This window comes from Muntiacus reevesi, chromosome 10 (genome assembly GCF_963930625.1).
Source record: "Muntiacus reevesi chromosome 10, mMunRee1.1, whole genome shotgun sequence".
In the NCBI taxonomy this organism is placed as follows: Eukaryota; Metazoa; Chordata; class Mammalia; order Artiodactyla; family Cervidae; genus Muntiacus; species Muntiacus reevesi.
The window spans coordinates 66,493,711-66,629,689 of record NC_089258.1 but is presented as its reverse complement, the minus strand read 5'-3'; the positions used below and the strand labels follow the sequence as shown (position 1 = coordinate 66,629,689).

The following is a 135,979-nucleotide window of genomic DNA, read 5'->3' as shown; positions in this document are numbered from 1 at the left end:
ACTTTTTATTGAGACATTTAAGGTCTGTCAGGTTAGTTTTCATAGTCATTAAGCTCAACCACAGTGAATCAAGCAGATTTTATTAATACCAGGTTAACCAAATTCTTCAATGTCATCTATCCATCCATCTGGTCATTCATCAAATACTCATATGTATCAAATGCCAGGCACAGTTTTACATTCTGAGAATATAACCATGAACAAAACAAAAAGTCTTGTTCTCATGAAGCTTACATATCCACCGAGGAGACATAGACAATAAACAAATAGGTAAAAACCTATGGCTTGTCAAGTGGTGATAAAAAATAAGAAACAGAAAAAATAGCTGGGGAAATGTGTGATAAAAATAAGGGTCATGATTTAAAGGAGCAAGTCTGGCTGTATCTGGGGAAGAGAGTTTCAGGGAAAGGGAGCAACAGATACAAAGGTACTGGGACAGGAAGCAGTTGGCTTGTTCAAGGAACACCAAGGAAGTTCATGTAGTTGGAGTAGAATGAATGAGGAGGTGAAAAGAAATTAGGCCAAAGAATAACAGAAGATCGGATTGTACTATAAAGTCGTAGTGAAGTGAAAGTCACTCAGTCGTGTCCGACTCTTTGCAAACCCATGGACTGTACAGTCTGTGGAATTCTCTAGGCCAGAATACTGGAGTAGGTAGCCTTTCCTTTCTCCAGGGGATCTTCCCAACCCAGGGATCGAACCCAGGTCTCCTGCATTGCAGGTAGATTCTTTACCAGCTGGGCCACAAGTGAGATGGGTGGCCATCGAAGGTTTTGAGCAGAAGAATGGCTTTATCTCACCTACATTTCTAAAAGCTTACTCTAGTTCAGGGGTCCTGAGCCTCCGGGATCTAATGCCTGATGATCTGCGGTGGAGCTGATGTAATAATTATAGAAATAAAGGACATAATAAATATAATGTGCTTGAATCATCCTAAAACCTCCCCCACAACTTGATCTGTGGAAAAAATTGTCTTCCGCTTATCCAGTCCATGGTGCCAAAAGCACTGGGGACCACTGCTCTAGCTGCTGTATTGAAAACAGATTCTATGGTGGAAGAGACCATTAAAATGTAAGAGATGGTGGTGACAAGAAGTGAGAATGATGCCAACGGTTTACCTGAGCATTTGGAAAAAAGAGAGTTGCCACTTATTACCTGGGGGACTATTTAGAGATATCAGGAGTTTGTTTTTGGACTTGTTAAGTTTAAACTTGCTGTTTGGCATACAAGTTTAGACAGTTGGGTATATGAGTCTGGAGTTGCGAGAAGTCACAGTGAAGATACAAACAATGGAGTCATCAGCATACAGACAATTTCTAAAACCATAAAGCTAGATGAGATCACCAAATGAGTCACTAAACTGGAGAAGAAGTCCAAGGACTGAGCCTCAAGGCATCATAATTCTACTGCTGAAAAGCAGTCAATGGAGTAAAGAGTAAAACTAGTAGAATGCAGTATTCTGGAAACGAATGAAGAAAGTGATTCAAGGAGGAATGTGTGTGCTTAGTTGCTTCAGTCATGTCTGACTCTTTGCGACCCTGTGGACTATAGCCCATCAAGCTCGCCATCTATGGGACTCTCCAGGCAAGAATACTGGAGTGGGTTGCCATTTCCTTCTCCAGGGGATCTTCCTGGCCCAAGGATGGAACCTGCATCTCCTGTGTCTCCTGCATTGCAGATGGATTCTTTACCACTGAGCTGTTGCGGAAGCCCTATACAATCAACCAAATGAGAGGCCTTAGTTCCCTTGTGTCCATGCTTTTTGCCATATTACTTTGTGAATACTCCCCTTAAAGATAGAGCATATTCACCAGCTCTCTGATTTGGTGCTCAAAGGCATGATTTTCTTTGGCTGGCAGAATGATGGTGGAGGTGTCCATGCCAGTTCTGAGCCTAGACCTTAGAGGCGTCCTGTGTTTGCACTTGCCTTCTTGAAGTGTATGATCAGCAAGAGAGAAACATGACCTAGTTAGCACACTGGTCCAAGAAAGTTTAGAGACTTGTAGAACAGATCTGAACCCATCCTGCTGCTTGGATCCCACCCAGCCCAGCTGAGCCAAGCCTAGATCAGAAAATTCATGTGATTCACAGATGAATAAGCAAAAACGTTTTGAACTCCTGAGTTTGGGGGTGGCTTGTTATAAGTACTCCTGTAGCCATAATTGAGATAAAGGAAGAGGGGGAAGGAGATGGTAAACTGGGTCAAATACGACTGACAGGACAAGTAAGATCAGGATTGAGAACTGATGATGAAATTTAACTACATGGAAGTTACTGGCAACCCCGAAGAGCGGTTTTGTTGAAGTGTTGAGGTGATAGGTTCAATAGAGTGTGGGGGAAAGGAAGAATGGAAGAGAATGACCGTATTTACACCAAGAGGGAAAGGGGAAATGGGATGATTGGAATTGACATATATACACTACTGATACTATGTATAAAATAGATGACCAATGAGAACCTACTGTATAGCACAGGAAACTCTACCCAGTGCTCTGTGATGACTTAAATGGGAAGGGAATCAAAAAATGAGGGGATATATGTGTATGTATAGCTGATTCACTTTACTGTACAGCAGAAACTAACACAATGTTGTAAAGCCGATATACTCCAATAAATGTTTTTTTTTTTTTGAAAAAAAGTAAAGGCAATTTTAAAAGGAAACTTTAGTGCCAAGAGAAGAAGAAGAAGAAAATAGCAACTGGAGGGAGGAGTTAGGGTCAAGAGATGCCTTTTTTTATGGATACACTTATTTTTTATATTTGTTTTCTTTTTATCATGTTTTTATTAAGGAATAGATGCTATTTATATCATTTTATAGAATAAGTTTGCAAATGTTCTCAGATATTCTATTAAAGTAGTTAAAATATCATTGTGACCTGCCCTACCCAATTTCAAACATTTAGAGTATCATATTTGCCAATATCCTCTTTTCAAAATAATAGCTCTTTTGGAAAAAAAAAACAATATAATAGCTCTTTTGAGAGACACTTCACATACATTCAGTTCACCCATCTGAAGTGCAAACACCCGTGGTTTTTAGTAGATTCAGAGTTGTGTAACCATTGCCATAATCCATTTTAGAACATTTCCAGTACCCCAAAAGAAACTGCATACCCACTATTAGTCACTAAAGAGAGGCATTTTTAGGATGGCAAAAATACAAGCATATTTTTATGCTGATAAGGAGAATCTAGTGTAGAGGGAGAAATTCATATTTCAGTAGATAGAGGGAAGAATTCCTGGGGCTATATGTCCTTAAGTAGGTAAAAGGACTCAAATCAAGAGGGCAATAACTGGTAATTCATCCTTAGTACCACAGAAAAAGGCAGAGTATATGGGCACAGATGCAATAAATGGCTATACTTCACGGTGGGAGATTGAGAAAGACTCTTGATTGCTTCTTCTTTCTTTTTGTTTTTCTTTAACAAAAAGGGTTTATTTCACGTAAAGAGAAGCAGGTGGGAGCAGGTGGGGTTAATTTCTTCTTCTTTCTTAGTAAAATAGAAAACAGAAGAGAAAGATGGGTCTTTGTTTCTCCCTGTATCTCATTGGCCCCAGTTGGATTCTAAATAAACCCCTGTTGCCAGGAGAACTCCACACACTGATTGACTTGAGTTTGTGCTCCTGAATCAACCAGCTGTAAGGAAGTTGGGCTTGAACTAATCATGACCCCCTCCAAGGATCAGTTCACAAAATGGCATGGTTCATATTGAATGAGAGGCCATGGAGTGGATTCTACAGTCCCAAATATGTCATCCTCACTTTTCACAATCACAATTCACAGCACAGGCTGACCTCAGAGCCTTAAGCAGAGTGTCTTAGTTTCCTACAGCTGCCGTAATGTTTCCACAAAGTAAATTTATTCTCTCGTTTAAAGTTCTGGGGTGAGGTGTTTGCAGTCCATGTCACTGGGCTAAAATCAAGCAGTTGACCGTGCTGATCTCTGCTGGGGGCTCCCAGGGCATAATGTTTACTTGACTCTTTCAGCTTCTTTGACTTATAATGCCCTCATCTCCAAAGCCCATCGCTCCAGTTACGGCTTTCACCATCACATCACCTTCTGTCTGCCTGTGACTCCTCTTGCTTCACTCTTAAAAAGGACCATTGTGATTACTCAGGCCCACCCAGATAACCCAGGATAATCTCCCCATCTCAAAATCCCTAATTTAATCATATATAAGAGGTCAATGTGGTCATATAAGGTCACTTTCATGGGCTCTGGATTTAGGATGTGGAAATATTTGGGAAGTCATTATTCAGCCTACTACAATGAGAATGGAGAAGGAAATGGCAACCCACTCCAGTGTTCTTGCCTTGAGAATCCCAGGGGCGGGGGAAGCCTGGTGGGCTGCCGTCTATGGGGTCGCACAGAGTCGGACACGACTGAAGCGACTTAGCAGCAGCAGCAGCACAATGAGAATGCCAAAAGCCCCTCATTTGAAGAGGAGAGAGAGGCTGCTCTAAGGGGCAGATCTGAGTTAATTTACAACATGAAAGTAATAGGAGAAGACAAAGCATTATATTCAGTCAAAGAACCGTGATGGGATTTACACTGACCTAAATCAGCATGTCAGCTTCCTAGACTCCTGTAATTAGTCCACAGAGATATAGATTTCTTTTCTGTAAGATACCACACTGGCCCATCACATTGAGGATATTATCTTTTTAAATTTTTGGCTGTGCCATGCAGTTTGTGGGGTCTTAGTTCCCCAACCAGGGATTGAACCTGGGCCCTCAGCAGCAAAAGTGCAGAGTCCTAACCACTGGACCGCCAGCAAATTCCAGAGGATAGAATTCTGATTGGACCTAGTAAGCAAGAGTTTATAATGACAGTAGACTTATTAGTAAGACATTTGCATGTCTGAGGATGGGGTCTTCGGCCTCAGTGAAATTTCTAGGGCATGTCGAGACATCCCTCCTAAGGTGAAGGAGAAGTTGTTGCATCTGGCCCTCCTACAGTCAAAAAAGAGGCATGAAGCCTAGTGGGTCTCTTTGGGTTTTAGAGTAGACATGTCCCCTAGAGAAGGGTTAGGCTACCCACTCCAGTATTCTTGGGCTTCCCTGGTGGCTTAGACAGGAAAGAATCTGCCTGCAATACAAGATACCTGGGTTCCATCCCTTGGTTGGGAAGATCCCCTGGAGAAGGGAACAGCTAGTCGCGCCAGTATTCTGGCCTGGAGAATTCCATGGCAGGCTACAGTTCATGCGGTCACCAAGGGTCAGACATGACTGAGCAACTTTCATTTATTCCTCAGAGTGTATGACTCCAGCCTGTTTACTGGGTGACCACCCCCCCAAAGCTGCTGGTTTGGAATTGGGTCCAGAGCAAGAGGAGGCTCTGCAGCAAGGCCAGGATACAGTGCAAGCTGCTCTGCCTCTGGGCCACACAAGTCAGCAGATGGAACGGGGCTTGAAGTGGCAGATGAGGACGCTGTTTGGAGCCTTTGCAGCCCCTCTATGTGAATCACAGGACAAGCCCTTAGGATTTTGGAGCAAATTTTGCCAGCCTTTCGGGGTGATTATTCCCCTTTTGAGAAACTTGCTTGCTACTGGGTCTTAGAGAGACTGGAATGCTTATGTATGGCTCACCAAATGACCATGAGACCTGAGCTGTGCTCATGAGCTGAATGTCGTCAGATCCACGGAGCCATAACGTTGGGCATGCACAGCATGCTCCAACACCCAGTGGAGCCAGTGTAGGAGACCGAGGCTTCCCTGGTGGCTCAGTGGTAAAGAATCTGCCTGACAAAACTCTGACATAAATCACGGCAAGATCCTCTATGACCCACCTCCCAGGGTAATGGAAATAACAGCAAAAATAAACAAATGGGACCCAATTAAACGTAAAAACTTTTGCACAATGAAGGAAACTGTAAGCAAGTTGACAAGACAGCCTTCAGAATGGGAGAAAATAATAGCAAACGAAGCAACTGATAAAGAATTAATCTTAAAAATATACAAGCAGCTCAATACCAGAAAAATAAACGACCCAATCAAATAATGGACCAAAGAATTAAACAGACATTTCTCCAAAGAAGACGTACTAACAAACACATGAAAAGATGGCTAACAAACACATGAAAAGATGCTCAACATCACTCATATCAGAGAAATGCGAAACAAAACCACAATGAGGTACCATCTCACACCTGTCAGAATGGCTGCTATCAAAACGTCTACAAACAATAAATGCTGGAGAGGGTGTGGAGAAAAGGGAACCCTCTTACACTGTTGGTGGGAATGCAAACTAGTACAGCCACAATGGAGAACAGTGTGGAGGTTCCTTAAAAAACTGGAAATAGAACTGCCATGTGACCCATACAAATCCCACAGCATTCCTGGGCATACACACCGAGGAAACCAGAATTGAAAGAGACACATGTACCCCAATGTTCATCACAGCATTGTTTACAATAACTAGGACATGGAATCAACCTAGATGTTCATCAGCAGATGAACAGATAAAAAAGCTGTGGTGTATATACACAATGGAATATTAGTCAGCTATTAAAAAGAACGCATTTGAGTCAGTTCTAATGAGGTGGATGAAACTGGAGCCTATTATACAGAGTGAAGTAAGTCATAAAGAAAAACACCAATACAGTATATTAACACATATATATGGAGTTTAGAAAGATGGTAATGACGACCCTATATGTGAGACAGCAAAAGAGACACAGACATGAAAAACAGACTTTTGGACTCTGTGGGAGAAGGCGAGGGCAGGATGATTTGAGAGAATAGTATTGACACATGTATATTACCATCTGTGAAAGAGATGACCAGTCCAAGTTCGATGCATGAAGCAGGGCACTCAAAGCTGGTGCACTGGGACAACCCAGAGGGATGGGACGGGGAGGGAGGTGGGAGGGGGTTTCAGGATGGAGGACATATGTACACCCATGGCTGATTCAGGTCAATGTATGGCAAAAACCACCACAATATTGTAAAGTTATTAGCATCCAATTAAAATAAATAAATAAATATTTTTAAAAAAGAATCTGCCTGAAGTGTCGGAGACACAGGTTTTACCCCTGGGTTGGAAAGATCCCCTGGAGGAGGGCATGACAACTCCGTTGCTCTTGCCTGGAGAATCCTGTGGGCAGTGGAGCCTGGGGGGCTCCCGTGCACAGAGCTGGACATGGCTGAAGGGACTAAGCAGCAGCAGAGAGGCGATCAGGCTTGCGCAGGCCCTGAGGAAACAAGTTAGTTACACCAGGAAATGGCCCAAGGGCCTTTGACTCCCACTTCCACTCTTAACATTGTTTTCTCCCAGCCTGCATTTATGGCCTCATGGACTAATGAGGACAGAACGTGTGCCTGAGTCACAGATGGTTCTGCACAGGATTCAGGCACCACAATATGCAGGAGCTCTGCAGCCCCTTTCTTAGTGGTAAAGGGAAATCCTCCCACTAAGTGAAACTTGGAGGGGTGCACCTGCTTGTTCATTGGGCTTGCAAAGAGAAAGGGCCAGATGTGCAATAACATACCAATCAGGGACTGTGGCCGGCGGTTTAGCTGGATAGGTAGGGACTTAAAAGGAATATGACTGGAAAATTAATAACAAAGAAGTCTTGAGAGGTAGTATATAGATAAACCTCTGTAATTGGGTTAAAAAAGACAAACCATGAAGATACTTGTATCCCATGTTAATACTCACTAACTAGTGGGGTTTTAATAATCAAGAGGATGAGGTGACATGTGTTTTGGGTTCCAGTTAGCCTTTCCCCAGCCCCTCTTGCCATCATCCTATGGACCCATGAACCAAGTGGCCCTGGTGGTAGGGATGGAGGTTTAGCCTGTGTTCAGCAACATAGTCTTCCACTCACCAATGCTGATCTGGCTACAGTCACTGCTGAGTGTCCAATCTGTCAAAGTCAAAAGTGAAAGTGAAGTTATTCAGTTGTGTCTGACTCTTTGCTACCCCATGGACTGTAGCCTACCAGATTCCTCCGTCCATGGGATTTTCCAGGCAACAATACTGGAGTGGGTTTCCATTTCCTTCTCCAAAGCAGACTCTAAAACCAAGTCCCCAATATGGCACCAGTCTGGGATGGTCAGCCAGGTACATGGTGGCAGGTTGATTACACTGGACTACTTCCATCACAAAATGGGCAGTGTTTTGCTTCTACTGGAATAGATACTCTAGATACAAATTTGCCTTTCTGGCTTGCAATGCTTCTGCCAAAATTACCATCTGTTGTCTTACAGAATGCCTCGCCCACTGTCATAGTATCAGCATTGTAATAGGCATTGCTTCTGATCAAGGAATTCATTTCACACCAAATAAAGTGTGGCAATAGAACCATGCTCATGGAATTCACAGGTCTTACCATGTTTGCCATCATCCTAAAGCAGGTGGCTTGTAAACAATCTTTTGAACAGGGTCAGATATACAGCGCAAGTTTAGTGGCAGTACTTGCAGGGTTTGGGCAACATTCTGTGGGAGGATGTGTGTGTTAGTCACTCAGTTGTATCCGACTCTTTGTGACCCCATGGACTGTAACCCACCAGGCTCCTCTGTCCATGGAATTTCCCAGGCGAGAATACAGGAATAGGTACCCATTTTCTTCTCCAGGGGATCTTCCCAACCCAGGGATCAAACCTGGGACTCTTGCATTACAGGCGATTTCTTTACTGTCAGCCACCAGTAAAGCCCCATGGTACTTTCTCCCATAGTCAGGATTCATGAGTTCAGGAATCAAGGGCTGGAAATTGAGATGTCACCATTCACTATTATGCCTAGTGACCCACCAGCAAAATGTTTACTTCCTGTCCCTGTGACATTATGCTCTGCTAGTCTGGGAGTCCTAGTTCCAAAGCAAGGAATACTTCCACCAGGAAACACACTAATGATTTCATTGAACTGGAAGTTAATGCTAGTACCTGAGTACTTTGGGCTCCTTTTGCCCCTGAATTAATAGGCAAAGAGGGGAGTTACTATACTGGCTAGGATGATTGATCCTGATTATCAAAGGGAAATTGGGCTGCTACTGTAAGACAGAGAAGAGTACTATTCAGTACACCAAATCTGTTAGGAAATTTGGTACAATCATGCCCTGTGGTTAAAGCCAGCAATGTTCTTTCTCTAGCGGTAGAATTTGATCTCTTCTTTCAAATTGTTCTGCTGAAATATGCACTAAGTATTTAAGATCAGAGTTACTGTTGCTACAATGGGGCTTCTCTTTAAAGAGATTCTGTCCTTTCAAAAAGTCAGAGTTCCATGGGGACCTTAAAGATAAATGTTACACTCCTTTCTTTTGTCCTTTATTTGACTGTTCTATATCTACCTCCGTGTATCCTTTCATGCTTAGGGTCAAAGATCTCAAGAAGATCTGGTCTTCTTGTTTGGATTCTGGAGTTGATAATCAGTCTATGGCCGATCATGAGAAACGCAGGGCTAGAGGAAGCAGAAGCTGGAATCAAGATTGCCGGGAGAAATATCAATAACCTCAGATATGCAGATGACACCACCCTTATGGCAGAAAGTGAAGAAGAATTAAAGAGCCTCTTGATGAAAATGAAAGAGGAGAGTGAAAAAGTTGGCTTAAAGCTCAGCATTCAGAAAACTAAGATCATGGCATCTGGTCCCGTCACTTCATGGCAAATAGATGGGGAAATGGTGGAAACAGTGGCTGACTTTATTTTTCTGGGCTCCAAAATCACTGCAGATGGTGATTGCAGCCATGAAATTAAAAGACACTTACTCCTTGGAAGGAAAGTATGACCAACCTAGACAGCATATTAAAAAGGAGAGATATTACTTTGCCAACAAAAGTCTGTCTAGTCAAGGCAATGGTTTTTCCATTGGTCACGTATGGATGTGAGAGTTGGATTATAAAGAAAGCTGAGCGCTGAAGAATTGATGCTTTTGAACTGTGGTGTTGGAGAAGACTCCTGAGCGTCCCTTGGACTGCAAGGAGATCCAACCAGTCCCTCCTAAAGGAGACCAGTCCTGGGTGTTCATTGGTAGGACTGATGTTGAAGCTGAAACTGCAATACTTTGGCCACCTGATGGGAAGAGCTGACTTATTGGAAAAGACCCTGATGCTGGGAAAGATTGAGGGCAGGAGGAGAAGGGGACAACAGAGGATGAGATGGCTGGATGACATTACCGACTCGATGGACATCGGTTTGGGTGGACTCCGGGAGTTGGTGATGGACAGGGAGGCCTGGCGTGCTGCGGTCCATGGGGTTGCAAAGAGTCGGACAGGACTGAGTGACTGAACTGACTGACTATGGCAGATCTCGTACAATGTGCCCGGATTCTAAAGAATCTAGCATAAGCAGGACTGTGGTTCAGCTGAAAGCAGCAGTCGGGCTACACTGTTAGTGGGAACGTAAATTGGTGCAGCCACTATGGGAGGAGAGTATGGAGGTTCCTTAAAAAAACTAAAAATAGACCTACCATGCGATCCAGCAATCCCACTCCTGGGCATATATCCAAAGAAAACATGGTTCTAAAGGATACGTGTACCCTAATGTTCATTGTCGACAGCCAGGACAGAGAAGCACCTAGTTGTCCACTGACAGAGGATTGCATAAAGAAGATGTTGTAAGATGTTTTATATGTATACAATAGAATATTACCCAACCATTAAAAAGAATGAAATAATGCCATTTGCAGCAACATGGATGGACCTAGAGAGGGTCATACTTAGTGAAGTAAGATAGAGAGAAATATCCTATGACATCCCTTGTATGTGGAATCTAAATAGAAATGATATAAATGAACTTACTTAAAAAACAGAAACAGACTCACAGACTCAGAGAACAAACTTGTGGTTACCAGAGGGAAATGGTGGAAGAGAGAGAGAGACTGGGAGTCTGGAATTGACGTGTACACACTGCTGTATTTAAAATAGAAAACCAACAAGGATGTACTGCATGGGGCACTCTGCTCAATATTCTATAATAACCTGAATAGGAAAATAATTTGAAAAATAATAGATACATGTACACCTAAATTACTTTGCCACATACCTAAAACTAACACAACACACATTGTTAATCATCTGTACTCCAACATAAAATAATTAAAAAAAAAAAAAGCAGTAGTAGGGCTGCAGTGGTTGTTGTTGACTGACATCTGTCAGGTTGACATCTGACAGGTTGGTGGCTGGACCATATAGATTATTACATGCTTTGACTATCACTAAAAATCTTAAAAAAAAAAACAACCCACAATGTTGTAAAGCTATTATCCTCCAATTTAAAAATTTAAAAACAAAACAGGGGTAAGTAAGCAGAAGATAAGACTTTACTAATGAACTCCTCACATGCAGAGGGTTGCAAATGCGTACAACTCAACTATGTTTAAAGCTTCATGTACTCACACCTTCAGTAATTGTAGTTCTGTTACTTTGTACAACACCGAATTTCTCACAGATCTCCAGCAAACACCAATCAGCCGGTTAGGTGTGGTGTGTATTCATGAAGCACCATCATTGATTACCGAGATCTTGTTTTAAATGGTGAGTGGTATTAATGGCATTAAGATCATGGAAGGAGCTGCCCTCTGGGCTCCCAGGCCTCCCGTGCTTCTAGAGGCAGATCAAATGCAGCATCATTGTTTCCACTCTGTGAGCAAAGTGCCCAGACTCACACCACCATCTCCCCTGATGAGCTCCTTGCCAACCCAAGGGTACCCAAGAAGAAGTTCTTATGAACACCAGTGATCCGTATCTTTAGGGAGTGTCATCTCAACCCCTAACTTGGACAGAACATTTGAACAGTAACTGGCAGTTACAGCACTGCCATTTTTAGTTTACATCCCAAGAGCAGATTAATACCACTATCACCCCTGCATAGGGGTCCTCATATGCAGAGGGCTGCAAGTATGTACGACTCTACTGTGTTGAAAGCTTCATGGAATCACACCTTCATTAAATAGTAGTTCTGTTATTTTGTACGACACTGAAAATCTCACAGATTTCAGTGTTTTTTATTGGATCCCTTTTCTAGTTTTTTAGGAAAAAAAACAGAGAAAGAAAATGGATAAAATGTGACTAATGTGGATAATTACCTTTATAATTCTTTCCTATACAGTACTCTCAAATTCTTTTCATCATTTTTCTTTCAAACCCTCTGAGAAACAAATCTCTCTGGCAATTTGAACTTATTGAAAATCTTTAGACTTCAGCCAACCCTTTCTATGAAGCGAGAGCATCGTTACGGCTTTTCTAAAGCAAAATAAGAGGTGCTCAACTTGAATTATACGAAGTTTCTATTGATTGGGCTGACTTAATATCTTAAGCCTTGATTAAGATTGGAAATACATAATCATCACTATTCAGACTTGGAGAAGTAGAGGATACCCAAAGAGGTCTGCTAACAAGAGTGGTTATTATTAGTGGAGGAGGAGGTGCTCCAAAGTGACAGAGACAATGGGATTAAAATAGAGAATCAAGTGACTCTTGGTCCCTATTGAGAATACTCAGGGTGCTTATGGGGTGTTGTGAAATCAAAGTAGATGTAAGTTGGGACTACCCCGGCAGTCTAGTGGTTAAGACTTTGACTTACAGTGCAGGGGTTGCAGGTTCGTCCCCATATGGGATCTGGGAGCTAAGATCCCTTATGCCTCGCAGACAAAAAAAAAAAAAAAAAAAAAAACCCAAAATATAGAGCGGAAGCACCATTTTAACAAATGTAATGAAGGCTTTTTAAAAATGGTTCATATTTTTAAAATCTTTTTTTAAAAAAACCCCAAATTGTAAAGCAGTTATCCTCCAATTAAAAAATTAAAAAACAAATCAGATGTAAGTAAGCAGTATGAGAGTTTACTAAATGCACTTCTTTCATGGGTCTGCTGTTGCTGCTGTTCTGTTGCTTTAGTCATGCCTGACTCTTTGCGACCTCATGGACTGCAGCCCACTAGGCTCCTCTGTCAACGGGATTCTGCAGGCACGAATACTGTAGTGGGTTGCTATTCCCTTCTCTGGGGGATCTTCCCGACACAGGGATTGAGCCCGAATCTCCTGCATCTCCTGCAGTGCAGGCGAATTCTTTACCAGTGAGCCACGGGGGAAGCCCCTTTCACAGGTCTGCTGCTGCTGCTGCTGCTAAGTCGCTTCAGTCGTGTCCGACTCTGTGCAGCCCCATAGACGGCAGCCCACCAGACTCCCCCGTCCCTGGGATTCTCCAGGCAAGAACACTGGAGTGGGTTGCCATTTCCTTCTCCAATGCATGAAAGGGAAAAGTGAAAGTGAAGTTGCTCAGTCATGTCTGACTCAGTGACCCCATGGACTGCAGCCTACCAGGTGCCTCTGTCCATGGGATTTTCCAGGCAAGAGCACTGGAGTGGGTTGCCATTGCCTTCTCCTTCACAGATCTACTGCCATCATATAACAGGAATGATAATATCATCCATTAATCAAGTACAGGCTACAATGCTTCTCAAAGTATCAGAAAGAAATGGAGCCCCCAGGGAACCCCTGGAGAACCTACCACCCTCTGTTTGTCTGATTTGAAAGTCTCTGTTCTTCCTGTTTTATTTCCTATTTTACTTTTCTTGAATGCCTGGCTTCTCTATTGCAAGGGATATTTAGATATTATTGAATAGGCTGCCAAAACTCTTTCCCTCTATGATTTATTGCATACAAGTACCATGGGAAGAACGTGTGTAAGAAGATAGTTGAAAAAAAACCTTGCTGACAATCACATCTCATTATTATTTCCCTTTTGTAACACAAGAGTCTGGGCCTTACTGATCTGCAACAATAAAATATGGTCACATATTTATACCCAAATTTGTACCCTTTCACTTGCCAGGTGATTAAGAAGTCCAACTCTTCCTAGGTTTCTCCTCTCCAAGTACTCTCTAGATCTCCCAGGGTTGCTTATGATTGTTAATGAATCAGTTCTTCCCGCCTACTGCTGCCTACTGAGAGGGTGAGAACTCAGGAATGTTCAGATTAGACTTCACTGTCCTTTGAGGTTGAGAAGGCCTAGTCTGTTTGTCTTGGATGTCTCCAGCTGTGGCTTTGCACCATATTTAAATGGAATTGGTTTTTGTCCTTTCATTCTGGCGTCACACAGTAAGATCAAAGTTCATGCATGTTGCGTGAACATGCATGAGTCAGAATTTAATCCCTTTTTAAAGTTAAGTAATATTCTGTTTTAAGTATAAACTACATTTATTTATTCATTCATCTGTCAATGGACATTTAGGTCATTCCCACCTTTTGGCTACTGTGGATAATGCTGCTATGCAGATCGATATACAATATCTGTTTGAGTTCCTGCTTTCAATTTCTTTGGATATATACCTAGAAGTAGAATTGCTAGATCATTTGATAATTCTGTTTAGCTTCTCCGTATCGTTTTCCAGAGTGGCCCTACCATTTTATATTCCCAGCAGCAGTGCTCAAGGGTTGCTGTTTATTCACATCCTAATCAAATTTTGCTATTTTCTGGGTTTTTAAAAAATATTTTACATTTTCATTCTAATGGGTTGGAACTGGTATTTCACTGTGACTTTGATTTGCATTTTCCTGATGATTAATATTCCATAGGTCCCAAGCCTTCTGGGGGTAGTGCTCTTCATTGGAATGCCTGCTGAACTCACTGGGCACATGTTAATCCTAGCGATCTCCATAGACGTTTTCCCACTGGGAGACCCTACCTACAACTGAACCAGTTCTTCTGGTTGTTATGATCGCAGGACATACTTCAGCAAAAACCACCAGGGGACTTTGAGGAAGATGCTTTTAACTCAAGTCTGGAGGATATATCACACAACCAAGGGCTACAGTGAGATCATGGGTGAAAAGAGAGAGTTTAGAGCTTGGGCTCTGCTTTATTAGGGTCTGAAAGTGAGGTGTCTCTAGAGTTTCTTGGATTCACTATTTGTTGACTAATTGAAAGCATAAGAGCAGGAATCATAGCACAAAAAAGGGAGAAGTGGGGTCATTCAAAGGGATAACTCAATCAATTATCTTGATTTCCTTGAGCTTTCCAAAAGGGGACCACCATGGGTAGGGACAGTCTGGTCCCTTATCTGGTTGGTTTTTTAATATTAATAACTGTGTCATAGAGCTGGCAGCGTGTTTACTCAGAATGGATATCTTTTGAAATGAATGCCTCAGGAATTGAAAGTCAAGCACTTACACTATACTGAGTATATTGAGTATCTTTTCATGTGCCTATTGACCATTTGCACATATGTACTGTTTACCTCTATCTATCTATCCATCTATCAGAAATGCCTATTTTAGTCCTTTGCCCATTTTTCAACTGGTTTGTCTTTGTTCTTGAATAATTTATATTCTTTTTTTTTTTTTAATATTCTTAACAAGTTCCCAGGTGATGATGATCTGAGAAGAATACTTTGAAAATCACTGCTTTAGATTACATATGTTAAGTGATGGAATCCCAGTCTTATTCGTGGTATAAAAGATGGGAAAAATTTGCTTGGTGTATGGTTTACTTCTTAGATTTTAACCACTTCTTAGGCTTTTGATATTCATCATCTATGGTTTTCCTGGAATTTTGGTGTATTACCTTGTTCCCCATGAAGCAACAGTAGAAGTCAATGCAGACCTGAAATTGAAAAATCCCAGTTCTACGTCACCCAACACCTTCAGCCCCCACCCCCCAGAGATCACATCTGGATGCATTATAATGTCCTGTGAATACACATCTTACTAAATCTGGACCTGGAAGGATGTTACTACTGACTTGAAGATTTCAGAAACTCTTGTTCGTACATCATAACAAAGCCTCAAAACTCCTAATCAGTAGAGTCATTTTATACATGTGATTTTTTTCTTTTTTAAAAAAGAATAATTATCTAAAAGAACTCGTGCTTATTAAACTGAATTAGAGGAATTATCATTGGCCATGTGAATATGTAATTACCATGATTTATTTGTCAAGAACTGAACATAAGTAAATTTCCTACACTTTTATTGAATTTGAGAAGTTAATTAGTGTGACTATTAAGCAAAACCCAGAGATCATTATACATGAAAGATTTCCTTATAATTCTCATAAATTGATTTCAAAACCTATTAGGCTTGAAATTTCATTCACTTGTCGCTAAACATTTTTCCCGTTGGTTAATGGATCTCTGTGCTTATTCTCACTAAAAATATTCTGGATCTATTTAAAAGATTTACAATAGTTCTTGCTGGACATGCATAATTAAATTTGTTTTCTGTGAAAATCAGTGGAAATGTCCTTTGGAATTAATGGAAAAGTGTAATTTGTCTTATTATTATCACTTTGTATTTTTTAGTACTTTTTATTCCCCAAATACTATATAATCACTAGTTCCTCTTGAGCTGTTTTTATGTTACCCCCTATAATGTTCTTTTAATACAATATGTGATTTACTCTCGTTACGCATTTCAGTGTAGTTCAGTGGGGAAAAGGAATAGGATGGGTTCTTGTACTACGCTGGGTTGAGGATTCTCAAGATCACCACCAGGTTTGTTGATTCACTAGGAGGACTCACAGAAGTCCATGTCTGGTCATGATCACCACTATGATTTATTACAGAAAAAGATGCAGAGCGCAATCAGCAAAGGGAAAAGAAATATGCGATAAAAGTCTGGGGGACCAGATGCAATCTTCCAAGTGTCCTCTGCCAGTGGACTCGCATAGGATGTGCTTACTTCATCATTGTGATGACACTTGCAAAATGCTGTCCACCAGGGAGCTCATTAGAGACTCCATGCCCGAGGTTTTACTGGGAGCTGCTCACAGAGGCAGTCTCTGTGTGGATGGCACCGTATGTCCCAACTCCCAGAAGGAAAGCAGGTGTTCAGATGTCTTGGTTATCTTCCTGGGTGTCTAACTCACCCTGCAGAGTTTGGATATGCCAAACTCTCCATAATCATGTGAACAAACTCCTTAAGATCTCTGTCTATCTTTCTATCTACCTATCTATCTACCTATCTATCTATCTGTCATCTATCTATCTGGAAACAGGGGAAAAGAATAGGAAATGCTGTAATTTGTTTATGGTTTTATATATATCAAGAATTCTTCCAGCTCTGTGGACATCAGAAATCCCCCTTCCATTCATGAACAGGGTATTTATGCGCAAAGATCCATCAAAGAGACCAGAAAACCTTTCCAGTCTACCTGAAACTTCAGACTGTATTACCCAAGTAAAGAAGTTAGTGTCAAAAAACATCAATCCGCCTTTGTAGTCCTCAGATCTTTTCTTCTTGCAGTTTCTGTCCTGTGATTTTTCAACAGATAACATGACTTTCTCTTTTAACTTCCTAGGAAATGCCACGCTTGAATGTACCTTTTGATGTGAAGCATGACAAGAACTAGCACCCAAGAACTCATCAGGATAAAAACAGTCTGACAGCAGCTTCTCTGGGGGCCAGCCCCTCTCCTGCTAGCCATCAACATGAAGATGCTCCTGGGCTGAAGAGGTGGCAGCTTTCCAGGCATAACCAGTGTTCTTGTTTACTGGGTAGGTCCAGATCAAGGGCAGACCTGGATGGGCAGGGTGAAAATACACACATTCTACTTCTTTGCCATCTCAGGCTTTCATTTCTTTCCTTGTTACTTTGATAGCATCTTACCTAGTCTCTCTGTGTCTTCTCTCCCCTCTCCATTTTCAATTTATTTTGGATCTTGGTATAAGATTTTTTTCTGTAAACATGAATCTGGTAAATATTGACTTCCTGAGTTCCATCTCACCCTCTGGGGTTCACTGAATACATTCTCAAATCCCTGACATTGCATTGAGAGACCACCACAGTGTTGTCAGAGATTTTCCTCCCAGCCCCATTTCTTGCCCCCTGCCTATCAAGGGTAAGTCAGCCATTCTCCCTTGACCCTTAAATCTAAGAATTAATCAGATTTTAAAGTCCAGTGGTTTTGTAAGACCCACTATCAGTGAGATGCATTTTTCAAGAAGAATTGGTATTAAATTATATAAACAGATAAATGCAGAAACCTTTATGTTTGTGCAATAATAATCAATATGTAGCTTGATTAATTTTCATAACATACCTTCATTCAAATCAAGCACATACCATCACCAGCTGCCCTATTAGTCTGTTCAGATCCTCTTCCGCTCACTCCCTGCCCCCTGCCTTCTATCACCTGTGATTCATTTTTCCAGTCTTCAACTCTATATAATAAACTTCACAAAAAGTTTATTTATGTAGAATATGTTCCCTTTTGTATTGGTTTGGCCAAAAAGTCCGTTTGGACTTTTTAGTAACATCTTATGGAAAAATCCGTATGAACACTTTGGCTAACTCAATATCTAGCTTCTTTTGTTCAATATATGTTTATGAGGTTTGTCTGTGTTAGTGTGTGTAACAATATTTGGTTTATTCTCATTGCTGTGTTGTGTTCCAGTTTATCCATTTTATTTTGATGGACAGGAAGTTGTTTTATTTTGGGGGCTATTAGGAATGGCACTACTCTCAATATCCTTGTATATTTGTTTGGCAACTGATGGTATATATTATAGTTGGATGTATACCTAGGAGTAAGCGCACTAGGCCGTAAGATATGTATAGGGCTTCCCTGGTGGCTCAGTGGTAAAGAATCTGCCTGCAATGCAGGAGGCCCAAGTTCGACCCCTGGGTTGGGAAGGTCCCCTGGAAGAAGTAAATGGCAACCCACTCCAGCATTTAGGGCTTTCCTGATAACTCAGTTGGTAAAGAATCCGCCAGCAATGCAGGAGACCCTGGTTCAATTCCTGGGTCGGGAAGATCCTCTTGAGAAGGGATAGGTTACCCACTCCAGTATTCTTGGGCATCCCTTGTAGCTCAGCTGGTTAAAAATCTGCCTGTAATGCAAGAGGCCTGAGTTCGACCCCTGGGTTGGGAAGATCCCCTGGAGAAGGGAAAGGCTACCTACTCCAGTATTCTAGCCTGGAGAATTCCATCGACTGTATAGGGTCACAGAGAGTTGGACACAATTGAGCAACTTTTACTATCAGGGTATGTATATCTCTGATATACATATAGATAGCACCAAGCAGTTTACTCAAGTTGCTGTGCTAATTTATATTCCCAGCCCACAATGGATAAGCGTTCATCAACATCCTCACCAACACTTAGTAACATCGCCCTTTTTCATGTTACCCATTCCGGTGGATGAGTAGTGCTATCTCACTGTGGTTTTATGTTCCCTGCTGACTACTGACATTGAAAAACTTTTTACATGTTTATTGGCCATTTTGATTTTTGTCTTTCGTGACAAAAGTCCTTTGCTCATTTTTTCCTATTGATTTTAGGAATTATTTATGTATTTGGAGTTACATATCCTTGGCATCCTAAATATACATGTGTGTATTTATCCCATTCTGTGTCTTGCCTTTCCTCTTTCAGTGTTATTTTTTGATGGATATTTATCTCATTCTGAGTCTTGTCTTTTCACTTTCAACGTTGCTTTTTGATGGACACAATTCTTAATTTTACTGAAGTCTAGTATGTTCTTTTTTCTTTTTTTTAATCTTATGGTCAGTGTTTTTTGTGTCCAGTTGAGAAACCTGCTTCCTCAGTTTATGAAGATTTTCTCTCACCTAGAAGCATTAATGTTTTGCCTTTCATATTTAAATCTGAAATAGTCTAGGCTTCATTTTTTTTAATATGATGTGAGGCAGAAATCATAGTATGGTTTTTCCATATGGGTATCCAACTGACTTAGTTTATTGAAAAATCCATAATTTCCCACGTTGTACTGCAGTATCACCTTTGTCATAAATCAAGTATCTATATTTATCTATTTCTGGATTCTCTGTTCACTTCTTTCTGACTTACTTCACCCTGTGTAATCAGCTTTAGGTTCATCTACCTCATTAGAACTGAGCCAAATGTGTTCCTTTTTATGAGTGAATAGTAGTCCATTGTGTATATGTACCACAGCTCCTTTATCCATTCATCTGTTGATGGACATCTAGGTTGCTTTCATGTACTAGCTATCGTGAATAGTGCTGCAATCAATGAACATTGGGGTACATGTGTCTTTTTCCATTATGGTTTCCTCAGGATATATGCCCAGTAGTGGAATTGCTGGGTCATATGGTAGTTTTATCCCCAGTTTTTTAAGGAATCTCCATACTGTCTTCCATAGTGGCTGTATCAATTGCACATTCCCACCAACAATGCAAGGGGATTTCCTTTTCTCCATACCCTCTCCAGCATTTATTGTTGGAGCATCTCCAGCATTGATACCTCACTGTAGTTTTGATTTGCATTTCTCTAATAACGAGTGATTTTGAGTATATTTTCTTGTGTTTATTTGCTCTTTCTATCCACTTCCAGCAGTCAAATTATTTATCCATCCTTGTGCCAATGGCACGCTCTTTTAACTATTTCAGCTTTGTATTAAGTCTTGGCATTTAGGAGGGAAATCCTGCAACTTTCTTCTTCAAGGTTGTCTTGGCTATTCCTTTATGCTTCTAAACTTTAGAGTCAATTTCCACAGAAATAAACCTTCTTGGATTTTGACTGGTATTTCATTGAATCTATATATCTATTTGTGTGAGAAATTCTTTTTTCTTTTTGGCCACACCACGAAACTTGTGGGTCTTAGTTCCTGGACCAGGAATCGAACTCCTATCCTCAGCAGTGAAAGCAAGGAGTCCAAACCAGTGGCCTGCCAGGGAATTCCCTAGAATTTTTATTTTTATAATAACAAGTTTTCTAATTGGTGAATACGGTTTATCTATTTATTTAGGACCACTTTAATTTTTGTAAAAGTGCTTTATGGTTTTCTGTAGAGGTCTTGGCTAGCATGTTGTTTAGGGTTTTAGCACTAATGCTCATGAGAAATATCGTCTTGTAGTTTTCCTTTCTTGTAATGTCATTGTTAGGTTATGCTGACCTCACAAAACAAGTTAAAGACGGCTTTTGCTCTTAAATTCTATGGACTGTTTTTTAAGACTGGTGTTACTCCTGAATTTACTAACAAGACCATAGAGCCCTAGTGTTTTCCCTGTGAGAGAGTTTTAAACTGCAGATTCAATTTGCTTAATAGATACATTAAAAAATTTTTAAATTTATCTCTGTCAATTTATTAAATTGTGTTTTTCTTTGAATGTATATATTTTATATAAATTGTCAATTTGTTGGCATAATGTTACCTATAATATCTTATCAGGTTTTAGCATCTGTTTAATCTACAGTAATGTCCCTATTCCATTTCCAATATTCACAGTTTGTATCTTATCTCTCTTTTTCTTATCAGTTGTACTCAATATCTGTCACATTTAAATGTGAACCAACTTTTGACATTGTTGATTTTTTTGTTTTATATTTTCTATTCATTCATTTCCCCTTTTTGTTATTTCTTTTCTTCAACATTATTTGAATTTGATTTACTGTGCTTTAAAAAATTGCTTGTGATGGATTGATACTAGGAAGAAATACATTAAGATACTTTCTCCATAGTGGTGATAAATTACATTATACCATTCACCTTTCTCCCTATTGTCTTTTATGGAACCAAAAGCATGTGTTTTCAAATGAGGATCCCTAAGAAACTAAGTACAAAAGCCTTATTTTTTTAGATAGTAATTGGGCTTCCCTGGTGACTCAGTTGGTGAAGAATCTGCCTGCATTGTGGGAGATCTGGGTTCAGTCCCTTGGTTGGAAAGATCTCCTGGAGGAGGACATGGTAACCCACTCTGCATTCTTGCCTGGAGAATTCCCCTGGACAGAGGAGCCTGGCGGGCTACAGTCCATGGGGTCCCAAAGAGTCAGACAGGACTGAGCAACTCACACAGCTTCTATGGTGTAGAACTGTGGCCATAATTATAACACTGTTAATGTAACAACTGGAAATGTTGCCCATTGGTCTGGAGGGTGGAGATCATCTCTTGCACACCCAATTTATTATATAGTAAGAAGTGACTTACCCAGAGAAGAATTGAATACAGACTTCTCTAGTGGTCCAGTGGCTAAGACTCCACACTCTCAATGCAGGGTGCCTGGGTTCTATCCTGGTTCAGGGAACTGGATCTCACCTGCCACAACTAAAGATTCTGCATGCTACAACCAAGACCCAATGCAGCCAAATAAATAAATTATTTATTAAAAAAAAATAAGAAGAATTGGATACTGGGCAGTGCCTTGGACAGTATGTCATTTTTCATCTTCTTTTGAAATTAATCTATCACTAGAACTGCATTAGTTCTCTAGACCTGCCATGACAAATTATCACAAACTGGGTGACTCAGAAAGACAGAAATTTATTGTCTCAGGGTTCTGGGGACTAGAAGTCTGCAATCAAGACCTCAGCAGGATTGTGCATCCTCTGAAACCTATAGGGGTAGGTCTCCTCCCTGTCTCTTTGTAGCCTCTGGTTTGCTAACAGTCCTCAGTGTTCCTTGTCTTGAAGATGCATCATTCTAGTCTTTTGTCTTCACCTGGTCTTCTTCCCTCTTTGCCTGTCTGTCTCCGTGTTCAACCTTCCCCTTTGTTGTAAGGACACCAGTCATATTGGATTAGGGTCCACCATAACAACTTCATTTTAAATGATTATTTCTACAAAGACCTTGTATCCCAATAAGGTCACAATCTGGGAGTTAGGACTCCAACATATCTCTTTGAGTGACACAGTTCATCTCACAGCAAGAACAATTTCACTGCTTGTTGAGAACTTTCTGCTGCTGCTGCTGCTGCTAAGTCGCTTTAGTCATGTCCGACTCTGTGTGACCCCATAGACAGCAGCCCCCCAGGCATCCCCATCCCTGGGATTCTCTAGGCAAGAACACTGGAGTGGGTTGCCATTTCCTTCTCCAATGCTTGAAAGTGAAAAGTGAAAGTGAAGTCTCTCAGTCGTGTCCGACTCTTAGCCACTCCATGGACTGCAGACCACCAGGCTCCTCCATCCATGGGATTTTCCAGGCAAGAGTACTGGAGTGGGTTGCCATTGCCTTCTCCGTGAGAACTCTCTACAGGTGGACAAATGGAAAGTCAAACAATGGAAGGAAGGAAAAACCTCCTATAGACATGTAGGTAAAGCTCTCTCCTTGAATCTGAAGACATATCGTTCCAATAGTTGAAGTGCTGCTCTCCAGATTCACTAGCTTTTTTGGGCAATACTGTTTCCAGCCTTTGATCCTATTAGTTTTAGTTCTTGGAGTGAACATTATTTGCTCCTACATGAATAAAACAATTTTGTCCCCAGACTCAGCTCTATCATGGATAGGAAAGCTGCCTTAGCATTTTGAGGCCATATTGTTTAACTGCTTTCAAACCTATACACGTTAAATTAAATCAGTATTTTCAAGGTGACAGTCACCTTAAAGGGAAAAGGAAGATTTTTGAAAATGATGGGAAGCTAGTGCGTGCACTTCTAGACTACATCGAAGCTTTTCTCTGGCACCTCTTACCTTTCAAAAATTTAGTACTTACTCTGCTCCTGTGATTCGCTGCAGTTGTCTGCAATGTTTTTTTTCTAAATTGCACTTCAGCAGCATCACCCTCTAGGCAGCATCAGTAGATTTTTAAGAACAGAAAGCAGAGGGGCAAATGAACCACTAAGAATAGCTACATCCCTGGGTCAATTAAATCCAACTTGACATCCTTAGTGCATCTGTAATGCGATAATAATGATGATCTACCTCATAGCAATGTTGTGAGAAATAACAAACTAATGACTGCAAAGCGCTCTGAAAATAGAAAGGGCCCAATATAAGCTGGTAATTATTAACGGTAATCATTTGCAAGTGACCTAGAAATTACTGTTAAGTTATTGTGGACATCTTGTCATCCATTCTTTTCTTGTCAGTTTGGACTTCCCGCACCAAATTCTGTGTTGAGAGAGATTATATGTTGTTGCAGTGCGGCCCTCAGGAGCCTTCCAAGCAGAAGCTTAGAAGCAACATTATCTCTGCTTCACCTGTCTCTAATATTTTCTCTTGGGCTTCACTGGTGACTCAGTGGTAAAGAATCCACCCGCCAGTGCATGAGACACAGGTTTGATCCCTGATTCGGGAAGATCCCTCTGGCCTCAGAGCAACTAAGCCCATGTGCCACAACTCCAGAGCCTGAGCTCTAGAGCCTGGGAGCTGGAACTACTGAGCCCGTGTGCTGAAACTGTTGAAGCCCACCCATCCTAGAGCTTGTGCTCGGAAACAAGAGAAGCCCCCACGATGAGAAGTCTGCACACCACACTAGAGTAGCCCTCTCTCACCCCAACTAGAGAAAAGCCTGTGTAGCAATGGAGACCTAGCATGGCCAAAAATAAATAAATAAACAAAAATTATTTTTTAAAAAAGTGAAGCTAATGTTTTCTATTCTCTGTAATTGAAACTGGAGATAAATTCTTGATCTTTATTCATTCACTCATGTATTTATTCATCTATCCAACTGTTACTTATTGAGCATCGCAGGCACAGAACTGGGTTCTGGGGATACAGAGATTAAAAAAAAGTACACATGGTATCTAGTCCCTTAGAGTTTATAGTGTTAGAGATAAAAATAAAATTGTAAAGAATGTACAGAGTGTACTAAGATGGGAATAGTAAAGGACGCTGCTGTTGCTGCTGCTGCTGGGTCGCTTCAGTCGTGTCCGACTCTGTGCGACCCCATAGACGGCAACCCACCAGGCTCCTTCAGTTCAGTTCAGTTCAGTCACTCAGCCGTGTCCGACTCTTTGCGACCCCATGAATTGCAGCACGCCAGGCCTCCCTGTCCATCACCAACTCCCGGAGTTTACTCAAACTCATGCCCATCGAGTCGGTGATGCCATCCAGCCATCTCATCCTCTGTCGTCCCCTTCTCCTCCTGCCTCCAATCCCTCCAAGCATCAGGGTCTTTTCCAGTGAATCAGCTCTTCGTATGAGGTGGCCAAAGTATTGGAGTTTCAGCTTCAGCATCAGTCCTTCCAACGAACACCCAGGACTGATCTCCTTTAGGATGGACTGGTTGAATCTCGTTGCAGTCCGAGAGACGAGAGACTCTCAAGAGTCTTCTCCAACACCATGGTTCAAAAGCATCAATTCTTCGGTGCTCAGCTTTCTTCACAGTCCAACTCTCACATCCATACATGACCACTGGAAAAACCATAGCCTTGACCAGACGGACCTTTGTTGGCAGAGTAGTGTTTCTGCTTTTTAATATGCTATCTGGGTTGATCATAACTTTCCTTCCAAGGAGTTGGTGTCTTTTAATTTCATGGCTGCAGTCACCATCCACAGTGATTTTGGAGCCCAAGAAAATAAAGCCTGACACTGTTTCCACTGTCTCCCCATCTATTTCCCATGAGGTGATGGGACCAGATGCCATGATCTTAGTAGGGGGCAAATAGCCCCACACTGGGAGCTGAAATATCATATACAGCCATGGGCTGGATTGATAGGGTATTTTTGAGCTGAAACATCATGCCTCTTCATTAAGGGTTACTCTGTTTCCTTCCATCACACTTTCCTAAAAGAATTGTCCTGATGGATGAACTTCCCCACCACCTATTTCTCCAGGTAACAGTTCATTAACATCCTTTGTTTTTTCTCTCTTCAAAAAAAAAAAAAAAAAAAAGAAAGAAAGAAAGAACAGGACAGGGAGATCTTTTCTACCAAGCTGGGGAGGAGCTATCCACAGGAGCAGAATGCATGACTCATAACCAGTCACCAGAAAGACGTGCAGTAGCCTGTTAGGTTTCCATTTCTGACCGACCGTGAAGATTCTCTGTGAAGAGTACGGAGCCGCTTGTGCAGGTTCAACTCTACCCCAGACTGACAATGACCCTGGTTGGGGGAGTATCCTGGTCAGGGTTTGGGGTTACTAGTCCTGCTATTCTCAATACCTCCCTACCCTGACGCCCTGGTCTCGCCTCCTTCCTGTGTCTTGGTGTTTGAGGTCATCCTTGATTTTCCAGTTCCTCGGAGGCAGGATGTATTCCTCATTCTCACTGCCGAATGGGTTTTCCATTCACCCCCTCTTTGCTTGCTTGTTTTGTCTTGAAGATTTTTTTTTAATGTGGGCCATTTTAAAATTCCTTATTCTATTTGTTACAATACTTCTTCTGTTCTGTTTTTTGGTTTTTTGACCACCGGGCATGCGGGATCTGAGCTCCCCCACCAGGGATCGAACCTCCACCGCCCCCTGCATTGGAAGGTGAAGTCTTAACCACTGGACCGCCAGGGCAGTCCCCTCAGGCCTTCTCTGTGACTGGAGAGGTTCACTTCCCACCTCCCCGGTGGCCGAGGTCCCAGTGTCTTTTCTGATGGTTGCCATCCCGCAGCTGGGAGCTCGGCTGTGTCTCTTTCTGTCCTTTTTGGACACAGCCGTGGACCCAGGGCTTGTTTTGAATGGTTTGCTAGTGGTACTTGAATCTGGTCCACTCAGCTTTTGCTTACCTTCCTGCCTTCCACACATATTTATTGAGTCCTTCCTATGATCTCCATAGAGTGCTCAACCTTTTGGACACAAAGGTTCAAACTAATGTTCAGAGTTCTGTGCACGGCTCCCTCCAGAGTCACCGAATACTGGGAGGACCCAGGCAGCTTCTCAGCCTACTAGGGTGAAAGGCATTTGAAATGAAGGTCAAGTAAGGACAGAGTTTGAAGTCCCCACTTCAAGAAGTGACTGCTCCCTGGGTACCTACCAGAGCAGCAGGTGGCCGGCTCAGGCCAGCTCGGATCTCTCTGTTCTAACTTTGGGTCCGTTCAGCATCCTCTCGGCTTTGCTCAGCAATCATCTTTCTCTGGTGAGCACAGTCTGACCTTGTAAATGGCTATTCTTTCTGCTCAACACAGCCTCTAATTCCTGTAATTGTTCCTGGACTCTGTAATGGGCTCTGATTGTAACCACACACACAAAAAAACAGTTTTTCTGGGCTTGGTTTGGCCCCAGGAGAAGTACTTTACTGTGTGATTTCTTGGATTTGACTTGGGTCAAACAAAGTTTTAGGGGCTCAGCTGAGTATGTGGATCCCAGCACCCATGGATCCTGATCTTCCTGCCTGGACCCCAAGTCTACTCTGCCAGCTGGACCCATTCTCTGATGCCCACCAGAGCATGGATTTAGTGGAGAAGGGAGAATACAGTGTTTGAGAATTGCTTCAAGTAGTGGAAGGACATACTTTGGAACCTGGCTTCACCACCTGTAAATACGTGTGATCTTGGGTAATTAATTGATTTCACATCCATGAATTTCAAATTCTACTCTGTAACAATTACAGTGTACTTGAAGGAGGCAGAATTTATTTCATCAGGCTGTTGTGGGTATTAAATAAGACACTAAATGTACAGTGCCCTTATGGCAGAAAGTGAAGAAGAACTAAAGAGCCTCTTGATGAAAGTGAAAGAGGAGAGTGAAAAAGTTGGCTTAAAGCTCAACATTCAGAAAACTAAGATCATGGCATCTGGTCCCATCACCTCATGGCAAATAGATGGGGAAACAGTGGAAACAGTGAGAGACTATTCTTTTGGGCTCCAAAATCACTGCAGATGGTGACTGCAGCCATGAAATTAAAAGACGCTTACTCCTTGGAAGGAAAGTTATGACCAACCTTTAGACAGCATATTAAAAAGTGGAGACATTACTTTGCCAACAAAGGTCTGTCTAGTCAAGGCTATGGTTTTTCCAGCAGTCATGTATGGATGTGAGTTGGACTATAAAGAAAGCTGATCACTGAATAATTGATGCCTTTGAACCGTGGTGTTGAAGAGGACTCTTGAGAGTCCCTTGGACTGCAAGGAGATCCAACCAATCCATCCTAAAAGAAATCAGTCCTGAATATTCATTGGAAGGATTAATATTGAAGCTGAAACTCCAGTACTTGGCCACCTGATGCGAAGAGCCGACTCATTGGAAAAGACCGTGATGCTGGGAAAGATTGAGGGCGGGAGGAGAAGGGGGCGACAGAGGATGAGATGGTTGGATGGCATCACCAACTCAGTGGACATGAGTTTGAGTAATGAGTGATGGACAGGGAGGCCTGGTGTGCTGCAGTCCATGCGGTCGCAGAGTCGGACACGACTGAGCGACTGCACTGAACTGACTGAAGTGTACAGTATCAGCACATGAGTTGGCATAGAGTAACTGCTTAAGAATGTTGGTTCCTGGGACTTCCCTGGTAGTCTGGTGGTTAAGAATCCGCCTGCCAATACAGCGGACATGGGTTTGATCCCTGGTCCGGGAAGATTCCACATGCTACAGGGCAACTAAGCCCATGTGCCACAATTACTGAGAACAGGCTGTAGAGCCCATGCTCCAAAGCAAGAGAAGGACATGGACTGCAACTAGAGAAAACCCGTACACAACAACTAAGACCCAGTGAAGCCAAAAATAAATCTCTTTTTAAAATGTTGGTTGCTTCGTAACTTTTAGAGCTGCCACTTCAAATCTGTGGCATCATCTGGATCTCTCAGATCTCCATAAGTTTCATTTTTTTGTTTACTTCAGATTACACTCAATTATTGGGTTTCTCTGGTGGCTTCAATGGTAAAGAATCCGCCTGCAATGTGAGAGACTGGGGTTTGATCCCCGGGTTGGGAAGATCCCCTGGAGGAGGGCATGGCAACCCACTCCAGTGTTCTTGCCTGGAGAAGCTCATGGACAGTGGAGCCTGGCGGGCTACAGTCCATAGGGTCACAAAGAGCTGGACATGACTGAGTGATTAAACACAGCACAGCACACCTTATTATTATCTTTGTTAAATACATTTCTGAAGTAGACACAAGCAAAAACACACAATGGATTCAAATCCACCAAGATTAGCAAACTCTAGGGAAGATTGTGGTTTTATTAATATTTTCTTTAATTAATTTTGTTTAAATCAGATCACTCATAATAGTATAACCTAATTATACTTTGTAAGTATCTGTTAATTATTCAGATAAATATGTATAATAAGTATATAATCTCTGTGTCCTGTCTTGTATAACTTAGGAATCAACCTCTAGGTCTAGCTTGGTTAGATGTCGCCCCTCATTGCCTATTTTCTAAACTCCAGGATTGGGAGAGAATCATAATTTTTAAAAAGTGATTGTTAAAGGAGGCTTGTAAGGCTATGGTTTAGTACAATTATGATGTTAGATTCTAGGGCTGCTAACCTGGCAGTCCTGTGACCCCCAAGGATAAATTAATTTAAAGTGAATGAAGAAAAAGTACAATTATTTCCTTTTGTGGGGCCAAGGAGTGCTTGTTAGGAATAAAGTGTGTGATCGAATGCTAATGATGGTTCTGCAGGCTGCGTATTTCTGTGTGCATTAGGTACACAAATTGCTCTTGGTGGATATAACTCTGTTCCTTGCGAAGTGTGCTCCTTGGGGAAGTATAAAAGAAAAGTATTCTTAGGTCTGTTGTTCAGGGAGAAATGGCACTGCTTTCAGATAATGAGAAATAAGGTAGGAGATGAGGAAGGCTGTATTACAAGTGTTTATCTCCAATTTATGATTCTGTGTTAGGGATAGCATAGATCAAGTACATTTGAGTGTTATTAATATTATAGAACGTGGTTGCTGTTAATTGGGGCTTCCCAAGTGGCGCCAGTGGTAAAGAACTCACCTGCTAATGAAGGAGACTTAAGAGACACAGGTTTGATTCCTGGGTCAGAAAGATCTCCTGGAGGAAGGCTTGCCAACCCAGTCTAGTATTCTTACCTGGAGAATCCCATGGACAGAGGAGCCTGGCAGGCTACAATCCATAGGGTTGCAAAGAGTTTTAAACAACTGGTCACTTAGCATGCATGCATGCTATTAATTGAGTACAATGCAATGGTTATTTTTGGAATGTAAATCTTCAGATGACATAGCAAATGTCCCCAAAGAAAGTGTTCCTCAAGTGTTCTAGACAGAGCGGGACTCTGCCTCTTTCAAGTCCCCTGAGGTTAAGTAGGACGATGTTTCTTGGAAATGCGAGTGGTAATGAAATATTGTAATAAAGCTATTATTATACTCTGGATTTGTAAAATTAAAAAACAGTTTCAGATGCTCTCATGTGTTTTTTTTTTCCTTAAAAAAACACTTGGAAATGTTTTCCATTTATGCCTCTCTATGTTAGAATAAAAATTATATGATTCTATATTATGGGACTATTCCCTCTAAGGTACTGCCCTACAAAGAAGAACAGCCCTTTTGAACATTTATTCATGGGCCTGGAATATATAATTCATAGGTTTTAATAAATTCTTGGCCATTGCCTTGTTCCAGGTGGTTGTAGGCAAGTACTTTCAACCTCATTGGACTTAAGTCTCTCCAAGAAATGAGGATTAATATAGAAAAAGTCATCCAAATGCTTGGCTAGATCTATTCCCTGTGCATTGTGGCATTCAGTGCCCCAAGAATCCTACATGGGCCTTCACCCAGCTTGTGAGGGAGATTAGTGTTGAGGGGATGCAAAAGATGCTGGTGGATACCACCACCAAGAATCTGCCCATCTTTGCTTTTTGTACCTGCACATTGGGTACCCCAGACTTTCACATGCCTCTAGACCGAGATAGACATCTGGGATTCTGGGTTAGTTTGGCAGAAACAACCCCGAAAGTACCCCCCTATAGACGTGGGCATGCATTAAATTTTTGTGCCCAGCACAGGTGCCCAGGTCATTCACTGGAATGGCTGTTTTCCCTGTGATTTTTAACACACTGAGATTGTGATCATCTCTGAGACTGCACTGCAAAGTCAAGGTCATGTCCAGTCACTCGTGAGATCTTAGTGGGTATGTTTTTCCCAACTGTTTTCCCTCATTCTATGGTCTCATTCCTTATTAAGTAAGGCTTCAATAAAATGCTCATCTCAAAAAAAAATCAATAAAAAGACCTATAAATTCACAATTTCATACGTAAAAGGTTTCACAATTGTGCATGGTTTTGAAAGTTGGGTCTTTATATTTGTAGATGATAAAAAGCACTCTTGGATATACAGAATAGAATCTCCTTGTATTTCTCATTCTTCCCTCACTCTTTATACCTTTCAGATTAACAAACTAAAGGATTTTAGGATAAAAAGGAATATTCAATGCTGCCAAGAATGGACAACACCAACTCACATCTTAAATACCATGGATTTTCTTCTCTACTGTGCGAAGTCACTTCAGTCGTGTCCAACTCTTTGCAACCCTAGGGACCACCTGTTCATGGGAATTCTCCAGGCAAGAATACTGGAGTGGGTTGCCGAGCCCTCCTCCAGGGGATCTTCCTACTCTTCCTATTTTCTTCTCTACTCATATCTATTCTTTGCTTCACATGCACAGCATTTTAATCTCAGAATTTCATCATATCATACCAGAGCTTTCCAGGTCTAATCCTTACCACTAAATCAAAGTCCTGAACAGATTCGACAAATCGCAGGACTCTGCATAGGTGGATTTGCCGCTGAATACTTTGCTTTAATCTCTCTAAGATCTGAAGTGAGCACACTTGCCTTTGGGTGTGTGCCAGTCTTTCATTTGAAAAACCCAAACAAAGATCTCTCCCCTCGACAGTGTATACATTAAGGAGACTTCCAACAACATCCCCAAAGACAAAACTGTCAAGAGATAGTAAACAACGTTCGATAAATAGAACGTGTTTTGGTGAATGCCTTCTGGTGTTGTATGTTTTGATGCAGCACTTGGAAATTTTCCCAGCTGATTAATAATTTATGGATTATTTGAATATATTGAGGCACAAATACACAACTTTAATTGGAAAAAACCCTTATTTGTCCTTATTCTCCCCTCCCCCATTATGGTATTATTAATGGTGTTCTTCAAAAGTAATTCCAGGATTTAAGAAGACATTTTTTTCTAAAAGAAAGCATTAAAGGAGAGTTTTTCATATCCTGTTGGATCCTGCATGCTCTCCAAGGAACTCCACAGAGTTGACAACATCAGGTATTATTCTAGAAGAGAGTAGACAGGAACATTTTTAGAAAAATATTTATAAAGCATTTATAAATGTCTCTAATTGGACAGACAAGTGAGAAGACAAGTGACTTGGCTTTTATGTTCTTGGCGGATGGGGGGCTGTTTTTCCAGGGTTCTGGGAAGTCCAGCCAAAGTCGCTCCTTATTCTGGGCTGGGACCGGCCACGGCTGTGGAAATAACAGAGCTTCCCTTTGTTCGTGAGGCTGGACTGTAGCTGTTAGTGCTGACAAGCCTCCAGTGTTCCCATTGGGCGTGCAAGGGACAAGCCTGGTGCAGAACTCTGGGGAGTTTTAATTAGTCAACAAAGTAATCAGATAGGGACAAGGCTGTTCTCAACAGTACCCAGCGTACAATAATGCAGAAAGTAAGCAAGGAAATCAAGAAGAGCAGTGGGTGAAAGAGAAAGGACATAAAGGGGAAGATTAACATGAAACTAGGTGGGGAATTGGTACCCAAAACACAACTATGAAGCCCAGGATACATAAAGAATGTAGGATGATCAGTTATACCTAAGACCAGAGCAAGTCCGGTCTCATGGGAGGCAAAGCTCTTCTCCAGCTTCTGACCTCAAAGAAATTCCTCCGGCAGCTTTTATCTGAAAGATCTGCACTCTCATTCCTACATCAAACACAGTGATCAGGTTTTCTGTGGTTATTCGGTTTAATTCCGTCAGTGTAGACAGAGAAGAGATCACATTCTCTGAAGTCAAATAGGTGGGACAAAGCCTTCTGTCTGAGACTCACAACTATCTATATCTGTGTTCTTCACTCCTGCCTCTTTTTTTTTTCCCCCCCAGGCAAGGCTTTACTGGGGCCCCTACTGCAGTAGGGGAACTGAGAAAAAACAATTTCCCTTGCTCGCTGGGCTAGCCCCCAGGGCAGGGGTGGAGGGTGATGAACTTGTTCTTTATATGGGGTGAGGGTAGGTCTGTGTCCAGGGGTTGGGCTGCAGGGGTGGCTTAGGGGGCTTGCCACCCCGTTGGTGGTGCTGAGTGCAGGGGGCATGTGCAGTACCCTGCTTTTGCTCCCAACACCCAGTTTCTGCTCCTGGCTCTTCAGAAGTCGCAATAAGGATTTTTTTTTTTTTTTTAATCTTTTCATATCTGTTTCCCCATAATTTGCCCCAACTGCACACATGCACAGTTATTTTTAGACCCATATAGTTTCTTTATATTTTGTTGCTCAAGGAAAGGTTTGACTTGCCTCTCTCTCTCTCTCTCTCTCTCCACAGAGGACGGAGGACAAAGAGAAGGAAATAAATATTCAGTTTTTCTTACTGTATATGTTAAGTGCGGGGCTAGGAGAGTCATATATGTCGTCTCATTCAGTCCTCACAATGAATCTATAGTGGAAGTACTATCTCTCCCATTTTATAGAGAGGAAAGAGGTTAAAAAAGAGGTTAACCACCCTAGAGGTTATCAAATGTACCTGATGCTGGTATATGTTAGGGGCATGAATTGGGCCCACAGCTGACTTTGATGATACATCAGATACAGCTCTAATTTCTGCTCAAATCAATCAATCATCAAAATCTTTCTAAGTTCTTCTCCGTGTCCAGCTCTGGAAATGTTCCATAACTCCTCAAAATTCCTCCATTTATTTGCTAACTCCCAGCCTGGGGAGAAACAGCAGGGGACAATATCTGTGGATTAAAGAAGAGTGAAAGGGATTTGATCTTTTTTATATTCCAGTGATGTTTCATTTTTCTACTTTATTTTTTCTCCGAGCATCCACCCTTAAGCAATCTATTGGTCAGGATATTAAAAATGAGCAGAAAAACTGTTTTTTCTTTCTTTTTTTTTTTCCAGCTACCCTTTATCTAAGCAAGGCATAGCTCACTAGAGGTAATTTCAATCCATTTTGGAGAGAAGACTGCCTGCCTTGGCATGTTTTTATCCCTAATACCGTCAGGCTGTAGATGAATCCAGGACAAAGAGTCTTCATTGTATTATAAGGGAGAGAAACAGAGTCAAAGTCATCTTAACTTTGTAATGAATAGCATTTGTCAGAGTGAATATTTGGCTCCTGGGAGGTTAAAGGAGAAACAGGACTAAAATGCTTTAATAGTCCAGAGACTAGCACAGTGAAATGAATTTATTGCTTTTAGTGGAGTCCCCAGCGGACAGCGCATAATGAAACACACTATCTGATGAGGCCGCCTCGGTGCAGGAGATGCACTGGCAAGCAGAACGGCATGCTGAGCCCCGGCTGCCGGGAAACCTGAGGTGACCCCCACACCTGCCGCAGAGGTGGCAGATTCCGTCGCTGTCTGGGTGAACTGATATGCAGAATAAATGTTGAACGCTCTTAGTGGGGGTGGTGGGCGGTGGTCAGGGCCTATCACAGCTGCTGCTGAGATCATTCATTTTCAGGGTTGGCTGTCCAGAGATTAGATGGATTGGACACCCATAGGACACTGAGAGCCCGACTGTGCTTGGATTAGCTATAAAATGAATCACACCAATTTGTGTCCAGCAGGGAGTGTTTTTAACAAACCCAGAGGCCCACCTAAGTTCTCTGGATGCTGAATAAGGAAGTAAGTGAATTCGGCACCTCTGACCTCTAAGCACAAAGCATGGACAGAAGCACGTGGGCAGAGAAGGAAGGACAAACAGCTATTGGAAGAGGTGGGTAGGGAGTACAGAACACCTTTTGGTACAGAAAGAGTTGTAGGGAGGGGCTTCCAGTTTTGCCAAGGAATGGAAGATTAAAACATAGCCACAGCCTCTAAGATGGAGAGGAACCCAAGAGACTCCCCTAATACAAACAATTTCAAAACAGGAGTGGAAGGAGAGAAACACAAACATCTATCTAGATGTAACTCCAATGAGTATCAACTGAGAGGGGAGACAAATACCACTTCTTTCCTACTGCTAAAAGTCTTCTCTTGAAGCTTCTATTCCATTATTCACCCCATTTATGTATGTGCAATATTAAATCATATCATTATATATTCTTATATTCCACTGGATTGAATGTTGTTTAGGACAGAAACCATATTAATGTAGGGGTGCTTGCATGCATGCTCAGTTGCTTCTATCGTGTCCAACTCTTTGTGTCCTCTATGACTGTAGCCTGCCAGGCTCCTCTGTCCATGGGATTTTTCATGCAAGAATACTGGAGTGGGTTGCCATGCCCTCTTCCAGGGGATCTTCCTGACCCAGGCATTGAACCTGCATCTCCTGCATTGGCAGATGGGTCCTTTACCACTGGGCAACCTGGGAAGCCCTTAATGTAGGAGAAAGGATTAGAAATTGGTGCAATCCCTTTGGAAAGTAGTTTGGTATTCTCTCTTAAAGTTGAGCCTTTGTATACCCTAGTACCTAGCAATGCTACTCTATCTTGACAAATAGCCAAGATACATTCTTGCACATACACAGCATGGGTTCTGTATGAGAATGTTAAACTTGGGACCAAGTGTCTATAAATGAAGGGAACAAATAAATGGTAGGTTCACATAATAGAATATTATATAGTAATCAAGCAAATGAACCACAACAGTTTTGCAGCAATATGGATAAATCTCTGCAAGTCATGTTAAGTGGGAAAAATTAAGACTGGTCAAAATGAATATACTCTTTTTCCAAAGTTAAAAGCAATTTTTAAAATGTAATTAAAAGATTATGTGGATATAGAAAGAGCACATGCACATATGAGAACAGGAAGTGATGTCCATAGAATTGAGGATGGTGTGGAATGGGTTGAGGAGACCATATAGTTGGATGTGGGTTTTCAAGGTCCTGACTATTATTTTGGGTGGTGGGTCTATAGATATTTAATACAAATGACTAAATAATGAATAAACAGAAATGGGTCAAGCATAGGCCGATAATGAGACTATGACCAAGGATTAGGGTAAATCTAATTCTGGCCACCTGAGAGCTAAAGAGATGAAAGAGGACAATAAGAATAATTTATGCTGATTCTAGAACACTTCATTTAGTACTTGTTGTTTAATAGAATTTCATAACCATGATGATGGAATAAAATGTTTGAATCTAATTAGGCTCCTTTGTAATAGGGTTACTCGTAATTAGTACTCCAAGTAGAGTAGTTCTCATATATTGGTCCAAGTTTTTGAGTCTTGACTCAAGCCTTGGCATAATTCTTAGGAAGAAATTATTTTTTTCTAAATATTCCAACATTTATTCTTTTCAACATTTTGTTATGAAAACTTCAAATTTATAGCAAGATGGAAAGAATTTTATAATGAACATCATATACCTACTACCTCAGTTTTAACATTAACATTTTACTCTGCTTATATCACATACCCATCTATCCTTCTCTCCATCCAGTCAACCTATCGCAGTTTTTTGTTGTATTTCAGAGTAAATTGCAAATATCAGCACACGCATGCATGCTAAGTGGCTTCAGTCGTGTCTGACTCTTTGCGACCCCATGGGCTGTAGCCCACCAGGCTTCTCTGTCCATGGAATTTTCCAGGCAAGGATACTGGAGTGGGTTGCCATTTCCTCCTCCAAAATATCAGCACACTTCTTCATAAATACTTCAGCATTCATATCTTTAGCTCCAACATTTCTTTTCTTTTCTTACTTACGGGAGGCTATAGATAAAAAAAAAAAAAATCAAGGCATGCTGAATGAGAAAGAAAAGTAAGTGTCAAGTAGATTTGAAACGTAAAGCAGTAGAAAGAATGTGGTTTTTAAAAATGCTCTTTGGTAACTGAGCTCCGGCATCTAGGAGCAGCGTGACCAGGAAAAAGAGGACCATTTGGTCGATGGAGGAGGACGAGTCGATCTTGAATGAGGCCCAAGGGAAACGCAATCCAGAGGTAGGTGGCACAAAGGTAAATGCACCTGCAGAACTGTTGGCAGGCAGAATCAAATCCCCACACTCTGATCAGCCCCCACGTCAGCTGCTGTGGTCTCTCCAGTAGGAGCACTTACAGCCTCCCTGGAGCACGGGGGCTCAGCGTTTGTTCCTAAACTGAAATGGATGTGATTCTTTAAGTGGGAGAAGCCCGGACACAAAGATTCATACAAGCAAACGGCAGATTTTGAAAGGGCAGTTTTCACCTCAACACAATATCACGATTATCTGACAAAGAGGGTAAGATCACTACAGCTCTAGCTGGCCCAGATCAGGGCCCTTGTGCCAGGTACTTCCAGGAAGGTGTGTGTGTGTGTGTGTGTGTGTGTGTGTGTGTGTGTGTGTGTGCGCGCTCAGTCATCTCTAACTCTTTGCGACTGTAGCCCGCCAGGCCCCTCTGTCTTTGGAGTTCTCCAGGCAAGAATACTGGAGTGGGTTGCCATATCCTACTCCAGGGGATCTTCCCTACCCAGGGATCAAACCCGCGTCTCTCTCCTGCATTGGCAGGTGGGTTCTCTACCACTAGCGCCACCTGGGAAGCCCTCCAGGAGGTTGGAGGGACTTCTGTTCCTTACTCTTTACACTCCCATTCAGAAGAGACGACTGACGGAGTTACCATCGCCCCAGTTTAGTCCTTGGCATAGACTTGCACTTCCCACCAATTCTTCCCTCAGTTCTGTTCTACCAAAACCATCTAGGAACTCCAATTCTTGGTATTTGAGGGTATTATCGGAGGTCTCCAATTAACACACATGTAACTTAACGAGCGTAGATGTAACTTGGATATAAGCAAAACATAAGCATACTTAGTTTTTAAGATTAGCAATCCATCATCTAGAAGGGGATGATGTTTTAAGACATGAGTCAGAAAACTATGTTTGGCGTGTCAAATCCAGTCCACAGCCTGCTTTTGTAAATAAAATTTGATTGGCACTCAGCCATGCTCATTAGTATACCTATTGTAAATTCTGGCTGCTTTCATGGTCAATAACACTGTTGGGTAGTTGCAACAGAGACCGTATGACTTGCAAAGCTTAAAAATATTTATCACTGGCTCTTTATAGAGAAAGTTTGAAGACCCATGGGTTGAATGCAGTGACTTTCAGGGAAGGTACATTTTGATGGAGCAAGTAAATATCCATGAAGCCTATTAGACAGTCCTATGGAGGCCCCTACAGATGTGTGTTTCCTTCCACGCTTATACTTCATCAACCAAAGAGACTCTGTTTCAATTTGATTTACACTTTGGGTTTTGGTGTAAGTGTTCCCTTGAACTGAGTTCTACAGCTTTCAAAAGCTTAAAAACAAAACAAAACACTGTCTACAGCAATGATTCTCAACACTGGCTGCACGGTAGCATTGTCTGGGGCCTTTTAAAAATACCAGCAGTCTGCCCTGGAATTGAAATAAAAAAACAAGCTTCCCAGATGATTCTACTGGACATCCAGGTTGAGCAATCACTGGTATAGGGAACAAGGCCAACTCCAGGCAAGTTGCCCCTGCAGAGTCCATGGACAGTGAAGTGGGTGGATGAGAGCTCTGAGAAAACTGTCGGGGTTGCCCAGAGGGGTAAGAGAGACACAAAATGTGGGAGTTGACTCAGGACTTTCATAAGGTCAAAGTCTCTTTAAGTTGATCTATAGCTAACCATTGTATCTTAGTTGACAATGCAAATCGGCTTAATATATTCCCTCCAGTCCACTTAAACCAGGATGGCTGCAGTTAAAAGGAGCAATTCAGGAGCACATTTAAAGTTGGCCTGGCTGGAAAAGAGTAGCCTAACTATTATTTTAAAATCTGCAATGTATCTGGTACTGTTGTCAGGATCTTATGGGCGGTCATTTCAGATATTATAGTAGATGGTAAAACAGCAGTGAGGAAGAAAACATAGGATAAAAGGTAACACCTTGGATTCCACTGCTAGGAACTTAGACTACATTCTTATTCTCAGGTGAGATTTTGTCTAGGATGCTCTCTAGTGATGCTCCGGAATTTTTTCCAGGGTCTTTGGAACTCAGCCAGTCAGATACACAAGGGGAGGGTAGGAGTGTGGAGGGACTGCGTAGGACATTCCTACTGGGGCAGAAATGATGACTTCTAAAGGCTTCTCTGGTAAGAAGTATCTCCGATTCCACAAACAAGCAACCAGAAACAAGGAATCAGGGATCTCACATATAGCTGAGAAGAGAGGATTTTCTTTTCCTTCTGAGAATTGTGACTTAAGTGACTGAGCCCCTACAGAATTCCTACCCCTGCCTGCTGCTGCTGTTGCTGCTAAGTCACTTCAGTCGTGTCCGATTCTGTGCGACCCCATAGACAACAACCCCTGCCTACCAGGACCCAAATACAGGACAGGAAAGACAAACAAGACTGAAATAGTTGTGAAGACATTTCTTTTTTTAATGGTGTAATTGATATTAACATCGTATTACTTTCAGGAATACAACATAATCAATTGATATTTGTATATCTTGAGAAAATATCACCACAGTAAGTTTAGTTAACATGCATCACCATGCAGAGGTATTAATTTTTTTTTCTTGTGATGAGAACTTTAAGATCTGGTCTCTTAGCAACTTTCAAATATGCAATACACCTCTTGTTAACAATAGTCACCGTGCTGTACATTTTATCCTCAGGACTCATTTATATTTTATAACTGAAACCTTGTACCTTTTGACCCCCTTCACCCATTTCAACCATACCCTACTGGAAGAGATTCATTTTTGAAAGCCCACAACACATGCTGGAGATGGGAGGTGGGGACGGGAGGGAATTAGGTTGGTGTACACACAAGTAAGAAGGACAGAAAAAGCTGGCTTGAAACTCAACATTAAAAAACTAAGATCATGGCATTCAGTCCCATCACTTCATGGCAAATAGAAGGGGAAAAAGTGGGACCAGTGACAGATTTTATTTTCTTGGACTCCAAAATCACTGCAGGCGGTGACTGCAGCCATGAAGTTAAAGATCCTTGCTTCTTGGAAGGAAAGCTATGACAAACCTAGACAGTATACTAAAAAGCAGAGACATCACTTTGCTGACAAAGGTTTGAATAGTCAAAGCTGTCGTTTTTCCAGTAGTCATATACGAATGTGAGAGCTGGACCATAAAAAAGGCTGAGAAGAACGGATGCTTTTGAATTGTGGTGCTGGAGAAGACTCACGAGCGTCCCTTGGACTCAAGGAGATCAAAGCATTCAGTCCTAGTGGAAATGAACCCTGAATATTCATTGGAAGGACTGACACTGAAGTTGAAGCTCCAATACTTTGGCCACCTGATGTGAAGAGTTGGCTCATTGGAAAAGACCCTGATGCTGGATAAGACTGAAGGCATGAGGAGAAGGGAGCAACAGAGGATGAGATGGTTGGATGGCATCACTGACTCAATGGGCGTGAATTTGAGCAAACTCTGGGAGATAGTGAAGGACAGGGAAGCCTGGCATGTTGCAGTCTATGGGGTTGCAAAAAGTAGGATACAGCTTAGTGACTGAATGACAACAATACAAAAGTAAGGACAGAACACAGTCCTAGAAGGCATTCTTCATGCCTTTGTAGACTTCAATTTTTATTTTCAAATATAGTTTCTTTCCCCTAGAATACCTTTCATCCTCCTATACATGAAAAATTTTACCCACAGTTTAAGACCCCTTTAAAAGTCATCTTCACTGTGGAATCTTCTGGAGTTGGCCCTGATGGAGCTTCCAGCATACTTGTTCAGCACTGATTTCTTTCTCTACTTCAGTATTGTAATGAATGGTCTTCAAGTCTGTCTACAATTGAGCTGTGAGCTTCTCGGGCTGTAGGCAATGTCTCTGTCCTCTTTGTACCCAGGTTGCCCAATCCAGAGAAGACATACAATATACACTGAGGAAGTAAATCTATCCATCTTTTCTTCAATCAGTATCCTAAAATTCTGCTTCCATTGCCGGTCATGGAAGAACAGGTAAATTATCATTTAGAAGACATATTCAACTGCAAACATTCATTAAAAACCAACTGGGTACCAGGCATTGGGGTCAATATTGGGGGAGCAAAGTTAAGTGTAATATGATACGGTTTCTGGTGTCTAGCAAGTTACAGTTTAGTGGGGATACAAGTAGGGGGATGTGAGCTGAACTACTTAAGAAGCATGAGCAAGGCAGTATAGGAGGAAAGAAGGACATGTTTACCTCTCTTGGATATTCCAAGAAAAACTACCTAGAGGGTGCAGGAATTTAGGCAAATTCCTAACAGTATATCTGTGTAGGGGATGTGGATGTGGGAGGGCAGTGGAGATGGGAAAGATAGGTAGGCTGTGGCGGGGGGTACATTTAGAGGGTTTAGGTCCAAAATCATGGTGAAAAAGATTTCAAAAACGTGCTCTGAGGGGAATCTCCTCTCTTTTCCTGGACCGTGACTGTTCAGAAGTTGACCGTTCCTAAGAGAAAAAGGAAGAAAAGATCCGCTGCTTCTCTCACTAGTTTGCCCCAAAATTGCCAGCCCTCATTTTAAGGGATCATAAGGTAGGAAAAGCTTTCTCCCTGTAAAATTAGTTGGATTTTACACAACCCAGCAGGCAATAACAAGGCTCCCACATCATTTTGTCAGGGAGAGGCCAGTAATTTTGGGGTGGGAACTGATCCATTTACACAATGGGAGACTTTCCCTCACGTACAAAGTGCTCCCTTGCAATTTGCGGCCTCACAGAATGCCATTTATAGTTCCTGCAGTGGCAGGAAAATGAGGGGGCACAGTGATTATCACTCTAATCGCAAAGCTGAAGGATGCCGTGGTTACACTGGTCTGTTTTACCTTTCCTGCCAGCAAGGGACTGCTCTACTTGGCTTTCAGCATGCAAGAAGCAGAGAGAAAAGGGCCGATTACTTCCCCTTTTATATATTAGCTTTAAGCTTGAACGTCTCCTCGTCAGCTGCTAACTGTAGCCTAGGGTCTGAAGTCATTACCCAAAATAATGCCCCATCTTCATTTAGAAAATATCTTAAATACTTCTTTAGGGAGTCTCCCCGGGGCTCAGGAAGCTGAAGTTCAATGAAAATGAGGTCCCCAAAGAAGCCCTGACAATCTGCTGAAATTTGCCCCACCATCATCTCTAAACAGTTCATTTAAATGTTGTACTTTATTCTCACTAAAGACTTCGATGGCTCCCAATTTGCACTTTGCAAGGCAGAAGTAAACACGGTCTCCCAGCCTGGATTGTGTGCAGAGGTATTCATAGCAGGATCTCCCTTTGTAGTGCTCAGCTAATTGCTAATTATGTAATGATGGATGTGAATTGCACAGTTGGTACTTGAGGCTCACAGGCTCACTCTGTTTCTGCTGCTTAAAGGAGAATGGCTGAAATAGTACGAGATTACCAACCACATCTCGATCCATGAAGATACAGTCTAAAGGGCTGAAATAACCCTTCGGAAGAGCAGAAGAGGTTTGAGGGAAGAGGTAGAGCTAAGTCCTGCCCAGACTCTGCCCTGGTTTCGTTAAGTTTAGGATTATGAAGCCAATATTCCATGCATCTTGTTTAACATGGAAAGAATAGATGGTCTTGTTTGCAGGCGAAGCAACACCAGTTGTCTCCAAATATTTTTTTTTCAGAGAAGAATAAGTAGCACCACTAATGGTAATACCAGGTCTTTCAAAGGTGTGTTGAAATGTTAAGCCTGTCTCACATATTGCACAAGATTATTGAGTGGGTCATGTTGTCAATTCTATTTTTGTACATAATGGAATAAAAATCCCAATAAAAGCTGATGATTCACCAAGCCACCTGTTGGATAATGGTAAAGTAGGCAGAGCCCCCACCCCATCACATCTGCCATCAGTGTCTTGCCCTTGTCCTAGACCATATCTAGGTGGCTGTCTCTCTTTTATTATATTTATGTGATTTGAAATTTTGATTTGTAGGTGCATTTTTCAGTAGGAAGCTTTTGATTTATGACTTATTTTTTCCTTTCTCTCTATTGTATCCTTGATGTTGAAAAAGTAAAAACCCAGACTAAGAAAGTAAATAAAATATCTACTCTGCTACTGTCATCACTCTGGGCTAGCAGGTAGCAGATAAAGCTAGCTTCAAAGTGAAGAGTAACCAATATTTCCTCCCGAGGACAACTCTGCCATTGTAAAGTTTCACAACAGCCCCCACTTTTAAGGGATGTTTCTTTTACTTATTCTCTGTGAAACCTTATTTTCAAAAATCACAGATTGTCTGAAATTTTTCAGTTTAAAATGATACCAGGAAGAATGAGCATTCCACTTTGGCCTGAAAGATCTACAAAAGGCATTCTGTAGGCCCTGTCCCAAACCAGGCACAGGGACTCAGATGAGGGATTTCCGAACACAGCATTTCACATTAACTTTGCAGTTTCCAAGGAAATGAGACTTTGAGTCCACTTCACAGTCCTAACCTGGTGTTGACCCTTTTATTCACAGCCCTGCTTAGCACTGAGTCCATCAAAACACTGCTTCATTCTATAATGAGATACCAGTTTATACCTACTAGGATGCCTATAATCAAAATCATGGAAAATAGCAAGTGTTGGTGAGGATGTGAAGAAATTGTAACCTCATGCATCGCTAGTGGGAATGTAAAATGGTGTAGCTACCATGGAAAACAATTTGGTGGTTCTTTAAAAAGCTAAATATAAGATTACCAGATGCCCCAGCAATTCCACTTCTGGATATATGCCCCAAAGCTCTGGAAATAGGGACTCAAACAGATATCTGTACATCCATGTTCATTGCAGAATGAATCCTGATGGCCAAAATGTGGAAACAATCCAATATCCATCGACTGATGAATGGAGAAACAAAATGTATAAGTTTTGTATATAATATACATATAATGGAATATTATTCAGCCTCAAAAAGGAAGTAAATTCTGAAATGTGATACAACATGGGTGAACCTTGAAGACCTTATGCTAAGTAAAACCAGACAGTCACAAAAGGAGAGGTGTACGATTCCACTCACATGATGTATTTAAGTCATCAAATTCATAGAGATGGAAAACAGGAGTAGCTGCTAGGGATGCGCGTTGGGAGAAGGGATGAGGAATTAACGGTTAATGACTACAGAGTTTCAGTTGTGCAAAATGAAAAGTACGCTATAGATGGAAGTGTTCTACAGACGGTAGCACAAAAATGTGAGTGTCCTAAATGCTACTGAATTACATACTTCAAAGGGCTTCCCTGGTAGCTCAGACGGTGAAGCATCCACCTTCAATGCAGGCCTTCTCTCTCTCAATGCAGGTTTGATCCCTGGGTTGGGAAGATCCCCTGGAGTAAGGGAATGGCAACCCATTTCAGTATTCTTGCCTGGAGAATTCCATGGACAGAGGTGCCTGGCAGGATACTGTCCATGGGGTTGCAAAGAGTCAGACACGACTGAACAAATAGAGCTTTCACTTTCATACACTTTACAATGGTTCAAATGGTTTATAAAAAGAAATCACCCTCTTCATTTAAATTTCACCCAAATTCCACTCTTCCCCAAATCCTATAATAAATGTATTTTCCTCCTTTGTTTGTTGAGATACTCGGTTTCTCTCGTGTGCTCTTACTCATAGCAATGAGCAAATGAACCTGAGTTTGTTGGACTATAGATTTGTCCCTGGTGGACTTTGGTTGATTGGACTAAGAAAGTGTTCACTATTCTTTGTCTAGCAAAACCAGATGCTCAAAGTGAAATTTGGGGAAGAGTGGCACTCGGTGACCTTAAGGGTATTGCAGATCCTTTCACGAGCGAAGAGGAAAGCTTCAGTCTCCAGTTGAGGACTGGCTTGTTCTCCGCTCTCCCAGGTTTCTGAGTTCCCATAAAGTCATGGCTCCAGGCAAAGGGTGGCAGCGTTTGTGTTCAGCATCTTTTCAAGAAGAGAGGCCCCCATTCCAGTCCCTGGGCTCTCCATCCATGTGGTTCCAGGTGCATCTAGGGGAGAAGCACTGTTCATCCATGTCCTTCTAAAGTGATGACTCCTCAAGGGCCACTCCTCAGGGGTGACTTCTCAAGGGCTTCTTGACCCAGATCCCAGCAAGGCTGGGGCTTCTGTCTTTTTCACCATTCTGAGGTCCTGTTCTGCTTCTGGCCCACAGAGATATTTATCTTGTTTTCTTACATTGACTATGCCAATTCATTATCTATCATAGTTGGTTTTGATCAGAGGTTGAGAGTGAGGCATCCGGAATGTAGCAAAGCATGAGGACATTGTGCCATTCTGACCTGAAGTTCTAGTACAAAAGCTTTAACGGCACTGAGCTCTAAAAAACATTAGGTACCTTTCAGCTTTATGAACTTAAAGTGAATCACCAAACTATGAAACAGGTGTAAAGCCATCTAACAACATTCTTTCCTAAATGAAGTCTACTTTGATTTTTAAAAATAACAACTCTCAGATTCTTTCCATTTTCCTTACTGCCTCTACTTTGCAAGTTTCCCAACCATTTAGGTAGTGTGCTCACCAGGTAACCCAGCACCTCACTACCATAAGGTATATAGTATATAGCGACCTGGTATAATAACCCACTCTTGGCAAATAATGAGTGGTCAATTTGACCAGTAGTGACTTTGACCAGGAGAACAATAAATAGTGTTGATTTAGGGATTTTACCCTGCAGGGCATGCCAACTAAGATCACCTACAATTAAGAACAAGATTTAACATTGTACACAGTGTCTTAACTTTTCCAATACCAAGCTTCAATTCCAGTCTACTTTGGTCAGCTTTGAATTTGATGGGGGGAAAAAAACCCCAAACTCATTTTTTTAAAAAAGGCAGTGTAGTCCATTTTATTTTATTTATTTATGCAATTAGTGGCCACACCACACGGTTTGCAGGATCTTAGTTCCCGCAGCAGGGATGAAACCCATGCCCCACTAGAGTGGAAGGCAGAGTCCTAGCTGCTGAACCGCCAGGGAATTCCTAATCTCAATTGTTTTTAATAGAGCCTGTCTATGGGCTCAGATGGAAAAGAATCTGCCTGCAATGCAGAAGACCCAGGTTCGATCCCTGGGTCAGGAAGATCCCCTGGAGAAGGAAATGGACAGAGGAGGCTAGCAGGCAGCAATTCATGGGGTTGCAAAGAGTCAGACACAAATGACCGGCTAACAGACACAGAGCCTATCTAGGCAAGATTGTGCAGTTAATGAAGTTATTTTATGGTGCTTTCTCTTTCTCTTTCTGGGACATGTTGACAATTCCTATTTCTTGCCCCAGTTATCTCACTCATGTCTCATTGTTATGGAGCCTTGAAAGAAAACTGAGGTACAGAGTAGGGAAAAGGTACTAGATCAGGAATTTAAAAGATTAAATTTTAGTTCCAGTTCAGCCAGCAGTTGACTTCATGACCTTGAATAATATCTTTGAGCCTCAATTTACCCATTTATAAATTCGGAGATGGGTTTGAGTAGACTCCGGGAGTTGGTGATAGACAGGGAGGCCTGGCGTGCTGCGATTCATGGGGTCGCAAAGAGTCGGACACGACTGAGCGTGAAGTGAACTGAACTGAAATTTGCAGAAAACAGTAGTTGCATGACTCAGCTCTCTTCTGTCTACAAGTTTCAATACAAGTTTTCTGATCTATCATTCCTGATGATACATTAGCTGATAAAGAGTCAGTGTTCTCTGAGATTTAATACAGAAATCTTAGAAACCAAAAGATTTTTAAAAATCCTTCCATTTTTAATACTGATGATTTCAGGCACCATGACAAGGTAATAGAGAAAGAGTTTTCTGTGGAAATCTTTCATGAGAGCTTCCTTCACACGAAAAGTTGATTTACTTATTTGTAAATCTCCCGTGGAGAAAGGGAAGGAATCATGATTTTTAATTTGTTGGCTTCCTCACTCTCACCAATTTGAAACTGGACTGTGCATCAAGTACTAATGCGATAGTTGTACAATCCCTTTCTCTTTAAATGAAACACGTTTTGTGTGACTCCTCATCTCTCCTCCATTTTTCTCTGGTGTTTATTATGACTTTCACGATATACATTGCTTGTGGTTAAATTTATGTTGCTACATAATACTGCTGTAAATTAGGTACCACGATTCCCTGGGCTTGTTTAGATCTCATCAGTGGAGCTCTGTTAACTCGGAGATATTTTCGGGCACAGATAAATTACTCTGTTCAATTTGCATTTCAGTAATTTTCTGATTTAGACATGGGGTTTGTAATGGGCATAATAATTCAGGAAGGGTGAACGGAGGGGAGGAAATCTCCTGAAAGGCTTGCGTCCTTAGCAACATCTCCAATAGTCACCATTTTCCACTCTGCAGTATCTTCTTATATCTGAATAAATAAAAGTTAATTATCTTTATGAAACACTGTTGTAAATGGAGTCCGTTGTTTCCTGTCTTTGTATATCCTGCTGCCCATTTGAATTCAAATTGGCTTGGTATGGAGTTTTGCCCCACTGGTCCATTTTAATAGCAGCATTTCTGGTTTGTCATAATTTACTGGAGTACATAGACTATTAAAACTGTGATTTCAAAGGCTAGAAGAAAGACATTGATTGTTGGTTATGTGGTTTGATTTCTGCTGTGGCCTCTCAAGTCTTCACTCTTCCATTAAGTCTTCCCCGACAATTTCCTTTGTGATTATATTGTTCTTTCCACCTTTTCAAAGAGTATGAGCATCTTGAGGGAGAGAGTTTGTTTAATTTAGGACCTAATCCAGTCTTAGACAACTGTGGGTATGTAGCAGATAAAATAGACTTCCCCATCTAAATCCAGAAATACAATATTTATCTAAAGAATCACACACACACACACACACACACACAACTGAGAAGCGGTTTATTGATTAGCTGCTTTGTCTTCAAAATGCCAAACAAATGGTCTGAATGATTTTTTTTCTAATATCAAATTTATGTATGTGTATATGGGGGATCAGGAAACACTTAATCAACTATCCTGACAAGTTGTTTCTGCCCTCTGAGTACAGCTTTTAAACAAAAACTGGATCCATTAACTGATATGAAATTGCTTTCACTCTATGCACTGCATCAAAGGTGATGTGTAAGTGTGTGTGGGCATGCACGTGAATAGATTCACACACACGATGTTGAAATTATAAAAGAAAAAAGGAATTGATCATTGTCTTTTAAGATGCTTCTCTCTCCTTTGAAAAAAAGAAAATGTCATACATGTCATGAAAAGTAAACCCTGTAGAAAAAAATATAACTAACAAAATCTCCCTCTCCATAACCTCTGAAACTGCTTCCCAGAAACAATAATTATTAACTGCTTCTTATGTGTCCTTCCAGAGATAATTTAATGGACACACACACACACACACACACACACTCACACACACACACTCACTCTGTAGACTGCTTTGGGACTGTAAGGAAGCAGTTTTCTCAGAGACAGCGGGGTAGTAGTTAGAGTAAGAAGTTGATGGGAGGGACTTCCGTTGAGGTCCAGTGGCTAAGACTCCGAGCTTCAATGCAGGGGGTGCGGGTTTGATCCCTGGTCAGGGAACTAAGATCCCACATGCCTTGAAGACAAAAAAAAAAAATTTGATGGGAATGTTTAGAGAAGAAGTACAGCATATAGGAGACCTGCTCTGAAGTGATAACACAGTGGAACAGTTTTAGGAATTAGGGATGGGTGAGGTGTGGGGTTGGAAGAGGAGTGCAAGGGCCAAATGGCAGTGAGGGTCCAAGTAATGAAGGGCGTCTGGTCTTCTTGAGGTGATTGACATGAACAAAGATAAAGGTCATGTTAGAGATGAGTGCTGATGACCTCAAAGAGGTAAATGAGGGTGAGGTTATGAGGGTGGAGCTGAAGGGGCTGGGAAACTGAAGTTAGGAGAAGAGGGGGCCTTGCCATGAGCATATAGGGTTTTAAACACTTGTAGATAGAGGTGTGGAGGCCAAGTGAGGGGTGGTCATATGTGTTGCAAATGACTATTTTCTCAGATTGTTGTTTGTTTCTTACTTTATTAATATAAATAGTATTAAGAATATATAAATACTTCCATTGACTTTATTGCATATTAGTAACATATTCATAAGTATATTATATATTGAATTTATTGATATGATATTAATAATATATTAGTATATGCTTATAGAAGTTTTTACTTTTTATATTGTCAAAATTATTATTTTCTTTATGACTTCAAGGTGTATTTTTAACTTAAGAATGCCTTCCTTATTACAAAATCATTACAAATATTACAAGTTTCTTAGAATAAAAGCATTTTAAAATATTTTGTTTTAATGTTTTTATTCCCTATCTAGAGTCTATTTTGGTTTAATGAGTACATAGGAATCTGGATTTTTGCTTTTTCTACATGGCCAACTTAATGTTCCGACACTATTCATCAAATAGTCCATTTTTTTTTTTATGTTTTGGAATTCCTAAGTTGCCCTTTGAATGTTTATTTATTATGTATTCACATCTTTCCCTCTCAGCTCCTAATGCAGTCCTGGACTAAAATTTTCAGTTCATAGGCTTTAAAAAAATGTCTGTACTCTTAGCATTCTACCTCTTGGTTTAAATAAAAATCTGAAAACAAATGTCTTCTACCTTTAAAATCTAGATGTATCAGTGAACATAAAGTATCTTGCAGAGTTTGGTTGCACCCAATACTGGGATTCATGCCAATCTTGCCATTTGTGTTTTGGGGACAAAGTTTGTAAAATAACTCCTGGAGAAACCCCTTCTAGGTATTCTCTTTCTTAATGACTTCATTTTGACCAACATACTTTCTCCAGAAGAACGTTAGAATACAGAGTCTGGGAAAATGGCTAATATAATAGTCACAGTCCATTTACAGAATGGCAATTTCAGTAACTCCTTATACCTTAAAATCGTGTTGGAGGTATCTGGAGAGCAAGTCAGAAGGTCATCCAGACCAAGCACATCACATTGCTGCAAATCCCACAAAACTTCCCTTATCTTTCTTCATTTCCTATGGAAGTGCTTTCACTTCTCAAATTCTCAAGTACTGCCTTAAACCTATAAGATTTTTTGATTCTGAAAAAGAAGAAGGAACACTAAACAGCATTTCCCTAGAGAAATGAATACCAGCCCTGCATCACTGACACTTGTAATCCATCCTGTCAGATGGGAGCCCTACTCTCTGCCCACTTCCCACAGTCTTGTTGAGCCCTTATGTTCTGAAGTCACTACGGTCTTCCTGCCTCCAGCTCTCTCCTTTCTAATCTGTGGTCCAGGTGGCCTCCCCAGTTCTTTTTCCAGCATTAAATGAGAATAGGTGGCCCCCCTGCTTGGGAAGTTCTCTCGGTCCTCTACTGCCTACATCAGTCGGCCCTGGAGGCCGACACGCCAGATCCTTCACACAGACTCCAGCCTATGGCTCAAGCTGAATCTCCTGCCATCCCCTTGCAGGGACCCCCTAGTGGATCCCTATCTAGCATCCCAAGCTTTGTGTACAGTCTTCCCCACACCTGTGATCCAGCTCCTTACACCTCCTCTCTTCCAGATCAGGGAAATAAGACAGTCCACAGTACAAATGCCATCACCGCTGGGAGCCCTCTTTTGTCCCTCAGGGAGAGACCTTCACTTCCTCATTAGTATCCCTATACAATTTAGTTTATATCACTGCTCACTGTTTCTTAGTGGGTTGATTATGACGCTGACTCTCCCACTGGACTGCGACTGCTTCGTCGGTAGAGACAGCATTTAAACATCTTGTACCAGCACAGTTGCACTGTCTTGAGCATATTGTGGATTATCTCATTTCATCTTCCAAACAATCCTCGGGGCAGGCATTTTTATAATCTTCATTTTCAGATAAGAAAATTAAACCTGAAAAAGTTTAAGTAACAAACGTGCCCACAGATTGTGCGTTCTGTCAGCGTATTCTGTGCCTGGGACTCAACTCCTCCGTGTGGCTCCAAAGGCCCTGAATGAATGAAAGAACCATGTGCAACTTGGTGACTTCTCAAGAAATATGCTCGTGTGGAAGCTCCATGTGGCTTTGAGAGCTTCTTCCCGTCTGTGTGACCTTGGGCAAGTTACCGACTCTCTCTGAGTTTGTGGGCTTGCAACTGTAAAACTAAGATAATGAACTGCTTAACCATCTCACAGGGCTTTTGAGAGGATTAAACAAAATAATGTATGCAAAATACATAAAGGCTGGCAGAATCAGTTAGTAATGGATACTCTCTCTTCCCTTCTCCCTCATTGCCTATGCCATAGAGACAGCACGCTGTCCTCAGACATCTATCCGGCTGCCCTGACCAGAGAGGAAACCAAGCAAGGGCAAAAGAGATAAGAAACCAACGGGATAGCAGTTTTAGACAGTATTATCTTTAGCTCATGCCATTTCCATGAGGATCTCAAATGAATAATGATCTTAAATATGTCATACCATTGCTTTTATCTCATATATTCATTTGGGGGAAGAAATGGCCTCTTAGAATCTATCAAAATAAAGAAGGAACTGGATGTTTTCTCTTGCTTGTCCTAAAGGGACTGTCACTCCTTGCTACAGGATCTCAGCGTTCAGACATTGGCTTTCAAATTCAAGAGAAAAACAATCCCTTAGAAAGTCTTTTAATTTGCTTTTTTGGCACCACTAACACCATTATCAAATGACTTCAAAGTTCTGGTTTCAGTGATAAGATTGCAGCTCTCATGACTGGTGGAAAGATGGGGAAGAAAAAATGTTTTAACACTTTGGAGACATGGTTTTATAGAGTCACAAAGTGTGTCTTTGTTTCTTTCAACTTTCTGAAATCAAGTGTATGTTTTTAACAGGTAGGACATGTGAGGAACTAGAGTGTAAGGGTGAGAATAGTCCCTGGACCTTTCTAACCTCTTCTAGTCTACCAGCAGAGGCAAAGAGGTAAAATACAGCAGCTCATTTGGAGTGTTTGGTGACTTGAGATAGATTCACACAGTGTCAGGGGACTACACGAAGGGATGCCTGGCCCATCTGGGAATCAGAGTGGATTGGTAATGGCTGGGAGCTGCCCAGAGAGGGTATCCCAGGGTCAAAATCTTGGGAGGTAACTCCTGGTGGCTCAGACGGTAAAAGTGTCTGCCTACACTTTGGGAGCCCCGGGTTCGATCCCTGGGTCAGGAAGATCCCCTGGAGAAGGAAATGGCAACCCACTCCAGTACTCTTACCTGGGAAATCCCATGGACGGAGAGCCTGGTGGACTGCAGTCCATGGGTTCACAAAGAGTCGGACACGACTGAGCGACTTCACTCACTCACAAATAGGAGCTAACCACACTAAGTGGGAAGAAATGATCCTTCATAACCTGAGTCAGGCCTGCTATTAGATATGGGATCAGTAATATTTGCATTCACTACAGGACAATTATATTGATCACTGTGACATCATAGAGTCTTAAAACAGAATTGAGATGTAATATATATATATATGTATATTTGGGGGCTTATTATAAAAAAACAAGAGAGAACTCTTTCTATGTGTGATTAAAGGTGGTAGTGATATAAGTAGCTTTATGAGAATATAATCATTTTAGCCCAAAGTATGTAAGAATTAGTTCTTTAAAATTAATGCAAAGCATATACCATTATCAGAATTGCATTTGTGATATTCTGATTCTATACTCAATGCTGTGAATCTGAAATAAGTTAAATATATTACTAGGTGCACTTAAAATTTCAATTAAGTTTAAAAATTAGATTAAGATCCATGTGAATTTCTTTTTTCCTGTCAAATCTCTCAAACCTCATAATATCCCTGTGAATGAACCCCCTTGTTAACCTGTTGATAAGCACTTGACAGATGAGGAAGCCGTGTGTTTTTGCAGCTCACTCAAAGTCTTAGCTGAGGGCAGTGGCAAAATTACAGTGACAAAACGTCACTGTCACTGTTATAGTGACAAAACGTTAAAGTGACAAAACGTTCAGAAGCAAAAAGAAACTTATGTACCAGGCAATGTGCTTAGAATTTTCACATAATTTATATTTAATTCCTATACTAACCTAGAGCATAGGTGTTTTTTTCACTTTGAGAAATGAGAAAACTGAGGCTCAGAGTTGGAATATGAACAAGCTAAGGAGCTTTCAAGTGGCCTCGTTGGAATGTGAACCTGGTTTTCCAAAGCCACTCATCTGTTCTAACATTTCTGCAATCTATATATTTCAGCTGTACTCTAACATTGAGCATAATGCCTGTCACATTGTGGCTATTCTTACACCCACTTTTGTGGAATGACTACGTGATAAATAGAATGTGTACTTTGGTGACCAGCAAGGAGGGCAAAAAGAATCAGTTCAGTTACTCAGTTGTGTCCAACTCCTTACAACCCCAAGGACTGAAGCACACCAGGCTTCCCTGTACATCACCAACTCCCTAACCTTGCTCAAACTCATATCCATTGAGTTGGTGATGCCATCCAACCATCTCATCCTCTGTTGTCCCCTTCTCCTCCTGCCTTCAATCTTTCCCAGCACCAGCATCTTTTCCAGTGAGTTAGTTCTTCACTTCAGGTGGCCAAAGTATTGGAGTTTCAGCTTTAGCATCAGTCCTTCCAATCAATATTCAGGACTGATTTCCTTTAGGATGGACTGGTTGGATCTCCTTAGGCCAAGGGACTCTCTCAAGAGTCTTCTCCAATACCACAGTTCAAAAGCATCAATTCTTTGGCACTCAGCTTTCTTTATAGTCCAACTCTCACATCCATACATGACTACCGGGAAAACCATAGCTTTGACTAGACGGACCTTTGTTGGCAAAGTAACGTCTCTGCTCTTTAACACACTGTCTAGGTTTGTCATAGTTTTTCTTCCAAGGAGCAAGCATCTTTTAATTTCATGGCTGCAGTCACCATCTGCAGTGATTTTGGAGCCCCCAAAAATAAAGTCTCTCACTGTTTCCATTGTTTCCCCATCTATTTGCCATGAAGTGAAGGAACTGGATCTTAGTTTTCTGAATGTTGAGCTTTAAGTCAACTTTTTCACTCTCCTCTTTCACTGTCATCAAGAGGCTCTTTAGTTCTTTTTCACTTTCTGCCATAAGGGTGGTGTCATCTGTGTATCTGAGTTTATTGATATTTCTCCCGGCAAGCTTGATTCCAGCTTGTGCTTCATCCAGCCCAGCATTTCTCATGATATACTCTGCATACAAGTTAAATAAGCAGAGTAACAGGAAAGACATATTCCTTTCCCGATTTGGAACCAGTCTGTTGTTCCATGTCCAGTTTTAACTGTTGCTTCTTGACCTGTATACACATTTCTCAGGAGGCAGGTAAGGTGGTCTGGTATTCCCAAAGGCAAAAAGAATAAATACTGTTAAGTATTTAGTGAACAAAAGTATTTAGTGTTCATTTTAATGATAAAGGTGGAAGGCCAGGTCAAGGAAGTGAAATAGTAACAAATAAAAATTTATTTGGCGAAAGGTAGCAGGGAAAGTATTGCTGAAAATATTTCTGAATCCTTTTCTCAGAGTCCATATACATGGTATTGCACAAAATGTTTCTCTGGACCCCCTACTGCCTTGCTTTGGAATCACTGACTCTGCCTTGGCATCAAACTTCTATATACAACAAGCTTAGTCTTGCTCTTTGTCTGACCCTGTAGGCAATGCAAAGCCTCTGCACTTAATATTTAGCTGGAGCCCAAATGCAAAATACCTTTCCTTATTTATTTATTAAGGATGCCATTTTTCATAGATGACCACCAGTTAATGAACAGCATTGGCTTTGACGAAATTGGATTCTCAGTTATTCAGCAAATATTATTAAATAGCTATTATGCACAAAAGTGAACATTAACTTTCTATTAGATGGCAGAAAAAGCCTGTTGTTGTGTGAAGCTCCCCAGAGTCAGAGTTCTAGTCCTGGGTTCCAGTACTGTGTCTACCACCAATCAATGTATGATCTGGGCTACTAAGCATCTTACTTTGAACTCTGTAAATTTAAGACACCCCCTGGATCTCAGTTTGTGGCTTAACTGTGTTCTTAGGGGATCTTTGGGAATGAGTGAGAGTGTCTGGGGTCATCCAAATGACATTGGCATTTAGTGTCTTGAGACCAGGGATTATAAAAATTCCATGCAATATGGGAGTCAGTCCCCCACCACAAGAATGCATAGTCTGACCAAAATTGTAACCGTTTCTCAATTGAAAAACACTGGTGGGAATCTTCCCATTTTAGTGTTCTCTAAGACAGTGACTGAGAGGCAAATTACAGTTCCGTTAACTTTGACAAAGTCAACAGGCGATGATGTTAAATATAGACAAGCTCCTGGCAAAATACTTTTCAGGGAGCAGAAACAAACAAAAAAAATGGAAATATTAAATGAGTGCTGTTTGTAATGCATATTGGCAAAGAAGCTACTAAAATGCTGCTCATTGTTGTAGCACATTTTCTATTAATTATCTTAAATAATTTGTAAAGCAATAGCTTGAACGCCATATGGAACGTTAACCTTGCTAATGAATTCAGTGACTCAGCATTTTTCTCACCATAGTCTTAGTTCCACACCACCTTGGTTCATATGAAAGAACCCTAGACTTGGTAAATTTCTCTTTGCACCACTGATTTTCTTTCATCAGTAACGGGAGAGCTATGTGCTCCAGACTTCCTGTTGCTTAATTATTTCATTTTGCCACTAAAATTAATAGTCAGTAAAGATAATGAAAGTGACTCCCAGACATTTTAGTAATTTGAATCATCATAAGCCTCTTGGTAGCATGATGCTGACTGGTGCTGCCATCCTAGGCCGAGTCTATTGCTCTTCAGAACACATCCCGTCTGGGATAAGCCCCATTGTAGTCCTCTGGGCCTTGTGAGATTTTAGGGTTCCAAAGCTTTTTACAGACAATAAAATCTATTTTTAAAATATGGACTTACACAGGGACTTCCCTGGTTGTTCAGTGGTAGAGAATCTGCCTTGCAATACAGGGGACATGGGTTTGATCCCTGGTAGGGGAACTAAGATCCATGGGCCTCGGTGCAGCTAAGTATCATGATGCCATAACTACTGAGCCTGTGGGCCACAACTAGAGAGTCTGTGCACCACGTTGAAAAGATCCTGCATGACATAACTAACACCCAACACAGCCAAATAAATAAATTAAAATGTAAAAAAAAAAAAGAAAAAGAAAAAAATATGGGTATGCCCAAAAGTGTTCTTATTGACCAAATCAAAGTTTTGAAATCTTTTCTCTATTTTATTCGGTTCAAGAATAGGTAAAAGCAACCTTCTCATCCCACATTTGGCTACCTCCCTTCTTTTCCTCATTTCTCTGGATTTGGGTCTCTATTACCATCACCACATAATGTTTGATTCATGTGGGGCCACCTCCATTACCATAAACAAACCTTGGTTTTGTTTAGAGAAGCCATGAGTCCAGCCTTAGGTGATGGATTGTATCTGATCATGATCACTCATGACAAACCTCTGCCCCAATTTCCCCACTTTTTGCATTTCTTGCTGAGAAGAGCTGCCAGTTAAACTAACTATGGCTTATGAAATCTTGAAACCTAAAGGGAATTATAGGAAATTTCTAGGAAAGATTATTTTTATCAAAAAAAACCAAAAACCAAAACCAATAAAAAACAAAAGAGATGGCTAATGATGCTTTGTATTTCCTCCAGAGTGTGGACATGATGCTTGTAGATGCAGCAGCCATCTGGTGACCAGCAGGTGGAGCAGAATGGCAGAAACAGCCTGGTTCCTTGATGGCATCTTTCAGTGTCTGTCTTAGACCTGCCTGCCTTACTCACGATGTCTTGGAATGTGAAAAAAGAAAAAGTCAACCTCTGTTTGCCTACATCATTGTAGTAAAATTTTCTGTTACTTACAGTCAAATATAAACCTGACTGATGTATTTTATGCCCAGTTGAACATGTAACTCTGGGAGTCTTGGAAATTTGGGCATGAGAATGTTGCTGGCACTAATATAGAGTAGTGAATTTAACGTTAGTATTTTGAGGCTATTTTATAGCCTTAAACATTCCTTCCTTCCCCAACTGGTAGAGAGTTGGGTACATCAAGCATATTTGGATAAAGTAAGTGCTGCTGTTGCCCCAGATGTGTTTCAGGAAGCCAAGCAAAGCGTCAGATAATAAGAATGTAAACACATCAGGGCTGGACGTCTCCAAGGTATCACTTCCATAAGAAAATGATGTAACTGGGAGAAGAGGAGAAAACAAATGTTTTCTGGATTTAATTGAATTAAACCGAACATACGGGGGAATTCAGGAATACAGCTGTGAGTTGAAGTGTGTGTATGTCATATTATTCAAGTCACCGAAGAGGGTTATGATGGTATTTTCCAATGGAAATCATTTACATTTTTATTACTGGGTTCCAAAATACACTGGGAAAAGTAATGGGTCAACATTTCTGAATCCTATTTGTACTCCATGATTTTACTCAGCCTGTCTGAGTTCCATTTTCTCAACTATGAAATGGGGATAATAACTCATATCTTGTCAACACAGAATTGCTGTAGAAATCAAGTGAGATGAAATGTATAAATGTTCCATTTTATACTATATTTACTATGCAAATGAGAGATGCCATCAACATCATCGTAATCATATCATTCCATACTTTATAAAACAGATGTGTTCATTATTGTCATTTTATTGATTTGACTGTAAAGACAAATCTTTGGTTGATTTTTCACTTGGGGAGGGTCCAGAGGACAGTCAGCTGCCTGACTGTTCAGCACATACCCTCTGCAGGGCTTCAGAGGAGCCAACCTTGAAACTGAAAAGTTCTAACAGCAACTGATAATAAAGAACAAGGAGGGTTGGCAGGGAGTTTCTTACAAGAGATAAGATATATTATAAAGCCATAGCAATTGAAACAGTGTGGCATTGGGGTAATAGATAGATCAGTGATAGAAAATAAAGAGCTTAGAAATACATCCCTGCATACCACAGAAACCTGATTTAGTATAGAGATGGTTTTACAATTAATGGAGGAAAGGATGCACTGTTTGATAAATGATATAGGGACAACTGGTCTTCAAAACTAAAAAAAATGTGTAGCTACACCTCATATCACATACACACACACACACACACACACACACATACACACACACAATTCCAGTTGGAATAAAGTTTAAATAAGAGAAAAAATAAAATTAAGACTATTGGGATAAAATACAGAATATTGTTATAAAGGTGAATACAGGGAATAATATTAAAAGCATAAGCTCTAAAAGGATCTTTAAAAATTTGACTATATCAATCAAAAATTTTATCTTGCATGATGGAAACGCTATATTCATTGAGCAGTAACTCCTCATTTCCCTCTCCTTCCAGCCCCTGGCAACTTCTATTCCACTTTCTGCTTCTGTGAGTTTGACTACTTTAGATACCTCATATAAATAGAATCATGCAGTTTTCGTTCTTCTGTGACTGGCTTATTTCATTTAGCATAATGTTCTCAGGATTCATCCATGCTATAAGATGACAGGAGTTCCCTTTTTAAAAAGGCTGAATAATATTTAATTTAGAAGCAAACAGTTTGCTTCTATTGATGGACATTTAGCTTGTTTCCACCTCTTAAATACGCTAATTCTGCAGTGAGCTCTGGAATGCAAGTATCTATCTCTTCAAGATCCTGTTTTCAATTTTTTTATTAATACCCAGAGGTGGGATTGCTGGATCAAATGGAAGTTCTGTATTTAATGTTTTGAGGAATCTTCATGTTGTTTTCCCTGGTGGTTGTACCAATTTACATTCCCAGCAAAAGTGCACAGGAATTCCAATTTCCAGACACTTGTTATTTTCAGGTTGAGTTTGCATGTTTGTTTGTTTGGATGAATGGACATTTTAACCAATGTGTGGTGATATCTCTTATGGTTTTGATTTACATTTCCCTGATGATTAGTGATATTAAGCATCTTTTCACATACCTGTTGGTCATTTGTATGTCTTCTTCAGAGAAATGTCTAATCAAGTCTTTTGCCCACTTTTAAAATCAGCTTATTTGTTTTTTTGCTATTGAACTGAAGAAATTCCTTCTGTATTTTGATTACTAACCCCTTATCTGGTATATGATTTGCAAGTACTTTTCCCCACCCTGTAGGTTGCCTTGCATTTTCCCTCTGTTGGTTGTTTCCTTTGATGCACAGAAGTTTTCAGTTTGGTGTAGCCTCTCTCCCTCCCTCCCTCCTTCCCTCCATCTCTCTGTTTCTCTCTCTCTCTGGTTTTGCTGCCATATCAAAGAATCATACCAAAGAACAGTATTAGGAAAATTTATCCCTTTGTTTTATTTCAGGAGTTTTATAGCTTCAGGTCTTAGGTTTAAATTCTTAATTCATTTTGAGTTGATTTTTGGTATGGTCTAAGGATCCAATTTCATTCTTCTACATGTGGACATTCAGTTTTCCCAACACCATTTGTTGAAGAGATTATCCTTTCCTCATTATATTGTCTTTGCATCCTTGTTGAAGATCATTTGATCGTATACGTATGGGTTTATCTCTGGGCTGTCTATTCTGTTTCGTGGTTCTATATCTCTATTTTATGTTAGTATCATATGCTCTGATTACTGTAGCTCTGTAATATATTTTGAAGTCAGGAAGCATTAGGATTCCAGCTTTGTCCTTCTTTTTCGAGGTTGTTTTGGCTATTTGAGGTCTTTTATGATTTCATATGAATTTTAGGATTGCTTTTTCTATATATGTCTGTTAGGTCTATTCAGTGTAGTGTTGTTCTATGTTTCCTTATTGATCTTCTGTATGAATGTTTTATGCATTATGGGAAGTGGGGGTGTTGAAATACCCTACTATTTTTGTGTTGCTACCTTTTTCTCCCTCTGTCAGTGTTTGCCTGCTATATTTCAGTGCTCTGATATAGACATATACATATATATTTATAATTGTTATCTCTTCCGGGTGAACTGATCCTGTCATTATATAATGTCCTTCTTTGTCTCTTGTGACAGTTTCTGATATATTCTATTTGTTGAAGTATGACTACCCCTGCTCTCTTTTGGTTAACATGTGCTCAATTCCTTTATCTATCCTTTCATTTTTACCTATGTATGCCCTTAAATCTAAAGAGAATCTCTTATAGATGGTATATAGTTGAATCTTTTTCTATGTTTTGGTGTTTTTCACTTCGTTCAGATCTGGGGTTTTTTAGTCCTAGGTTTTTGAAACCCAGTGTCTATTTTACACTTTGAGCATACCTCAATTCAAATTAACCACAGGTGTTCAATAGTCACATGTGGTTTGTAACTACTGTTATGGACAGCATAGACCTACAGTATAGAAATGACTCCTATAAACAAGTTTAAAAAGACAACCATAATAATAATTTAAGACTACTGACAAAGGAGAAAATCTGAAGGACTATAAACACATGAAAATATCTCTTTCTGTCATGGGTGGAGAAATAAATATTCGAACAATAAAGTACTATTTTTCATTTATTAGATTATCAAGGAGTTTAGGAGAAAAAAAAGTGGAACTCTTGCATGGTTCTTTCTGTAGCTGCCTTTTTCCAAACAGAGAGCGTTCTTTTCTCCTTCCGCCTGATAATGAGCTAATTTGCATTTACGTCTTCATTTGAAAGTAATAAGATGGTCACACTAGTTTGTTGCTTGTACTTACAAATGAGCCTTTGATTTAATCATTTGATTAATCAAATTCCATTAGAATCAAGCTTTTTAAAAACAAAAATATGGCTTAAATTTTGTATACAAAATGCTGTTTCAGCACAGGTTTTTATTATAACCCAAAGGTTTATTTACATTTCTGAGAGATTTAATTTTTTTTTATGATTCAGATAGATGACTTTAAATTTCACTCCAAGTTAATTTTTCTTCTCCAGTGAATTTTCCACCAATCTTTAATGATAGTAAATAATCTGTAAGCAGTTACCTACAAGAATCAATCTTGGGAGGATCCTTTTTGTTAAGAATCTCTTTAAACATTTTCATAATTTGTATGAAAGTTCAGGTTTCCTCAGAATGAGTATTTTTAGTTGGGGCTTCCCTGGTGGCTTAGACGGTAAGGAATCTGCCTGCAGCGCAGGAGACCAGGGTTTAATTCCTGGGTCAGGAAAATCCCCTGGAGAAGAAAATGGCGACCAGTCCAGTATTCTCGCCTGGAAAACCACTCTTGCCTGGAAAATCCCATGGGTAGAGGAGCCTGGTGGGCTACAGTCCACATGGTTGCAGAGTCAGGCATAACTGAGCGAATAACACTTTCACTTTTACCTATAATGGGTAAAATATTTCAGACTGCCAGCTTTGAGATCTGTCCACATAGCTGCCTGTGGTTAGGCTTCATCCAGCAGAGCCATTGATGAGAACAGGAGTTCCTTTCCATGGCTAAAAAAAAAACGACTAAGGGAATTGCTCTTAAAATAAAGACAAAAAGAAAAAAGAAGGGCAGTGTTTTATCCCCTGGGTATTGTCATTTGAGAAGAGACCAGAACACAATGAAGAAGCTGAAGGATGGATGTCATTGAAACAAGAAATCTGGGCCAGACCAGCCTGGGGCACAGGGATTGCAGAGATCCAGGGCTTCAGAATGTCACTTAAAAGGGCTCCACCAGGCGCACACACCTGAAAATGATGTTCCTAATTGTTCTTCCTTTTCTTTCTGTCTCTTTTTTCCCCTTTGGCAAATCACAAAGAAAAAGGGAAAAAATTGCCCAGCGGGAAGAGCCAGCTGCCGAGCCTGTTAGGAGAAAAAAGAATGTGAATATGATGCTAATTCTGCTTCGTTTTCTCACTTTCTACGAACGGCTGGCTGGCAGGTGCACACCCTGCCCAGAGGATCTGGGGAGTTTTGATCAGGAGCAGCAGTCTGTCTGGGGGTGGCCATGTTCTCTAAAAGTCTCCACTAGCAAGGGTAGGAGAAAAGAAGCAAAAGCCGATGCGATTTCCATCAGTTCTCTAAGGTGATTGCTCAAGAGTCGACTGGGGGAAAATAACAAGCTCTGCTCTCCTCGACTGGAGACGTTCAGCTTCCAGAACACAGGCATAGTAAAGAGGAGCTGAAACGTATACTGTGATGACTGCTGGGGAAGAAAACAGGCTTCGAGCTGTACTTCTAGCAATATCCACAGCAAAGGAGGCCTTTGCCCAAGCTAGTGTAACACACACAGCCAGGGTACCCGGATGGATCAGTAAAACCACAGTGGCCCCAGGGTGCTCTTCATGACTTGCAAATGCTGGTGCTGGGGAAGACGCAGGGAGTGAGAATCCTTTGTTTAAAGCAAGAAGCAGAGCGTCCCTTTTCCTGAGACCTTTAGATCTTCCCAGGAAGACAGAAAGAGTGTCTCACAGTTTTGTGGTTTTCTTCCCCAGGTAGGACTATTCAGACCACATAATCTGGCCTAACTGGTGGACTTTGATGCTGGGTTCTTTGTTTCACTGGAAACCATGCCAAGCATGCCAGCATTTCTTTCTTAGGATTCAGACAGTTCATGCGTGTCACCACTTTTCAGCTCAGACAACCACATCCTCCCCAAGGGTTGAAAGTCATGGTCTGGGGTCACGTTAGGCAGCTGGGCAGCTCACACTCAGCAGTGCACTTTAGTGTGATGGCCTCGCTATTCCTCCTCCCCAAGCAAAATGAAGATGGCCTGCTGAATGAAGCTGTGAGCCCTGCCTCTGCCAGCCCTAGCTGAGATCATTCACTGTAGTCCTGCCCCCATGCACATGTCAGGCTTGAAGGGGATAGAAATGTCCATCACCAGAGTGGGCAGATCAGCTGTGGGGTTCAGAACTGGAACTGCTGCTAGAAATCCAGAATGTCTGGTATTGAATCCTGGGCTCTTGCATACCCTGTTGGGTTGAAAATGTGCTTACATCCCTGAGATACTGCCTCTCCCTGCGTCAGAATCATTTAAGCTATTGTTTAAATGCAGATCCCTGGATCTCACCCCAAATTCATTACGTAAGGATGGATCCTGGTGTATTTTAACACAAGGAGAATAGCCCATGAAAAAGAGTATAATGATGACTAACAACACAAGCTTTGGTGAAGACCTGCCCCTTCACTTAATATTTGTGTGATCTTGGGCTAAATTTACTTAACCTTCCTCTGTCTCATGTGTCAAATGGTGATAACAACCTTAATATTCACCTCATAGGAAGGATTGAATGAGTAAATCCATTTAAAGTGTCTGGAACAGTTCTAGGTACATAATCAGGCTGCCGTTTGTTGTTGCTTAGTTGCTAAGTCATGTCCAATTCTCTTGTGACCCCATGGTCATAGCTCCACCAGGCTCCACTGTCCATGGGATTTCCCAGGCAAGAGTACTGGAGTGGGTTGCCACTTCCCATTACAGAGGATCTTCCTGACCCAGGGATCAAACCTGGATCTCCTGGTTGGCAGGTGGCTTCTTTACCATTACACCACCAGGGAAGCCCAGTCAGGCTTCATATATGCTGGTTATTACTATTATTACATAACAATTACCCATAGTAATTCTTTATAATTAAATTTGAGATTTGTAGACCCAGTGTGGTCATCTTGGATTCTAAGTCTCTTTTTTGATCAGCCCTGCTGGGTCCTCCTGGATTTAGAGCTCTGTGTTGTCCCCATAACCTCAAATATAGACCCTCTCAACTCTCGTGTAAACCTTTCCAATTCTCCTCTGGGGTACCAGGAACAGGTATCTTACCTCATTATTGCCAGTCCTTCAGTCAGAATGGGCTGGCCACTGAGAAAAGGGATGATGCTATTTGCTTAAGGAATATCCATTCTTCAAGTGGAAAAAAAACAATTTTCTGTAATTGGAGTCCAACTACAGGATCAAAGTTCCTAATGGTTTAATATATTTCAGTGTGGATAATCATTCAAATTTAGCTGAAGCTACTTGGCTGCTTTGGACACAGTCCCTTAGAACAAAGCTCCTTCCCTTAGGGACCTGCCCTCAGGGTAATAACCCACTGTGCCACATTACCTGGGACCCTCCTGGTTCTTGTACTGAAAGTCCCAGGTCCTAGAAAACCCCTTAGTCCCAGCTAAACCAGGATGGTTGGTCCTCTTGTGCCCTGGAGTTACTGGAGTGGGTCTTCAGTAAACTGGGGCAGAAATGCCCAGCTGGACTCCCAGTTGTGAGGCAGGGATTTAGCTGGGGCCTGGGATCCACTGTATTAACCTGCAGAGATAGGAATCTCAGAGCAAGAAAGCCTCCTGATGGTGTTGGTTAGAACACTCAGGTCTGAAATATATACCAGCACTTACTGTTTTCAGTGCTGACATAGGGCAGAATTATACTGATGGCTTCATGTTTTCTGTAACTTAATAGGGATCTGAGGAATTCCACAATGTGGTGCTTCCCGTATGCACTCAGAACTGGTACCCTCCAGTCTGTCGTGTTTTCTGATGTGCGTAGTAGCAAGGGCTGTAAATATCAATTCTTCCCTAGGTCTGGAGGTTTGTGTGCTGACTGCATTTCAGGTGGAACACAGCAGAAGGCCTTGCATTTCTATTTCCCCAGCAGAGGTTTGGGAGGAAGAAAATAAGGATCGAGGTTTTATAGAGCTGTAGAAATGACACAGGTTGCCAAGGTAATTAATCAACATCCAAAGACAACATAAAATCTCATCCTGTGCCAGTACATATATGCCTCTAACCCCAGTAGGTGTGAGTCATGATATCGAAATGAAGGAAATTACTTGAAGGAAATAGACTGAATGGGACTGTTATAAGAGGAGGGTAGGGCTTACTTAATTAAAGCACAGTTTAATTAATGCTATAACTTAAGGAGATGGAGTGAGGGCCATGCAACCATTTGGGAGTATGAGAGGTCTGGGTGCTGTTTGATAACAATTTCACATCATTGGGAGGGGTGATGGGGAAGGCATGATTAAATGCAGGAGCAGGCTGATAAATGAATCATTGGGGAAGTGCATTTTTACCTAAATGGAAATGAGTCCAGGAAGAATGGGGGGGAAAATCATTATAATTATCATTGTAGGGCTTTGTTAGGGAGAAGAGAGAGGATGGCCTGTGGGTCAGAATGATAGCTGAACTGGTGAGCTCTGGGGTCTGCCTATTCAACGGTACCCCCGATGAACCTGGGTACAGTCCAGGAAGTGGTAAACCCCTAACAACAGAAGAGCTGCTTGTGAAGACCCGGGGTCTCCTCTAGCCTTGGGCTCACACCCTGCTCCATGCCACCGCTGCAGTCTGGAGGTCTCCAGGAAACCACCGGCTCTCCTAGTGCAACATCCCTACCAGCTTGCCCTCTCCTTTGCCTAATCCTGGGTGAGGGTGTTCACTTACCAGCACTTCTAGTTTCTCTCTCTCTCTCTTTTATAACACTTGTCAACGGGAAGAAAAATTTTCATTTGTTTCCAACCTCAAAATAAAACTGTACAATAAAACAACATATAAAAGTGTCAGCAGGAGAAGAGATTTATCTGGTCAAAGATGAAGATGAGAATAAGAATATGCAGTCTTGTATTTCACTTTAAGAGAATTGTCCAAAGTGAATAAGAATGAGAATAAAGAGGGGAAAGCCCTTAACCCAGTCTTAATACAGCCATAATATATTCCTGAATATATATAGATAGATAGATAAAGTGAAAGTGAAAGTCGCTCAGTCATGTCCAACTCCTTGCCATCCCATGGACTGTAACCTGCCAGGCTCCTCCATCCATAGAATTCTCCAGGCAAGAATACTGGAGTGGGTTGCCATTTCCTTCTCCAGGGAATCCTCCCAATCTAGGGATCGAACCTAATTCTCCTGCATTACGGGCAGATTCTTTACCATACGAGCCACAAGGGAAGCCCCATGTAGATAGATAGATAGATAGATAGATGGATACATAGATACCGACTACCTACCTACTTAACATATTTGAAAGTTTATTGATTTGGCTGTGCTGAGTCTTCATTGCTGTGTGGGCTTTTCTCTGGTTGTGGCGAGCGGGGGCTCCTCTCTGGCTCCAGTGTCCTAGCTTCACATTGCAGTGGCTTCTTCTGTTGTGGAGCATGGCCTCTAAGCACCGGCTCAATAGTAGTGGAGCACAGGCTTAGTCGCTCCATGGCACGTGGGATCCTCCCCCCGATCAGGGATCAAACCCATGTCTCCTGCATTAGCAGACAGATTTTTTTTTCCACTGAGTCACCAGGGAAGCCTTCTACTTAATATTCACTATCTCTCTAGTTATCAATACCATAAGTATGGACCCATGATTCCAGTTTTAAACAGTAGATTATTATCCAGTATGGTTCTTATTTATTCTGATGCTCAAATTATCCCAGATTTAGCCAATGGGAACCCCTTCAAAGCAGGGTTGGCATTTAAACCAATATCTGGCCACTAGATGTGTGGATCGCTTTTAGGTCCTCTTAGCAGACGGTACCAGGAAATACTGGAGAAGGAAATGGCAACCCACTCCAATATTCTTGCCTAGAAAATCCCATAGACAGAGGAAACTGGTGGGCTACAGTCCATGAGATTGCAAAGGGTCTTACTCGACTGAGCACACTAAGAAATATATGCATTTTTATATTTGAAATGATGAGTTTGTACTGATACTCAGTGATGTTTGCCCTTCCTTTAGCCTTTCTACTCCATTCCACTATCCCTTGTAAATAACAAGTTTCACTGCTTTATGATTCATCTTTTTGGTGATTTTATCCCCAAAATTTCTGATTTATGTATGTTTTATGATTTTCCCTCATTTCTTACACAAAAAGATACTGACTGTATCATATAAAATCTTTTGCATCTTGTTTTTTTTAAATTTAACAACACATCCTCGAAATTATTCCATGTAAGTTAATAAAGATCTTCCCAATTCTTTTGTCCAGCTGCATAGTATTCCTCTCTGTGCATGTTCCATAGTATTAACCAACTTGCTATGCTTGGGCATTTAGGTAATTGCCAATAATTTGCCTTTACAAACAATGAATAACATTATGCTTGTGTATTTTTGTGTTGTTGTAGGTGTACCGTCAGGATGAGTTTATAAAGTGAGATTGTGGGACTGGTTAAAAGGTGGATAAATATGGCATTTTGGTATGTATTGCTAAATTCCCCTCCATTGGTTTACCATTTTTGCATTTCTTCCAGCAATGTAGGAGCAAGAGAGAGAGAGAGCACCTGTTTCCCCAGTCTTAGCCAAAAAAGTATATTGTTAAAGTTTTAGTTTTTTCCTATCTGATAGAAAGCCTAGTATTATGTATTTGTATAGAGTATAGCTGTTATTTTAAAACTTCTGCATCTCATATGATATATTGTTATCTTTTTTGTCCATTAAGTTTTTCTGAGGCTTATCCATTATATAATTTTTTTCCCATGACCCAGCATGTAGTCTCTTTTTAAGTGTATGTTTATATGAATGAAATATGTTAAAGAAAACACCTATCAGTGGATGGAATACAGCAGAAGCAGGGCTGGAGTGAGACAGACCCGAACTCAAATTGCTGTCACAACTTAAGTGCTGTGAAGCCTCAGACAAATTCCTCATCTTTTCTGACACTCATTTATAAATTGAAATAATAATAAAAATCTTCCCTCTTGTATCTGTGGGTTCCACATCTGTGGATTCAACCAAACTCTGATCAAAAATATTAAAAAAAACTCCATATATTCCAAAAAACAAAACTTGGAATTTGCCATATGCCAGCAACTATTTATATAACGTTTATATTATAGTAGATATTAAAGGTATATTTTATGATATATTATAAATATATTAGATATTATAAGTAAAATAAATGTGATCTAAGTATATAAGAGGATGTGTATAGGTGATATGCAAATACTGAGCCATTTTATATAAGGGACTTTATATAAGGGATTTTGGTACCCACGTCCTGGAACCAACCCCCTAAGGATACCAGTTTGTAGTTTTGGAGAGATTAGAAAATGGAAAAGAACTTGACACATTGTAGGTACTCATTATAAGGAAGATGATATTCCTTTTGCTCTTAACTTCATTATTTCCTTCCTTGGGACCATTTTTTTTTTCTCAGAGATCTTTCCTTTATAGCTTAGCATGTGTTTTTCATTTTTATTTAAACAATTGACATTTATAAATTTACTTCTAAATTCTGCCTGGCCTCATTTCATTATTTGATACGTATTCAGTACTCCCGTTATTTTCTAAATGATATATTTTTGTATTACTGATTTCCTCTTTGATTTCATGGTTATTAGGAGACTTAAAAGAATTCTAAATGGTTAGGGGTTTTATGGTTTATAATTTAAGTAAATTGCTTTTAGCTTTACTGCACTGTGGCTAGGGAATATGGCCTATTGAATTTCTGTTCTTTAATTTATTGAAATTTTCTTCATTTCTGACCCTCCAGGCTCCTCTGTCCATGGGGATTCTCCAGACAAGAATACTGGAGTGGGTTGCCACGCCCTCCTCCAGGGGATCTTCCTGACGCAGAGATCGAACTCACATCTCCTGCATTGCAGGCAGATTCTTTACCATTTGAACCACCAGGGAAGCCGCACCATATGATTATTTGGTAAATGTTCCATGGATCTCTCAAAAAGAGAAAATCTATTTTCTGTGGAAGAGAGAAGACTCAGGGGTCCCAGCTAGGTTAAAATTCAGATACAATTATGACAGAGCATGAAGTTAGGCAACATTGGCCATACGCCACCTGTGGCCAGAAGCTCTATGGGGAACAATGTGAAGTATCTCCAAACTGGGATTTAGGTACATGTACTGTAGCCCGCCAGGCTCCTCTGTCCATGGGATTCTCCAGGCAAGAGTACTGGAGTGGATTGCCATGCCCTCCTTCAGGGGATCTTCCCAATCCAGGGGTCGAACCCGTGTCTATTATGTCTCCTGCATTGGCAGGCAAGTTCTTGACCACTAGCACTTCCTGGGACACCTGGGTGGGATTTATGCATAAATATAGACACATTTAGTGGATTGGCATGTTGGCAAGTCACTTCAGATTGCTGGGTGGAACTAGACAGTTAAATAAAAGTACCGTAAGAGAGAGCAGCATCAGGCATGTGGGCTGGACGCTCACCAATCTCTCTGATGGGGGACTGATCTTGGAGCAAGGCCGTGCTGCCACGTGCAGACATCTAACAACACCAATGAGCCCCGGAGTTTAAATAACCCTCCTGGAAGCTCTGTCCGTAACTCTATGGTCTGAGACGTAGAAGTGAAAAGTTTGTCACCAGAGCCTAGGAAGTGTTGCCATTTTCTTTTCTCTCTCCCACCCCTATAGAGAGGGCATCCACAGAGTGGATCAGTGCCAGTTACAGAAACCAGTGAAGTTTTGTAATGCTGGTATGAACTGTTCGCGAGGCAACTCCCTTCCTCTGTCAGGGGAGGGGCCTGAGTGCTGGTCACTGGCAGAGGAAGGCAAGGATGGGATGGCATGGCTGAAGGTGACTGAAGGAGATGCTGGGCTCAGCACTTTATATGCATCGTCACAATCAGCTGTCACTATCGTCCCATTTCACAGCTGTGGAGGCTGAAGCTCAGGAAGAGTAAGCATTCCTCTTTTTTCCCCTCAAACCCATGTCTTTAATAGCTTTCTTCTTTTTTTTTTTTAAATTGGGGTATAATCGCTTCACTGTGCTGTGTTAATTTCTGCCTTGCATGCATGCGTGCTAAGTCGCTTCAGTTATGTCCAGCTCTTTGCAACCCTATGGACCATAGCCCACCAGGCTCCCACATCCATGGGATTCTCTAGGCAAGAATACTGGGGTGGTTGCCATGCCCTCCTCCAGGGCATTTTCCCTATCCGGGGATCGAACCTGCATCTCTTACATCTCCTGCATTGGCAGGCAGGTTCTTTACCACTAGCTCTACCTGGGAAGCCGTTTCTGCTGTACAATGAAGTAATATATGTGTGTATATATATCCCTTCCCTCTCACACCTCTCTCCCATCCCTTGTCTCACTCCTCTAGGTCATCACAGAGCACCCAGCTGAACTCTCTGTGAAATATAGCAGCTTCCCACTAGCTATCTCTTTTACATGTGGTAGTGTATATATGTCAGTGATCAAGGAGTAATAGTTTTCTTAAGATATAATCCCTATGCTAGACTCGCCCTTTTAAAGTACACAATTTAATGGTCTTGGTATATATTAATAAGAATATGCAACCATAATGACTATGCAATTTTAGAACATTCTCACCACCTCAAGAAATCTCATACCCATGAGCAATCACCCCCATTCCCTTGTCACCCTGGCAACCATTAATATACTTTCAGTCTCAATGGATTTGCCTATTTTGAACATGTCATCTGGAAGCATTCATCTTAAGTGAATCCAAGAGCTGAGGACTAAAGTATCTATTTAAGTCCAGAACACCTTACCCTTTATGCTCAACTGCTTTTTTCCCTAAAAACACAGGGGCCAGCTAGTACAAAACCACACCCAGGATCCCATCCCTGGGAAGATTATAAACATCTACATATATATATTAGCATATATATGTACATAAATGCATATACATCTATTACTATGCAAATATATAATATTATTTTAAAGTTACATTGCTCAGATGCTTTATTATACTTGGGAGCATCTGTTTGCTGTGTCACAGGCTGATGTGGCCATAAAAATTGTGTTTCTACATTACCTCTTTTTTTAATGGTTTTTGCTCCAGGTCTTTTGTTGTTGTTTTCTCTAATAGATGGCACTTTGTTATTGTTATGGCTTTCGTTTTTTCTTGTGTTTTTTTTATAGATGTATTGTTTTATACGCTGAGTGTACAGTACATAGCAGAAGCACACACACACATCCAAAGATTTTTCCACATCCCATCCATCAGCCTTGTACTTGTGATCTGTCACCATGTGTGTACTCTTGACAAGGTGTGAGAGCATCGTATGCTATCTTTATACGACAGGGGAGAGAAATAATATTTCTCAGTGTAAACGCTGCTGTCTTTTAAAATGTGGACACTTGGTGTCTCTAAAATCTGACTCATTGGTCCATAGATCTTCATGTTAATGTTTTTCACCATAGTTTTCGACAGTTCCTGGTTAATCGAGTTATCACTTTTTTGCAATAATGGGACCATTGGATACTTTTGGGTGTGGGGATGTACAGAGGAGATTTGCCTCCTGATGCGATCTCATAATGTTCCACGGTAGTTGTGTTAACATATTTACTAGGACTTCCTTGGTGGTCCAGTGGCTAAGAATCTGCCTGCCAATACAAGGCACATGGGTTCGATCCCTGGTCGGGGAAGATTCCACATCCCAAGGGGCTACTAAAGCCCATGTGCCCAACTGCTGAGCCAGCATGCTGCAAGTACTGAAGCCCACGTGCCTAGAGCCCTTGCTCTGCAACATGGAGAGCCACCATCACAAGAAGCCCACGCCCTGCAACTGGAGAGAAGACCCCGCTCACTGAAACTACAGAAAGTCTATGCACGGCAACAAAAACCTAGCCCAGCCAAGAATAAATAAATATTGAAATATATATATATATACTTACCATCTTCAGACTATTAGGGTAGAGAATCTTTGAATATCTGTTACAGTACTCAGAAAACAGAATGAATCCAGGTAATTACTGGGCATGTCAAGATGACTAAAATGCCACATCAGTTTCCAAAACACAAGTGGATGATGATCTACAGAGTCTGAGTCCCTTCTTTTCTAATGCACTTTCAAGTTTCTTCCCTGCTATTAACATGGAACAGGTATAGTATCTGGACTTGAGAGGTGCCCAGATCTAATCCTAGAGACTCTGAAGCACTTTGTAAGGAGCTGCTGGGCTGCCTGTAGGAAAGAGCTTGTATCCTGCAGTGTCTTCGGAATGGAGGTGCCAACAGTTCTAGCCATTGAAAATAATGGGACATTTGGTATAGCTGTTGTTGATCTGTCAACAGAGATCTGAATACTTCAGATACACGAATTTTCCTGCTGTTAGATGCACTGTCAGATCAAACTTGCCTGAGAAGAGGTAACAGATGTGCCAAGACCAGGACTTGATGATGAGATGCAAGACTGCCTTGTCCGACTTGAAAAGAAAGATGGAAAAATGCATACCTTCTATAGATGGGTTTGACTTCAAAAAATATCTTTGCAGACTCCCCAAAATAGTACACTTGGAAGACGAAATCTTCTGAATTACTCCAACACGTAAAGCAGTGGTAGTGGCAAAGTTCGGGCTCTCCTGAAAGTGACCTGTGGGCACCCAATATTCAAAAAGAAGCTGGGGAATCTAGAAAGATGGTACTGATGAACTTATTTGCAGGGCAGGAATAGAGACACAGACGTAGAGGACAGACTTGTGGACACAGGGTGGGAAGGGGATGGTGGGATGAAGTGAGTAGCACTGACATATATACACTACTGCGTGTAAAACAGAGCTGGTGGGAAGCTGCAGGGAGCTCGGCTCGGTGCCCTGTGATGACCTAGAGGAGTGAGATGGGGGGAGAGTGAGAAGGAGGCTCAAGAGGGAGGGGCTACATGTATACTTCTATCTGATTCACATGGTTGTACGGCAGAAACTAACACATCATTATAAAGCAATTATGCTCCAATTAAAAATAAATTAAAAAAAAAAAGAGGCTGAAGGAGAGGGCTGTGAGCACAGGTGACCCTCAGTTACCCCCTAGAGCAGAATGGGGACTTGAATAAAGGGGCTGAAAGCCATCCAGCCAGCCAGCACCCCTGGGTTTAAAGATGACATAACCTAATTTGTACTGTCTGAGAAGTCTTGGCAAAGCTTGGGTTATAGATGAATAATAACTTAGTAGTTTTGAATAGAGGACATGTGTAAAACAAAAAATCACATGCTCGTCAGAATTGTTTTGGTTAGGTGCTTTTGTAGATTTGTCAAAACATCGATTGGGTAGCTCAGAGTAGGGGCAAACTTCCCATTTCCTGCATTTATCACCATGGAATCAATCATCTGAGTGGGCCTTGAACAGGGAGCATTCACCTTGAAAGATTAAAGTCCAGGAGAGAAATGTGTTTGATAGCAGAGGGAAGTCTGGCTGTCCCGTTGCCAGACATTTCAAAGGGGAATTTACCTTGGTGATTTAACCACACCATCCAGGGTCTGGCCCTTTTGTTTTCCAGGTTCGAAACCTGAGAAAATTGGTTTTGTCAGCGTGCTGGGGTAAGATCAATTTATCGGGCCCCTCAGTCATACTAACCGAGTTCACAAGAGACAGATGTGTAAATCAAAACGCCATTTTATTAATTTACAACGACAAGTAGAATCGGCCAGGAGATCAGACACACTCTGTTTCAAGCACATTCTCTCCCTGTGGTGAAATCTATGTGGGAAGTCAAATTATCTGAAGACAGCCAGGCAGCCTGGAATCTGAGCGAGAAGAGGCAGCTGTCTGATTGGAATGTAGAAGAAGCTGGATGCTTGGCTCTCCTTCATAGGAATTTACCTGGAGGGGATCGGATGACTGAATTCTCAGGCGGGTCACCATCCCGAGCACAGACCTGGGCGTTCCTAACTACCTCTAGCCTTGGACACAGCTTCGTCTCGAGATGGATACACCTCTGGGCCGCTGCGTTCCTTCTCCACTGGTGCCAGTTTCACTGACTAGCTTACAGCCCCATCACCTAGAGAGGCTGGAACATGGGCCATTGTCCCTAAGTGACCCTAACCTAGGGTCGGCAGTGCCTGTCACGCTCTGTTGAGGTTAGGAAGCCTTATATAATCACATGTGATCAGTGTGTGTAGACTGAACATCGCCTCCAGGCTTTGCCTGTCAAAGTCCGGGCCAGTTCCAACCAGGCAGAGGAGGCTAATGAATTGCTAATGATGGGTGATCAATGCCTTTATTTCAGAACAGGGGCTTCCTCTTCCCTGCAAACCACTGACTGCTCAAATTGAACCAGAGATGCTACAGGAGCTGAGCTGATGAGAAGGTGGCTGCTCGAATTGAACCAGAGATGCTACAGGAGCTGAGCTGATGAGAAGGATGGTTTCCTGCTCGGCCTCACCCTCATGCATAACACTTGAAATGCTCAGGATGTTAGCTGACATTTATATGAAAGGAAAGAAATAGCCTAAAGGTAGCAGCTCTGGTTGGTTTCCCAGGAAGTCCATTCAGGGAGAGTCCATTCAGGGCATTCATTGCTCTGCACACTGCCCTTTGGTCTTGTGTGACTGTCTTCCCCAGTCACCCCTTCTCTAGGCACCTCTCTTACTAATGGAGTAACCCATATGAGCCTCCACGTCATGTAAATATATTAATAAATAACAGGTCCTGAGAGCTTGTCATTTGCCAGACTTTGCTCTGAGGCCATTACATATTAATTCATTGATGTGCCGCGACGGTCCTGTGGAGTTTGGTATCTTCATGTTACAGAGGAAGAAACGGGACAGAAAAGTTAAGTAACCCAGGCCCAAGGCCACTAGTTAATAAGTGACAGAATCAGAATCCCAAACCCATCAGTCTGACTCCCGAATCTGTCCTTGTACCCACAGTGTCCAGTAGAGTAAGTGGTTTCTCTAAAAAGGACTCAGCTTTCCCCATGGAACTGTTTACATTTTAGCAGATTAGACTAGCTCTTACTGAATTTCTAAGAATCTGCTTTAAAAAGACTTCCCTGGTGGCTCAGACAGTAAAGAATCTGCCTGCAATGCGGGAGACCTGGGTTCGATCCCTGGGTTGGGAAGATCTCCTGGAGGAGGAAATGGCAACCCACTCCAGTACTCTTGCCTGGAGAATCCCTTGGACAGAGGAGCCTGGTGGGCTTCAGTTCATGGGGTCGCAAATAGTCTGACATGATTGAGCGACTAAGCATAGTACACCTTAAAGATGGGGATATTCTAACAACAAATATTTGATCCTCAAGTTGTACATCCTTGCATAAGCCCTTTATCTCTCTGGAACTCAGCTTGTTTAAAATGAGACATCTAGATTGCTGAGTCTCTGACTTCCCTTCCAATATTGACTTTTTGAGTGGACTACCATGACCTCTGCTACTATTTTGTATTTGTAAGGATTCTAACCATTTACATAAAGTATTTTATTTTTCCGTTAAAGCCATGAAGAAGTAATACTTTTATATTTCCAGAAGTAGCTGTCACAGTGTGGGACTTCGTAGGTACTGCTTATACATTGATGAACTTGATTTTCATAATCATCCTGTAAGATGGGCAGGAAATATTATCTTCATTATACAGATGAAGAAGCGGATGCTTAGAGAGCTTTAATAAATAACAGAAACTCACAGAGTTCATTTCTGTACCCTGCTTTGTTTCCATCCATCCCTCTGTGGTGTTGTAAATGTGCCTGTGCTTCTATAACAGCAGATTCTCGAGTAATAAACAACAGTGCAGAGTGCATTTCCTAGGCAGCTGTCTGCCAGAGAAACAAGAAGATTGTTTCTGGCAAAATGTAATTTTTCTAGCTCATTTAAGAGAACCAACTGAATGCTGAATATTATGGGTACATGTTATTTTTTAGGGGCTTCCCAGGTGGCTCAGTGGTAAAGAATCTGCCTGCCAATGCAGGAAACACAGGTTCGATCCTGGGGTTGGGAAGATCCCCTGAAGAAAGGAATGGCAACCCACTCCAGTACTCTTGCCTGGGAAATCCCATGGACAGAGGAGCCTGGCGGGCTACAGTCCATGAGGGCTGCAAAAAGTTGGACAGGACTGAGCGACTGAGCACTCACACATGACATTTTTGAGGAGTTGGTAGCAAAAGATGAGCATTCATTGCTCCTTTTTGATTGCATTTGAAATTCTCAGTGTTGAACAATGACTCATGCAAGGTCACCAGAAACTGGATGCAATGAAAAGATAGCTCCAGTGCTTCAGACTTCAACATTATAGCATATCCAGCTTTTGTTAAGGGCTAAAATAGTCCAGATTCCTGCAAACTCCAAATCTAATGGGGATGAAAAGAGCTCATCAAGAATTGGATTCATACTTTGATTAATTAGGATTTTATACGTGATCATTAACAACTTTCACCACCAAAGATTTTCCAAAGAGATACTCTTTGAGCAAGGAGGAAAAAGAGTGCTAATGATCTTAACATCATTCTAAAGTTTTATTCCCGGAGGCTCTGTTCTCTGAGAGTAGTTCAGCTCCTCCAAGCTTCAGATTCTCCAAACTTCAAAAGGAATGTTGGCCTCAGATGGGATGATCTGATGGGAAAATAAAGCCCGGTGAATACATCAACCCTAATTATCAGCGTGAAGAAAATCTTCCTTGGAGATCCTTGCGGTATGGGAAACATGTGACATGAGGAAAGGGCTGAATGAGATGAGAAAGCTGGAGAGTGGCTTTAGCTAGAAAGCATAACAGGCAGCTTGAACTCCTGTGGCCCATGGAAAAGAAAAGTCTAGAAATATGTCTGCTATTAGGGGCACATACACTTGCTTTTTTTTTTTCTCAGCAAAATGGCTAGACACCTCTGCGACTGCTGTTTTTTTCAGAAATGCCTTTGAGGGGCAAGAAATAAATATCTAGACATAGTTGTAATGGGATATTATTTATCCCATTCACCCACAGAAGTTCGTGCACTCATCTGATTTTGAGCAACCTGAGGGCAGGGGGCCAATATGTTATCTGTTACCATTATTGTTGCTATAGTGATAGAATAGTAAAGGACTTGGAAATACAGGTAGTATTTTCCTATTAGCTCCAAAGCTTTGGCCACTTGAAATGAAGAGCCGACTCATTGGAAAACACTCTGATGCTGGAAAGATTTTAGAGGTGAGATGAAGGTTGGCTCTACAAAGGTTATGAAAATTCAAAATTTGGTGTGTGAAGTGTAGATCGAGCTGGGTTAGTGACCCTTTGGGTAGGCATGGGTTGTATGGTATGAAGAAAGGGTTGTGCCACGTGTTCAATCGTGTCCGACTCTTTGCGACCCCATGGACTGTAGCCCGGCAGGCTCCTCTGTCCTCCAGTATGTCCTGTTCCATATATTAGACGCAATTATATGATCAAAATGAAATAACCAGCACACTGGGCTATCTGTCTAGTATTTTGAAAGCATGTTATTGCTTATTCTAATTGAAATGCTAAAGTTAAAGATGCATGCAACCTATTTTCTTTTTGAAGGAAAATTTGTCTTACTGTTTTATGCAAGTGGATAAAATATGCTCATAAAACAATCCGTTCTGAGAAAGGCAAATGTTTCAGGGAAATTTCAGTGGGATAAGTTCTTTGTGGTTTTATTACCTAACCCTCTGTAAAAATGACTGAAAAGACAAAAGGTATTAAAGAGGGGAATGTTTCCAAATATAGAGGGAAGCAGAATAGCTGAACAGGAATTTATTATTAAAGGAGATTTATGCAAATCTCAAGAGCGCCTTAAAAGTTAATCTTTAAAAAAAAAATCCCTTTAGTCTGAGAAGATTATGCTTAAGAAAATCTTTTTGAGTAAACCCATGAGGAAAAAAATTTTAATTTCCTAATTTAAAGGAAAATAGTATACATTTGTAATAGCAGTTTAGGATTTATTGTTTTAGGTAAAGTCACACCCCAAACTATTTTTCTTTGATATATCCTGCCTATGCATTTTCTAGGTTATTTGAGAACATTCTTATTTCAGCTAAAGTACATTATTCGTTACAATGAATCATCCAAACCTTTTTAAGCAAAATACTATATTAGAAAAGAAAACTATTCTTTTTGATGGATAAGCCAATTAAATGATGGATTGTTAGAGTTCATAGAGTAACAAATGATGGGATCCAAGTACACATAAAGCAATTATGGCAAATCTCATTATTTGTTGATTCATACTCACTTACCTGACCTGCCTCTTGAGAAACCTGTATGCAGGTCAGGAAGCAACAGTTAGAATTGGACATGGAACAACAGACTGGTTCCAAATTGGGAAAGGAACACGTCAAGGCTGTATATTGTCACCATGCTTATTTAACTTATATGCAGAGTACGTCATGAGAAATGCTGGGCTGGATGAAGCACAAGCTGGAATCACGATGCTGGGAGAAATATCAATAACCTCAGATATGCAGATGACACCACCCTTATGGCAGAAAGTGAAGAAGAAATAAAGAGCCTCTTGATGAAAGTGAAAGAGGAGAGTGAAAAAGTTGGCTTAAAGCTCAACATTCAGAAAACTGAGATCATGGTATCCAGGCCCATCACTTCATGGGAAATAGATGGGGAAACAGTGGAAACAGTAAGGGACTTTAATTTTTTGGGCTCCAAAATCACCGCAGATGGTGACTGCAACCATGAAATTAAAAGACAATTACTCCTTGGAAGAAAAGTTATGATCAACTTGGACAGCATATTAAAAAGCAGAGACATTACTTTGCCAACAAAGGTCTGTCTAGTCAAACCTATGGTTTTTCCAGTAGTCATGTATGGATGTGAGAGTTGGACGGTGAAGAAAGCTGAGTGCCGAAGAATTGATGCTTTTGAACTGTGGTATTGGAGAAGACTGTTGAGAGTCCCTTGGACTGCAAGGAGATCCAACCAGTCCATCCTAAAGGAAATCAGTCCTGAATATTCATTAGAAGTTCTGATGCTGAAGCTGAAACTCCAGTACTTTGGCCGCCTGATGCAAAGAACTGACTCATCTGAAAAGACCCTAATGGTGGGAAAGATTGAAGGCAGGAGGAGAAGAGAATGAGATGGTTGGATGGCATCACTGACTCAACAGACACGAGTCTGAGCAAGGTTAGGGAGTTGGCAATGGACAGGGAGGCCTGGGCGTGCTGCAGTCCTTGGGGTCACAAAGAGTCAGACATGACTGAGCGACTGAATTGAAGTAAACTCTTGCTCTGATCAACTAAGAAAGAAATAAGCTACCAACATGTAGAAATGTGAATTTTAAGTGTAGAAAGCTGAGCGCCAAAGAATTGATGCTTTTGAACTGTGGTGTTGGGAGAAGACTCTTGAGAGTCCCTTGGACTGCAAGGAGATCCAACCAGTCCATCCTAAAGGAGATCAGTCCTGGGTGTTCACTGGAAGGACTGATGCTGAAGCTGAAACTCCAATACTTTGGCCACCTCATGAGAAGAGTTGACTCATTGAAAAAGACCCTGATGCTGGGAGGCATTGGGGGCAGGAGGAGAAGGGGATGACAGAGGATAAGATGACTGGATGGCATCACTGACTCCATGGACATGAGTTTGAGTAAACTTGGGGAGTTGGTGATGGACAGGGAGGCCTGGCATGCTGCGATTCATGGGGTTGCAAAGAGTCGGACACGACTGAGCGACTGAACTGAACTGAACTGAACTGAATGTATCTTCTAGTTCCCATACAGGGTTTTAATGGAGTGAAAAATAATAATCTTCAACACCAGACACATGCGCCCAATATGCCTTCCTCAGAAGCTCAGATGGCTGTGTGCTATTGTCTCTTCTACTTAAACCTTTGAGATTAAAATAGGCCAAGTCGGACGCACGCGGCGGCGCTCTGCGCGGCAAAGCCGGCGGCCTCCGGCTGGGCGCGCGCCGCCGTGGTTTTTCTCTGGGCCTGTGATCTGATGCTGCTCCTGTGCTGCCGCCGAGGGCCTTCGCCGCCGAGGGCCCGGCCGAGACACCCGGCGAGGCCACCCCACCTCCCCGGAAGAAGAAGAAGGATATTCGCGACTACAACGACGCCGACATGGCTCGTCTTCTGGAACAGTGGGAGAAAGATGACGACACAGAAGAAGGAGACTCCCAGAGCACAAAAGACCCTCTGCACCGATAGACTTCTCCCAGATGGACCCGGGCAAGCCCGAGAGCATGCTGAAGATGACGAAGAAGGGCAAGACGCTCATGATGTTTGTCACCGTGTCAGGAAACCCCACCGAGAAGGAGACGGAGGAGATCACCAGCCTGTGGCAGGGCAGCCTTTTCAACGCCAACTATGACGTCCAGAGGTTCATCGTGGGGTCAGACCGCGCCATCTTCCTGCTGCGTGATGGGGGCTACGCATGGGAGATCAAGGACTTCCTGGTCAGTCAGGACAGGTGTGCCGACGTGACCCTGGAGGGCCAGGTGTACCCTGGCAAAGGGGGAGGAAGCAAAGAGAAGAATCAAACCAAGCAAGAGAAGGGCGAGAAAAAGAAGGAGAGAGACCCGAAACGCCGGCCTTCGAAGGAAGACAATCGGGCTGGGAGTAAGAGGGAAGAGCTGTGATGGGGCAGCTTCACTGTGCAGAGGAGGAGGGCATGGGCGACCACACACTCACAGGCTTCTCGTCTCTGCTGAGAAAGGTCTGCCATGTGGCCAGTTTCTGGTCAGCAAAAGAATTACTGTTTAAAAGGCTTCAAGTAAGAGAACAGAGGTTTTGTAATTAACATGGAACACTGACAGGTTCACATTTACCATAAAATCACTTTCAGTGGAAACCTGCAGGTGTGGCTTTTTCCCACTGAAATGTGGAGGTGTCTTTGGCTGGACCATGGCACCACACCCCTGGCCCTACCTGCTTTGACCTGCAGCCTTCTGTATTGTTTCTCTTAAACAAAAGGATACCAGGTTCTCATCAGACGAACTTAAGACCCTCAAATGCATTGAATCAGGCTCTTGCAGACACCACGTCCATTACTGTGAAATTAAAAACAGGCTACAGGAGGACAACTCAGTGCTCCGACATCTACATACACAGTCAGGAACTCCAGTGAATCCCAAATCTCTGCAGAAGACACAGAACAGAAAATCACGCAGCTTGAAAATCCCGAGTAATCACTTGAAAATTATTGGATTTAAGCCCCTCTCATCAGTTACGGAGAACTCTTGATATCAGTCAGATTTTGTGTGGTCTGTGAATCCAGGGGTCCTGTCCAAACAGGACCTTACTTAGGAAAGTCGTGCTGATGTCACGAGTCAGGTGCTCCATCTAACATGATGATTTTCCAGGGTGTGACTCGGGCACTGGCCAAGCTTCTAAACCTGTTCCTTTGATAAAGTGCCTAAACTTGTGGTGATTTTGTATGGTACTAATATGATGTGCTACCTATTACTGTCTGACGTTGCTGTTCCTATGTCACAGCCTGCTCTGAGTGAGAGTTACAGAATTTATACCCAGCTGTCATTTCTAAGAACTAAAATTATTTGTTAAAAAAATAAAATAAAATAGGCCAAGTCAAGAAATTTCAGAATTGGGAGGATTTTCAAAGATGATTATAAGAGCTGTAGTTTATAGAATGCTTACTGTGTTCAAGTCACTGTGGGAAGCCCTCACCACGCATTATCTCATTCAGTTCTCGAACAGCCCTACTAAATCAGTATTCTTAGCGCCAAGCTTCTTGTTCAATCGCTAAGTCATGTCCGACTCTTTGCAACCCAGTGGACTGCAATACGCCCGGCTCCTCTGTCCTTCCTCCATTATCTCCCAAATTTTGCTCAAATTCATGTCCTTTGAGTCAGTGATGATTCAGGCTTACCGATAAGAAAATGAAGGCTTTGAGAAGTAAATGCCCCAAAGTCTAAGGCTGTTAAGTGATGAAGCTGGAATTAGGATACAAGTCAGACTCCAGGTCTGCTCTGAACCTGAACATTCAATACTATGTTCTATCATGCATTTGAAATTTTCTTGCAAAAATCCCGTCCGTGATCCTAGCACATGTTTGAGGATTTTCATGATATTGTGAGCCCCGTAAGACCAGAGATGGTATAAATTTTTTCTTATAATTGTGTGCAATATATATGGCACTATCTTGACAGCTGTTCATATTTGTTAAGTGAATAAACTCCCCTTATATGCATATCAAGCTTTCATGTGTCTAGAACTTCAATGAATTAATATAATCATATAATTCTTCCAATCCATTAAAAAACATAGCTTTTAACAAATGAGAAAACATAAGCCTAAAAAGATTGAATGAGTTGGCCATTATCCCACAGCATTTAGTGGCTTACATTTCGCTCCCAGGTCTACGCTTGGTGCTAAAAGATGTTTATCCATTCTGTCTCTGATTTTCTGTCAGCCTTCACCTGTCTCTCTGTTGTTCCATGCCTTTCCATGTCCTCTTCACCTTTCTCTTCTGCAAGCCAGAGAGCAGAGACCATATCGTTTTACGTGGCTTGAACCATCTCTGCATCCCAGAACCTAGAAGTCTCCTAAAATATTGATTGCTTAAATGGATGAATCACTAATGAAAACATAATTTTTATTTAAAACACCATTACTGCCCCCTCCCTTTTTAGAGCCAAGACCACTCTCTGCCTTATAAATGTTTCTGTAGTTTGTAATTACAGAATGTAATTCTATCATGTATAAATGAATTTGTAAGCCATATTTTCATGAAACAGCATGAAAGCTGCAAAAATAATGCTCACTTGATGTATTTCAATGACCTTGTAGGTCTGTAGTAGTTGTTGTTTTCAGTCCCTGAGAAACTGCATTTGTTTAACCTTATTTTCCTCTTTGTCTCCTTGATGAGTATAGATGAGTATACTGTTCATAACTGTGGTCTTAGATTTGCTTTCTAGAGAATTTCTAAAACAATCAGGATCTTTGCACAGATGGGGTGAGGATATGTAGATTTTCACCTTTCCTGAAAACAGCTGTCAGTCCTACACATGTGGCTCTTTGGGTTCTATGGCATAATGAAAGGGATTTCCTTCCCCCTACAATTTGCAAGGCATTCCTTCTGTAAAAAGATGCAGGCCATGTACAGTAGCAGGTGCAGAATTGCTGGTGGCCTTCCAGCTCTAAGGACCATGTTGCAGGTCTTTCATGCTTAGGAATGCCCTTTAGGAAGATTTCAAGGATAAATTTGGGAAGCAATAGAAAGGTAACACCTTATTATGCCCATATGCAAATAAGCTGATATGTAGGTGTTCTTGGCAGAGTTCTCTACTTGTTTTGGCAATGAGATGGTTAAAACACCTCTAATGATTCCTGCCAAGTTCTGCCCCAAAGTATGGCTGCAGGCAACATTAGACATCTGCTACAAGGTAGCTACGCCAACATTAGCTATGGGAACGGAGAAAGTATCTCAACACTAAACAAATTCAAGAAAGTCTTTAATCCAGAGTGAAACAACATGTGCACCCCTGTTTTCAGGACAGCACTATACAATAGCCTGTTTCTTGAAGAAAACTCCAGATATTTCTGAGTCTCATGTCTGTCGGCACCTTCTTACCTTGGCTTTGTTGTTTAGTTGCTAAGTTGCATCTGAATCTTTTGCGATCCTATGGACAACAGTCCATCAGGTTTCTCGGTTCATGAGATTTTCCCAGCAAGAATACTGAAGTGGTTTACCATTTCCTTCTCCAGGGAATCTACCCCATCCAGGGATCGAACCAACTTCTCCTGCATTGGCAGCCAGGTTCTTTAACACAGAACCACCAGGGAACCCCTCTTCCTACCCTACCTGCCCACAAAGACCTCTGTACTGGCAGGCTGCATACACGTGCATGAGTCAGTGGGGGCATCTCAGAATATCTCACCCTTTAATGTGAAGGGCTTCCAGAGATGAGAAGTTTAGTCTCTAATCATTCTATGTAATGCAAGAAAGGAGGGGTGAGGGAAGATAATTACCCCTTCCACCCCGGAAATGTAGCAGAACAAGTCTGAGGCAGGTGAAGCTAAAAGCTTGTGTCACCCAGTGCTATTTGTAAAAGTGGGGAAGGCAAAAGAAGGGGAGCGGAGTCACTTAAATTGTCAAATTAAGTCTGGGCTCTAATGCCTTCCTATCTCAGTTCTCTCAGCCCTCATTATGTCTGCCTCATTTGACAGTGGAAAGGGCAGTGTCCCATTTCTCCATAATTTTTCCCGGTAATTCTGACTATTAAGATTTTCTAGGTCATTGTTGTAATGGATCATTTTTCTTCCTCATCCAGCAAGTTGCACTATCTTTCTCTGGTGCAACATGCTGGGAGGATATGGAAGTATAGTTGCCAGAGTTTGGGGGGAGTCATCATTGCACAGCACTGAACAGCTTAAAAGGCACCATGCGAAGTATCCCTATTTTATGGATGAGGAAAGAGAAGACCTGTGATACTGAATGACTCGGCCAGGGCCACAGGGCTCTTGAGTGGCCGAGGGGGCTTGAACCCAGGCTTCCCAATTCAGTGATCTTACTAAGCATATTCTCCAAAAGCAGTGTCTTCCCAACAAGACTCCTTTGCTCCTTTTATTTTTTATTTTATTGACATATAGTTAATTTGCAATGTTGTGTTAATTTCTGCTGTATAGAAAAGTGATTCAATTATACATATATACTTTTTCATATTCTTTGCCATTATGGTTTATCATAGGATTTGAATATAGTTCCCTGTGCTATACAGTAGGACCTAATTGTTTATCCTTTCTATATATAATAGTTTGCATCTGCTAGTCCCAGGCTCCATCCCTGGGACTAGCAATCCAATCCAATCCATCCGTCTCCCACCCTCCCTCCTCCTTGGGAACCCCATGTCTATTCTCTGTACCCATGAGTCTGTTTCTGTTTCCTAGATAAGTTCATTTGTGTTAATATTTTAGATTCCACACATATGTGCTATTGTATGGTATATGTCTTTTTCTTTCTGACTTAATTCACTTAGTATGATAATCAATAGGTCTATCCATGTAGCAGCAAAAGGCATGATTTCATTTTTTATGGCTGAGTAGTCCATAATACACCACATCTTCTTCATTCATTCATCTGTCAGTGGGGATTTAGGTTGTTTCTATGTCTTGGCTATTGTAAATAGTGCAACTATGTATATTCAAGTGCATGTATCTTTTAAAATTACAGTTTTGTCCAGGTATATGCCCAGGAGTGGGATTGCTAGATTGTATGCCAACACTATTTTCAGTTTTTCTGATCAATCTCCATATTGTTTTCCATGGTAGTTGCACCAGTTTACATTCCCACCAACGATGTAGGAGGGTTCCCTCTTCACACCCTCTGCAGCATTTGTTATTTGTAGATTTTTAAATGATGGCCATTCTGAGCCATGTGAGGTCTTATCTCATTTAGAGAAATGATTTTCAGTTCTATAACAATTAGTGATGCTAAACATCTTTTCATGTTGTTCCTTTTTGGGGCGGTATGTTGCCTTGGTGGTTAGGACTATAATGAAAAGGCAAGACCATGACCACCAACAATCACCATGTTGGGTGACTCCTTTTGTAAGTGTGGGTGGGTGGCCGGGACCTGCTTGTGTTGCCCTAAATAAGCATGTACTTTCAAAGCTCCAGTCTTGTGGAAGATGAATCTTCAGTGAATTAACAGGTAAATACTATCCCTTGTCCGGCACTCAGCCCACTTTCAAGCATCTGTAGCCAGTGCCGCTGGCCTGAACTCTGCAGCCAAGGAAAGCAGATGGCTTTCAAACGTTGATTAATCACTGCTCTTCCTTCTCTTAGGTTTCCAGCTGTGGTTCACTTCTCCTTCCTGGAATGGAGTCATTTCTACCCATTTCTCTTCTTCCTGGCCAAATGTGAGAAGCACTCCTGCCTTTTACTAAACCTCTTTGGTCATCGGCTCCACATTGCTGGTAGTTGGCATCACTTTTTAGCCCATCTCAAAGCCACCCTTAGGCTGTAATCTTCATCTGTTACAGTGTGAAGGCAATCTATCCTTATCCAGCTCTTTGACTTCTGACTGCATGGCATGGTCAGTATGAAGGAGAAAGTCAAGCTGAAAGGAACTCTCTATGGATCAAAGAATCTTTCTGTATGTCTCCTAGAGTTGCAGGAGAGCAGGCACCTTTGGGCTTTTTAGTTTCTTGTTTAGCCTAATTTCAAAGTGACACAGTATTTCAAAGTGACACCTAATTTCAAAGTGACAAAACCAAAATGGAGGGATCCATGATGAAGCCTTCGAGTTTGGTGAATTGTTGGTCAGATTTGTTAGTGCTGAAACAGTACATCTTGGAGGTGGAGCAAGCTCTCTTAACCCCCTCTTTTCTCTAAGCAGTGGCTCTGAATCAGAGATGTTCATCTGGATTTCCTTGGGGATTCTGTCATAAGACGTGTGTTCAACCCCCACCCTGAGAGTTGATTAGAGTCAAAGCATTTGTGTTTTGGAACATCTATCCAGGTGATTTTGGTTAAGAAGCATTGCTCTAAAGGGATATCTTGAAGGTAAAAGAGACAGCACAGTACTAATTAAAAAAAAAAAAAAAAACAACTCTGGATACCTGGGTGTAGATTCTGGCCTCAGCTATGGGGAGACCATATAATTTGTTGTCCACATCAGGATACATTTGAGAGTAAAAGAGGGAGCTGTTAATAACTGTGTCGGGACAGGAGGCATAAATTGAAACTGTCTGGACAAACCAGTCACCCTACTCATTAGTCAAATGAGAGATTGGAATAGACAACTCTGAGGTTCCTTTCCAATTTATGATTCTATAATTCATGACTGCGGGGACAAGTACAGAATATGTTTTCATTCCAAATGCATGCAGGACAGAGTTGTTTAGGCATCAGCTTACACTCAGGGAAGCTGAGATGACAAACATCTGCAGCTTAGAGGCTGAGACCTGACAGCCCTAAGCCTGAGAGTCCTGGGAGATGAATCCAATAGGAATGGGTGACCTTCCCAGAGCAAAAGCATCAAGAGACGTGTGTCAGTAGGGATGGACCCACCATCAGGGTTTGTCAGAGCAGCTGTGATTGCCATCAGAGCACCAAGGACAGGAACGAATGAGATTTGAGGTCTGTTGACATTTACACACATGTCTGGATCCTACTCCAGGATACTCTGAGACATTTACACACATTTCTATATTATCTTCCAATGTGTTACATGAAGAATTTGTACAGCTGTTTCCATGGTGCATGTCTGCCATGTGGCACAATTAGGGAAGAAGAGTTTAGGTCCATCAAATGTTCTGGTTGATTATAAGTCAGCATATAAATTATACCATAGACAAATTACCGATTTTCTAAAAATCGAAGTATAATATAATGCCCTTCCACAATCCCCCAGATGCTGTTTGTTTTCCCTTTCATATTTTAGGAAGCACTTCAGGGTTCTGCACTGGCATAATAAAGATCATGTCACGCTGCAGCTGTGAAAGGTCAGCCTGAAAGAATCCATGGTGTCAATAAGTTTTAGGGAATGCAGAAGTGTTAAGCTCACTATAGTCTGGTTTTTATGACTTTTTTTTTAAACTTTTTTGTTGTTGTTGTTTGTGGTGGTGCTTATCAAGTACATGTTAAAGAAAATCTTTAGACACGGGAACATAGTGAGAGGGCCTGCGTAGATGACACCTCCATCACAAAGAGCGAGATGGAGAGTGGGCTGAACGCTTGTTTGTGGCCTTTAAGGCATTGGGGAAATTAGTAGAATTGTGGGCAGAGAAGCACATACAGATAGAGCAAGGAGAAGAGAAAGAGGGGGGAGAAGAAAATGAGGGGACAAAGGGAGTGAGGAGAAGGAAAGGGGAGATAAAGAGAGAAGCAGGGGAGAAGGAAGGAAGGGAGAGAGAAAAAGGAGAGGAAGAGGACGAGAAGGAAGAAGAAGGGGAGGAGGAGGAAGGGAAGTAGCCGGAGGAGAAGCAATGGAGAAAGGAGATACTCAAATACATAAAAAGAGAAGCAAATAGAAATATGGAAAGAGATACCAGAGAGGGGAAGAGGAGGCGGATACACACACACATACACAGATACACCCGAGTGTGCGTGCACACACACACACGTGTGTCTCTGAGTGAACAGGAGTAAATCCTAGGTTAGAATTTTCAGTTGTCAAAGCCTAGAAAAGTTCTGAGTCCGAACATAAGAAAGGGAAATGCTCCCATCGCTGCTGAAGCTGTTTTGATGAACACGGTCCAGCTCATTCATTTCACGTGGATTTAAGCTGGTGCTGTTTTTGACGCCGGGCGGAGCTGGAGGGGTGTACTCCGAGGACTGGCAGTGATGGAGAGCTTCTCCCCCCGTGCCAGGGGCAAGCTGGCAGATTCTGAACAGCGCTGTCTCCACAACTGGGCCTGTGTCATCTGTCTGTCAGAATCCGTGCCCTGCATGTATGTGGGATATGGACACACTTAGCCCAGGATTAGAATTCTCCCGGCTGCAGATGGTTTTTGCTTTTTACTGATTCTTACCTGTGGCAGAGAGCAGCCGCGCAGCAAGAAGAAATTGCTATTGTCTGGTGAGGGGTCATTTTCAGAGAGCCTTGGAGAAAGAGTCTGTCCTTGAGAATAGAGGGGAGAGAAAGCCAAGAGGTTATCTTTTAGGCTCGTGGGTTGACCTGGGTGTGTATGGCCACAAAGACCAGCATGAAACTGGGTGCTCCAGGAAGAGTTTTGAAAACAAATAGCAAATACTTGCTTTTACTTGAGGGGGGGGAATGCTATGCGTGTTATCGTCCCTGCACTTTAAAAAAGCCTTCAGGAAAATTGAATTTGTATCCTACTGTTGTGTGAAAATAGTACAAATCTTAATTATGTGGAATTGGTTCACAATGCTTTTCAGGTCTATTATGTCCTTCTACTTCTCTGAATATTCATTATATTAATTTTTGAGAGTTTGATATTGAAACTTTTAACTAAAAATCTCAATTTATCTACTTAAAAATAATTGTCATATATAGTGGAACTATATGTAACTTTGTTCTGTATTTTTCCAAGTTTCCTGTAAATGTGTTATCACAGTTTTGTAAGTTAAAAAATTTTAAAAAAGGAAGAAAACCCTAATGGAACAGGAGAATGCCCAGGGATGGGCAATGAGGTGATCAAGGGGTGAGAGGGTTGGGCAGAAGGGAAATACTGGGGTCTTCAGTCCAGAGGGCAGAGATGAAGAAGGGAGGGGATGGCTGTCTGAAATGGGGGAAGGGAAAAGATGGAGATTGTGTATGTGATCACAAGATTCTTGGATACAAAATGCTCAAGGGTTTTAGAGAGGTCATTTTAGCAAAAAAAGAAATAAAGTATGAATTTTTCTAGTGAACAGTAACCTTAGAAAACTTGTAGATGGTGGCTAAACACCAGTAATTACCATCCCATAGACTCTCAATTGGCTTTGGGCATGAGATTTCCTGATTAAATCCAAGCAGGTGGTTAATAATTTGTCTCTCCATCAGAGTGCTTGAGTCTGTATCCTGGTATCTGCCCTAGGAAGTAGGGAATTTGCCCAACAAAATTTGGACACGTGGTGAAAGGTGTAACATGGCCAAGTGGCAGGTACGGAGGAAGGGAGAGGAAGGGCAGGGTTCTGGAAGTGAGTTCAGTACATACCACGCAGAAACAGCCGGTGTAGACTGAGAGTGGGAATCCTGGGATGCTGGTGCCGGGAAAGGGCCTTTGATAATTAACGACTCACCGTGGGGGGCAGGGAGGATCCAAACCTGATCATTGGGCATATTTGATATACTTAACATCATTGTAATGTTCCTAAAAAATAGAAGATGGAATGTGTCCACGTCTTCTTGGTGAAGCCATTCAGGAAACAGGCTGTGAAAGCATCTCAGGGCACACAGGAGAGAAAGGGTGGAAAATATCTGTCAGGTGCAGTGGTCCCTGCTCTGGCCCCCATGGTTCCCAGCACTGCTGCATCTGGACGCTCACCCTGCCTCAGAGCATCGGTCTGTTTATTTGTCTGATGTTGTCTCCAGATTTGTGAGCTCTGTGATGGCAGAAGCTCTGTGTCACTCATCCAAAGACCTCCTTGGCCCATCCTCAGTGTCTGTGGGTAGGATAGCTCATGTCCACCTGGCTCTAGACAGGTTGTGTGGTTGGCAGTGTATCTCCACGTGGTTTACCTGCTTTCTCTGGAGCCCCTAGCACCTGCCCTGGAACTTCCCCTGCTCCACTCAGGTACAGAAACAACACAAAGAGGATTTGACAAGCACTTAGGGAATGTGAAGCCCCCTCCCCCATCTCACAGAGGAAGAAACTGATGTCCAGACAAGGAAAGTAAGTTAGGTCAAAGTTAAGCAGCTAACCAGCAGGACATTCTGAATGAGAGCTCAGGCAATCCCTACATCCTTTCTTCTTGCTAGGCAGCGCTGCTTGCGATGTTCAGAGTTTGCCGAAATTCTACAAGAGACCGTGTTAATTGATTTGCTCATTTTTAGCTTCTGTGCAAAGCTGGAGAGGATGGAGCTGAAATGGGGTGAGTTCACGCTTTATCAATAGGCTTAGAGATTAGCTTTCTTTTCCCACTAGGTGAGTGGGAGAGGTCTGTGCTGTGGTGGGTGGTACCCAGCAGGGGAGGGAAGGAGAAGCTGCAGGTGGGGAAGAGCCCTGGGCCTACCTGGGGTTGTTCGTTGCCTTTTCAGGCTTATGAAGTTCAAGTTTAACCAGCTCTTAGCCAGACTTTCAGAGAAGGCAATAGCACCCCATTCCAGTACTCTTGCCTGGAAAATCCCATGGACGGAGGAGCCTGGTAGGCTTCAGTCCATGGGGTCACGAAGAGTCAGACATGACTGAGCGACTTCACTTTCGCTTTTCACTTTTCTGCATTGGAGAAGGAAATGGCAACCCACTCCAGTGTTCTCGCCTGGAGAATCCCAGGGGTGGGGTCGCACAGAGCTGGACACGACTGAAGTGACTTAGCAGTAGCTAGACTTTAATGTCCTTCCAGACTTGTGCCTGACCTGCTTTTCAGGCCATATTTTTCCAAAATAGCAATGATAATAGTTTAGGATTTTCAAATAACTTCCACATCCACTATTTAATTGGATCCTTCCAAGGACCGTACAAGGGATAAAAATGTTGTCAAGAAAGGAAAACCCAAGGTCCTAGTAGCCTGCTGACTTTCCCCAGGACCTGTGAAGAGTCCTGCTGGCTCAGTGCTGGGTCAGTTACAGACATGGCCTCTGCTTGATTCAAGGCCCACCTTCTCCGCAAAATCTTCTTGAAGACTCTGCTTCTATGACCCTGTCAGTCTTGGCAACTCTAGCTCACTCAGGTGGCCCTTAAATGGGCTGGCTTGGATTGCTGGGTAGCTTCTATGTGTTTGTGTTTGTGGCATCTGGTCCCATCACTTCATGGCAAATAGAAGGGGAAAATGTGGAAGCAGTGACAGATTCTATTTTCTTGGGCTCCAAAATCACTGCAGATGGTGACTGCAGCCATGAAATTAAAAGACACTTGTTCTTTAAAAGGATAGCTATGACAAACCTAGACTGCATATTAAAAAGCAGAGACATCACTTTTCTGACAAAGGTCCATATAGTCAAAGCTATAGTTTTTCCAGTAGTCATGTACAGATGTGAGAGTTGGACCATAAAGAAGGCTGAGCGCTGAAGAATTAATGCTTTTGAATTGTGGTGCTGGAGAAGACTCCTGAGAGTCCCTTGGACCATGAGCTGATCAAACCAGTCAATCCTAAAGGAAATCAGTCCTGAATATTCATTGGAAGGACTGACGCTGAAGCTCCAATATTTTGGCCACCTGATGCCAAGAGCCGACTCATTGGAAAAGACCCTGATGCTGGGAAAGACTGAGGACAAAAGGAGAAAGGGGCAGCGGAGGATGAGATGGTTGGATGGCATCACCGACTCAGTGGACATGAAATTGAGCAAACTCTGGGAAATAGTGAAGGAAAGGGAAACCTGGCATGCTGCAGCCCATGGGGTTTTAAAAAGTCAGACACGATTTAGCAACTGAAAAACAACAAGACCTGGGCTTACCCACAGAGCGGGCTTGGCCCATTGTCAGAATGGGCTGGGCGCCAACATCTCCTGGGGAAAGTGACAAGGAGAGTGAACCCAGATGGCATGTCTCATATATGAGAAGCCGGTTAGATTCTGGTGACTTGCCTTCTGGGGAAACCGAACCTAAGACCGGGGCCTCAAATTTCATTAGTATTTTCCACTAAGTACACCACTTCCCACTAATATTTGGAGGGGAATTGCTTTCTAGAAGTGCAGCTCAGGGGAAACAGCGACTTCATAAAACCTCCCACTGAGCTGTCACAAACGCACACAGCTTTGGCTACCTGGAGACCAGTCAGGAGATGAGACAGAGCTTAGGTGAAGGCTGTTTGATGAGTCGCACAGTCTTTAGAGGAAAAGCCATGTTTGCATTAGCATCAGTTTGCCAAAGATGAAACAGAATTTAAAAAACTGATAATTCAAAGAGCTCTGAATCAAAGGTTGAGATGCTTTACAGACTTTGAACTATGCCAAAGGAAGTGCCAATAGTTTATTTCCTTTGGAGAAGAGTGCTTACGACTAGTGTAGAGGACTTCATAAATTTTCTTTTCTTTTCTTTTTTTTTTACTGTCAATCCATTGATGTACTCCTTCTTTCATTTACTCATTCATTCAATAATGACATTTTTCTGCATTTTCTCTGTGCCAGGCACTGCTCAAAAATTTGAAAGCCTACTTTTCAGGGACACTATCTGTGTGCATAAGAAACTTCTCTGCTAGTAGACTGTTCTGCAGAAGAGGTTAATTCCATTTTACAAAAGAAGAAACAACATTTCAGAAAAACTTGGTGAATTTCTCTCTCAAATATATAATAAAGCCTTTAGAGGACGAGTGTGAGAAGCCTCTTCCCTCTCCTCAAACCTTGACAATGGTTCCCAAAGATCTGCAATTTATCAGGTAAACAATGGTTTCTTAACACCTCTATTCTCTCTCCCTGAATCACAGAAGATCTTGAAGCTGAGAAGAAATTGAGGGCTTGAATTCAGGTCTGCACATTTTCAGAGTTCAAGATCAGGAAGCCAAACTCGATCACCTCACACAGTGCTGTGGAGGACAGCACTTTTAGCCTGTGAACTGGCATATTCCAGATCCGTGTGAATAAGTCACTTTCTAGACAGAAAAGGAACACTTTCTTGGCTCCGACAGGGCTTATCTTAAGGTCAGGAATCTTCCTAACCTTATGGCAGAGACATAACTCTGCAGCATTGGGTAGCCCATTTTAGAGCTGCATGAGATGAAATTTATTCCTCCCTCATGCTTAATTGGCAAACTCATTTTCCTCCCTCCAACTCCCTGATCTGAAAGAAACATCTATTACTGACATAGAGAAACAAAAAGATCTTTCCTCCAATTTGATAATACGCTCTGCTCTGTGAATAACCACAGGAGAACTCACCCTTAAAAAGAGAAAGAGAAATCAGCCCTCGCACTTCCTAGCCATTTACAGGAAGAGACTGCATTCTCTCTTTAGAGACTGACTATATTGATTGAGAAGTAGCCTTTTTCCATTTTGGTTTCTGCTCATTGACTGAACTTGTAATGCAGTTTCCTTGATGTAGTTGATCAGTTCAGTTCAGTCGTTCTGTCGTGTCTGACTCTTTGTGACCCCATGAACTGCAGCACACCAGACCTCCCTGTCCATCACCAACTCCCGGAGCCCACCCAAACCCATGTCCATTGAGTCAGTGATGCCATCCAACCATCTCATCCTCTGTTGTCCCCTTCTCCTCCTGCCCTCAATCTTTCCCAGCATCAGGGTCTTTTCCACTGAGTCAGTTCTTCACATCAGGTGGCCAAAGTATTGGAGTTTCAGCTTCAACATCAGTCCTTCCAATGAACACCCAGGACTGATCTCCTTTAGGATGGACTGGTTGGATCTCCTTGCAGTCCAAGGGACTCTCAAGAGTCTTCTCCAACACCACAGTTCAAAAGCATCAATTCTTCGGCACTCAGCTTTCTTTATAGCCCAACTCTCACATCCATACATGACCACTGGAAAAACCATAGCCTTGACCCAGGCTGTATTTTCATACTTAGAGGTGGAAGACGAGGAAGCCAGGTGCAGGGAAGGCGAGTGACCCTGTATCCACAGTCGATGACTTACTACAGAACTGGTTGATGCAATAGTTTCAAATGCTGTGTGCCTGTTTGATTTGTCCTTTTCTTGTCTTCTAGAATTCATGTATAAATGTTTGGGAGGATTTCTAATGTCAAGCCGATGAGTCTCTTCAAATGCTCTTCTGTGGGGGAATAAATAGCTATAGTTTTCTCTTGCCTTGATCTTGCTCGTCTTCTCTGTTGGCATTTTGTGGGATAAATGGGCAACATTTCTCTTCCATTCCCCCTTTGCAGACACACAAATGTGTTAGATTGGGTTAGATGGGTTAGAAAGTCTAAATGGATAAGATAATTTTTTTTTTCTGCCCTCTAGCTTACTTTTAAAGGAGTCTCTTACTTAAAGATGGACTTTTAATTTTTTACAACTTCCTCTGTCAATTAATTCTGCTCCAGTACATTTTCTTTAGAAAATAATTAGTCTGAAAGTTCAAAGGGTTTTTCAGCTTAGCACAATGCTGGGCGTAAAACAGGCCAATTATTGGCTAACAGAAGTACCCACTCTGGGGAAGAGTCTCCTGAAGCCCTCGTGCAATAAGACGCCTTATTCCTAAAGAAGAGGAGACCCCACAGTACTTTGGGGAAGACTGTCAAGGTAAGTGATCAGTCAACAGATGACCTTAAGAACTAACTGTTCAAATCATGCGCTTTGGAACTGAGTCTAAAGTGATTCAGATCCTATCTCTGATGTTTACTAACAATGTAACCTTGGACAGGTTACTGAAATTTTCTAAGTTTCCATGTCTTCATCTGTAAACTGGGGACAATATTACTACTTACTTCATAGAGCTGTTGTGAGAATCAAATAATACAAATGTGTGAAGTGCTTAGCATGGCACATGGCATTTAGAAAACACTCAATGACTGGACTCCTGTTCTTATTTCTATAACTATCCCAGTGACCAGAGACCTTCAGTATCTCCCTTGTGATTTCTCATGCTCCTAAACTATTTAAATCCTCTCTTCCCACTAAAGTTCAAGAAGTAACAAGTCCAAGTTTGATAAAGAGAGTGTCTGTGTAGTTTATGGATTAGACTATCTTTGTAGGCTTTTCCTAAAATGCTGGAGGCTGAGTTGGAGAAAAGCTAATAGGAACATCTTTTGAGAAGAGATGTTCAGCAAGCTTCACTAGGAGAGATTGGACTATCTTTCTATTTTGAAAAAGCTTTTTGTATGAAGCTACAGATGAGCCACAAAACAACCAGATCCATCACCTTGGCAGGACAGTTATCCAAGGGCCCTGGAGCACTGACTGTAACCCTAAATGGTAATCTCTACATATCCAGGACAATTTCATAGAAAAAGAAGAGACACAAAACCACCTTTCATGGAGTTGCAGCTTCTTATTAACTCTGTATTGAACTCTGAAACAATTTTAGAGAAAAGGGTAAGATGACATTTCAACTATTTCAGTGATGAGGCCCTTCCATTACAGTATTTACCTCATTTTTCCCCCCAGCAAATTTACACTGAGGACAACTATTCCCAACTTCTTTCTTCTACTTTAGATGATGGTTTAGTATGTTTTCATGAATCAGTGCAGCTTACAGACTCATCATTTATAATATTGTTCAACTATGGGTTTTCTCTTTAAGCTGTAAAACTATGATTACCGAACAAGATAGCTGGAGAGATTTTAGAGCTATTTTGTGTGTAATAAGAACCAAGACCCTGGGGGTCTAGTGGTTAAAAGTCTGCCTGCCAATGCAGGGGACATGGGTTCAATCCCTGCTCCAGGAAATAAGATCCCACATGCTGTAGAGCAGCTGAGGCCAGATGCCACACTATGGAGCCCAGGAGCCACAGCTGCTAAAGCTTGTGCTCCACAAGAGAAGAGCCTGTGTCCAGAGGAGCCACTGGAACGAGAAGCCTGAGCCCCAGAGTGAAAACCCAGTGCAACCATAAATAAATGAACAGAAAAATGTTTTTATAAGAAATAAGAAACAATTTTTATCAAAACCTTACTATGTGCCAGGCTCTATGTGCTAAGTGCTTTATACATTTATTTAGTCATCTCAATCCTAGGAGATAGGTTCTACGAATCTCTCCATCTTACAGATAAGAAAACTGAGGCTGAAAATTTAGATGTCCTGCTCAGAGTCACGCAGACAGTAGGTCTTAAACTCAAAACACAGGCTGGACTAAGTCTGTACCTATGCTTAACTAGTATGCGATATGGTTCTTTTACTTCAGAGGAGGCTCCTGGACACCGGAGGAGTAGTGTGAGTTTGCTGGGAACCCTCTAGTTAGGAACAGGCGGGGCTGGGACCTGGTTCTTTGGACTCCCCGGCCCCTGAGTCCTCTACTGTACACTTGATTCTACCTCTCTTTGTTATATTCTACCTCTTTTTGTTATATTCACTAGTTTGTTATATTTTTTAAGATTCCACATATAAGGGATATCATGTAGTATTTCTCTTTCTCTGTAGGAGATTTGCTTTGAATAAAGCATCTCTCCGTAAACACTCTCCCTAAGAATTCTCTGGATTCCTCAAAGAATGGCTCTGAGGCATGAGGTGACAGCAACAGAGGACAGACCATCCCAGTTGCTTAGTTCTTAGGCCTTTGTTTCTTCACTGTTTATTATTATTATTATAATTATTATTATTGGCTGCACCGTGGAGCATGTGGGATCTTAGTTCCGCAATCAGGGATCAAAACAAGCTCTCTGCCTTGGAAGCACAGTTCTTAACCTCTGGACTGCCATGGAAGTCTCATGGCCTTTGTTTCTTTAGAAAGCAGAATGAAACACACGTGTTCTTGCCCAGAATGGAACTTAAATGAAGAAAATGATCAGATAAGAAAGGTACCCAGATTCAAATTAAATTTTGTTTGCTTCATTTCAGCCTGCTCTTTCTGTTCTAGATATATCCCCCACAGATCTTAAACAAACGGTGTCACTATTTATTGCACACACCTGTCAAATATCTCCTAAAGTCCTATCAGATCAGACTATCTCTGTTTGGATCCAAGAGGAGAGTGATGAATAAAATCTGCTCCTTGTGTGTGTCACTGTTTATTTACTTTCTGGATGAATTCATATTACAAGAAGATTCTGGAAAGGGTTGTTAATTATCCCTGTAATCTAATTTATTGCTCTGGGCACCTGATATGTTCTATACCTTTGATAATGTTAATTTTATTCTTTTGTGAGCTGAGCCTGGTATTCGCAAAAAGCCGTAAGATGTAATTTACTTCTCCCCACTTGCATTCTAAATATTAACTCTATTGAAAATGATTAAATAGATTATGTAAATCATGGTCGTTGCATCCACTTTAAAGGTTAATCCTGCCATCGTGTAGCCAGATAATTAATTTGAATTGGTTCCTGAGCATTAATTCTCAGGGAAGCCCAGGTATAATGGTTGCAGTGTCCTATTATGGATGTCACTGCATGCCTGCCTGGGATAAAATTTGGAAGAAACAAGTCTCAGAACTTTGAGAACAAAAGTTCCTTAGGGCCACTGAGAGACGCAGTGCATCATGGGATTAGAGTTACACTTCCTCTAGAATTTTAGAAGGTAGACTTGACCAAGCTTGAGTTTTCTGAGTTGTCACATCCCTTGTTGGGAAGCCAGACCCAGTTTTTCCAGTTCATTCTTTCCCTTCTCTGCCCTGGGACAATGACCCCTATGGACTCAGTCCCTGGGGCCCTTTGCTGATTGGCTGCAGGTGGATTTGGTCCAAGGGGACAGACCAGGGTATCAGAGAGGCAGCAAATGGTTCACCCCTTCCCTGACTCCCACCGGGTGGCCCCTTCTTCATCTTCAGCTCTCATAGGTTCTGGTACCTCCATTTCCTCCTTGTCTCTCTGCCTTAGGGATGATAATGGCTTTCAACATTGCCAGTCTCTGGATATCTTTGGTCTCTGGTTTGTTTCCTTAATCCTGCTCATCTATCTGTAGATAGCTCTTCATAAAATCTCTTTATTCAAACCATCTGCAATAAATTCTGTTTCCTCCCAGGACCCTGAGTAATGCACAGGGTTTAAATAAAGACCAAACAACCCAAACTTTGGCAAATGTACTGTCAGCAATTGTGATTGTCTTCTCTGGGCCCTGGGAGCAAGGTAACAATCAATTTCCTTAGAGCTTCAGAAGTGGGAAGGCTTGGACTCCCTGCGCTCTGGAGCCAGGGGAAGTTTGCAGTCTAGACTCGGAGAAAGAAGGCCAACATCCCATTGGTGGGCAGTTATCTGGCCCCTGTGACAAGGTGACAGTGGAAGGTCATGGCCCATGAACTCAAACCATATGAAGTTCTGATTGGTTAATAGTGATCCAAAGATTAAGGACAGTTACATGACTTCCTCTTCTAACTTGTTTATCAGGAACTTATTATTTTCCCTCTAGCCGACCCCTCCCACTTAAAAAATCCAAAAGTAGAACACAAAAATAGTGAAAGATACCACAAGCTTAAATTTTAGGCTCCCGCAAAAAAAAAAAAAAAAATTAGCTTTGGGTTTGGGACATCAGGATAGTTCGTTAAAATCTCGGTTCATAGTTGTCCTCCGGTGATTACGGGAGACAAGAATGCTCCCCGATGATCTCTGCAGTAACCGTGTTATTTCTCCATCTGTCCTCCCTCTTTGTTTTTGGAGCTCTCTTTCCTGCACTCCATATGACCTGTGGGTTCTGCCAATTGAGGGGTCTCACTGCCTCTGCCCTGAAGACAGACATGTAACCCAGCCTGACAGACTCAATTATTCTGGAACCAGTGAGTGGTCCAGGGGCAGAATCAAGGCTAATCAGAATCCTTTACTGAAGCAGATATTGGAAAAGGAGATTTAAGGGCAGAATAAGCTCAAAGCTGCCTGCAGCCATCTTGCTGTCACAAGAAGGAAATCTTTCGGGGCATAAAGCCAAGCAGAGTGGGAGATGAAAAGAGACAGAGTGCCCATCTTACTATTCAAACCCCTAAATCCAGCAAGGGCTGGAGTCCAACCCTTGGACTTCTATTTACATGAGTCAATGATTTCGTCTTTTAAAAAGGAGCTAGTTGTTGGATTTCTGTCACTGTTCCGTGAAAGGTCTCAATGAATTCTCCTCCCTTCAAGAATAACTAACACCACTCAATGCAAGGGAGTATGTTGCTTTTTCTTTAAGGCTTAAAAAAAAAAAAAAAAGAAAGAGTCCTTGCTCTTTCATCTGTTTCTGAAGCAAAGGCCCTCCTCTTATCGATCCCTCTAAATCCCTCCTCTGGCAATTTAACTAGGCTTCCTTTGTTCTTTTCTCAGTGAATGTGTAAAATAGCTGGTTACCCCCTTCCACAGAGTCATCTTTGTATACATTTAGACTCTAATGAGTTACTCTGAAGCCAGTTTCCTCCAGGCTAAGAAATCCAAGTCTATTACGAATATTTTTTTCCAGCACCTTTCTCTCTAAATTGCAGAATTTTGAACGTTTCCACCTGGAGAGGTGGAAGAATGTTTCAGAAACTTGTAGAGAAGTTCTTTATAGAAAAAAGAAAAAATTTACTCCAGTCATAAGAAACTCTAATACTGAAGTTTCAAGATCAAATAAATGTGTAAGTAAATAAGTATGAAAAATTTCAGGCAGAAAAAAATGTAAATATGTAGTCTCTAAGGGGCTTCCCAGGTGCCGCTAGTGGTAAAGAACCAGCCTGCAAATGAAGGAGACATAAGAGACGTGGGTTAGATCCCTGGGTCAGGAAAATTCCATGGAGGAGGGCATGACAACCTACTCCAGAATTCTTGCCTCGAGAACCCATGGACAGAAGAGCCGGGCAGGCTACGGTCTATAGAGTTGCAAAGAGTTACACACAGCTCAAGTGACTTAGCACATGCATGTAGTCTATAAACCAGTTTTGGGTTCAGTTTTAAAAGAGTTTAAAGGCAGATAGATGGCAGTTTCCTGAGACTGCAGTTAGTGGTTGGGTTTTGCCATCAGGTTGAATGTGTTGTCCATGTGAAGAAGGAGATGAGGGTGGCTACAGGTGTAGGCTCTCTGGGGTTTGTCACTGCCTGAGTATTTACGTACTTAAAAAGAAAATGTTGATTACTCCCAGTCTCATTGGGTATAAACTTTTAAAAAATCAAAAGGATTAAAATTTCTAGGGGCATGGATCCTACAGGAAGCCTTAATTAAAGAGTGGGAGGTATAGATTGCCTTAAAGAAAAACTTTTGTTCAAGATTTATTTTTAACCATGATGAATGTGCTCTTAATTAAGACTTCTTTTGGATAAGACTTGAGTTACTGTGAGATTACTGTCTTCTATGTTTAACCTAGGAACATGACCCAAAATGCTTTAGATAGAAGACTTGTTAAATTTGAAGAGAACTTTCTCTTGGGTAAAATAATGTTGAGAATAATTAACTTCAAATTTGCTTTAATTACTTTTAAATATGTTTACATTTTCAAACACTAGAATAACACTGTGTTCCAGGAAATCTTGGGGTGTGGGGGTACTGGTGGGGGTCCCCGAGATGAGCAACAGTTTGCATGCCTGCACACAAATAAATAAACTATTTCAGAACCCAGCTCTCCTCCTTTCCCCCATTTCCTTTCTTGATCTAACTTCTAAGTATAATTCAATCATCGGTTCAGTTCAGTTCAGTTGCTCAGTCGTGTCCAACTCTTTGCGACACCATGAATCGCAGCACGCCAGGCCTCCCTGTCCATCACCAACTCCCGGAGTTTACTCAAACTCATGTCCATTGAGTCGGTGATGCCATCCAGCCATCTCATCCTCTGTTGTCCCCTTCTCCTCCTGCCCCAAATCCCTCCCAGCATCAGGGTCTTTTCCAGTGAGTCAACTCTTCACATCAGGTGGCCAAAGTATTGGAATTTCAGCTTCAGCACCAGTCCGTCCAATGAACACCCAGGACTGATCTCCTTTAGGATGGACTGGTTGGATCTCCTTGCAGTCCAAGGGACTCTCAAGAGTCTTCTTCAACACCACAGTTCAAAAGCATCAATTTTTCGGCACTCAGCTTTCTTCACAGTCCAACTCTCATATCCATACATGACCACTGGAAAAACCATAGCCTTGACCAGACGGACCTTTGTTGGCAAAGTAATGTGTCTGCTTTTAAATATGCTATCTAAGTTGGTCATAACTTTCCTTCCAAGGAGTAAGCGTCTTTTAATTTCATGGCTGCAATCACCATCTGCAGTGATTTTGGAGCCCCCCAAAATATAAATTCAATCATAGGTTTGAGTAATTTAATTAATTAAATTTCCACCACTTATTTAAAGAACTGTGTCTATTCCTGGTAATCTAAATTATTTTGAAGCAAATGAAACATTTAGAGAAGGGTTTGCAGCCCATCAGCAATTATTATTATCTGGGGGAGCTTTAAAAAAAAACACCAATAATTCTGGTTCCACTTCCAGAGGTTCTGATTTAATGGAAGTGGGTGGGAGGGCAGCAGCTATTAGTACTTTTTAAAGATTCCCACGATTTTAACCTGCAGTGAGGGTTAGGAGTCACTGATTCAGAGACTGAAAGAAATCACACCGCCAGTTCAAAAGCAATTCACCAGGAAGCAGTAGGGTTTCATGGGAAGGGCTCAGTTTTCAGAGTTGAGGGTTTTAATCCCTGCCTCCAGTCATGGTCTTGCTCATGTACTTGGCTTCTCTGTATATCATTTCCTCATGGGTAGAACTGGGATAATTGTGCCCCCTTTATGGAATTGTTTTGAGGACAAGATCTACCTGGTACATGGGGGAACCTCTGTAGCAAGAACTATTATTAATATAGCATGTAACTGTCTAGAAAACACATGTCTCCATGTTCCCCTTACTTACCTCCTCTGTGCCAACAGGAATCCAAGTCCGCACCATTCCTGGAGACCCTGGATTCCCTGAATGGGTATGGATGACCCTGGCAGCTACACTGGGCTTGTAGAGACAGGGGTCTCCCACCTCTGGGACCTAATGCCTGATGATCAGATCTTTATTTATAATAACAGAAATAAAGTGCAAAAATGGGGCGCGGTGGGGATGGTTTGGGGATGATTCAAACACATTACAATTATTGTGCACTTCTCTAGGTCTTACCTCACAAACTCCTGTGATGCTACAGTCCACGTAGAACACTCTTTAAAATACAGATCGCCAGATCCCACCAGTAAAAAGTCTGATTTTGTGGATTTACCGTGAGGCCCAGGCTGTACTCATCATCAGGGAACTTGGGCAACCCTGACTGGGTCCACTACCCATTCATTGCAACAGAATTACCTGGATGAAGGGTAGGGGAAGCTTTGAACAAACTCTGAACCCTGGGCTTACCCCCACTTCTCAGATGCTAATTCTGAAGGGCAGGGCTGGGAAAGTATGTATTTTTCAAGTGTCTCAGTTGATTGTGATGTGGATCTAAGCTGCCTCACTTTGTAGGTGAGGGCCCTAGAAAGGTTGAGGTATTCATCTAAAGCAGTAGCAGAAATGGTACTAGAAACTGTATGGCCAGATCCTCTGGGCTTGGTCCACACTGCCACATTCCTTCTTGTCTGTTCCATCAGAGGCTATTTCTTCTACCATTGATTTTCAAATGGGGCACCCCAAGAGCTGGATACAGCACTGAGTTCTGACATTGATTTTTCAACACGAACTGTGTCCTCCAATTCAACTCAATTCTGACACTAACTCTCTGGAATGAGCATCAGATCTCACAAGTTGAAAGGTGAGGTTCCCCAAAAGACTGCCCGTGCTTTAGCTGCCAGTCACAGCTGGGATCCTCAGGCTACCCTCTCTTCCCTCTGACTTGCCTACAAATTCAGAGCCTCCCATACCCCTTTAGCTTTGTTCATTTGCTGGAACAACTCACAAAATCCAGGAAAGCACTGTCCTTCCAATTACCATTTTCTTATAAAGGACACGAGTGAGCAACAAGATGAAGAGACATGGAGGGGAAGGTCTGAAAGGGGCCCCAGCACAGGTGCTTCTGCCCCTGTGCACACCTCCCACAACATCCATAAGTTCACTGTTGCTGCTGTTAAGTCGCTTCAGTCATGTCCGACTCTGTGCAACCCCATAGACGGCAGCCCACCAGACTCCCCCGTCCCTGGGATTCTCCAGGCAAGAGCACTGGAGTGCCTTGCCATTTCCTTCTCCAGTGCATGAAAGTGAAAAGTGAAAGTGAAGTCGCTCAGTCGTGTCCGCCTCTTAGTGACCCCATGGACCATAGCCCACCAGGCTCCTCCATCCATGGGGTTTTCCAGGCAAGAGTACTGGAGTGGGGTGCCATTGCCTTCTCCGATAAGTTCACTAACCAGGAAGATCTCTCACTTTCTCAACCACTGTTATTGCAAGAGGGGCCATTGGAGGTGAGCAGAGATTCCAGTCTGGCCTGGGGACTGGAAAGGGACAGTGGAAGCTCTTCCTCTGCAGCGAAGAAGATCCTTGGTCCCATCCCAGTAAGGCCACTGCCAATGAAGCATCCCTTCCCCACGCCGCCTCCCAGCAGAACCCAGCAGAACTTCCCAGGGGATCTCAGTGCTGCCAGGCCTGATGAGCAGGCAGAACAAATGTGTTGCCTCATCTCATTAGAGCCAGGCTTTAAGGTCAGGAGCCTTTGAAGTGGAAGAGCATAACTGCTGAAGGGTCTTGATTCTTTAAAAGAAGTTTTCCTCCTACTGACCAATTCGATGCAAATTCTGGAAGTTTCATGTCACACAGCAGAAAAGCCAAGTACTCGTGGGCTCGCCTGAAAGGACAAACACATCTGAAAGATGCCTGCTCGTCTCCAGACTGGCTACTCCCACACAGATGTCTGCAAGCAGCCCAGGCTTTCTGTCACCCAGTCTTGCTGCCAGGGAGCGGTTTTCCCTCCATTGTTTCTGAGATCTGATGGGTTAACCAGTCTTAGAGACCTCATCTCTGTGATTCATCTCACATCACGCCCTCCCTATTCATCTTCACTGCATTATTTCTGGCCCACATTAACTTCTCCCATCTTTTTGAATTACAAAAATGACACATGCTTGTTTCAGAAGAAGCCAGAAGCCAAGAAACCCAAGGAATGCAGCTCTGGAAGCTGCAAAGGACAAGCAAACAAATTCTCCTGTAGAGCCACCTTGATCTGGGCTCTTTGTGGTAATTTATTGAAGAAACCTTAGGAAATGAATACAGGTTGTTTTTAAATTTTTTGACTTGTAAATATTAAAGTATCTCTTATCTCTTGATGATCCTCTGGAGTAGGAAATGGCCAAAGGACCCCCATAGAACCCTCTTACACTGTTGGTGGAAATGCAAACTGGTACAGCCACTATGGAGAACAGTGTGGAGATTCCTTAAAAAACTGGAAATAAAACTGCCATATGACCCAGCAATCCCACTGCTGGGCATACACACTGAGGAAACCAGATCTTAAAGAGACCCGTGTACCCCAATGTTTACAATAGCCAGGACATGGAAGCAACCTAGATGCCCATCAGCAGACGAACGGATAAGAAAGCTGTGGTACATATACACCATGGAATATTACTCAGCCATTAAAAAGAATTCATTTGAATCAGTTCTAATGAGGCGGATGAAACTGGAGCCCATTATACAGAATGAAGTAAGCCAGAAAGATAAACACCAATACAGTATACTGACACATATATATGGAATTTAGAAAGATGGTAATGATAACCCTATATGCAAGACAGAAAAAGAGACACAGATGTATAGAACAGACTTTTGGACTCTGTGGGAGAAGGCGAGGGTGGGATGATCTGAGAGAACAGCATTGAAGCATGTATATTATCAAGTGTGAAAGAGATCACCAGTCCAGGTTGGATGCATGAGACAAGTGCTCGGGGCTGGTGCACTGGGATGACCAGAGGGATGGGATGGGGAGGGAGTGGGGAGGGGGGCTCAGGATGGGGAACACATGTAAATCCATGGCTGATTCATGTCAATGTATGGCAAAACCCACTACAATACTGTAAAGTAATTAGCCTCCAACTAATAAAAATAAATGGAAAAAAAAAAAAGATTCTTGTAAAAACAAAACAAAAAAAACAAAAAAAGCAAAGGACCCCCATAGACTAAACTAATCCACTTTTTTCAACCTTAAAATTGACTATTCTATGACCACTCACACCCTCAACACATGTTTTCTACATTCATTACTTGACTCAAGCTTTTCTATGTCTGCTGTGCCTTCCTTTGCCCATCTATGTGTATAGTACATTAAGCTCCAGTTCAAATGGGACCTCTCCCCAAATTACCCTTCTGTGTCCTTGGCCTACGCTCAACAAGATGTGATCTTTACCTTCTTTGAATTTACTTAACATTTTGCATCTCTCTTGTGGCAAATATCAATTCCACCTTGTATTGGATTGGCCAAAAGTTTCATTCAGACTTTTCCATGAGCTTTGATTGGAAAAATCCAAATGAACTTTTTCACTTTTTTCAAATATTAGCCAATCCAATATTTGAGTTACAGATTTTATATATGAAAAGCCTAGTACTTTAATCATTTGCTGAATTATCTGATAATTAAATATGTATTGAATTGAAATGTGAACCATGCAATAGAATGGGTTTTCTTCCTGTTTGTGTTGTAATTTGATACCCATGATGAGAAGGGCTTCCCTGGTGGCTCAGACGGTAAAGAATCCACCTGCAGTAGGGCAAAAACCACTACAAATTTGTAAAGTAATTAGCCTCCAATTAAAATCAATAAAAAACCAAAAATAATCCGCCTGCAATGTGGGAGACTTGGGTTAGATCCCTGATTTGGGAAGATCCCCTGGAAGAGGGCATGGCAACTCACTCCAGTGTTCTTGCCTGGAGAATCCCATGGACAGAGGAGCCTGGCGGGCTACAGTCCACGGGGTCACAGAGAGTCAGACACGACTGAGCGACTTAGCACAGCACGGCACACGTAATGAGATGGAAACCATGGACTTTAACAATGAAAGATGGACATAGGAAAGGAAACTAATTAGGCTTAAATTATGCTTCCAGTTTTTCAAATCTCATCCCTGCCTTCTGCCTTTCCAGATTCAAGAATAAATATGATGGTGATGAGTCAGGAGCAAAGGGAGTATTCGCTGACTCCAAGCTCAGTAATGATTCTCCACTGTGATTCAAAGCCATCCCGGGCTGTGTTTACAGGAGTGCAAGTCCAGAACAAAGAGGAGATTGTCTCAGGGCTTTTTCAGATGCATCTTCTGTAGGAGGCATGATGAATGTGACCGCTGTTTCCCAGAACAAATACAGCATCAGAATAACCTGGGATGCTCTGAAAAAATACAGATTTCTAGATATTACCTCCGAGAAGTTTCTGAATGAAGAGGTTAGGAAAGTGCCTAGGGATCTATATTTTAACCAGCATGAATTGTTGGAGGCTTACTAGTCTGAAAAACCCTTAGAGTTGTTTCCACTTTTGGAATTCTATTATTCAGAGTATTGTGTCCAGTTTCTGGTTCCATAGTCTCAAACTCCCAGCTTACTGACTCTGCTGGTTCTTACCATTGGCAGCCCCAAGTTTTGGTCTTCAGAAACTGTTTCTTTGGGAAAGGGAACACTTAGAAATTGGCCAATAGGCAAGTTTGGGGGTTTTAGCTCACTGGTTCTTTTAGAATTTCACCATTAGTAATGAGGGCTGTAACTCACAAGCCCCAGTCACTCAGTTTATCTCCTAGAGATGAAAGAAACAGGTTATTATTATCACAACTGAGAAGCCACCCAAGACAAAACATGCAAGTGTAATCAGGCACCCGTGAGTACCTGAAGGGGAGATGATCCGAGGAGGCAGGGCACAGATAGAACTGGTGTCCCGTTAGAACTGACCCTGTATTCTAGAGGGAGACCTGAATGACTCTAAGAAGCCTTGTTGCCCGTGACCTTTCCTCACCCCAGGGGCAGAAGTGGTGTTAGCCATTCCCAGGGATGGGGGTGGGACAGCTCAAGTGCTAAAGAGAAGCAAGAACTGTTGCAGGAAGGAGGACCCCTTCCAGGCCGGAAACTGGGCTCTTGTCTGACACTTGGAAATGAGTTGTCCAAGGAGACCCACGTGCTGACAAAGCAAGAGATTTTATTGAGAAAGGGTGCCTGGGTGGAGAGCAGGAGGGTCAAGGAACCCAGGAGAACAGCTCTGCCACGTGGCTCACAGTCTCGGGTTTTATGGTGATGGGATTAGTTTCCGGGTTGTCTTCAGCCAATCCTTCTGACTCAGAGTCCTTCCTGGCGATGCACGCCTTGTTCAGCCAAGATGGATGCCAGAGAGAAGGATTCTGGGAGGTGGTCGGACATGTGGTGTCTCCTTTTGCCCTTTCCTGAACTCTTCCGGTTGGTGCAGGCTTATTAGTTCCGTGTTCCTTACCAGGACCTCCTGTCCTAAAACAACTCATGCAAATGGTTACTATGGTGCCTGGCCAGGGAGGGCGGTTTCAGTCCGTGGGTTCCACCAACAGAACCAGGAAGCTCCATGCCCTAGCCCTGTTGCTCTGGTCATTCCGTTCCAGAGACTTACTGCTGCCTCCTAAATAAACAAAGCTATTGGAGCTTCAAGAGCCCGGTCTGACAGATGACCAAGAGTCATTTTTCAGCCTTAACACTATCTGTTTACCGTGTGTCCACTGTCACTAACCCCTAAGAGTGAAAGCAGACCAGTCCATTTCATTTTCTGATTATCAAGTTTATGACATCGTTAAAATTAATTGAGTGCTTATCTCAGCACATAACGAGTGGGCCATGTGGAGCAGGCAGAGTTCCTGGAAAAACACTGGCGGAGGGTGTGAGTGTGTTCTCGCCATCAGCGTGGTGCAGCCGGGTCCCTGGTCCCATGCAGGTCATGGAATCTCACAGGAGACAGTCGTGCAGTTCTGGTGGTCAGCAGCCTGATCTCAGCATTGCTGTTTCTCCATAGAAAGCATTGCAGGACTGCAGTAGGGCTTGGAGTCAGAGAGGAAAGAGAAGACAGTCTGCACACTTACTTCTTTTGCACTAAAGAGGAAGTGGAGAGTTTCTATTTGGGATGATGACAGTTTTGGAAATGCGGGATTGTAATGGGTTGCACAGTATTGTTGAATGTAGTCAATGCCACTGAATTATACACTGAAAATAGTTAAAATTTTACTGGTCAATTTGTGGTATGTATATTTTACCACAATTTTTTGAAGAAAATGGACTGGCTTATCCATAGACTAGTCCAATCACTGTTCTCTGCTCAGCTGTGTCTGACTCTTTGTGACCGCATGGACTGTAGCCCACCAGGCTCCTCTGTTGTGGGATTTTCCAGGCAAGAACACTGGAGTGGTTTGCCATGCCCTCCTCCAGGGAATCTTCCCCACACAAAGATCGAACCCACGTCTCCTGTGTCTCCTCCATTGCAGGTAGATTCTTTACCACTGAGCCAGGGGGTAGCCCAGTCCACTGGTGTGGTGGTGATTAACAAACAGTTGCCATCTTGTTCCCTCTTTTGATTGCAAATGCCTCAGTGACCTTCTGACTTATCCTGGGAGCAGTGACCAAAGCTGTTTCTTCTCTCATAGGAATCATGCAGATATTTTTGCTAAGTCTAATTCTGGGGTGTTTGAGAGCAAATGAACTTCACTAACTCATAAGACTTAAATGCTTTAAGTATTGGAATGGCTTGAATCCCTTTTATCCACCAGAAGATGGGCCTAAGAGTTTGCCTCTGGGGTAGACTGTCCTACTTTTCTCATGGAAATGATAACTAATTACCATTGAGTGTGGGTACTCAGTGCATTTTTTTTGAATGCCAACTCCCTCTTTTCCTCCCCCTTTCCAGAACTGAATACTTCAATCCAGAGCTGGAATAAATAAAGGCTTTTGGATTTGTGGCCCAAACTCACTTCGCTTTGCTGTATTTGGGTCTATGAATGTTTTCGCCACCCAGAGTTCAGAGACTAATAGAACCACGAGGTTGAAAGAGGCTGGAAAGATCCCACGTTCATTACCCACGGGATCCCTGTCAAATGGTCACACACAGGCATGGCTTCTATCTTGGAGAAAGGTCACACCTTGTAACCATTACTCATCCTGTCTCCTCAAAGAGTCCCTCAAAATTGCAGACATAAACACATTTTTAAAGTATATTCCACCAATCCAGGGGCTTCTCTAGTGGCTCAGTGGTAAAGAATCCACCTGCAGGAGACTCGGGTTTGATCCCTGGGTTGGAGAAGATTCCCTGGAGAAGTAAATGGCAACCCACACCAGCATTCTTGCCTGAAGAATCCCATGGACAGAGGACCCTGGGGGCCCTCTGTGGGATCCCGTAGTCCATGGGGCTAGATACCACTTAGTGATTGAACCACACCAATCCAGAGATTTACAGCTCTGCTGTCTCCGTATTGGCTTTAGATCACGTTATTTTAATATTCCAGGAAGATGTTTTTCAGTTGAGCAAGTTCAGTTCAACTCACATTTTCTACTTGTAATTTCTAGCTGGAAATTACCTCCGGCAGCTGAGTCACCCACCTCCCCGCCGAAGCCTGCTGGCTGTTTCCAAGGCCTTCCTCATCAGTCAGACCACGACGCGGCCACAGGAATGCCAAAAGCAACACTTGATGGCTACGGAAGATTTTCACCCTCACAGGTCCTGAATGCCTTCTCTTTATCACCTGAACTAAGGATTTACGACCGTCTCAGTGCTGTATTTCTAGCCGCTGTACTCTGAAGGAAAGCATCCTGCCCCGAGGTAAGGACACATTCTTTATTCATAGTGAAAATGAAAACAAGTAAAGGGCAAGGTTTTTTTTTTTTTAATCCCACTTTCAGTATGTTCAGAATGAAAAGCTTATTGAAATAAGACCTTTAAAGTGTTTCCTTTCACTGTTCATTTGGGATGCGATTTCACAGATGGTGCAGACACCCTGAGACGTTGCCTGGTCTGAAATCTTTTCATCTGTAGCTTTAGAAGAGCAAAGGGTATGACATATGGAAAGGAGCGAACAGCCTGGGAAGGCATGGCTAGTGACAGGGATAGGAATGCTAATTACAGAATGGATGCTTGCCTCAAAATGTTTCTGGTGGGTTTCTATCCATGGGGTACCACTCGAGGGTACGGGATGGAGGCTATATATGGGGCAATTGAGGGCAGATGTGATTCTGTGATAGGCATGCAGAACTGCAAGCTCAGCAAATTCCAGCCCTTGACCCAAACCACAGTGTTTTTACGTAATCACGGTTGGTGTGGATTGAACTGTGTCCCTCCCAAATCCATACACGGAAGCCCTAACCCTCACTATCTCAGATTGTGGCTTTATTTGGAAGCAGGGTCATCGCAGGAGTAATTAGTTAAGATGAGGTCATACTGGAATAGAATGGGCCCCTAATCCAACACGACTAGTTTGCTTAGAAAAGGAGGGAAGTTGGACACAGAGACAGACCCACAGAGAGAATAATGATCTGAAGACACGAGGAGAAACCAACCAGTCACAAGGAGAACCAAAGACTGCCAACAAACCATCGGAAGCTAGGAAAGAAACACAGGACAGCTCTGTCCTCTGTTAAAAAGAAGACAACAGGTCCAACATGGAGTCAGTTTTGCTAAGCCCTACATCAATCATCAGACCAAGACTTAACTTAGTTATGGTTTTAGCTCTCCCAGAAATGTCATCTGAAACCAGTCAATCAGGCATCTCTTCATCAGCACTAGTTAAGTCATCTGCCTGGTGGACCCCTGCTGTCTCTTAAAGGAAAGGAGCTTTGCAATAACCTGCTTTTCTGTCTAGTAGAGCTTCCTTGTTCCTGCTCGCCTTTGCTTGTACCATTATATACAGCTCCTCGGAGCTCCTATCTGCTTAATTGGATGCTGCCCAATTCAGGAGCTGTTGAATAAAGCCACGTGTTAATCGCTCAGTCGTGTCTGACTCTGCGACCCCATGGACTGTAGCCCGCCAGGCTCCTCTGTCCATGAAATTTGCCAGGCAAGAATACTGGAGTGGGTTACCATTCTCTTCTCCAGGGAATCTTCCCTACCCAGGGATCGAAACTGCATCTCCTGCATTGCAGGCAGATTCTTTACCATCTCAGCCATTAGAGATGCCCCAAATAAAGCCAATAAAATCTTTAAAATTTACTCGTGCGCCTCAACTACTGTGCCTGTGCTCCAGAGCCCAGGAGCTGCAACTATTGAGCCCGCTGACCCTAGAGCCACGCTCTGCAACAAGAGAAACCACCACAGCGAGAAGCCCACATGCCACAACCAGAGAGCGGGCCCCGCTCACCGAAGCTAGGGAAAAGCCAGTGCACAGGAACAAAGACCCAGCACAATCAAAAATAAATAAAACAATTATAAAATTTACTTGGCAGATTCTTTAAAATATCTTACTGCCCTCAGAAGGAAGCAACTCTATGAACACTTTAACATTGAACTCCTAGCCACCAGAACTGTGAGAAAATAAATTTCTGTCATTGAAGCCATCCAGTTTGTGGAGCTCTGTTATGTCAGCCTGACCTGACTTAATAAACTGGCTGTACTGTAGACATCCAGAGCCCTGCCTCGTTGCCTGATCACAGGAGCTATCATACCTAAAGGTGTCATTTTATCTGTAAAGCATTTATGATTAGAGATGTTTCTTCGAACTTATGGTTACCAGGAAGGAAATGTAGCAGGGGAGGGATAGTTAGAGAGCTTGCGATTGACATGCACACTCTGCTATATTTCATTTAATATAAATTGCAAGTAACAAGGCTCTCAATAACATGATTTTTTAAATAATTTTTTAAAAAACTTATGGCTGTGCTGGGTCTTCATTGCTGCACGAACTTTTCTCTAGTTGTGGGAGCGGAGGCTACTCTCTCGTTGTGGTGCAAGGGCTTCTTACTGCGGTGTCTTCTCTTGTGCGGAGCTCCAGGGTTCCTGGGCTTCGGCAGGTGTGGTGCACAGGCTTAGCTGCCCCACGGCATATGGGATCTTCCAGGACCAGGGATCGAACCCATGTCTTTTGCATGGAGCCACCAGGGAAGCCTAACATGATTTTTTTTTTTTGAAGTGATATGGTAATAGAAAGTGAGCTCTCATAAACTCCTGCCTTAGTATCACCGGGGGAAGCCCTTCCCCTACACTCTGAAGTAACTCAGCATTAACAGGGCTTCCTTGGGTGAGTCTTGTGGCCACTGAAATCAAAGAACCGCTGATCTAGGCTGTGCGTCAGTGGAGATACAGATATCAACCCAAGTGTGCACACACTGCAGATCCGCTGCATCGGAAACAATGACTTCTTTCTTCCAGATCCATTCTGCTCACGCGACAACACCTTCTGAGAGCATTCGCTTATCACAGCAAATGTCTCGTCCCGGCTCTTGGCTGTCACTCCCCTGACCTGCCGCCGGTGTGGTATCCCATCAGGGGCTGTGGATGAGGCAGGCGCTTGTCCCCGACTGGCACCCAGCGGAGCAGAAGCTTCACAGGACAGCTGGGAAGAGGAAGAGTCAGAAGCAAACCGGGACACATGTTTTCTAGAAAATGCTCTCCAGTACAACCAACTCTGTGAGATAGGACTTCAGGGCAAGCGGGGCCATGGAGGGAAGCGAAGACTGGCAGGTCAGGTCTGAGACTGGGATGTCATGATGATAGGGGGAATAGATGGTTGGTCCAGGATCCAGTTTCTTTGACGTGTTATTTCCTTCCATGCGTGCTGTAGAACACTAATTCTGCCCAAGGCCCCAGGAACATAGGGTCTCATGGTGAAAACCCTTTTTAGATATTCTAAATCATTTTTATTTATTTTGAAATAGTTACAGGCTCTCTGGTTTTTGTCTCTCTTTTGCTCTGAGATGTGGGCATTGGTCCAGGGGCTGACCTGAAGGACGGTGTCCACAGCGGACACTCACCTGGCTCTCTAACCTTGACTCTTGATGTAAGAACCAAAGGGCGCCTTGCTTGTCTTTCTGAGGCGCTTCAGCCTCTCTTGCAAACAGATTTCCTGTGGGCTCTCTTCTCGTTTAGAAATACACTTCTTTATCTGAATCACAGTTCCGGTTCCAGCCATTTCCAAAAGAACTGGCTATTCCCAATGTACAAGAAAGTAAATTCTAAAAGTAAGTTGGTACACCAGTCATTTAGAATTCGGGTCTCACCTTCCAGAGCTACAAACTGATACGGAATGGCAAAGTTCCCAGGCCAGCCCACAAAAGCCTAACTTTTCCAAAATGAAGCATTGGTGGGTGGTATAGCAGTGAGCATAGCCACCTTTCAAAATGTAGCTGAACCAAAGCAATAAAGTTACACAGCCTAACCACGCTTGGCATGGCATTTCCATTGGAATGCATGTCCTGTACCAACTGGGAAGCCAAGAAGGCAGAGGGAAATAAATATTGAGCTGAAATCTATCTTGCAGTTGGGATTTTGTAGCCAGGTACCAGTAAACCAGCCCTGAGGATGGAGAAATGTGGGACGTAGATGCTCACAGAATCATTTGTCAAATCTTGGGAGCTTCCAAAGAAATGTGTAGAATTAAAATTTAGTTCTGTGGAAGCAGAGCCTCAGTTTAATAGCATCTACCAAAGCACTGCGACATCTGTCATCTTGGGATGAGGTCAAAGAGCCTCAATCAAGAGAAGACGAAGGTCCTCCTGGTGGGGGTGGCACCGGGTTCTGGAGACTACCCAGGCGAGCTAGAGATAGGCAGAAATGCCAGCTGGGACTCTGGCGGAGGCAGCAGGCTGTTGACCACCTGGTTTGGGAAGTGGTTTTAATCCATTTCGATACAATGACATCCTGTTCTCAGTTCCTATCAAATGGTTTTCTCTTTTTGAGTTGCCTACTCTCCATCTCTCCACATGGGTCAAGAGAACAGGCAATATGAGAAAAAATAATAGAGAGAGATTGTCTTTAAAACTGATGAGACAGCAAAGAGGCTTCATGACCAAAGGAGAATTTCTTTGGAGCTGAGGACCAACTATGTGCCAGTTGCTATTCTGTGTTTTTCCCTATCTTTCTCCATTCCCCTAAACATGTTAGGACATGGGCAGTACTATCCCTATTTAACTGATGGAAATTGAAGCCTGAGAAGTGATAAGAGACTGAGAACCTTGGACCAAGAGGTAAGAGAGCGTGTAGGGACTCAAACACATCCTCTGGCTCCAGAGTGATGGTCCTCCCACCGTGGAACAGAGCATTCCCACATCAATGCCCTAGACGCAAGTACATTTTACTCACTGGTTTTCAACCAGTAAGAAAAAAAAAATTCAAAAAGCAAGGATGACCCCATTTTTTCTTAACCATTTTTCATACAGGAGAGGTGATAAATGTACCAAGAAGACTTGGCATTGAGCAGTCTTTGCTGTACACTGCTGGTCAGACTGAATGAGAAGCTGTTTCTAGAGAGCCTGGGCGGACACTGGGCTCTGGTGAGGTTGACACCCAGCTGGCCAACGCTAAGAGGAAGGGGTTCACCCACTCGTTTGACCGTGTGGGGTACCCAGCTCAGAGAGATGATCGTGTGTATTATTTGTTAAGGGAGAGAGGGGGAAGCCCTCTGCTGCAGAGAAAGTATTTAAGTTTTTTAGATTACCCCCCAAAATTGGGCTGTAACATCCACCCAGCACCCAACTTAAATCTAACCACAAAATCACATCAAAGCCAATATACATAAAAGAATTGTGTTTCCCACAAAAATCCCATTTCTTTCAAGTTCAGCCTCTTCCATGTTAATGCCTTCCGGGCTCTTGGGCTGCGTTAGAGTCTCCCCCTAGTGGACAACTGGGACATTTCAGCCTCCGCGATGATCTGGTTTCAGAACAATAGAAATGTCTCAAGGTTTCCGGTTTTAAATGTTTCTTTAGTTGGAGCTGAGCACAAAGGGAGACCAAAGGCAGTAGATTTTTACAGAATGCAGGCAATAGTGGAACTCCTTAGCTTCCCCTAAAGCTCATGCTCAGGAAATCTTCGGAGAACACACCCCGCCCAAAGCACAGGTTTATCTGAACAACCGGGTTCCTGCCGCTGCACACGTTAGTCTGTCTCAAGTCCTTGCCTGCGCAGAGACCCAAAGTTGCGAAGGAAGTCATCACGCCTTAGTCTGATGTGGTATTGAGCTCCCATAAAAAGAAAAATTCTTGTGTGGCATGTGTTTGTGTTGTATTAATACTGAGGGAGAGAAAGGGAGCGAGAGAGAAAATAGCAACACGTTTTAGGCACTGAATTTCGAGAATTTGCCCGGTGTAGTAATTGAGCACTCTGAAACGAGCACAGTAGCTCAGACATGGAGATAGAGCAGGATGGGGGGAGCAGAGAGGCTGGATGAGGCCCAGGCTGTGAGACCCACCCTTGGCCCTTCTACCAGGGGCTGCCCAGGACCTCGGTGGCTGGTCAAGCCTTGGACTTCACTGCACCCAAATGGTTCTCTAATGCCAGGGCAGGGGGCAGGGAATCAGGGATGCCTGAGCACGCTTGGCCCAGGCTGAGGCGAGGGCAGCATCAGGAAAGCAGAACTGAGCAAGCAGTTAAGGTCAGAGAACCAGACAAGAGTCTCTAAAGGGCTCTAGATGTGGATTTGAGGAGCTGAGGGGTAAGCCAGGGATTAGAGCCCAGGGATCAGGGGTCTGGAGGATAAAGAGAGGCCAGGCTGGAGGAATACACAGAGCAGGCATCCCAGCCAGCACTGGCTGCGGTGCGCTGGCTGCAGCGGCCTCGGGGAGGGGGGAGGGGAGAGGGGGCTGGCTGTATGTGAAGGCAGGGTGCTTTAAAAAGCTGCACCCCTAAACTGTGGAGGTTCAGGCCAAACCTCCCTCCAGAAGTGGCAAGAGTGGTGTGTGTGGACCAGCCCTTCCACGGGCCCTGGTCCCGGTTAAGAGTGTGCACCAATCCTGAAGCTAGGTAAAGCGACAAGGGTCATCAGAGGGCCAGTTGCATTCTCGCCTACCTTGTGTTGTCTCCCTAAATCTGGGCAGAATGGAGACCTTGCAAATACACTAAGAAGAGGTATGCGAACTGGTCTTGTGGAATCTGATTTATGGAGCCATCGGGGGCTAGCTCTGATTGGTGTGGTTGGGTAGTCAAGTTGTTAGTTACCTAGAACTTGAGGCGAGAGCTTTGTGAAACCCACCTGCTACTAGTAGCTGGTTCCAAACTCTAGAGAAGTTCCCATCTCTTTCCAGTGGGGTCCAAACAGGTAAGTGTCTCTATCCTGCCCCCTGCACTGCACTGAATACGGGATAAGGGTGCCTCTTTGTAAGCTCCCAGGGACCCTATGATATAACCCTCCACATTCATCATCTAACACAGTAGCCCCCAGCCCCCTGAGACTACCGAGAACTTCCAAGTGGCTACTCTGAGTTGAGACGTGCTGAATGCTAAGACTTAATATGCAAATAGAATGTCAGCAATCTTGTTTGTATGCTTATACTAATTGCCTGTCAAAATGATAATAGTTTGGTTGCATTAAATATATTATTAAAATTAATTTCTATTTGATTTTATTTTAGCAGACTTCCCTGGTGGCTCTGACAGTAAAGCGTCTGCCTACAATGTGGGAGACCTGGGTTCAATCCCTGGGTCGGGAAGATCTCCTCAAGAAGGAAATGGCAACTCACTCCAGTATTCCTGCCTGGAAAATCCCATGGATGGAGGAGCCTGGTAAGCTGCAGTCCATGGGGTTGCAAAGAGTCGGACACAACTGAGCGACTTCACTTTCACACTTTCTGATTTTATTTTTTTTTTAAATAGACTTTATTTTTCAGAGCAGATTTCACTTCACAACAAAACTGAGCAGAAAATAGAGTTCTCATCCATGCTCTGTCCCTACACCCGAAGCTTCCCCACTGTGATGCTCTGCAGTTCCATGGGACACTTATTACAGTTGATGAACCTATGATGGCATATTGCTATCACTCACAGTGCACATCCCGTTACCTCTTAATGTGGCTGCACCACATTTTAAATACCAGCTGAGGCATTGTATTTACTTGAGGGAACACTGCTTTACACTGTACCTGGTGGCAAGTCCAAAACAAAGACCCTTAAATACTTTGGGTGATAAATGCATACTTAAACCAAATAGACCGACCCAGACTTTGAGATCTTAACTCAGTTAAAAGTTGAACTTTATCCCTTCTTTTTTTTTAAGGTTTATTTATTGACTGATTTTTGTGCTGTGCCTTCATTCTGGTGCGCAGGCTTCTCATTTTGGTGGCGTCTCTTGTTGCAGAGCACGTGCTCAGTAGTTGTAGCCTATGGGCTTAGTTGCTCCACGGCATGTGGAATCTTCCCGGGCCAAGGATTGCACCTGTGTCCCTGTATTGGCAAATTGGCAAGCGGATTGTTAACCACTAGACAACCAGGGAAGCCATGTCCCTTCTTTTTCTAGCCAGTTAGGAAAGAAATTACTCAGAGGAAGATCTTCACATACCCTGTCAACTGAAAATCTTGTCTCAGACCCAGACTCACTTTCCATCCATTCCTGAAATGTGACAATAACAGCAGCTCGCGGTGTCTCAGGAGGTGACGGGCCTCCCTCTGGGAAAACGAGCCATCTCGAGTGTCTCTGGGAGTTTCTGGCTTTGGTCCTGTTCTCTCAAAAGGCCAGTTTCAATCTCTGATCTCACAGGTCCTGTGCCCGGACCACTTCTTATGTCCCCTCAGGGGCCTGGCCAGCCCGGGAGAGGCAGAGTCAAGGTTGGCTGGCAGCCTCGTCCTTTCTTGGCTCTACCCTGGTTACCTTGGAGGCTGTTTTTTCCTCTCTGCACTTGGCTGCTGTTATCCGGAAGCCTTGTGCCATAAGCAGATTGGCTTTCCACACCTCACAAACCAGCGCTTGTACTTCCCCTCCAGGGCTTGCAGAAGACCGGTCTAATTTCCAAAGCTGGCCGGCATTTGAGGCCAGAATTGGCACGAGCCGCTGTCCAAGGCCTGGTGAGAAGGGCTTGTTTGCCTAAGAGGATTAAAGAGAGCACAGTCGGCTAAGCTTGCATGGAGTCGGTTAAAGGACTTCAGCTCTAATCTCTTACTAGTGAAGGTCTTGTCAGCAACCACCAGCCATGACTGCCTTTCCTTATGGCTGATGCTGCTCAGGACGCGCCTCCCGAGGGTGTCACAGCTCGTCTCTTTGCTGTCAATCCTCTTCCCCTGCACAAACTGCATCTTTATTCTTCCGGAGAATGGACCCATCCACCTCCCTCCCCTCTAGTCACCCTGCCCCTCTCACCCACCAGGCTGCCCTATCACACAACCGGAAGAGGAAATGTGATCGCAGGCTCACAGCCTCCTCTTGGAAGAACTTACCCAACCAGAACATTCAGTTTGTTCCAAAGAAACTTCTGATTGGAGAAAGCAGAGCGTAATTCTGAGTCTGTGAGCAATCTCGACCTGCAGTCCACCTCTCGATTCTGATTTAATATTCTTTCACCCGTTGGTTCTAACACCGACCTTGGGGTCAAAGGTCATGATCAAAAGTCAGTTTTCCCATAATACCTTTCTGTATCACTGAAATATTTAAATCTTTCTTTTCTGTTAGAACCATTTTTTTTCCTCTCTGGTCAAGGAGCTATTAGAAAGTATGTCATGCAAAAAAGAAAATCCTAACTAATGCATCAATATTTTATTTAAGATTCTTGCATGAGATGTATTAGTAGAACTCATCTGCTATGTGTGAGTTCTATGTGTGCATGATATACCATCAATGTCAAATTTTGGCATCAGAGGTATACTGGCTTTATATGAAGGCACTGGAAGCGTGTATTTTGCTTACTCTAGAAAGGGTTTTAAAGTGTTAGAATGACCTACTTCTTAAAGATTTAAAATAATCCACTTGTGAATTTATCTGGATCTGGCGTCTAGACAGTTTTTTAACTTCATATATGTTAATAGTAGCTTCTTAGGTTTTTATATGCATTTGCTTATAATTGAGCATCATTTTTTTTTCCAAAATTTCCTCCATCTTTGTGCTATCTCCTCATTCTCCTCTCTAATTTTATGGATTTGTATTTTGTCCCTCAATTTTTTGGAGGGTGGGATATCCACCCTCCAAAATAGCTAATGGGTAGTGGTTTATCTATTTCAGTTAAATGCGTTAGGCTTTGGGTTCATTTATTTTTCTGCCAAATATCTTTTTTTAAATTTTAATTTATTCAACTCTCAACATTATGTTTTCCTTGTGCCTTCCTTTCTGTAATTACCTTGGGCTCTTTTTCAGACATCTTGAGTTGAATAATCAATGCATTATTGTAATTACTTTTTATTTATTAATGCTAAGTGCTTAAACTTGATAATTTTCCTCTGAGCATTCCTTTAATCATATCCTTAGGTTATGAAGCACAACTTTTAAATTTATTCATAATTATTATTGTCTAAGTTTTTTGCACAAATGGACTGGGCTCTCTGCTCTGAATATCTACCTACTTTAAGTTTTGGGTCTTCCTCTCTTCTGCAGTAAGAGGGGCTGAGGGAGGGAGGTCTTAGAACACACAGGTGGCTGGTTCAAGGATTCCATCCCTTGTTATCATACATCTCCTGCCATTCTGAAACAACAAACTTTAGAATATCACTACAGAAAACGGTCCCTCTTTCCTCTGTGTCCTCTCTGGGAATTTAATTGTTCCAAGTATAGCACCCTAGGTTGGGTTTTATAGAATTCTTTCACTTACTTTCAGAGATGTTAGCATCCTGCTTAGATCTGGAGAGCTGATGCTTCATTATACATTCAGTCTGCATTTATCCTGTGCCAAGCACTGCTCTGGTTGTTGGCATCCCCGTTCCTTCTGCTCAGTTCATGTGCGCATGCTCAGTCGTGTCTTGCTCAACTCTTTTGCAACCCCATGGACAGTAGCCCACCAGTCTCCCCACCTCTGTTCATGGGATTCCCAAGGCAAGAATACTGGAGTGGGTTGCTGTGCCCTCCTCTAGGGGATCTTCCTGATCAAACCTGCGTCTCCTGCATTGCAGGCGGATTCTTTACTGCTGAGACGCCAGGGAGGCCCCACTCTAGTTCAATCAGTGCCAAATATTCTTCAGAATGGTTTGGGGGTTATAAATATTAGTTCCTGTGTATTCCAGAATTTTATTTCACTGTTTTTTAAATTGTATAAATCAGTAGTTAATCTGTTGACAAATACTTGAAAAGCTTTTTAGACCCATGAGATCATAGTAAACTGAAACTTAATTTCCAAGTGACCACATTCATGAATAGAAAAAGAATTCTTTTGACTTAGGCATCTCCCAAGCATTAACTGATCTTTCCTCTCCAACACACTATTCACCTTTATGCCTTTTACCTTCCATCAAACAGCAGAGTTTATTGGCCTGATTTATCCTGCTAAAGCACAAGGCAGAGCTGGTAATGACATGAGAGGGCCAAGTCTTGCCCTTGCCCAAGGAGAAAGTCCACACTCCCAGCTCTTTGCAGGCCTGACTTTGAATTTGAAAATGTGCTTAGCTTCTCTTGTTATTGCCCGAGGCTCTCTACAGGGGCCTGGCAACAACAGCTAATGAGAAAGGTCAGAAGGCATGTCAGTAAGCTCATTGTCTGAACATTTTTTTTTCTTTAACCTGCATAAATTGGTCCACCCCGAGGCCCAGTAAGAGGGACCCTTGGTCCTGGGGTCACGCAGTTCCTATGGCTCCCTGAACAAGATCAACCCCAAAGAAAGGGACTCAAAAACTAATCATAAATATGGTATTTTAGCATTTAGCGAGCAAATTAATAAGTCACATGCATTTAAAAACTTGTAAATTATTTCCCCTAGTGTAACAGCAAGCCCTTTCTTGATCCCTGAGGGAAAAGTGGTTATGGCTATCTGACCAGCAATAAAGATGAAAAACGAATGCATTAAGATGTGGAAGAAGTTTATAACTACCAGCCTACTACCTATTTAATAAAATGCATTCTTTTAAGAAATAAAATACATTTTTCACTAAAAAGGAAGTAATCCTAAATCATTCTGGAGGTTTTGCCTACAACTGGAGAATCGTCAGATGAAGTAGAGTATCTCTCAGACAGAGTTTTGCTCTGTGTCAGTGGCCTCTGTCATCCTATGCTGGATGCCCTGAGGTTCCAGACAGAGCTTGGAGGTTGAGTCCAACTCTGCACTCGGGGAAACCAAAGGCAGTGGCAAGTGAGCGTGTAGACACTCTTCAGTCACTTGCCTTGTGTTCTGATGATTCAAAAAGCCTTCCAGTCAGAGACCCAAGGCATACACTGGCTTAAGCTTAAAAAATAAAAAAATTCCCTCTGGGTCTTCCTTGGTGGTCCAGTGGTTAAGACCTAATGGTTCCAACACAAAGAGCACAGGTTTGATCCCTGATCAAACTAAGATCCCTCATACTGTGCAATGCAGCAAAAAAAAAAAAAAAAAAAAAAAAAACCCTAAAAGTCTTGTTGGAATAAGAGTTGGCAGGCTCTCCTTGAGTGGATGCAGTGGATGCAAGAACCTTAGCCCTGTCTTCATACAGTTTGGGGGATGTCGTGTCTTTGAATTCCCTGATAAGCTCAGCTGATAAAGAATACACCTGTAATGCAGGAGACCCTGGTTCAATTCCTGGATTGGGAAGATCTGCTGGAGAAGGGATAGGCTACCCACTTCAGTATTCTTGGGCTTCCCTGTGTCTCAGCTGGTAAAAATTCCGCCTGCAATGTGGGATACCTGGATTCAATCTCTGGGTTGGGAAGATCCCCTGGAGAAGGGAAAGGCTACATGTTCCAATATTCTGGCCTAGAGAATTCCAGGGAGTATATAGTCCATGGGCTCACAAAGAGTCAGATATGACTGAGTGACTTTCACTTTGTCTTTGAATTTAGCCTCTCTTGCTAGCCCTTTCTGAAAGAGGACAGTGTCACCAAGATATCTCCCAAGACAGATGGCTCTTTTATTGACTTTTTTTCAAAGAAGCAGGTAGGAAATGGAGAAAAATTGATTGGAGAGGTGCTGGTGAGAATCCATGATCTGTAAAGCACTCTGTGATTGTGTGTGTGTGTTTGTGTGTGTGTGCACGCGCGCGTGTGTGTGTGCGTGTGTGTTTGTGTGTGCATATGTGTTTGTGTGTGCGCGTGTGTTTGTGTGTGCGTGTGTTTGTGTGTGTGTTTGTGTGTGTGCACACGAGTGTGTGTTTGTGTGTGCATGTGCTTGTGTGTGTGTTTGTGTGTGTGTGTTTGTGTGTGCGTATGTGTGTTTGTGTGTGTGTGTGCGTGTGTGCGTGCGTGCATGTATGTTTGTGTGTGCGTGTGTGCACGTGTGTGTGTTTGTGTGTGTGCGTGCATGTGTGTGTGTGTGTGTGTGTGTGTGTGTGTGCGTGTGTGTAGGGTAGGGGGGCTCATGCACAGCACAGTCAGGGCATGGACCAGGACTTGACAACCATGGCTGAGCAAGCTAGAACTGACTTCGAGAAAATGCCTGCCTTTTAGACCCAGCTCTTAGTAACAGGCAAGATTCACCGGGCTGGTCAGGAAAGCAGCAGACGGAGGTGACAGCAGCATTAAATTTTCCCAGCACAAGCTGGCCTTATCTTTTTAGAGAACAGACAAAGGTTCTGGGCTAAAAACAACCTCTCCTTCTGGAACTATCTTTGCAACCCTAAAGCTGACTTTCATCCTAAGGGCGTTTGTCAAACTCCAGTGGTGAGGTCACATGAAGAAGCCGCCTATGGGGACTTCCCTCGATATCCGATGGTTATGACTCTGAGCTTCCATGGCTGGAGGCATGGATTTGATCCTTGGGTGGGGAACTAAGGTCCTGCATGCTGCACAGTTTGTGCGGCCAAAAAAAGGAAAGAAAGGAAAAACCTCGGGACCTCCCAAAGTATGGGGTCTGGTAGAAGAGCTTCACACAGTGAAAAGACACGAATCGGATATTTGCTGTCCCTCTCCGCCATCACCCAGAGAGCAAGGCAAACTGCCTTTATCCAACCTCAGTACTTGGGTAAAGGAACAAACTCTCTGCCTTGATTATTCATAAGCACAAAGCCATTATATTATTTTCCAACTTCAATCCACATTGACTGGATAGTCCCAAAAGTTCAGGTGGAGAATTAATATAGAGAGCTGCTGAGTTGGAAGTGGTCCTGGGCTCATGGCACTATGGAAAAAGCGAATCCTCTCAGATTTGCCTCATAGAATTGCCACAGATGAAGCTTTCGAAAAATATGAGCTCATCAGCACAGATCACAAAATTCACAATGATGGCAGGGCCCTAAGCATAATAGAGAGTTCCAGAAAAGCATCTATTTCTGCTTTATTGACTATGCCAAAGACTTTGACTGTGTGGATCAAAAATTCTGAAAGAGATGGGAATACCAGACCACCTGATGTGCCTCTTGAGAAACCTGTATGCAGGTCAGGAAGCAACAGTTAGAACAGGACATGGAACAACAGACTGGTTCCAAATAGGGAAAGGAGTATATCAAGGGTGTATATTGTCACCCTGCTTATTTAACTTATATGCAGAGTACATCATGAGAAATGCTGGGCTGGAAGAAGCACAAGCTGGAATCAAGATTGCTGGGAGAAATATCAATAACCTCAGATATGCAGATGACACCACCCTTCTGGCAGAGAGTGAAGAGGAACTAAAAAGCCTCTTGATGAAAGTGAAAGAGGAGAGTGAAAAAGTTTGGTTAAAGCTCAACATTCAGAAAACTAAGATCATGGCATCCAGTGCCATCACTTCATGGCAAATAGATGGGGAAACAGTGGAAACAGTGGCTGACTTTATTTTTTGGGGCTCCAAAATCACTGCGGATGGTGATTGCAGCCATGAAATTAAAAGACACTTACTCCTTGGAAGGAAAGTTATGATGACCAACCTAGACAGCATATTAAAAAGCAGAGACATTACTTTGCCAACAAAGGTCCATCTAGTCAAGTCTATGGTTTTTCCAGTGGTCCTGTATGGATGTGAGAGTTGGGCTATAAAGAAAGCTGAGCGCTGAAGAACTGATGTTTTTGAACCGTAGTGTTGGAGAAGATTCTTGAGAGTCCCTTGGACTGCAAGGAGATCCAACCAGTCCATCCTAAAAGAGATCAGTCCTGGGTGTTCTTTGGAAGGACTGATGCTGAAGCTGAAACTCCAATATTTTGGCCACCTGATGAGAAGAGCCGACTCACTGGAAAAGACTCTGATGTTGGAAAAGATTGAAGGCAGGAGGAGAAGGGGACGACAGAGGATGAGATGGTTAGATGGCATCACCGACTCAATGGACATGAGTTTGGGTAAACTCCAGGAGTTGTGATGGACAGGGAGGCCTGGTGTACTGCGGTTCATGGGGTCACAAAGAGTCAGACACGACTGAGCGACTGAACTGAACTGAAGTGAAGCATAATACAGCTGAAAAAACAGACCAGAGATGCAGCTTCCAAAAATTTCAGGTATTGATTTATCAGTCAAGGAATATAAAACAGGCATTTTTAACTTGATTCAAAGGAAAAAGAAGCTATAGGGGTCTGTGCGAAATTGCTAGGGCCGCCATAACTGTGTTCCACAGACTGTGTGGCTTAAAGAATGGAGATTTACTTTCTCACGGTTCTAGAGGCTGTAAGTCCAAGATCAAGGTCAAGGTATTGGCTGAGGTGATTCTTTCTGAGGTGTCTCTGGGTGGCTTGCAGATGGCTGTCTTCTCTCTTTGTCCTCACAATGTTTTGTGTGTGTCTGTCCTGTGTCTTAATCTCTTAAAAGGACACCATATCTCTTCATAAAAGTCATATTGGATTAGGACCCATCCCAATGACCTCCTTTAACTTTAATTACCTCTTGAAAAGCCCTGTCTCCAAATACAGTCACATGCTGAGGCACTGGCATTTAGGATCTCAGTATATGAATTTTGAGGGGACACAATTCAGCCCACTACATGTCCTTTAAGTATAAGCGAGGAACAAAAAATATATAAAAGCTATCAAGCAGATTTGAGAAAAGATCCAACTAGAACTTCTAGAAATGAAAAATGTCATAACTAAACATTTTTTTGCAAGCCTCAAAGGGTGGTTTAAAAGATTAGCATAGCTGAAGAAAGAATTAGAAAACTGGAAGGCAGACCAGCAGTGTACTTTTTACACAGTCCAGAGAGATAAAAAAGCAGTAATCAGAATTGATGAAAGACTCCAGTCCTCAGATACAGGCATCCCAAGGAAACCAGCAGGATTTTTAAAAGAAGAGAAAAGAGAAAGAAATGCATGCCCATATCTACAGTAATAAAACCTCAGAACACTAAAGCCAGAGAGGACCTAAAAATCAGGCAAAGAAGATAGATAAGTTATTTACAAAGAAATGACACATTTGCAACTGATTTCATAAGAGCCATCACAGAAGCTAGATGATAGTGGGAAAATATTTTAAATATGCTGAGAGAAAATAACCACCAACCCCAAAGTATATGTGCAGTGAAGATACCTTTTGATAATAAGAGTCAAGTAAAAACATTTTGAGGTAAGGAAAAATAAACTGTGATTAAAGGAAATTCTAAAGGCTTGGCTGAGGCAGAGGAAATAATCTCAGTGGAAAGACCGAGATGAAAGATGGCATAATAGGCCCAGAAAGTGGCAAATATAGGGATAAATCCAAAAAACACTGCAGAAAACAACGACAAACTTCTGTGGGTAAAAGAAAGATAGAAATAAAATACGCAGCAACAAGAGTATGTAAATTGGAAGGGGTAATAGGATTAAAGTGTTTTGAAATTTTTGTAATGTATGGAAGGAAGGAAACATTAATTACATTTAGAATATGATAAGTTTGCTTATTAATATTCTAGGATGAGCTTTAGGAGAAGAGAATTAGATATATTACTTTCAAAGTACTAGAGAAAAATGAAAAGTGATGAGTCCAAAAGACGCAAAAAAAAAAAAAAGAGCTATAGAGAAAGTGGGATAATTACAAAACACAAAATTGATCTAGATAAAACATTTCAGTGATTACACTGAAATGAAGATAGACTAAATGCCTCAGTTAAAAGTCAAAGATGTCAGACTAGATTTAAAATATCTAGCTAAGTGCTCTTTTAGAAGAGACATATCTAAAATATAAGGATCAGTGTCCAAAGTACAGAATGAAAAAAGATACAACAGGCAGATCTGAAACATTCCTGGATTCATGACTTTAGTTTCCTGTTTGGATCTTTGTTAATTCTGCTACTCCTCTTGACTTCTTAAATTAATGTTTAACTCATGAATTTTTAGCCTTTCTTCTTTCTTAATATAATAATTTAAAACTATAACATTTCCTCTAAATAATACTTACAGCCTATACATCTTGCAGGAGGGGAGAAGTATGTTTTTTAACTTTTTATTTTCTATTGGATATAGCAAATAAACAAAGTTGTGACAGTTTCAGATGGACAGCAAAGGGACTTAGCCATACATACACATGTATCCACTCTCCCCCAAACTCCCCTCCCATCCAGGTTGCCTCATAACATTGAGCAGAGTTCCCTGTGCTCCTTGCTGGTTTGCCATTTTAAATACAGCAGTGTGTACATGTCCATCCCAAACTCTCTAACTACCCCTTCTCCCCAGAGAAAGTTTTTTTTACCTATATATGACTGTTTTGAAAAATGTTGAATGGCATGGAGATATACTCATAATAATACATTGTCAAATATAAAAATCCAATAGCAAGGTGTGACCGTGATTCTCATTATTCAAAGAACGATATAACCATACCTATTTATATTGCATATGCACGGAAAAAGGATAAGAAGGAAACACATTAAAATATATGCAGCAGAAACTCAGGATAGGAAGGGTACAAGTATTTTTAGCTTTCTTTATACCTTCCTATATTTCTATAATTAATGTGGGTTATTTTTTATAGCCAGAAAAGAATTATAAAAAAAGAAAAGCGAACAATACTTATAGAATTGATAATTTATCATGAAAAAGTATATTAGAAGGGGGGACCAGTCTACTCATGTTGTCCTAAATAAGCAGTGTTGCGGTTTCCATTGCTCTCCCAACGCTCATGGTCATGAGCATCAAGGAGACAAGGAATGTGCCCCTGACAAGCTTGTCTCTTATGCCAGGTGGGTCAGAGCTGGCCTTTGCCTGATTTTGTGATCTTGTGTGCCTCACTGCTACGCAACATGCAGTCTCACTCTCCTCTTTCTCCGAGACAGGATGTGGGGGATAGAGGAGTCTAAAAGTTATACTAAGCTCTCAAAATTGAATTCTTAAAAGAGTAACCCAAGATGCTCTGGGAATGTGAATGCTTCACAAGGTACATATGCAATTTTTTGTCAAAGTGCCCTACTTCCATGTTTTCCTTTTGAGCTAAGTCTGTTCTTCCCTTAGCTGGACTTTCTATCAGAGAGAGAGAAGAAAAAGAAATAGCTTTTCCCATGAAGTTCCATGAGGATGCTCTGATGACATTGGAAAAGCTTTTCATTCATCTACTCACTGTTGACTTACAAGATTATATCTCTTCATCTTCAGAAGAGAGAATAGTACTGAATTCCTCTGAAGTCCTGAGAAGAGAAATGATGTGTTAGAAATGATAATATCACAGAATTACCATTTTTTTTTTACCATGTGGTAAAATTACCATGTGGACTCTTCCATCAGTGTGGCTCAGAGTCCATCCATCTACCCATCCATCCATCTATCCATCCATCCATCTAGTCACCTATCCATCCAATCTAGTGAATATTTGTATAGAAACAATTATGCATCATGCATAGTGTCAGTTGCTGCAGAGAAGGGATTAAGATGTAATCCTTGCCCTTGAGAACCTCATGAGCAAACAAAAAGAGCCATGTACAGAGCTCATTCTAGTCCGAGTTAGACTAAGTCCTAGTGTTTATCATCTCTGTGAAATGCCGAGGAGGAGATAAGAGTACAAGTAATTTCCCCTGCTTCAGAGTGGCTGATTCTCTCACTGGGGATAGAACATGTAAGCCTGTGAAACAGTTACCTAACAAATTCTGCTGATGTTCCCATGAGTGACCTTGGACTCAGAGTTCAAGGAGAACAAGCTAAGGAAAGTGTCCTCCCTGTCTCAGAGATGTGCTTTCTCCATGTGCTTGGAAGCAACAAAGGTATTTCTGTGAAAATGTGCATCCCCTCTGTGTCTGAGCCAGTCTGCTGGCATGTGTTTTTACAAACCGTTTTCATCAGCTTCTCACCTGCTCAACTGAAATTCCCAGACCTCACAAGACCCATCCCTTAACCAGGGTATAGCTTACTTCTGTGTACGACTGACAAGGGTGGCATTTAAAGCAATCACAACAGCAGGTGGATGCCCTAAATGTCCCAGGAGCCAATTTTTCAGACCAGCACTGACCCACAGAACTTTGTACACTGATGGAAACACACTGTCACAACTGTAGGCTCTAGCCCAGGCAGGGAGTGAGCGCTTAGAATGTGGCCAGCGAGACTGAAGAATGGAATTCTTCATTCTGTCTTATCTTAATTTTAATAAATTTGGTCCAAATACCTTAATTTTAGTTCATTCAAATTTAAATCATGGCTACTATATTGACTAGCAGATTCTCGATCATGAAGCTGAAGGACATGTAAAGGACGTGTAAAGTAAAGGGTTTTCCCTGAATGAAGAGGTATCCTGGGAATTCACAGAATCACTCAGCCCCCAAAGCGGTAAAACTGGATCTCTACTCTCAACAGTCAGATAGACCCACACCAGAGTCCAACTTCTCGTCTCTCTCCACCCCACCCGCAACTGCAATCTAGTGGTTTCTAAAGGTTTTTTACTCAGGTGGAACAAAGGACTCATATGACCGCTTAACGCAAATTACATTAGCCTGAATCTTAACCCCCTGACCTTGCCTTTGCCAATTCGAGACTTTTCATCAGAGTGAATGGAAAGACCAGGATACTCTCAGTGGCACATCAATAGATCCTGGGATGGGGCCCAAGAGTCTGAATTATTAAAAATGTGTCTAGGTAATTCTTCCGTGCTGCCAGGTTTAGAAGCTGTGTTGCTTCAAACCAGAATCAGAAACACACTACAGAATTTATTGAGCATTTCCTTATATAACAAATATTTCTTAAACATATGATATGAGCTCCGCTTTAGTATAAGTTAGGGAAGTAGCAGTGAACAAGACAGACAAGATTGCTGTTTTATAATCCAGTGTAGGAAGACAAAAATAAGCTATAAATCAATAAAAAGGTCATTTCAAGAAAAGAGTGTTCATTGACATGCAGGAAAATAGTGTAACGAGACAGCGAATGAAGAAGTTTAGAAGCTACTTTAAACTGAAGTTGGGGAAGTTCTCTCTTAAAAGGTGACAATAAAGCTGAGAATTGAAAGGTGCAAGGTTAATTATGCCAAGGTTGGGGGGGAAAGCATTCCTGGCAGAGGGAACAGCAAATGCAGACATTGTTGCAGGAATAAGTGAGGGGTGTCTGAGGTCTAGAAAGAAGGTCAGTGTAACTGAGCCTAATAAACAGGATGAGAATGGAGGCAAGGAGGACCGGGTCAGACCATGTAGACAGCGCTCAGATTACACACATGACAAGCGGCCTAAATTTTACTCTGTTATATGTTTAGACACCATTAACAAGATTTAAACAAGAGGGTAAAGTAGCAGATTTATACTCTTAAGAGGTTATTTGGCCTGTTGGGTAGAGAAGGCAGTACAGTAGGGGAATTCGGACACAGAGCGAGAGGAGTTATTGCTGTGGGCTAGGCAGGAGATGATGACGGATGAGGGCTGTAGCAAAGGGTGTGGTGAAGTAATTAGATTCCGGGAGAAATTCTGAAGTTAGAGCTAATAGGACTATGGCATTGAATGTGAGATAACAACTGGGGGGAAGAAAGGGATAATAAAAGATAAATGATTCTTAAGTTTTAACCTGAGCAACTGGGTAGATGATGGGGTCATTTGCCTCCACGAGAATCCCAGGGGAGAAATAGGCTTTGGAGGGATGTCAAGACATGCCATCTGAGGTGTCTATTAGATGTCCAAGCAGAGATGTCATGGAGACTGCTTCCTTAGGGGAAAGATGAGGACTGGAAAAACAGAGTTAGGAGCCATGAATATGTAGGTGGTATGAGACTGAAAGAGATTACCTGGAGAAAGAGTGGAGAGGAGGGGTGCAGAGATGGGAGAGGAGAAGAACAAAGGGAAGAGAAGAGAAGGAAAAGGAAGGGAAGACAAGAGAAAAACTCTGAAGATTGCATCCCAGGGGAATCTAACATTAAAATGTTGGGTAGATGAGAATGCAAAAAAAAAAAAGAAAAAGAAACAGTATGGTAGGTAGGATGAAAACCAAGAAAACATGGTCTCCTAGAACCCTAGGAAAGAAAAAGTTTTAAGAAGGTGGGAGGGTCGACCATACAATACTGCTCAGAAGTTTTGTAAGACGGAATGGAGAACTGGTCTCTGGATTAAGTAAGTGGAGTCAGTGGTTCCCCTCTGATAGAGTTGGGAATGAAGAGTTGGGAGAGAATGGAGGCTGAGAAGATAGAGACAGTGATAACATACAATGTTTGAGGAGGTTTATTTTAAGGAGAGGGGCTTTCCAGGTGGCGCTAGCAGTAAAGAACCTGCCTGCCAATGTGGGAAACATAAGACATGACAGTTCAATCCCTGGGTCAAGAAGATCCCCTAGCGGAGGGCATGACATCCCACTCCAGTGTCCTTGCCTGGAGAATTCCACGGACAGAGGAGCCTGGCGGGTTACAGTCCATGGGCTGGAAAAGAGTCAGACACGACTGGAGTGACAGCCTACATGCCCACATGCACTCTAAGGAGAAACAGCCATGCACCAGGGCTGTGTGGAATGTAGGTCAAGGGAGCATTTGTTTGCTTTTGTTTTGAAGATGAGCTGTGTCAAGTCAGATGTACATGTCTGTGGGGACGATCCTAGAGTAAGAAAGCTTTTGAAGATACAGAAAGATGAGCCAGTCTCCCTGTCCAATGAGAAATCAGTCTGTGGTCATCTGCAGAGCCCTCAGAGACCACTGCTTGTGAGTGAGTCATAGGATGAGAACGTCTCCTGTGGACACTCTTTTGAGTTTCCATGTGTGAGAATTAAGGCTAATTTTAATTGGATTGGACAATGGGAAGGTGGCCACTAACAGCTTGACATCAATAGTCTTTTAACAACTCTGGGTGGTGATTTCATCAGTTGGCATGAGTCTTACCACCCAGTGAGACATACCACGTATGATATGGCCCCTGGAGGGGCAGGAGGCACGGGGTGACTCGCCAAGTGGGGTGTTCCCTTGAGTGAGCGCCAAAAGTAGGGGAGTCCCTTTGGACTTCCATCTGCCATGGCAACTCAGTGCTGATCCCCTTCTCCTACCCCAAAGATAACATGGACAAGGCTGGGTTTTAGAATGATTCCCCTACTCAGCTGGGGCTGCCTTCCTTCACCCAGAGTTAGCTTCTTTCTGGCAGTAGACACTCAAGAGGTCGCAGGGAGACCTGGTGGGAGAGCTGGTTCCTTCATCAGTCTCTTCCTTTCTCCTGAGTTGCTCTGCTGTAAGAGGTCAAGAGGAGATAGGTGGGTGGAAATGGAAGCAGGCATACTTCACACATCAATGTGGATACATTGCTGCAGGGCTGTGTGTCTGAGATGATTCATTTAAAGGGATAGATTATTTCTGCTCTCTTCTCAAACCACAAAGCATGGGATTTTAAAAAAATAAGGACCACCCAAGACCTGATAATGCCTATGATGGAGCACTCTGCTTCCCTCCACCAAGGACAGCATGGCACTGGGCAACAGACCCAGATTCAGCTGCGGAGTCCAGTTTTCCGGGAAGCAATACATGTTACTCTCTGCCTTAAGCGCAGAGGTCTGCTTTATAAATGCATCGTGGCTGCATTCCCAGCCCACCCTGAGAGCAACTGCCTCATCCTTGCCAACAAAACACCAGTAATCCGTGCTTGGTGAGTGCACACTCCCACACTGGGATGCCCAGGCTGAGAAGGGATGTGCCATTCTAGAATCACTTAGAGGGCCACAATGCTCAGAGCCATCTGTGGTTAAATAGAGGTTGCTTACTCAAAACAGAGCGCTTTAGTGAGCACTGTTACCCTAGGAAGCCATTTGGGCAAATACTAGAAAGCACAGCTGTGTGGTGTTCCGCAGCATCCCTGCCTTCTCTTTAGCTTCACACCAGCTTGTGTTTGAACGAGAGAGGTCTGGTAGCCACTGGGGAACAATAGAGGGAAAGATCAGATATCACCATGTAAGCGTTAAATAACTCGCAATGCCAGGAAATGACACTGAAGCAAGATGTCAAAGGAATAGCCTTGTGCTGACAGGTTCTGGTCTGAAATCTTGCTGGGCTTTTGTTTTTTCTTGTTCTTGAGGGACCTCGGTGGGGAAAGCATTACTCTAAAAGTCTAGAGCCGTTGATGTAATAATAATTTATTATCAACACCAATTGAAATAGTGATTTGCCCATGGTTTGTGACTAACAATGGGTTTCCCTTATGGCTTGGCTAGTAAAGGATCTGCCCACAATGCAGGAGACCCAGGTTCGATCCCTGGGTTGGGAAGATCCCCTGGAGAAGGGAAGAGCTACCCACTCTGGTATTCTGGCCTGGATAATTCCATGGATTGTATAATCTATGGGATCACAAAGAGTCGGACATGACTGAGCACCTTTCACTTTCAATTGTGGCTCAGAATAATAATGTGGTACCCATCATGCAAATGAATTACCTTTGCATCATCACCTTATACTCAGGTATATTAATTCCCTGGGATGCCATAGCAAATTACCACAAACATGGTGGTAATAGAAATTTCTTTTCTCACAGTGCTGGAGACCAGAAGTCTGGAAGGAAGGTGTCAGCATCTTTACTCCAAATGTCCAAGGAGAAGTTGAGTCTTCCTTGCTTCTGAGGACTTCAGCCTCTGGTGGCTCCTGGCTTTCCTTGGCTTGTGGCTGATCTCTGCCTCCGTCTTCCCGGGTCATCTTCACTCTGTGTCTTGCTGTGACCATTATCTCCCTCTCCTTTCTCTTATAAAGATACTGGTCATTGGATTTAGGGCCTTCCTTTAAAGCCAGCTTAATTTCATCTCAAGATTCTTAACAAATTATATCTGCAAAGACCCTCTTGACAAATCGGTTCACGTTCTGAGGTTTCAGATGGACAGGAATTCTGAAAGGTAGATAATATTCAACCCACCACACCAGGGAACATATAATTTAGTAAAAGAGATGAGGCAAATGGTGGTGAACTAGAATGCAAGATTGCATATGAATTCCGGAAGACACTGGTGATGAGTGATGGGTATGCAAAGGAGGAAGTACTCTTATTTGGCAGATCCAGAGGTGATAGGTGGATAAAGTCATTGGAGAGAGAAGAATGATTTTGTAAGATGGGGCGTTTCTGGAAGAGAAAACCATGTGTACAAAAACAGAGAGAGAAAACAGAGGCTTTTCAGGGAGCATGGTGGTTCTGCTTACTGCACTGTTTTGAAGAATAATCACTGGCCACTTTCTACATGACCCTGAACATTGATTACAAGCATCCAGCACAGAACTTGACACATATCAGAAAGCTGGTTGAGATTTGGTGACTGATAACATGGGGATGTTTAACTCTGCCTCTCCTACTCAAATTCTTGAATTGCTAAGCTAACCTTTGTGGTCATACACATTATCCTTTGCCAACATGCACTAAATAGAATCAATGTAGTGATTAATTACTTAATTCAAATAAGCAGCTAATTAAAGTTGAGTCTAGAAGGGTAACATGGCCCTAATGACTAAATTGGCTAATTGTTTCCCACATTCCTGGAACAAATTCCTATTTCATCGTCTTTGATGCAATGAATTGGTTTACAAGACGCAGGGCCCTGACTAGGGAAATCACTAATGAGCAGCATGGACTGGCCCCTGCTCTGTCCTGCTCACAGGACATGTCACCCCAATGCCCACGTGCCTCCTACCACTGACCGCAATGTGAAGTCACATCTCCTTTCATACCCAAGCTACAATGACTCTGGGCTCCTACCCACCAGCTTACCAAGGGTCTCCTTCAACAAATACTCCAGAACAGTCACTCAACCTGCCTGCCTTGGTGCTAACTGCTTACCCGGGGGGATGGAAACTCAGGCCAGCGGTCTCAGCCTGACTCCTACCCACCGCTTCTCAGCCACGCTGCCTGCAGGAGGAGGAGCCCCTTGAGGTTGTCCTAGCCCCCTGCCAAGACGACCCTCCGCTCCCGGGGCCCTGTCCTTCCTGGCAGCGTCCGGTCTCTGTTTAGCATCTGAGGTCACACAGGGTTAAGGTTCTGCCTGGTTACCTGGTAGTTTGAACTCCATCTCCTCCACCTGTCCTCAGCCTCCTGTGGATGTGGGTGTTGTTTCTCAGCCCTCACTTGGCCGATGTGATCAACAAAATGACCCTTGGTTGACCAATACATCACAATCTCTGAGAATCACAGAAGGCTTCACCTTCACAGAATGCAAGGAATTTCATTAACCACTTGCTCCAACTTTCACTTTTTATAGAGATTAAATGATTTTTCCAAGGACATATACAGAAAAATCTTTAATATTATGGGTGCCTAGCTCTATTTCAGTCTATTGTATTAGTATCCTAGGGCTGCTCTGAGAGAGGCCACAAACCAAGGGCTTAAAAAACAGAAGTGTATTGTTTCACAGTCCTAGAGACTAGAAGCCAGAAGTCAAGGTGTGGGCAGGTTTGGGTCCTGCTGAGGTCTGCAAGGGGACGTGTGTTCATGTCTCTCCCCAGGTTGCTGGTGTCTGCTGGCCACCTTGGTTTGTATTGAGTTGACCAAAAAGTTTGTTTGGGTTTTTGTTGTAATAGAAAACCTGAACAAACTTTTTGGCCAAGCCAATAGAAGCATCAGCTCAGTCTGTGCCTCCATCTTCACAGATTTCCCCCTTTGGAAGGCCATCACTCCTATTAGATTAGGGTTCACCCTCCTCCACTATGCTGGAGGAGAAAATGGCAACCCACTCCAGGATTCTTGCCTGGGAAATCCCATGGACAGAGGAGCCTGGTGGGCTACAGTCCATGGGGTCACAGAGAGTTGGACACGACTGAGCGGCTGAGCACTCCTCCAGGATGATCTCTCATCTTATTACATCTGCAATGAACCTATTTCTAAACAAGGTCACATACTGAGGGACTAGGGGTTAGGACTTTGACACATGAATTTGGAAGCCTGGGGACACGTTTCAAAACATAACATCTGTCCTCACTCACATCAGAGCGTGGGGCAGGGTGGGAGTCATCTCCCCATGCAATCGGAGTCTGTCAAGACACAGGATCGGGAGTTCCGGGAAGCAGACACAACTGTTTTTGGAAGAGGTGATCTGTGTTTACCTTAAAACATATGTTGACTTTCCAAACAAACTCCATCTTCTTACTGTCCCCGAAACCACTTTGTGACCAAAATGTTCAATAAGGGCTCATCAGCGTGGATGCCTCTTAGGAAATCCAGGGTATGTAAGTAGGATGGGGGCATCAGGACCTCTTAGCCCTGGTAGGGACCAGCCAACGAGGACCCATTCTGTGGCTGCCCACTGTTATTCCAGCCTCGCAATCAGAGCCGCCCCCAGAAGCCGCTGGCATTTATTTAGAAACTAATTGTGCTGCGGTTTGGGACACGAAATGGAAAAAGATCAGTTCACATTGCAATCCATCTTGGAATGAAATGGCTGTTGTGGCACCAGAAGAAAATTGTTCCATTAAGTCAAAGGCAAACCTCAATTCGAAGGATGGACAGACCAGAGACTTGAGATGAGAGTCTCTGTGTTTCAGAACCATTGCTGCATGTTAATAGACCCGCTGACATCATAATGCCTGGGTCCTGTTGCCTGGAGAACTCCTTTACCCTCCCTCCCTTTCCCCTAACTGTTAATTCTCAATTATCCACAACATTTAAATGACAGCAACATTCTATCCTCAGATGGTCTGACCCTTGTCTTCTAAGAAAGCTATGCCTTCCTTTCTAACATTTGGACTGTCCCCCACCTTCGAACTGCACTGCCTTTACGATCTGGATCCCTCCTCCAACAACCAGTAGACAATCTTATAAGACACCCATCTTACTGCACACACGTGTCTGATTTCACTTGGGAGCCTTTAAAAAATGCTGGGCTCCACCCTAGACCTACTAAATCGGAATCTGCATTTTAGGATGCTCCCATGAGCAGAATGGGTTTCCCAGGTGGTGCTAGTGGTAAAGAACCTGCCTGTCAATGCAGGAGACACAAGAGACATGGGTTCAATCCCTGGGTCAGGAAGATCCTCTGGAGGAGGGCATGGCAATCCACTCCAGTATTCCTGCCTGGAGAATCCTATGGACAGAGGAGCCTGGCGGGCTACAGTCCATAGGGTCACGAAGAGTCGGACACAACTGAAACAGCTTAGCATGCGTGGATGCATAGGCAGAATATATCCACTCTCCCAGGGTGAGGGCTGGGTGCAGACTCTCAATAGATAGTCGTCAAACCAGTGAATGGATCCATATCTCTCAAGCACACACTCCATCCTCGGCTGACCACCATTAGTGATCATAGAATGCAAACTACTATTAATATGAATTATTTATTTCCCAGGACCCGCTTAGTTCTCTGCAAAACAATATTTCAATATGACACAAAGAATGGCCCATCTGCATTTCTGAATCAAACACAAATTTTTTTTGATCTTCCACTGTTTGGGATTCTCTGTGTCGTTGTTTTAACAATTCAACTAGGATTGCTAAAGTTAATTAAAACTTTTTATAGTTTTTTTCATTGAGCATTAGAGATTGCTGACCCTGAAAGGAAACATTGGGATCATTGAGACCAACCTCACTCATCAGATGAGGATACCAACCTATTCTCTTCCTTCACATTAGTTACGAGTCCTAAGGTATCTATCTGTTTGTTGTTGTTGTTTTTAGTCACTCACTCAGTGGTGTCTGACTCTTTGCGAACTCATGCACTGTAGCCTGCCAGGCTCCTCTGTGCATGGAATTTCCCAGGCAAGAATACGGGAGCGGGTTGCCACTTCCTTCTCCAGGGGATCTTCCCGACCCAGGGATCAAACCCATGTCTCCTGCATTGGCAGGCGGATTCCTTACCCCTGAGTCACCTGGGAAGTCCCTAGCACTCTCTCTATCTATATGC

General features: G+C 42.4%; 1 long non-coding RNA gene and 1 pseudogene across 1 annotated transcript; both read left to right on the top strand.

The window, feature by feature from the left end:
* Nucleotides 1-36,522: 36,522 nt before the first annotated feature.
* LOC136176380 (LRP chaperone MESD pseudogene) lies at nucleotides 36,523-79,673 on the top strand (annotated as a pseudogene).
* Nucleotides 79,674-93,555: 13,882 nt separating this feature from the next.
* LOC136176653 (uncharacterized) lies at nucleotides 93,556-111,923 on the top strand. Its single transcript, XR_010664606.1, has 3 exons — nucleotides 93,556-93,660; nucleotides 108,429-108,681; nucleotides 111,220-111,923. It is a non-coding gene; the product is annotated as an uncharacterized lncRNA (long non-coding RNA).
* Nucleotides 111,924-135,979: the final 24,056 nt, after the last annotated feature.